The 144179-nt window shown below is 26.9% G+C and overlaps 7 protein-coding genes across 7 annotated transcripts; 2 read left to right on the top strand and 5 right to left on the bottom strand.

Annotated features, from left to right (window-relative positions):
- Positions 1 to 16703: 16703 nt before the first annotated feature.
- On the bottom strand, positions 16704 to 19935 carry LOC136074496 (uncharacterized). Its single transcript, XM_065786822.1, has 6 exons — positions 19658 to 19935; positions 18254 to 19203; positions 18038 to 18135; positions 17782 to 17943; positions 17022 to 17704; positions 16704 to 16935 (listed from the first exon to the last, which is right to left on the bottom strand). The coding sequence occupies exons 1-4, from the start codon at positions 19933 to 19935 to the stop codon at positions 17791 to 17793; spliced, it is 1479 nt and encodes a 492-aa protein (XP_065642894.1). The 3' UTR covers positions 16704 to 16935; positions 17022 to 17704; positions 17782 to 17790.
- A 22227-nt stretch (positions 19936 to 42162) lies between these two features.
- On the bottom strand, positions 42163 to 45704 carry LOC136075412 (uncharacterized). Its single transcript, XM_065788497.1, has 3 exons — positions 45546 to 45704; positions 44559 to 44616; positions 42163 to 44487 (listed from the first exon to the last, which is right to left on the bottom strand). Exons 1-3 carry the CDS (start codon positions 45607 to 45609, stop codon positions 43878 to 43880), a joined length of 732 nt encoding a protein of 243 aa, XP_065644569.1. The 5' UTR covers positions 45610 to 45704; the 3' UTR covers positions 42163 to 43877.
- Positions 45705 to 51887: 6183 nt separating this feature from the next.
- Positions 51888 to 143835, bottom strand: LOC100209077 (structural maintenance of chromosomes protein 4). The gene is made up of 35 exons (XM_065788492.1): positions 143556 to 143835; positions 139312 to 139503; positions 135841 to 136017; positions 133469 to 133633; positions 133269 to 133396; positions 131182 to 131407; positions 128833 to 128898; positions 127173 to 127250; positions 126892 to 126937; positions 123449 to 123489; positions 120429 to 120485; positions 120159 to 120280; positions 119488 to 119596; positions 112857 to 112918; positions 112128 to 112197; positions 109692 to 109853; positions 107731 to 107771; positions 106810 to 106945; positions 100297 to 100357; positions 95373 to 95500; positions 92759 to 92863; positions 92497 to 92623; positions 88631 to 88682; positions 88371 to 88422; positions 88190 to 88275; positions 86391 to 86475; positions 85360 to 85422; positions 84995 to 85168; positions 73380 to 73499; positions 61397 to 61474; positions 61136 to 61291; positions 60263 to 60339; positions 56828 to 56906; positions 56628 to 56732; positions 51888 to 52365 (listed from the first exon to the last, which is right to left on the bottom strand). Exons 1-35 carry the CDS (start codon positions 143754 to 143756, stop codon positions 52231 to 52233), a joined length of 3762 nt encoding a protein of 1253 aa, XP_065644564.1. The 5' UTR covers positions 143757 to 143835; the 3' UTR covers positions 51888 to 52230.
- Positions 75970 to 77515, bottom strand: LOC136075043 (uncharacterized). The gene is made up of 2 exons (XM_065787266.1): positions 76826 to 77515; positions 75970 to 76227 (listed from the first exon to the last, which is right to left on the bottom strand). The coding sequence occupies exons 1-2, from the start codon at positions 77513 to 77515 to the stop codon at positions 75970 to 75972; spliced, it is 948 nt and encodes a 315-aa protein (XP_065643338.1).
- On the top strand, positions 78389 to 79303 carry LOC124809426 (uncharacterized). The gene is made up of 3 exons (XM_065788495.1): positions 78389 to 78504; positions 78627 to 78783; positions 78854 to 79303. Exons 1-3 carry the CDS (start codon positions 78469 to 78471, stop codon positions 79156 to 79158), a joined length of 498 nt encoding a protein of 165 aa, XP_065644567.1. The 5' UTR covers positions 78389 to 78468; the 3' UTR covers positions 79159 to 79303.
- LOC124809692 (uncharacterized) lies at positions 79406 to 80602 on the top strand. Its single transcript, XM_065788496.1, has 3 exons — positions 79406 to 80021; positions 80146 to 80222; positions 80315 to 80602. Exons 1-3 carry the CDS (start codon positions 79646 to 79648, stop codon positions 80570 to 80572), a joined length of 711 nt encoding a protein of 236 aa, XP_065644568.1. The 5' UTR covers positions 79406 to 79645; the 3' UTR covers positions 80573 to 80602.
- LOC136075411 (uncharacterized) lies at positions 88912 to 90213 on the bottom strand. The gene is made up of 3 exons (XM_065788494.1): positions 89714 to 90213; positions 89467 to 89600; positions 88912 to 89190 (listed from the first exon to the last, which is right to left on the bottom strand). The coding sequence occupies exons 1-3, from the start codon at positions 90164 to 90166 to the stop codon at positions 89022 to 89024; spliced, it is 756 nt and encodes a 251-aa protein (XP_065644566.1). The 5' UTR covers positions 90167 to 90213; the 3' UTR covers positions 88912 to 89021.
- Positions 143836 to 144179: the final 344 nt, after the last annotated feature.

Below are 144179 nucleotides of genomic sequence, written 5' to 3'. Positions count from 1 at the left end.
AAACTGAGTTTAAAAACTCTAAATCGTCCATTGCAGAATCCAGTTTTGAAGTTAGCTTTGTTAAGAGGGAAATATTTGGACGTTCAAAATCTTCCCTTAACCTTTCATATAATGATCTTGAAATCGGAAAATAATCAAATGCTCTAACAATAGTTTCTGTGCTGTATTTTTTCTTCCCAATTGTAGTAGAACTCATGACACGGATGAGCTGAAAAAGATTCATAATTTTTCTGTCTTTTGTTAAGTTATTAAAAAAATTAATAGCTTCTTGTAATTTTGACCAAGAATCAATTATGAAAATCCTATTTTGAAATAGAGATCCAATTTTATACTTAACTCCACAAAAGTATCCCTCAAAAGTAAGATCATTCTTAATCTTAACATAAATCTGACAATGAAAGAGTTTTTTTCAAAGTCTGTTGACTGAATGATTAGCAAATGTTCACCAGCAAAATACCAAGTTACATCAACTACACCAAAATCAATTTCTTTATTTTGCAGCTTCTGATGTAATGATTTAAAACATGAAATCTTATCGGTAGCTAAAAACATATCAATTTCATCGGCTATAATGTTCCGGACAGATGAAGATGCCTTAAAAGTTGTTCATAATGGTAGTGGAAAAGTAGGTATCAAACTAGGCTTGACACATGTGAAAACTGATGGAGGATCGCCTGACCTTTTATGGCCAAATTTAGTACTTGTTGGATATTCTGGACTATCAGGTACATATTCTCGTGGAATGGCATTCATCCAACGATTATATTCTTCTTTTTCAGAAGGAAGCCGAAAAACTTTTTCTTTATTTTGCTTATTGTAATTACCATTACAGTTCGTCACGCAACATTTTTTAGGCATTCTAGATAGATTTTAGATTCAAACAAGATAATATTTTACTTAATTTGAAAATTAACCAAGATGTCGCTAGAACTTACAAGATAAGCTTAAGAGTATTAGATTAGCCCCCAGCCCCAGGCCCCGATTAACGCGTCTACGAGGCCTGTTAGTACAGACGGCCATGATTACATTACAATTTTTATACAAATAATTTGTTTAAATAAAGATAAAAATTAAAATAAAATAAAGAACGCGGAAACTCAAAGAAGACTTTGTGGTCTTGTCATGAAAAGCGAAGAAAAATGCAGTTTAAAGTAACTACCTTTTTTTTCAAAAACAAATCTCCTTCCCTCCTAAAAATTTCCACGTTTCAGGCCTGTAATGAACATAACTGAAAAGAAGATGCAAAAAAAAATGATTCTAGTGTGTCTACCATATTTTAGGTTAATTTAATAAAAACTTCAGATACTATTTTTAGATTTTCAGATACAAGAAACTATTTTGTATAAGCTTTATTAAAGCTCCTTGATGTACACATTAGCGAACGTTAATAAAGAGGAGATGGTATCATGTGACTTTTTTGATGCCAGTTTTAAAAGCGGCCGTCATCTTGGTTAACCCATAACATCCAGTGAAACGTAAAATTTTACTGAAAACTTTATTTAAACCAATTCAAAAGATTGCACCAAATGATTAAATTAATTGCCAGTATATGTTGGGCAGCTTATATATTTGGCAGTATATATTTAGCAGTATATGTTTGGCAGCAACATGCCAGTACCGTGGATGGGGGGGGGGGGAATGTTGTGTTCAATCGACCTCTCTTTTTAACAAATTCTTTTTGTTTCACGCAAGTTTTAAGACAAAAGTTAAGCAAAAATTTTATTGGCAAATATTAAAAATTTTTACGGCACTGCCCTATACTACCTTGTCAAGAATTATTTGCTGACTGATTGTCTTTTTCAGTTTATTCAAATAACATTCGGAATTCTAAAATAGACATTCAGATAGCTGTATTTAACATGATACTAGAAGATATTGTATTACAGATAGTATAAGAGCCAATTTTAGGTGATCTTAAAAAACATTAAAAAAAATAAAAAAATAAAAAACAAAATTAGGTGATCTTAAAAAAAAATGGGAGTCAGTTTTGGATAAAAGTTAACTTTTAAAAATGGTAAACCTGGTGAAAAATTGAGACAACTTCTTAAAAGGAACATCGTTGTGCGAGTCTTTGATGTTCAGAACCTGCAGCTTCCCTTCGACATATACGTATGAACAGGGCATAAATTTCAAAACATATCATTACTTTGGGAGGACTGATGCAAAATTAGAACTTGTTCGACAAACCAGAATGTATTTGAAACATAGATGATATAATAGGGATACAACTAGACCATAAACCAAAACGTGTTGTCGCAAAGAAAGGCTCGAGATACATTTAGAGTCGAACAAGCGGTTTAATATGTGTGTGACACGCCATTAATAAACGATCTACTACAATAGCTTTTCAAAACGCATCAATTGATCTCAATTTTTCATTTTCATTTGCTAACTCATCTATTTCATCAGACAAAAACTCATATGTTCCTTCATTATCGTTCACCACAAATTAAACAAAAGAAGGTTTCAAAAGAAGGTTTAACTCGCATTTTGTTTTTAAAAAAACTGCTTTTTTAGTGCGACAAAATTATAAGACAATAATATTCAGGTCAATAATATTCAGGTCTGGGGATTTAGCTGTTCATTACAATGTTTCAATTTTTCTGTTGTTGAAATAATTCTTTACCTTAGTAGTATGAACGCTAGTATTATCTTGCTGAAAAACAAGTTTTTCACCACCAATGAAAGAAGCTTCACGTCGTAAAAGTTCTAAACAATTAAAAGATAATCCTTAGCCGTCATTTTTTTGTCAATAAAATGAATTTCTAATTTATCATGATACCCGATTGCACACCAAATCATTACACCACCACGAACCATTTGACGCCGTTGCTGTTACTGGTTTTTTAGGTAAATCGTAAAAATAATAACTCCATCTATCCGGCCCATCAAGACAAACTCGTTGCCACTCTTCTTTCCATGCTACGTGGTCCTTTTCAAAAGTTATTTGATCGTTTATGTGTAGTGATCGACCGAAAAGAAAAAAAGCCGAAACCGAAATTTCAGGTACTCAAATTTGGTGCCGAAACAGAAATCAAAATTTATTTCATTAAAAAAATTTATTTAAAAATGCATTTTTATTTTTTTTTTGTTTTTTTATACTCGTGTTGTGTTAAAATAAATTACACGTGTATCCCAAATTGAGATTTAATACATAAGTCAGCAATATAAGTTAATAGAAATTTAACAACTGGCAGATTTTCTCCGCAAAACAAGATTTTATCTATTTATTTTGTGAAAATTCTTAATATTTTGTGAAAATTCACAAAACATTTGAAAAAATTCTAAAGAATAACTGCTTTTCTAAATTAGATAAATATCGGTTTTCGATATGTTTTTCAACTGAACTTTCGGTTTTTACCGAATTTATAAAAAGTGCCGAAACCGAAATTTCGGTATCGGTTCAAATTAAAATTTCGGCTGAAACCGGTACCGAAACAGGTTTCGGTTGATCACTATTTATGTGTTTTGTTATCAATGGTGGTTTTTGCTGAAGTTTTTTGCGCGAAAGGTGTAAAGCATTATAAATAACTCGCTGAACTGTATGTAATTTAGCAATCACATCTGCTTCTGCAGCAATTTGACGTGCAGTAGATGAAGAATTTGAAGCTTGTCTCAACAACTTTCGCTTATCGCGGTCATTAATGTTGCTGGATGCCCTCGACTTTTTTTTACTCCATACATTTGTGAGCTATTAACGTAGTTTCTAATCACAGATCGGCTACATCGAATTGCTCTAGCCATGTAACTAACAGAATTACCAATTTTTTTCTCATCTAGACTTAACGATGCAGCACGACCCGTTATTAATTAGTTTTATATTTTATACATATAAAAAAAAAAACCTTAATTAAATTTTTGACAGTTCACAACAGTCTACGGTTTTATATATATATATATAATATATTTTATTTATATATATATATATATATATATATATATATATATATATATATATAAATATATATATATATATATATATATACATATATATATATATATATATATATATATATATATATATATATATATATATATATATATATATATATATATATAACCGTGTTAAACCAACCAGCGGTATAAAATGAGGAAATAAAGAATATGTTTTTGTGCCTACACTTCAAGATTATCTCCTTTATACTGCAAAATTTGAAACTTCTCGTTTAAACAGAAGTTGCAAACTCTTGATGCTGGGTTGTAAGGTTTACATTGTTTAACAATCTTCCATTAGACAAAAGATTTTAAGTGGTTTGCATACCAAACTTTAAAACGTGTTTCGAGTCTAAAATACACTTTTTCTTTATATTCCGGATTATTTGAATATATGGTGGCCTGATAAACAATGTTGTTGGAAAGGCAATGGTTGTTCATTGGACATTTGGATTTGTCAATGCAATTGCATTTCATTTCATTAGTTTTTGCCTCCTTATATAAAATGCTTTTATTGTGAGAGTTGATATTGGATTTTATGTTTGGCATGCAGGAATAACTTATTTTGATTGTCTTTCTATTAAATATTTTACGAAGTCTGTGGTTAACTGGAAAGTGGAGGTCGATGAGGTTCAGAAAACATTTATCTATTTTTGTTACAACATTTGCACTGAAAGGAGGATTATACCAAATTATCTTGTGTTTATGGTTGCCGTTTGTTGATTTTATACTTGGATGGTATGCAAGTTCGCAATTGTACCCAGATATTTTCAAGGCTCCTTAATTAAGAGGAATACTTTCTTTAAAAATCAATTCACTTTACGATGCTGCTGATAATCAAGAGTCTTGGGAATACTTTTTATTACACTTGGTGGATGATTAGAACAAGTTTGTATACAATTCAATATATTATCTGGTTTGCGGTATGGCTGAAAAGAACCATCGTTAAGGTTAAATCGAGATTTTAACTATTTTCAATTTACATTTAATAGAGATTAGAAGATTGTTATTTTTAAAAATTTGCACAAAATGTTTCTTTATCCTCTTCATTTCCTGGCCACTTTTGTTCCTAAACAGAGCTAATCCATCATCTATATATATACTGAAATTGCTTTTATAATAAAACTGGGAGATTTAATGCAAAATAAAAATTCAAGAACAAAATTAGTCAGGAAATAGAGAGGATAAAGAAGCATTTTGTACAAATTTTTAAAATTAACAATCTTCAAATCTCTATTAAATGTAGTTTGAAGTAGTTAATCTCAATTTAACGCTAAACCTTAAGAATGATTCTTTTTAGCCATACCGCAAACCAGATAATATATTGATTATTAAATTATATACATAGGGTAGATTAGGGTCATATAAGCACCTTAAGCGAAAATTGAAATATTTTCAAAAATAATTTTGCTGGATCCAAAATTTTTGCAAACAAACAAAATTTAGGGATCCTTTCTCATGATCCATTAAGACATTTGGGCACCCGAAAACCTTTTTTCTCAAAAGCACAGAGATTTTAAAAAAGTAGCAAAAGGGCTCATATTACCCAAACCACTTGGTAGTATGAGCACTTTAAACTAACTCAAAAAAATAACATAAAATAAATAAAATACCAACCTGACAATTAAAACTAATTTTTGGCATATAATGATTAACAAAACTTGTCATTAAAAGATCAAATTTTAAGCCACTTTTTGTTGAAACAATACTACTATGTTTCCGCAAAAAAAAAAAAAAAAAAAAAAGACTAGTCGTTATTTTTTTAATTTTATCAACTCAAACCTTTGAACAAGAAAAATTCAAGTTTTATGAAGTTAAATTACTGAAAAATATTTAGTATTGTTAAGATATCAAAATTTTTTTACTTTGATTTGTTTTTATTAAAAAAGCAACTAAAACCACTGCTTTTTTAGGACTTTAAACTGGGTAATTTTAATGAAAAACACTGGGTAACTTGAGCATGCTCATATTACACAAAAATGACATCTTTAAATATAGTCAAAACTAAATGTTTCTATGCCTTGTTTTTCGAACAAAAATGGATTGGATTTTTAGCTAACATATTTTTCTTTATGAAAAAATTTATTTTATTATTTTAGCACCAAATTTCGCGCCACAGATTTATTCATGCGTGATGATTTAATTTAACAACGCAAAAAATTTAACAGCGTTTTAATTTGATGATAACCGCTAATTACCGCATATAAATTTATGCTAACTGTACTGATTCTTGTTATCACCACATAAAATCGATTCAAAAATACAAAACAACTTTAACTTCACTGCTTACATCTAAGAAATCTTTAAGCATGCTCATATTACCAAGGTGCTCATTAGGGTGGGTCAAACGCCCCTTATTTTTGAAAATCAAAAGGCACTGTTTTCCATGTGCTGTAAACGTACCCTAGGATTAATTAAAAACAAAACTTAACTTATTTGCTCAAATTTTAGACCCCACTCAACGGGATCGAAAGTTAAATTTTTGCCCCAAAAAGTCATATTATGAGTAGTTAAAGCTCCTTAATTAATTTATTTTATAAATTTTTTTTTTGTTTAAGTAAATAGGGACTTTTGTGTGATCAATTAAAATAATAATTCATCAAAATAGAGACTATTAGGACAGCTTTAGGTGCTGTTTTGTAAGTTTTTTATGTTAAAACTTTGACCTGGTTTCTCAAAAAAACGCGGTTTCTACATAATATAAGACTTAATAGCTAGTTATCGACAGCAGAAGAAATGTACAACTATGGATAGTTTTCTTATTGTGTTATGCATAGTTATGCACATATGTGAGTTTAGAAAGCTTTTTTTTAGCACATTTATAAATGAAAATTACAATTTTTTTAAATTTTTATTTTAAAATCATGTTTTAAAAATAATTTTTTTTATAATTAACTTAACTTAAATTTATGACTTAACATAAATTTATGAAATTAGATAACTTTTTACAATATAACAATCACATAAACAATGTAATAATTACATAACACATAAATAATTTTTGACAACTTGTCTTTAGTATTGACTGAAAATTTTTGTCTGTGACTTGAAATTGAAAGCATCAAACATTGCTTTAATTCTTCATCCTGGCACATGTGTGTAAAGTCTTGGATAAGTCTTACTCCTCTCTCATCCTGGCACATGTATGTAAAATCTTGGATAAGTTTTTAATTCCCCATCCTGACACATGTGTATAAAGTCTTGGATAAGCTTTACTCCTCTCTCAACACAATCATTTACTACAGTTAACTTTTTTATGAATTTTTTTAGAACTCGATATCCTGAAAAATTATTCCAATGTAAATCTTGAAGGTTTAGGGTATAAAAATAATTTTTTGACGATTTTTTCTATTGTGTTATTGTCTAACGTTTCATCGCATATAACAAGTACAACATTTTGTTCTGTAAGAAACCAAAAATTACATTTAAACCTTTAAAAAAAAAAATTGTTTTATTAAATGATCCATACTTGATCATGTCCCTGATTACACATAAATTTAAGCAAGGAGAAGAGGCTGCCAATGGTGCTTTCAGAAACTATCTTGCATGAAATAGCCCAATAAACTCAGCAACTTGATGAACTGTTGCTATTTCTTCTGCACTAATTATATCAAATTGTTGCAAATGAAATTTAAGCGGTTCTATTGCCATTTAGTAGATTTTGATAATAATCTTGCATGATAAAAAGTTATAGGTTTACGAAACTTAAAATTTGTTAATTTATTACTGCCTAGCTAAACCAGAGCAAGCTCTGCCAAATGCTTGTAATCAAGCCAAGTAGAAAACTGTCTGTGAATAAGGAACATTCAAGATAAATTTTGGTTTCAAAAGCCTTCAAAAAAATGTAATTCAAATTTGTTAATATGACTTTTTTTTTAATTTAGAAAAAAGAGATATACAAATCTCTATCTTTTCTTCTTATAATGTTCCTTTTTGCTTGCTCCATTCAAACCTGTTGAGGTTGTTCAAATTTATGTGTAGCTTTAAAGTTTCTCAAAAATTTTAAATTTTTTTGAACAGATTATCTATTTGAGACTATCCCAGAAACTGCAAGTGCTGCATGCTAGATAATGACAAATGAGAAAATGAAAAAGCCATTTGAACAGAACTAGAACAAAAGTACTTTATAAATAAACAATCAGCTGGTGGAAACTTAGCTGAGTTGATGACATTAGCCAAAGTAGCTGTATTGCAAAACTCTGAAAACCGTATCTCTTTGCTGTAGCAGCAATAGCCTTTAAGATTTTCCTAGGTAGCATAACTTCAATAAAATCTGGTTTTCTGTTATGAGATCTTGGTTTTCTTTCCTTCTGATATTCTTAATCTTGGTTATCCTCTTCGTATTATGACTCTTTACTGCTAACCTGATTTACAGTTAAATCGCTTATATATTCAGAAGCTAATACTTTACCATATGAAGTAGTCACCCTCTTTTTGGTAGATTCAATCTCCCTTTGCTTTCTGCAAACAGTAAAAAGTACTATTGTCTATTCCACTCTTCACAGGTTTACGTTATCCTCGTTGATCATTCAAAAAATTTATATCCACATTTCTTTCCTCTTTAGTGATTTGTTTTCTTGATAAAATTTTTTGCTGCACATCTTTTACACTTATATCAAATAAGCTTTATTTCACTTTTGTAGTTATTTATAGTACTTAAATTTTCTGGTGTTTTACATGATCTGTTTTTTGATAGCTTCTTTCTACGATCTTTTAAGCACAAGATCTTACTTCTTTATAAAGAAAACAATCTTGTTGTGTGTGTGTATATATATTTGTTTTAAGAAATTAAATTTAAAAATAAGTATATACTGCATCCTTTACCTAATATATTGGTCAGCTACTATTGGAAATGAACTTCTGTTCCAGATTTTCTTCAGTGACGAAGCAACAGTGCTTTTAAGAAAATTACATCTTCCAGGGTTATTGCAACCAATTCCAAAACTCCCATGGGAAAATTTGCAAGAAACTATATCACTGAGTTAATATTGTAATTTTTCTTTTATTTCTTTAATTAGTTTGCCATTTAAATATTGCAGAACTTGCTCTCCAGTAGGCAATTGAGATAATGATGTTTCAACTTGCATCTTTTCCCATTTTATTTTAAATATTAAATTATATTTGATTCCACTATTAATGTAAATATATTATTTTTTCTTCTAAAACATAAAACAGAAAAATAATAAAAATTAAAATTATTTTTGATTTTTCTCAATGCGAAAAAATCATTTTTTCTACTTTAATAAAGCTTAAAAGCGTCATAAATGTTCGCGATTTAATAAAATAAACAGAACGGCAAGTTGAAGGTATAGTAAAACCCGGTCAAATTTTTAAGATGCCGGGTCAAAACTCAGGGTCCAAAACGCTTGAGCACAGTCTAAAATTTATTCAATTTCATGATCATTAGACCTACAAATTTGGATAAAAACAGTGCCTCAAAGATATCCAGTTTTAAAGTTATTTAACCGGGTATAATATGATTTTTTGAGGTAAAAATTAGATCTTTGAGCCCATTGATTAGGGTCTAAAAATTGTATAAATGAGTTAAATTTTGTTTTTAATAGATCACAGAGTACACCCACAGCACACGGAAAAAAGTGCCTTTCGATTTTCGAAAATATTACACTAATCTACCCTACTAGTTCTAATCAAATAAAAACAAAAAAATTTAAAGATAAGTAATGATGTGAAGAGTGATATCGCTTTTTAACAAAAAGAAAAGTTGAAAAATAAAAGAGAATAAAATTAAAAATAAAATAGAATTTGAAATACGTCAAAATCAAGTTACTGTTTTTTCTGAAGATTTTGAATTGAAAAATGTTTTAAAAGTTTGAATTGAAATTGTAGTTTTACTATTATTTGGGAGAAATAAGTTCCACCAATATGGTCCTTGGTATGATATTGAGAATTCGGATTGTTTTAATAAAGTTTGATATTCATGATCTATAATAAAGAAAAGATCTTCAAAAATATTAGGCAGCATATGATATTTTAATCTAAACATGAATAAAAGAATATTATAAATATTTATTTGATAAACATTCAGCATTCCAAGCTTTCAAAGCAGTGGATTAGCACAGGTGTATTTCTTAGCATTTAATATTGGGCGGCTCACTTGTTTTAATTTTTCTTAAATACACGTTAGGCTTGATGGTTAAGTGCCCAGGCAATTTTACAATAACTAATATAGCTATGAATAAATGAAAAGTAAATAGGTTTTAAACAGTTTTTATTCAACAAATATCTAGTTTTATACAAATTTCCAATGCTTTTTGAAATTTTATATTCTATTAGATTAGTTTTTTATAATCGATTAATAAATGCTCTTTCCGACTAATTTTCTCGTCGATTAAAACCCCTAAGAATTTAATACAGTGGTAAAGATTGTCTTATTGTTAGAGTGAGGTTGTCAAGCTCACAATTCATAGTGGTAAAGATTGTCTTAATGTTAGAGTGGTCATAAAAAACTTGAGAGTAGTCAGTAAAAAGATTAAATTTGAGTATACTAGATGATAAGTAAATATTGTTGTTATAAATAATAAATAATAAAGGCTAGAATAGATCACTGTGGAACTCCGCAGGTATCGTTTTCTAATTTAGTGAAGGCTTTGTCATAAGATACACAAATCCATTCAAAATTATTATTTTTGACTCCATAATTTTTAAGTTTGTGCAAAAGAATATCATGGTCCACAGTATCTAAGGCTTTTGAGAGGTCATAAACACTCCAAGAGTGTATTCGTTGTTTTCAAACCCATTTAAAACTTCTTTAACAAATTTAATTACTGCATGTTTTGTCGAGTGCCTTTTTTTAACTGCGTACTGTTTTTTGTTTAGAACTTTGTAAGTTGTAATATAGTTGTAAGCCTATTCATTATTCGCTCTAGAATTTTAGAAAAACATGGGAGTATTGAAATTGGTCTATTATTAAATAATTTTTAGACATCACCATGTTTAAGTATTGGAACCACTCTAGCTAGTTTCAAGAGGTCAGGAAAAACCCAATTTTTAAATGAAAGATTAAAAATAATCAGTAAGGGGTGTTCAACAATATCAAAACTTTTTTAACAACCTTAGGACTTATACCATCAAGACATGCGCTTTTGTTTGCTTTTATCATATTTAAAGCAAACCGAAGTTTATCTGGCGATATCTCAAGCTCATCCATTACGCAGTCCACTTCTTTTAGATATGATTTTAAAAAAAAATTTCCTGAAGAAAAAAAAAGTTTTTTTGTTTTTGTGCTAGATTTGTTTTTGTGATTCAAAAATCCTAGCTGGAACGTTATTCATATTCTGAAGAAGTTATATAATTATGACTCATAGTTATGAGTTATAGAACTACTCACATGAGTTATATAACATGTTATATGAGTTATATAACATATCATATAAGTTATATAACTCATATGAAATATATAACTCATATATGCTATATATATAACATGTCATATGAAATATATAACATTTCATATGAGTTATGTAACATTGTCCTAGTTTTATAATTATGACTTATGGTATGAGATAAAGTTAAACATGCGTCATCTGCAAACATAATCGTGAATAAATATGAAGCTTTATAAAGCTTTAAACTTAATCACAAGCTATGTAAATTTACAGAGATTTTTGATGTAGATACAAAGGATTAGATTCCCTAATATTGTTCCATAAGGGAATTTATAGGTTAAATCACCCAAATTTACTTGTGGTGCTACACCAATGTATACCATTAAGGATGTTACTGCGGTGTTTTTATCGGAGCCGAAATTTAACTAGTAAGTTAGATGTCGGAATAGGAGATTTGTTTTTTAATTTATTTATTTTATTTGTCATATAATATAATTTACAATACGATTTATAATATAATATGGGCTGAACTTGAAAAAGATCGTAATAACCTTATCGTTAATAGCATAATAATTTTCTCCTATACTAATAACATCTATATATTTTATAAAATAAATATATACTAAAATATATAACCATTGAATATATCATAGTTTAAATACTGCACTTATCCAAAAGTCAAACTCTTAATAAAACATACCAAATTAATATGTAGCATAACAACTAATAATATTTTAAAAATCAAAAAACAAAATCAAGAATATTTTTTGTTGAAAAAATAATCTCTTTTATAGATTGTTTGAAAAAGATTTTATGAGACATAAAAACAAAATTAGGCCGCAATCAATTAAGATGTAAAAACAAAATTAGGCCGCAGTTTACATCCTTTTAAATTCACGATCAACCTCATATGAATTGACCAAGATATGCTTCTATGGAAGCATAATGTGGACCTTGTGAACACGTTTAGAAACATAATTATGTAGGTAAGCAGAAGATAGTTTGACTTAAAAAGAGGTTTTGGGTTTTAAAAAAAACGCAGACCAGATATCGCATTGTTTTTGGGAGAAATATGAGAGAATGCTGCTACATTAACTTATTTATACCTGCCCCGACCCAAACCCTCAGTTGATGTAGCAGCATACCCTTGCATGTTCTACCTAAATTAGTTGATGTGGCAGCGCTCCCTTACATGTTTTTATTATATCAATATAATATCTGATCTGCGTTTTTTGAAACCTCAAAACCTCATTTTGAGCCATACCATCTTCAGTTTATTAATTATGTAAAGAATAAATACAGTTGTTAGCTTTGAAATCAATTTAAAACATGATTTAAATGTTATTGAAATTGAACCAAGTCTTTTAAAAATAATATTGACCATTTCTCAACGAGTATTTTGAAAAATAACTAATCTAAAGGAGATAGATGCTGAAGAAGATGTACACCAGCAAACAAGTTCTTGATAAAGATGTCTTTCCTGCATAATTTAAGTCAAAATACTAGGGAAATTTTCCAGCAAATTTCCGAAATTTATGGAAATTTTTAAAAAAATATAAGTTATTTTATATTTAATTGGTTGTTATGTTATAAAATTTTATGTCTTGTTTAGGCAGTTGTTATGGACAATTTTTTGGTAAAATATTTTGAAGCAGATTTAAAAAATTTTAGAAAGCCTGCTTTAAAAAACACTTTTCTTGGTTTTTTGTTGGAATTTTTTTGTACTTTGTTAAGTTTTTTTATTATAACTATAAGTAGCAGCTATGAAAATTTGTTTTCAAAATTTAAAAAAAAAATTTTTATCTTGTTATTTGCTAAGCATGTTAATGTCCATTGCCTTAGCAAGCTTTATTTAAGGCTACACATAACTTGCACCCCATCTCTAAAAAGAATGGGGCATTTTTTTAGATCTATTAAATTTGTCTACAAGATACTGAAAACTGCACTACTATATATAAGAAGACTTGATTGAATATTTACAATATTTTAGAATTTTTTATTGATTTAAAGACGTTATTGATTAATGAAAGGCAAAAAGAAAAGAAAATGTTTTTGCTAAATTTAAACTATTTAAAAATATAGTCAGCAATAAAACTAAAGAACTAGTGATTTCGAAGTCATAAATTCTGCCGCTATGTTTAAATAAGTGCTCTTAAGAATTGAGTCTCACTAACCACAACTTTGCTAGGGCTCTTTTGATTTAACAAATCAATAAATTGAAAAACTATGATATACTCTAAAATGATTTAAATGTATATTGTATTTTGACCCTACTGAATCGTGTTTAATACACGACTAGCCGACTAAATACGTCAAAAAACCGACTATAACTTGAGAAACACATTCTTTGTATGCAATCTTTACACATAAAAATCTTCGCTTCGTTAAAACACTCTAAATAAAATAATACGCATTAAAAATCTAAAAAAGATTTTATTCTTTGTATTTTGTGAATATTTTACTTCGTAGTTGCAGTAGAAGTAGTTGTAGTAGAAGTAAAAGCTAGAAATATGTTAAACACATGCTCAAAAGACAAGCTAACTCAGAAAACATCTACTTTTTGTTGTTTCACAAAAGTAATGTTAGTAACATATAGCAACTTGAGTGTTTTAATCTTTTTTTAAAAAATGAGCGATTCTTACATTGATAGATTTGATTATAAAAATTTCACTAAAAGATGTGTATTTTTCGCTTGTGGGTCTTTATTATTTCAAACTTTTTGTTGAATTATTCAAAGAATAACCAAATACTATGATAATAAAAACGTATATTTTTGTAACAAAAAAATAAGTTTCATAAAATTATATTATAAGTTTATTGCAATAAAAAGTTTTTGGAAAATTTCCGGAAATTTTGAGCAAAATTTCCCGGAAAATTTTGGAAAATGTCCAGAAATTTTAAACCCTACAAAATACTTAATCATTCACAATGTTTCAAAAAATTTTGGAGCTAGAGGTGCTTTATAACATAGAACCTTTAAAGACTAGCTATTTAAATAGAATTTTGTTAAAAAATTAGTTGTTAAATCTTATGTCAATGTTGAAATAAATATTTCCATTTAGCAGTAGTAGTTTAAAGACATTTTTGACAAAAGTTATAGCTCTATTTAGTATTACTCCAAATTATTCTTTTCCTGTACTTTTATGTTAATGATTGCAAAAAAAGGGTAGACTGGATTCGAAAATATGTTGGCATTTTATTAAATAGTTGAGTGCAATCTAAAATTACCATTATTTGTTTGTAATAAACATTTTGTTTATTTAAGTTTAATTATTTGATTGCTTCTTTAAAAAATTTAAACGCTTATTTGTTTATTTTTGTGGTGAATACGAAGACCATTACACATTGCGGTTTTTTTCTATAGAGGGAACGGTCAATTCATTACATGGTCATTACTCTAAAACAAAAAAAAATTTGATAGAACTTAAGTTTTTTTTTAATGAATATTAATTTACTTTAGGAAAGCGAAATTTTTTTTTCTAAAAAATTATTTTTGTTGATGGAGATCAATAGGGCAAATATATTAGGGTATTTTTTTAAAAAACCTTGAAATTTCGCTGCTAAATATTATTTTCTTAAACTTTAAAAATTAGTATATTAGTTAACTGTATTTTAATGATTATTAATAGTTAATTTAAGTTTTAAAGATTTAACTTATGTGTAGAGCGTGGCTAGTTGAGCAATTTTTACAAAATCTAGCCGGACACTTTAAAGACAACGTTTGTCATATGCTTTTACAAATCATTGACATTCTCCAATTGAAACTCTAAGGCATTTCAAAGAAGTTTTTTTTCATGTTTTGGAAAAACATTCAAGGAAAGCTTTTGAATTGAAATTTCGGAAATTCAAAACATCTTTCCTATTTTTACCAATATCAGCGCACCAAAGGTTCTTCTACCACGTTGAAGAATTCGCGTTAAACCATCAATCTTTACTTGGAATCTATAGTGAACAAGCAACTAAAACATTACACTGAAAATTCAATTCTTATTGGAAACGATACAAGCACTGATTTGATCATATATGTATATATATATATATATATATATATATATATATATATATATATATATATATATATATATATATATATATATATATATATATATATATATATATATATATATATATATATATACATATATATATATTCTGTTTGGTGATTATTTCGCGCTTTTAACTCTCTAAAAGATCAAAAAAAAGGGAAGAGTCATTAACACCCTACTATTAACACTATTAAGTAGAGTATTATTATATAGAGTATACTATAGCTATATATAATGTAGGTTAGATCAAATTCCCTTACATATATATATATTATATATATATATATATATATATATATATATACATATATATATATATCTATATATATATATATATACATATATATATATATATATATATATATATATATATATATACATATATATATATATATATATATATACATATATATATATATATGTATATATGTATATATATATATATATATATATATATATATATATATACATATATATATATATGTATATATATATATATATATATATATATATATGTATATATATATATATATATATATATATATATATATATATATATATACATATATACATATATATATATATATGTATATATATATATATATATATATATATGTATATATATATATATATATATATATATATATACATATTAGGGTGGGTCAAACGCCCCTTATTTTTGAAAATCAAAAGGCACTGTTTTCCATGTGCTGTAGGCGTACTCTAGGATCAATAAAAAACAAAATTTAACTTATTTGCTCAAATTTTAGACCCCGCTCAACGGGCTCGAAAGTTAAATTTTTGCCCCAAAAAGTCATATTATGAGTAGTTAAACCTCCTTAGTTAATTTTTTGTTTTTTTGTTTTTTGTTTAAGTGAATAGGGACATTTGTGTGATCAATTAAAACAATAATTCAGCAAAATAGAGACTATTAGGACAGCTTTAGATGTTGCTTTGTAAGTTTTTTATGTCAAAACTTTGACCTGGTTTCTCAAAAGAACCCGGTTTCTAGGTAATATTAGATTTAACAGCTAGCTATCGACAGCAGAAGAAATATACAACTAGGGATAGTTTTCTTATTGTGTTATGCATAGTTATACCCATATGTGGGTTTAGAAAGCTTTTTTTAAGCATATTTATAAATAAAAATTACAATTTTTAAAACTTTTGTTTTAAAATCATGTTTTAAAAATAATTTTTTTTAACAATTAACTTGACATAAATTTATGACTTGACATAAATTTATGAAATTATAACCATAATAACCATAATATATATATATAATCATAATATATACAATAAACATAATATATATAATAATCATAATAATCATAATATATATATATATAATCATGATATATAATCATAACAATGTAATAATTACATAACACATGTTAAATAATTTTTGACAACTTGTCTTTAGTACTGACTGAAAATTTTTGTCTGTGACTTGAAATTGAAAGCATCAAACATTGCTTTAACTCTCATCCTGGCACATGTGTGTAAAGTCTTGGATAAGCTTTACTCCTCTCTCAGCACAATCATTTACTACTGTTAACTTTTCTATGAATTTTTTTAGGACTCCATATCCTGAAAAATTATTCCAATCTCTAAAATAAAATATATACAGGCATTTTTAAATATTTTAGATGGTAAAAAATTTAATAAAATTAAATTAATTAAGAAAAAAACTTACTTTGAGCTAACTTGCATCCATTCTGTTTCTATTGCAGATAGATTTAGCTGTTGAATTAGAATCCAACTTTGAGGTCCAACCAGTTCCCATAACTCTGGAATTTTCGTTATGTTAATGTTTCGAAAAGGTGGTTTTCCCAATATTAATCTTGAAGGTTTAGGGTATAAAAATAATTTTTTGGCAATTTTTTCTCTTGTGTTATTGTCTAGCGTTTCATCGCATATAGCAAGTACAACATTTCGTTCTGTAAGAAACCATAAATGATTTTTTAAACTTTTAATTGCTGCAGTTGAAATTGTTTTATTAAATGATCCATACTTGATCATGTCCCTGATTGCACATAAATCTAAGCAAGGAGAAGAGGCTGCCAATGGTGCTTTCAAAAACCATCTTGCATGAAATAGCCCAGTAAACTCAGCAACTTGATGAACTGTTGCTATTTCTTCTGCACTAATTATATCAAATTGTTGCAAATTAAATGTAAGCAGTTCTATTGTCATGTAGTAGATAGCTTTTGATAAAAATCTTGCATGATGAAAAGCTATAGGTTTACGAAACTTAAAATTTGCTAGTTTATCACTGCCTAGCCGAACCAGAGCGAGTTCTGCCAAATGCTTGTAGTCACCACGTGGAAAATTGTCTGTGAACAAGGAACATTCAAGATAAGTTTTGGTTTCAAAAGCCTTTGAAAAAATGTAATTCAAATTTGTTAATATGATTTTTTTTTTAATTTAGAAAAAAGAAATATACAAATCTCTACCTTTTCTTCTTAACATGTTCCTTTTCGCTTGCTCCATTCAAACCTGTTAAGGTTGTTGAAATTTATGTGCAGCTTTATAGTTTCCCAGAAATTTTGAATTTTTTTGAAAAGATTATCAACTGGTCCATTTGAAACTATCCCAGAAACTGCAAGTGCTGCATGCTAGATAATGACAAATAAGAAAATAAAAAAGCCATTTGAACAGAACTAGAACAAAAGTATTTTATAAACAAACAATAAATAGTATGGTTCTAACCTTAATATGGAGCTCATATATGTGATGTCTGCAAGCAAACCATATTAACGGTCTGCACATCCATTTTTCCAGCAATACACATGCACCCTGCATCCAGCCTTGATTTGATTCATTTATTTGAAGAGAAAAAAATTAAAAAGTATAATGAAAATTATAAAAATAACAAATTACAAAAATATCATATATTATACTATTAGGTGCACAAGTTATTCTCACCTGTATTTGAAGATATAGTGTCGAAACATACACTATGTATTAAATCCCAGAGATTCCAAGATTCCAATATTTCCTTAATAGCTTTGGCTTGTGTTATTCCACGACTATCTGTTATAGAAAGAACCCCAATAAGTTGTTCTTTATCAATACTAGGACTTGAAATCACTAGTGCTAAGCGCTCAACATTTCTATTTTCACCATAAAAATACTCTTTTACTATTTTTGTATCAAAATGAACACAAAGTAGTTTTCCCTGGGCTATTTTAATGAAATTTTCCTTTATTTTTAAACCATTATCATTAATTGCATCATTTGAATGGACCTTTGCTGACTTAAGAGAAATATTAAAGTCCTTTAGGTTTCCACCAGCTGAGTTAATGACATTAGCCAAAGTAGCTGTATGTGCTGAACTCTGAATATCATATCTTTTTGCTGTAACAGCAGTAGCCTTTAAGATTTTCCTAGGTAGCATAACTTCAACAAAATCTGGTTTTCCTTTATGAGATCTTGGTTTCCTTTTTTTTTGATATTCAAAATTTTGGTTATCCTCTTCGCATTGTGATTCTTCACTGCTAACCTGATTTACAGCTAAATCGCTTATATATTCAGAAGCTAATATTTTACTATTTGAAGGAGTCACCCTCTTTTTGGTATATTCAATCTCCCTTTGCTTTCTACAAGCAGTAAATAAGCATTTTTTGTCTATTCCACCCATCACAGCTTTACGTTCTCCTCGTTGATCATTAAAAAAATTTATATCGACATTTCTTTCCTCTTTAGTGAATTGTTTGTTTGATAAAATTTTTCGCTCCACATCTTTCACACTTATATCAAATAAGCACTTTATTTCACATTTGTAGTTATCTATAGTACTTAAATTGTGTGGTGATTTACGTGATCTGTTTTTTGATAGCTTCTTTTTACGATTTTCCAAGCACAAGATCTTACTTCTATATAAAGAAAACAATGTTGTAGTGTTATGGTAAGATTCTTACATATATATATATATATATATATATATATATATATATATATATATATATATATATATATATATATATACATATATATATATATATATATATATATATATATATATATATATATATATATAGATATATATATATATATATATATATTTATATATATAGATATATATATATATATATATATATATATATATATATATATATATATATATATATATATATATATATATATATATGTGTGTGTGTGTGTGTGTGTGTGTGTGTGTGTGTGTGTGTGTGTGTGTGTGTGTGTGTGTGTGTGTATATATATATGTGTGTGTGTGTGTATATATTTGTTTTAAGAAATTAAATTCAAAAATAAATTTATACTGCATCATTTACCTAATATATTGGTCAGCTACTATTGGAAATGAACTTCTGTTCCAGATTTTTTTCAGTGACGAAACAACACAAGCTTTTAAGAAAATTACATCCTCCAGGGTTATTGCAACCAATTTCAAAACTCCCATGGGAAAATTTGCAAGAAACTATATCACTGAGCTTATATTGTAATTTTTCTTTTCTTGCTTTAATTAGTTTGCCATGTAAATATTGCAGAACTTGCTCTCCAGTAGGCAATTGAGATGATGGTAGTATCTCAATGGTATCATTGATCAAAAAAACTTTATGTTTCGATCTTGTATCTTTTCCCATTTTATTTTAAATATTAAATTATATTTGTTTCCACTGTTAATGTAGATATATTATTTTTTCCTCTAAAATAAAACAAAAAACAGGAAAATAATAAAAATTAAAATTATTTTTGATTTTTCTCTATGCGAAAAAATCAATTTTTCTACTTAAGAGTCATTTTTTGTAAGAATAAGGCAGTCAATGGAAGTGACCTCCTCCAAATTGCTTGATGTTTTTATATATTGATCAGAATATAGAAAAAACCTGTTGGGGAAAAAAAAAATTTCCAAAAATGTTTCGTTCACTCGGAATCTGGGCTTAAATTTTTGAGATTTTTTTAAAAATTTTTAGAAATTTAGTTTTTGCCACCTTTGAACCTTTGTTGCCAAGACTGGATGTGGAAAATTGTGCTTTGCTATGCCAACTGAGCAAACCAAACAATCACAAACTGAATCTCTTGTAACCGGACGGACCTTGATATTTGAGAAGTCAAACAGCTGTAGTTGAGTTTGAAGCTTTCCCTCCTTAAGCCTCCTAAGGTTGGAGCGGCAACGCTCAGTTGCCGCTCAAAAGCCAGTTGGGACTTTTAGATCATTAAAGTCAATTGGCTGCTTCAGAATTTGTTGCATTTTTTCTGTCATGAAGCTGGTTACAAAGCGACTAGCTTTGCCAAGACACAAGAAGCAAACAGTCTTTCTATTCCCTTTGTGGGTTTTTGCTCGTTTTGGCATATATTTTGTTAATTCAGATACTAAATCTATGAAAAAAATGGAAACTCAAGCTTTTCTTTAGAATTTTATCATATTAGTTTATAAAAAAACAAATTTGATTTTTTTTTTTTTTTGTACAAATAACTCGTATATTCTTTTTTAAATTAAAAAAAGCTCTAATTTTTTTTATTTTCTTCCTAAAACAACTTAGTTAACACAATCTGTCAAAATTTATGAAATGGATGAAAGTAAAAGTTATAAAAAATTAAGTTTTATTGCTTTAGAGTTAAATATATTGCAGAATTTTAATACGATTTTATGCAAATTAGTAACCACCAATGACAATACAATCATACCCCAAAAGATTTTTCTGGGTAATGACATCAAGCAATATTTTATTTTTTTACAACAGTGTTTACAATGGGAGATTTAAACATGAATTGTTTTCTTTATAACAACGACCTTAAAGTTAAAAATTTTTATGATGCATTTTTTGAAACGGATTCAATATTTTTAATAAAAATACGAGAGTAACAATAAATGTCTTTAATAATATCTTTAATAATCAAACCTACAAGAGTAACAATAAATACCTTTAATGATATCTTTAATAAACAAACCCGCAAGAGAACAATAAATGTCTTTAATAATATCTTTAATAAACAAACCTACAAGAGTAACAATAAATGTCTTTAATAATATCTTTAATAATCAAACCTACAAGAGTAACAATAAATGTCTTTAATGATATCTTTAATAATCAAACCTACAAGAGTAACAATAAATGCCTTTAATGATATCTTTAATAAACAAACCCACAAGAGTAACAAATTCACCAACTCTAATAGATAATATAATAACCTCAGATATTTTCAACAATGATTTAAAAGTTGGTATTTTGCGAACTGATATATCAGATCATTTCCCTATATTCCTAAATTTAGATAATACAAACTCTGAAATAATTATAACCACACAAACAGTAATTCGAAAACGCATTTATAATGAGTCTTAAATTATTCAAAAATCAACTATTATTACTGCACTAGAAAATCATAAATTTTAATGATGATGCTAATAGTATCTATTAGACTTTTTTCAAAACACTTTTTCTATATACGATGCTAATTTCCCAATTGTTGAAAATAAAATAACAAACAAAAAACTAAAACTATATATAAATTTTTTGAAAACAAAAACACCTATAAGCGAAAAAATTTACAAGGGCTACTAAAATCTATTTGAAAAAATTCACCAAAACGTAAAAAAAAATTATTTCTCCCAATTACTTAATAGATTTAAAAATGACACAAAACTCCATTAAAAAAAATTAAGCAATTGGAGCAGATCAAATAAATGGAAATGTTATTATAAATTGTTTTGAACAGCTAAAAGTTGTTCTTTTTTAAGTTTTAAAACTTCCATCCATCAAGGTATATTCCCCAAACAGTTAAAATCGCCAAAGTTACTCCTTTTTTCAAGGAAGGAGACAAATCAATTATTAGTAACTATCGCCCTATTTCTGTTCTCTCCACATTTTCAAAAATTTTAGAAAGAATTATTTATAACAGTGTATACAAATATTTTCATAATAATAAATTACTTTACATTAATCAATTCGGTTTTAAAAAGGATAGCTCAACTGAACATGCGATTATTCAATTTGTACGTGAAATCTCAAAATCATTTAAAAAATTACAAAATATACGTTAGGACTTTTTATTGACCTATCAAAAGCTTTTGATACGGTTGATCACCAAATTTTAATCTATAAACTTAAACACTACGAAATAAAATAAAAAATTTTAAATGGTTTGAAAGTTATTTGTCAAATCGTAAACAATTTGTTTTTATCGCCGTCAGAAACATGCAATCCGTTTAATCTGCTTTGCAAACCGATTTTCTCACGCAAAACATTATTTTATTGAAATGAGAGTTTTAAATATATACGAGCTAGATATATATAATGTTTTATGCTTTTTATACATGTGGAAAAATCTCTCTTCAAAAATATTTTCACTCCGAAACCTATCAACAAGTACAATTTGAGAAATAGGAAGAAAAACAAGTACAATTTGAGAAAATTTGAGAAATCCTACTGATTTTTTAAATGAACTTTTTTGTCAAACAAACTTTAATCAATTTTGTATTGCCTATCGGGTAGCACACCTTTAGAATAAAGTTGTTTTGCCGAATTTTGATTTGGAGCTACCCAATACGAAAGGTATTTTAAAGCCTTTTTAAAAAGTAAATTAAAAACCCTAACTTTTTCATTAGATGACATATTATGTTATTATTAATAGTATGAATTACTAACTTAGCCTTTGCTTATTAACATTTGTAAAAAGTTTATTCTTACTTATTTTGAATAATTGTTGAAAATAAAATTTTGAATAAATTTGAAAAAGTCTTTTTTTAAACTTCTAATATTTATGTGAATGACATTAAAATTGTGGATAATAAAATCGCTTTTATTATCCACGCCTAACAAGTTACTAACTTTATTTGATTGAGCATACAAATTCAGGCAAATTAATTTCGTTAAAGCAATTTATGTCATGGATCGGATTCTTTATCAGATTTAAAATCATTAATTTGAAAATATTTAAAAGCATGTCTAAAATTGCTATTATTTTTAGAATTAATTTTTTTTACGAATATTTATTTTCTATTCTGTTATAAATAACCGTAAATATAGTTTGCTTTAAGATGGCTGAGGGGTCGTCAATTAATTACGACAGCAATTCTTAACCGTTTTTCACTTCCCCCTCCCCTCCCTCGTCACAAAGTTGCAACACTTTAGTAGCAAGTTTTGTATGAATCATCACAAAACCACAAAACTTAGAGCGCGACATAATTTATGGACGACCCCGTAGTGATTATTTTATTGTACTTAACTTTAGCGAATTTACTTGTTGCTCATATTTCTTTTGCTTGTCGGAGATTTGTTTGCGAATATTAGTTATCCGCTCGCTGTAGTCTTCGTTAAGGTACATGTTTTCTTTCTATATTTTCTTATTTTTATCTTTTTTCAAAAAGGCTTTCACGATCTTTAAAAATAAGAAACTTAACAACGATTTTTCGCTTTCTACGCTTACCTTCTACGTGTTCTTTTCTTCCATAACAATGCGCACTTTTAATTTGTGTACCTTCTTTAATATCCAGTTTTTCTCCCAGTAGATTTTTAATTAATTTTTGGTTTTTCTCCTATGTTTCACCATTTAGATGAAGCTCTCTTTAAGATTCTCCCATGAGATGAAGCTTGAGTACAAACTAGAATTGTTTGCATAAGTCTCATAAAATAGTTGAAACACAAATATCATAAAACAATTTGTCTTTTAATAAATGTATTAGCTTAACTTTTTAATACTAAAACAAAATTGATTTGAATTGAAACATTTAAATTCGGTAGAACTTAAGTGTTTCAATCTGGTAGAACGGTAGAAGCGCTGCATTCTAAATTTAGATCTTCACACAATTGGCCAGTATGCACAGTAAACCAGGCTATGACAAAAGTAAAAAATGTCATGTCCTGAAAAAATGTTTTTTTTAGATACGTGTATATATATATATATATATATATATATATATCATTACAGTTAAAAATTAAAGAGACATTTCTTTTCAGATATTCACAACAACTAAAAATTCAATTAAAAATACGTTTAACTTTATTTCTTCTCAAATTTAACATTAATTTTATTTGTGGCGCTATTTTTAGTAAATTTTGAAATATATTCATAGCTTATTATTTCCTTGCCATAACAACAAAATATGAATGAAAATTACTTTTTTTTTCTATAGTTTAAAATGATGTGCAAAAAATCTTTACTGCAATTATTGGAGAGATATGTATATAACCTAATACTTTTTGGGACACAAACGAACACATCACTGAGTATATACAATAAATGATTAACATATTTTCTATGAGGTAAAATTAGTTTTGGCTGCTACTTTTTTTTTCAACTTTGAACACTGTCAGGCTCTAAAGCTGAATATATTTTGTAAAATTGCAAAAGTTACACTGATATTCAAAGGAGGAGATCTAACATATGTCAATAACCATCGCCCTATATCAGTTCTTCCATTTTTTTCAAAAATTCTGGAAAGAATTATGTATAACAGAATTTACACACATCTTACTGACAATCATTTATTACATAACCATCAGTACGGATTTAAAAAAACAACTCTACAAAACACGCGATTCTCCAGTTAACACGTAGTATCACTGAATCGTTTAAAAAAATCTGAGTATACCTTAGGCATCTTCATTGACTTATCCAAAGTCTTTAATACTATAGACCATGAAATTCTTTTTAAAAAGCTCAAACATTACGGAATAACTGGAAATGCTCTTAAATGGTTAAAAAATTATTTTAATAATCGCAAACAATTTGTATCCGTTAACGTTCCTTCACCGATGAATTTGCTAAAGATTACCGGTGGTGTTTCACAAGAATCAATTCTCGGACCTCTTCTTTTTCTCATATATATTAACAATCTTCATAAAGTATCCAGATTAAAAACAATAGTTTTTGATACAAACCTATTTTTATCATATAATAACATTCCTACAGTTTCAACTAAAGAATCTAGTATTAAACAAGATTTCTTATTGGTTTAAATCAAACAAATTATCGCTTAACATTAAAAAAACTAAACGGATATTCATTCATTCACCTCCTAAAAAAAATTAATTCCTTACAAAATGCCATCCCTTTTCATTGATAATGTCGAAATAAACAGAGTAAATGTTACAAAATTTTTTGTTGTTTATATTGATGATAATTTTACTTAGAAAATTTACATTGAAAATTGAATACGCAGCAAAACTTCAAAAGGTATAGGAATTTTAAATAAGGTAAGAAGCTTATTAAATAAGAAAATTTTAATTCAATTATATTCCTCTTTTATTCACAGTCATATTAACTATGCAAATATTGCATGGGCTAGTACCAACAAAAGCAAACTTGAACCTCTTCAAATTCATCAGAAGCACATAGCACGTTTAATAAATTACCCGTGCAAAACTTTTATTAAGAAAAATGAATCCACTAAATATATATCAACTTAATATTATGATGTTATAATGTACTATGTTTTATGTTTTTATGTAAAATCAAATCTTCCCCGATTTCTTTTCATAATTTGTATTTGTCAAAAGATAAAAATAAATACATTCTACGCAATGATAGTTTTATTAAGCAGCCATTTTTTTAAACAAATTGTAGAAGGTTTTGGATTGCTTTTCGCGGACCATTTTTATGGAACAAAGTAGTTTTAAAAAATTTTTCTCAAGTTTTTATTGAACAATGTAACTACAAATCATTTAAACGAAAACGTAAATTATTAATTTTATACAATTGATGATTTGGTAATATACTTTTAATAATATATATATATATATATATATATATATATTTTTTTTTTTTTTCTTCTTCTTTTTTTTTTGTGTATCCCCTTTTTACCTTCTATTAATCGAAAAACTTTTAAAAATTATATATGTACTACGAATTTTATGCAGTTTTTAATTTTTTTTTTTGGATATATAGTATATACATTAGATTCAAATAATTTCAACGAACATTTCTGTAAAGAAAAAATTTGTAATTATCTTGTTTATCTTTTTCACAAAATGTTAAGAAGATTTATCATAGAAAAATGGCACTCCGTTGCCATAGTAACATGGTAACTAAGGAAAAATTTCAAATTTTCCTCACCCTGGCAAAGATTGCAGGTAATAAGAATGACACTTTCAGCTGATTATTTTCCAACTTATAGTAGAAAGATAGGTCTATGCAATAAGCAGACAGTTTTTGCAAACAACTATTCTGTCAGGTGGTTGGCCTGTTTAATTTTGGCAAACATTTTAAGCATAAAAATGATAAACGTTTTCTTTAATTTCTTGGGTTTAAAAAACGTTTTTAAAAAGTTGTCTGTTCATTGCATACATCTTTATGAGAGGAATACTTCCTGAAAATTTCGTTTAAATCGGTAAAGCGGTTCTCAAAATACTTCTGCCAGTAGATTAAAAACACGCGTTCTGAGAAAAATGACAAATAAGTCAAAATTGTGATGAAAAATATTAAAAAATAATAAGAATACAAAAAATATTATATAAAAAGAGCATATTAATAATAGTTTTTATTCATGAACACCAGCCCATACATATTTCCTTCTTTCTGTTTAAATTTATCAGATTTTTTATGTTTACGGCTTCTTAAAATCTTTCTTTGTTGATGGTGTTTTGATTTTTATACTCCGACATGCTAATTCTTCTCTGGTTAAAGTATTTGCACGCAGAATTGTATGCTGTTCTGGTATCATATTAAGTCTTTTAAATATAAGGATACAAGACTTTAATCCAATATTAAAAGCTTCAATAGTATTATAGAATCCGAATTTCAATTGCGTTAGCGAAACATACTTTGACATTGTTATTCTGAAATCTTTTGTTATATTTTTGTAGATTGTGTAAGTTTATAAAAAAAATTGTTAAAATAGCATTTTACGACAAAACCCTTTTTTCTAAATAAAAACATACTTAAAACTAGAAAATATTGCAAATGCAACAAAAAAACAGGTTTTAACTGATTTCTTTTGGAACATATCATAGCATTAAATCTTTAATTTTGGTTCTGTGTTTTTACATGAAGTAAAAGATTTAAGTAAGTTTCTGATGTTAATTCTACAGAAATGGGGTTTAACTTAGGTACAATTTCAATAGGAATACCTGGTCCTGGTTTATGTTCATTGGTTCCATTAGCTTTATCCTAATTGTATTTATACCAACTGATTATACCTGTGGGGCAATGCATGTCATACTAATTTTTTTGCTTGAAGATGCTACATAAAACAAACTTACTGAGGCTGAAGATCTCATGCCTTCAAGGTTGCCACAATTTTGACTAATGCAAATACCAAAATAATTTTGCAATCGATCAATCGATCAACAATGTTGCAATCTACTATCTCATTAGGAGATTTGTCTTCCTTGAATTCTTGTACAGCTTCATTCATAGTTTCATTAGCAACAGTTTGTGCTGAAGTCTTTGGTCTTGAAAATGTTTGCATAGGCCTTGGCCTTGAAACTCTTAATCTTGGCCTTGACCTTAAAACTCTTGGCTTTGGCCTTGTCGTTATAATTTTTGGCCTTGGTCTTGGCCTTGTAACGTGTGGTCTTGGCATTGCTATTTTTGGTCTTGTTAACAACTCTGATACCAATATTTACAAATTTTTCTTGCTTTCTTAAACTATAAAAGGTACATTTACGTTTTCGAAGACTTTTAGTAAAAAAATTAGCTCTATCGCTGTTATATTCTCTCTTAGACTTGTCCATTTTTCGTTAATATTGTAAAAAGCTTGTTTTATTGTGTACAAGCTTGAAAAGATGACTTATCTTCTCACACTTTTTTAAGTATGTGGTTTTAAAATATGGCTTTAGAGATAATTGAAAGCATTTCTAACAAAACTGTAAAAAAAAACTACGGAAAAAAAGCTAGACTAGATGTGTTTTACTGACATTTTTTCTGTAACTAGGGGCGTTGCTAGGTAAAATTGAATTTAGGTGGTTGCACAAAAATGTTTTTAGTAATATAAAAAAGGTATCTTTGAATACGGTTTTCACTATTTGATTTCAAAATAAATTTACTTTTAAAGAATCAGAAAAAAAAGTTTTTTTTGAGAGGCTTTTCCCCTTAATACTTGATACTGATGTATATTGATGTTTGAGAACTGGCTACCTGTAATAGCTCTACCGCATCCTCCAGGAAAAATTGATAAACTTTTTAAAAATTTTAAAAAAATGTTGGATTGAATGCAAACAAATTGCTGTGAAATTTGAGCAAAAGTATAGTGGCTTGACAAAGGAGTAATAGGTTCTCATATTTTAATATACTTTCAACTTCAGAAAGTCTTGTTACACCGTTAAACAGTCCATTAGTAGACCAATTGTATACTTTGATGATTGCTCTTTAAGTACAAAATGTATAAAAAATAGTACAATTACGGATAGCTGTATAACTTGCATTATTACTTGAATACTATTTAATCTATTTCATATTTTAATAATACCTCGCGTAATCAGTGTTCTTCTTTACTATAATAAATAACAATTCTTAATATAATATATACGTTTTATAACCCAAATAAAGTGACACAAAGTGGAAGAGAAGACAAGCGAGCATGCATGAGTGATAAGGAATAAAGTCAAATTAAATAATGATAATAGGAAAGACGAAGGCGAACTTGTTCTATTAAAGTTGGTGAATTAAAATTATTTCGTATACGTGGTAAAAGTCACGTAGATAAACGCGATGAAAGACGCGCATTCATTTATGATTATTATTTTAATGACTATTGTAGTTTTATAATTGTCATGGGAATTATAACTTTGTATTTATTCATGATTTTATGTAATAGAACAGAAGGTAGAAAAACGCTCAGATAGTTGTTTGTAATATATATATAAATCAATGCAAAAATACAACAGAAATTGTTCATAACATTTTATAAACAAATAGTAAACCAACACCAATGACTGAGGATTTAGCACAATACAAACATTAGTAAAATTATAGAGAGAAGTTATTTTGTCTCGTGAGTTTGTTAAAGTAACGCTACTTTACAAAGCTGGATATGATGGCTCAACTTGTCAAAGCATTTATAAACAAAAATTTTAAGATAGCAGTTCTTGTAATTTATCAAATGAAAATTCTTTATTTTTGACTTGAGTTGTTACTTTAGAGCTATAGATGAAAAAAGGTTTAAAAAAAAATTTTATGGATAAAATTGAAGCCATCCTCAATCATTGTCAACCTAGTAATTGTAAAATCTTCAAGAAAACATATTGGGCGTGCGTATTAAAATGTGATTCACACTTCTTATAACAGGTAAATTTGTATCTAGTTGTTAGAAAAAACTTTCTATCAATTGATTAGAAGTAGAATCTTGAAGAAAGAATATAACATTTAGCTACTTACAATGATGTTAGGGATGCAAAGTTGAAATATTATCCTGCAAATATAAAAGTGGAGGACTATTCAGCTTCAGTTCCTTTGCAATATTTAAAGGTTCATACTATGCAAAGAATTTGTGCAGTTCAGGAACCCATTTAGATGTGTTTTGAAAATTCAAAACACATCTAAATGGTTTAAAAGCAACAAATTAACATTTTATATAAAATCAAAACAGATTCTATCCACCCGCTCTCCAAAAAACGTTCTCTACCCCCAAATCTACCAAAGTTCTTTTTACCAAATTGAAAGAGATTCTGTAACTAAAATCTACCAAAATTCAATCTACCAAATCTACCAAAATTCTACCAAATCAAACCAAATCTACCAAAATTCTTCTTACCAGATTAAAAGAGATTCTGTAACTAAATACCTGGGCGTTTTCATTGAGGAGAACATCATACGGAAGCATCATATTAACGATGTCTGCTCGAAAGTTTCAAAAAGTATTGGAATTTTATATAAGGCGCGAGCTCATTTAGATAAAAATAAATTAACTATTTCATTACTCTTTTATTCAAAGTTATTAAGTTATGGAGTTGTTGCCTGGGGTAGCACTGATCAATGCAAGTTAAAATGTCTCTATCGCAGTCAGAAACATGCAATCCGTTTAATTAATTCTGCGGATTGGGTCGTACATTCCTCAATATTTTTTAATTTATCTTTTGTTTATATGTGGAAGTATGATTTATCTCTTTTAATTTTTTAAGACCTTTTTATTTTGAAATCATTAAGCAAGTTTAACATAAGAAATAGTTATTATTTAATGAACCAATCTGTCGAGCAAAATTCAATCAATTTTGTATCACTTATCTCTTGAACAAAACTGTTTTGCCTAAATTTGAATTACCCTATCTTCTCCTTTTTTTAAAAAAAACTTTCATTCTCTCTATTGAAATTTTTTTAAATTTAACTTGTGATAAAATTATGTTTTATTCCCATGTATGTTCAAATCTTATTTTACAATTGAGTACAATTTGAATTCATTTATTTAAGTACAATTTATTGTTTTTATGTTATTTTTGCGTACTCTTATTGAAAAAGGCGTTTTTATATTATTTTTAGGGATGTACCGAAATTCTTTCTCGGCAGGGTTTTGAGTTCATTCCGGTTCCGGCCGGAACCGGAATGAACTCAAATCCGGGATGCCGGAACGTAAATTAAATCATAAAATATTTGTCATACAGGGCTCTTTATTTTTGGTTTCATATTATATTGCTCTGTTTGTACTTAAATATGTTTACATCATATAAAAAACATGGGTTGTCTATTCGATCTATATAATATATAACATAGCATATGGTAAACCTAGGTAAAATATAGGTAGCCTGAGGTAATCGGTAGGTAGGCTACAGGTAGACCTTGGTAAATAATACAAAGTTTAAAATGAACGCAATGTTATTTTGTTTGCAATAATCAACTATAAAAATAATAAAAGTAGATCCAAACTTTAAATATGACTGTTGAACTAAAACTTATATATTTTTGAAATGCAATAGGTATTTTTTTTTTTTTAGGTGCCCCAAGAAGTCCTAACGGTCTTGTCACAGAGCACCGCGGAAGTGCATTTAACCAGGAAGTTCACGCCTCCTTCCTTACCGTGACGCGAAAATATGTCCAGAGCTCGTTTCGAACCTGGATCTCCTGCTTATAAAGCAAGCGTTCAAACCACTGCGCCACGCCACGGCCGCATATGTATGGTATTTAACTAGATTTACTGAAGAAGAAGAATTAATTTAATTAAAAAATTTATATTTTTTTATTCTATTATATAGAATTACATATATGAGATTCTATATAATAGAATAAAATCTTGTATTCAAGGTGAGGATTTCTGGAAACTTAGGAATATTATGGTGCAAAAATAAGAGTTGCTCTCCAGTTTTGGGCAACAACTTAACTCTCTTTTCATCAAAAATATTACCTGCCTCTAAAAGTTTCTCTGGAAAGACAGATGAAGCAGGGGCAGAAAATAGTTTTCTTGCTATATAGTTTATATGAGGATAATTAACCCTATTATCGCTTTACCATTTTAACATTGCTTCTTCATTTTCCAATTTACCTATTTCTTTCCCAGCCATATACCAAACTATTTCTTTTTTTATCTCTCCATCTGCTAATCCAATAATCTTTCTTTGCTTCTTTCCTTAAGGGTTACTCTCTCTTCTTTTTCTGACTCATAGCAAGTAAGCAAACTTTTCGCAATTGTCAATCTTCAATTTGATGCTTAAGAAGCAGATGTAGATGGCTGACAACCTTTATTGGTTGATAAGAAATTAGTACTATCGAAGGAAGATTTCCAGTTTCTGTCTTACTTGTCTGGTCATCAGTCTCTTTTTGTGATTTCATTTGATCTTTTATCTCGAACAAAAGCCAACTTTTAATCAAATATTTTTGCTTATCTGGGAAATGGATCGGCAGCTGTGGACAAAATATGTACTTTACTCATTAGTAAATTAAAGTGACCTTTTAATGGAGTATCACCCATGAATCTTTTTTGATTAGGCTCTTTTAACATCTTCATTGATTAGACTCGAGAATCATCTGCAAGGTTTCCAAAAAAATTAAGTAATGCCTGAATATGACTAATTATTGATGACAGCATTGATTTTGATTTACTGAATGCATTAGTAATCGTAAAAAATGGTTGCAAAAGTCCCAATACATTTTCAATTAACTTCCATTCATTTGAATTTAATATTAAATTTAATAAATGAGTATGGTCTACTGAGTAAAGTTGTATAGATCTTTTGAGAGTCTCAATTCGATCCAATATTAAATAAGTAGGGTAGATTAGGGTAATATGAGCACCTTAAGCAAAAATTGGAATAATTTCAAAAATAATTAAGCTGGATCCAAAATTTTTGCGAATAAACAATATTTAGGGATCCCTTCTCGTGATCCACTTAGATATTTGGGCACCCGAAATTTTTTTTTAAAAACGCAGAGGTTTTAAAAAAGTCACAAAAATGCTCATATTACCCAGACCACTTGGCAATATGAGCACTTTAAATTAGCTCACAAATAAACATTAATTTTGTAAAAAAAAATACCAACCTGACAATTAGAACTAATTTTTGGAATATAATGGTTCGTTGTTAACAAAACTTATCATTAAAAGATCAAATTTTAAGCTACTTTTTGTTGAAACAATACGACTACGTTTTCCGCAGGAAAAAAAAAAATTAGTTCGTTATTTTTTCAATTTTATCAACTCGAACCTTTGAACGATAAAAATTCCATTTTTTTGAATTTAAATTACAGGAAAATATTTAGTATTGTTAAAATATTAAAAAGTTTTACTATATTTTATTTTTATTCAAAAAACCAATTAAAACCACTGCTTTTTTAGGACTTTAAACTAGGTAATTTCAATAAAAATCACTGGGTAATTTGAGCATGCTCATATTACACAAAAATGGCATCTTTAAATAAAGTCAAAACTAAATATTTCCATGCATTGTTTTTCAAGCCAAAAAGGATTGGATTTTTAGCTAACATATTTTTCTTTATGAAAAAATTAATTTCATTTTTTTAGCACCAAAATTTCGCGCCACAGATTTATTCATGCGTGATGATATTATTTTAAAAGCGCAAAAAGTTTAACAGCGTTTTAATTAGATGATACCCGCTAATTACTGCATATAGATTTACGCTAATTGTACTGATTCCTGTAATCACCACATAAAGTCGATTCAAAAAATACATAGCAACTTTAACTCCACTGCTTACATCTAAGAAATCTTTAAGTATGCTCATATTACCAAGGTGCTCATATTACTCTAATCTACCCTACTATTCCATCTTGTTGGAACATCTTTGATTGGCAATAAAGGTGTTAAAATTTTGAAATCTAATTTTTTCTGTATTCTTTTTAGTTTGGTGCAAGCCAAACTTGAATGGGTAAAAAGAGTGCAGGTTCTTCGAAGCTATGATTCTTTCAAGGAAAAAAATAATATAAATATAAATCCGGTCAGAATTCCGGCTGAAATTTTATTAACAATTCTGGTAAATCCGTTTCCGGTCGTAATTTGAAAAACCAATTCCGGTACATCCCTAATTATTTTACATACTCTCTTTTGTAAAAGTCTCATGGCGATAAGATCATTGTGATTTTCTTTCCGAAGTCTTGTTTGCATATGTAAAATATGTAATTCATAAATATTAGGTCAAACGCAAACAATACAATATATATATATATATATATATATATATATATATATATATATATATATATATATATATATATATATATATATATATATATATATATATATATATATATATATATATATATATATATATATATATATATATACGCAAATTAGCATTGCAAGCTCTGAGGAAATTCTGGCACACGAAATTTAACCTATTGAAGTAATAAAGTCCACTTATGCTGAAAAAGACAATAATAAACTATAAAGATATTAAAAATAGTATAAAGAAACAGTTAAAAATTAACCCAAAAGTAAAAGTTTATATAGACATAAGACTTTTAAACTCACCAAAACCATAGGGAGCTAATTATATAGATGTTGCACAAAATACTGAAGAATGGGATCAATTTACGTATATTTAAAATAACTGTAATCGATTACCTTCTTTACTTGGACATCAGGGAAAAAACAAATTTATAGAATGTTGGAGTACTGTAAAAACTGGGAAAAGCAAAGATAACAAACTTTTGGCCATTAAAAATATAAAAAGAAGAGTAGAGTTTAAAAAAACTGATGTATCTTATCTAGAAAAAGTTTTCCAATCAAAAGCAATTAAACGTGGCTTCTTTACACACCCTACAAAAACACGCAATGCAGCAAGCCCAGATGCTCTTTCTGTTGGTGGCTTGCTTTTAGAGGTCAAAACAAGGGCAGAAAACTGTGATGGACCCCTTCAATCATTAGATCGATTCCCATATTACTATATACAATGTCAAGTACAAATGCTTTGTGCTGATGTTGAATTTTGTATTTTCTTATTTTATCATCCAAAGTCTGAGAGTTGAATTTTTTTTTAATTGAAATAAATAATCTACTAATTATTATTTTACTAGACATTTGTGACACTATTTTTAATCGATTCAAAAATATTTTAATGAAACTATCATGAAAACAAAAAAGTTTGTTTGCTCGGAGAAAAATTGCTCACCAAAGAACTAAACTTTGAAAAAATAAAACCAGTTTGAAAATTTGTCAAGAAATACACAAAATCAGTTGTTTTATTAAATTTTGAAAACGATTCTGACTTTACAATTCAAACATAATGTATTTTTACATATAACCATATATCTTTTTAAAATATCTTTTTATTAATTGTTTAACTTATTTTTCGGTCCTATAGGAGGTAATATTTTTGTAATATGGCACAACATTTGCCAGGTTGAACCCAGTAAATCCATTTTATTTAAAGGCCAGACATTGTTTAAAATTTTCCCATTATGTACTCTCCCAATACAACGCTCAACATGAATACCGGTATCAGCAATATTAAATTTTTTTTTGTATTTCACATTCTGAAAATTGGTGTCCTTTTTGTTTCGGTCGATTTAAGTATAGTAAACGACCGGGGCTCGTATTTGACCTGCGCCAAAGCCAATTTTATGGTTGGGGCTGTATAAATATTGGTGCATATTGGTATGATATATTAAAACAATTCAATATACAATAATGTTTTATGAAGTCCCGTCCGTAGAACCGGCTTTGGCCACAGTCAAACACCAGCCCCGGTTGTTTACTATTTAAGTATATACCTTTAGAAGAGCATAGTTCTGTTATCACGAATCCTTTATCTGACATCATTTCGTGATCTTTTTGTATAAGTGATAGTATATCTGCCTTCTCTGTAATTTCAGAGTCTGAATTAGACCCTGGATAAATGTCACTGAAAAATCGGCCCATTCAATGAGGAGCTATTCCAATAAGGGCTTTCCCTGTATGAGTGTTTTTGTAGTAAGAGAACATTAGACTACTCAAATCAAGATAAGAAGCACACTGAAATTTGAATTCAGTGGCATCTATAACATCAATTCCCAGTTTTCATAAATATATCTTGCATTTTAGAAGAAAACTACCATCAACTTTTAAATCTATTTCGTTAAAAAGTGTTGCACAAAATATTACCCAACCAGTGAAAATTCTATATACATTTGTAAAAGACTTTTCAAGCAAAAATGACATAAATTTTAAATCTAATCCATGACGACATACAATCAGAACACTAAAGAACTGTGTTTCATAATTAACAGTTTTTTCACCTGTGTTTGAACAATCTGGGTATGGTATAAGATGTAAATACGGTTGGACACATTCAAAAAGCATATCAAAATTTTCTTTCAATACCCCACATTAGTATTGAAATGTTTGTTTTCTTGATTTAATATTTTTTATAGGTAAATTGTTTTGCTCTCAAATTACCTACGCTACCAGAGAGATGCATAATTTCAACTTTTAACTCTTGAATTTTTACACTTCCTTCAGTATTTTATTTTTAAATTTGGTTATGCAAATATCTTTTTCTTTTATAACAGTTTGCAATAATTCGATTGTTTTTAAGGATTTTTCAAATTGTTTTTTAAATTCAGTTTTTGAAAATTCTCACGTTTTTTTCATAGTTTGTTTAGTGCGAACTATGAAGGTTCGTCTTTTTTTAAAACTATATATTTTGAGCTATTGATAAAGCAGTTTTATATCTTTTTGAAGCATTTTTAAATATTAACAATTTCTTTGCTTTGTGTGTTGTCGAAATTACGCTAACATAGCTTTCTTTCGAATTTATAACTCTTTTTTTAAGCTTTTCTAACTGATCTGGAGGAACAATAATGTCTGGTAAATGCTCGTTGTTATTTCTAATTTTCCAACTCCAATGGGCAAAACTTATATGTCCTTTTTTCCAATTCATTTCAGAAGTTTTAAAAAGCTTCATGTAAAGTTTCTAAATATTTTCGTCTCTCGGCAGTCGATATACCTTTTTAGGATTTCCCTCATTATCTCTAGATCTAGTTGTAAAACACAAATTCGAGCTGCAATACCACTTCATAATTAAGAAAAGAATTAAACTGCCTAAAAACAACGAGTTCAAAACGTAAACAAATATTGCGCTTTAAAAAAATGTCTCCTCAAGTCAATATTAATTTCCAGGTCTGACATAGTTTGAAAAAGGTTTGAAAATATGTTTTACAATTACTTAAACAATCTTCAAACAATATTATTGTTTTATAAATTTTCGGTGTAATTCCAAATTTTCAAAGTTGTTGCTAAACTATCTAAATCATTAATTGATTTTAAAATTAGAAAAAAAATTCCGATAAAATTTATTCAAAAGTCAATTTACCATTTTTTAATAATAAGTATTTGTTACTAAGCGATTTAATATTATCGGAGCCGATGCGGAAGTGCAAAACCAAGTCCAACTTCAAGCCTTAGTATTTACGTGCAATAATAAAAATTAGTTTAAATTATTTAGGGAAGAGTGTGTATGAAAGAGCCAGGTTTTGAAGGAGCCAATACCATTACTTATAACTTAGTGGCATCCGATCCTTATTGTATTTAACTCATTGTATGGGAACACTGGATACCTGTAACCCACAAAAAATGTACAGTTCTACTAAAATAGATAGCGTCATAAGGGAGCACTAAAGATTTTGAAAATAAAAAGTAATTTTTTGGTGGTTTACTTATTTATTTTTAAGATTAAGTGTAACGTGTAATTTTATTTGATAAAGTGTAAAGTGTAATTTTATTTGATAAAAGAAACATGCTGCATTCTTATATATATTTGCCCTTCATTTACACAAAAAATATTAGATTAAAGCTTTTGTTAAAATTGTTTAATTTAAGCTTACGTATTTAACCAAACAATTTTTTGAAAGAGCCGACTGTTTATGCTATGAATAAGCCGACTTTTTTATTTACCTTTTTTATATACTAAATAATCGTTTTGCGCTTCATATATTTTTCGTAATGCTTCATTGAGCTTATTCTATCGAAATTAGTTGTTTTAATGACTTTTCCTGATGTTGTAAATAGGCCGGCGTCTGTGGCATGAAATTCAATCACTTTCGTTAGACACATTGAGTAACTAAGTTCTGAAAAGACCAACTTGCGTTTTAAGTATCATAGAATCTAAAATAAAAAGATCCCACTCTAAAAGTGTCCCAAGCGGCCAGTATAGACCCCCAAAGTGACCCGTTATCGTGTTTATCGTGTGCTATCGATTTCATTCGGTTTCTTATAAAATATTTTGCAGAACGTTTTTTATCAAAGATTTTTACGATTTTTTGGTGTAGAAAACAGTTCTGTAAAATAAAAACCTCATAAATATTAGTATACACATTTTTTTCTAGTTGAGCAGAATGAATGCCTGTTCTATTCACTTTGATGGTTTTTCTGACGATTTGATTTTAATTTCTGAAAAATGACTATTATCTAAAAAACGTGCCAAAAAATTATGGTTACTTTATCCTGAATATAAACAAAACTTGGTTAGGTTATTTGGTATGTTCAGCTTCTTCGTATGGAATCGAGTGTAGGGGAGAAATACTCCTATTGAATTATAAAAAACCCGCATCCGCGTCCCGCATTGCGCATAAATCTGTGATAATTTTACATAAGTTATTTTTTGTAAACAACATGCGTAATTTATTCAATGATATATTAAGAATATTCTTATTCTTATTATATCATTTATTTAAAATATTTTTCAAAATATAGCCTAAACCATAATAGTTTTTTAATTATAAAAAAATATCCACATTTTATATTGGATATTTTATTGAGGAGATTTTTTAGAATTAAAACAAAAAAATGCAAAAAAACTTTTTTTCTCTATTTTTTTGTAGAATCTTTTTTTAAGAGATTATTTTTTCTTTAGGCAAAAGTTTTGTTTATTTGATGGTTAGAAGGGGCGGATAGGAGGAGATATGGGCGAACGTTATACCGTGGATACTCTACTTTTTGTAAACTTATAGAAGAGAGTGGTCTAAAACGGGCTTCTCTGTTGAGACAGGCCCCCATCTCATCTAATCTTATGCTTAGCCAAATATTATTGAAATTTAACATTAGTATGTTGTTCAGCTAACCATAAGAAAACTATCCCCGGAAAGAAAAAAAGCCCTGTTCCACCCTCACTGTTAAAAATTTTTTTAATCTATTCTTTTATAAGCAATATTGAAAATAATGTTTTTAACAAAATGTTGATCAGATATTATAAAAAGGTAACAACTAGAGGAGTACCGGATATTATATCTGAATGGTTAATCCGGTCAAAATGCCGAATAATTGTATATCATATATCTGGCCGGATATATCACTATAATATCCAACCGGATATATCATATGAATCGATGTATACAAAAACGTTTTAAGTCACAAAAACTGTTTTTTCGGGGAACGAAAAAAAACTTATTAAATCCAAAATTATTACTTTAATAATTTCAAAAAAAAAATTTGGGTGCTTTTTGACATCTTTAAATATTAGATTTGTTAAAATATATATCAAAATTTGTGATATTTATATGTGTTATGCATAGTTAAAGTTGTCTTACTTAAAAATAGTTTTTATGACTTAGAACGTTTTTGTATACATCGATTCATATATCTTAGATAATCTCTCATCCCACCATATTGTACACATATTGTTATTCTGTAGTAGTTTTGTGACTCAGTTACAGAAGAGCTTTGAGCACATTCTGTCTCAATTGAGTTTACTTCGACTGTCAAATTTCTAATATGGTTAAGAAACAGATGATTATTTATTATTAAAATATAAGTAACTGTCAGTTCTTGATTAAAACTCGGATTTTATACAGGAATTAAATAAGGAAACCATTTTAGGCTAACACTAGGGCAAAATGGGCCCCTGGCATCTCTCTTTTTATCGGTTGCTTCTTAACGTAAGGCATATATGCACCTTTAATTTTTAGATAACAAATTGTAGAGCATAAATTAAATATCCTTAATAAAAATTGTTTTTGGGTTTGCTTGTGCGAGGCTAGTTGATTATATCATTTTTTGAAACGGGGGATATTTTAGACCACTCTCCCCAAATATTTAACAAATCACGTTGTTTAAAAACTGAAACAAATTAGGCCTATTAAACAGGCTATTTAAAAATGATATGATATTTTATTAAATTTGTTAAGTTAATGCCTGATTTAAAACTTAAAAAACAACTAGAATTAGACAGGTCCGTACCGAGCCAACTTAGCGCTTCGGGAAAGCAAGAAAAATTGTGCTCCCTTCCTCTTAAAAAAATTAAATGTTAGTGTCTTTAACTCTGCCATAATTTTTATTTAAAGAGAAGGGGGCGCAATTTATCTCGTTTACAGAACAAAAGAGCGCTCTTTTGTTCACTAAATGAGCTTTTATTAATTAGAGTTTATGTAAGGAGGCGCAATTTTAACTATTTTTCGTATCAACATCAAAGAGACCAAATTTATGCGCCCCCGGCCGCGGCCGGCCTCGTCCTCAATACGGCCCTGTAATTAGAATAGAATGGAACTAGATTTTTCATGTCATTTAATGTTTTTAAAACGATTTGTGGCTATGAAAATAGCCGTTTTTTAAACTTGATAGGGTTGTATCATTGACATTGGAAAGTATCACTGACATCCGCATCTTTGATTGAAATGTGGGCACACTCGCAATGATACCATTGTGGACATTTTGTGCATTGCACCCAATCGTTCTTTTTAGAGGATGTGTTCTTGCAAATCTGTAATAATAAAATATTAAATGTCATCCTTGTAATCACTACTACAATATCTATTACTCCACCAATTTCTCAAATTTCATAGACAGCTATAATTTAGATATAACTGTAAACAACTCAAAGAAACAAGGAAACATGTGTTTATAAGGATAGGACCTAAAATGTAACAACGGTATATATTTATTTTTCGCCAACCAAATCGCATTTAATTCAAAGTGGACGAACAAAATAGTAAAGGAACAGTTTATTCCCTAAAACAATATTGGAATAAAAATTTCAGATTATTATTATGTTAAAATAAAATAAACATTTGCCCTGCAAATATCGTACAAACGTTCAAAACCACTTTAAAGGTTCTTTAAACACCTACCGCATAAAGTATCTTATATATATTTACGAAATTGTACTTCATTAAATGGATCATTGATATTTTTTTCTGAAAACACAATTTAAAAGAAAGTTAAATAAAATAGAAAATAAAAAATTCGTGTAATGATGCATTTTTAAATAGTCGCAGACAAATAAAAAAATATAAGTTATGCAAACTATAATTAACAATTATAATTTATTGAACAATTACAGAATTAAATTTATAGTTAATAATGCATAAATGAATTTATATGTGCAATTAATTAAATATAAGCAACATAATAAAAATTAGATATAAAATCGACAACTAAAAAAATACTAATATATAAATATTACTCAAGATGCACTCTGTATGCAGAATGCATATTGTGTAAAAATAATGATACCTTCACAAAGTTGTAATGCATAATAGCATATGTAAACACCACAGTTGTAACTATCTTTCTGTAAACAATGACTTGGGGCTGAAATGACGGTTGGGTTTAAAATGTTAAATTTTAGTCGAAAAAGGTCTTTAGCAACATCAATGGATTTATTGTGTGAAAAATTATTTGGCATAATATTGCAATGGAGTGGATCAAGTACAGTTACTTCTTTTGTTATAACTTTTAGATATATTAAAATCCAATGAGAATTAGTTGGGTTAAAAGGAATAAGGACTTGTTCTAAAACTTTAGTATCAACATCTCTCCATAAAAGCCGTAAACTTTTTGAACAGCTTAAAGCTAATGCTTCAGTTGGACCCAAATATTTCATTGAAGGGTACTCTTTTTCTAAGCAATGAAGAAAACTTCCTATGACTTCATCTTGAAGCCAGCCTTTTTGAAAACCTGGAGTGCTTTTTTTTAAATTAAAGGAAATGTCAGATGGTATATGGTTTTCTAATGTCAAAAGGGAAATAAAAGATATTTGGTGAGAGCCATGTCTAAATATATCAATAAATTAAAAAAATAAATAAATAAATATATAAAAAATATATATATATATATATAATATATATATATATATATATATATAATATATATATATATATATATATATATATATATATATATATATATATATATATATATATATATATATATATATATATATATATATATATATATATATTTATATATATAAACAAACACACATATATACAAATAATTTATATTTTACACATAAATATAACTAATATACTGAAGGAAATATAGTTTATTGTTTTATTTACTGTCTAATATATTATCAATAACATCAAATTAACTTGAATAAGCAAATTTATTTAAAAGCTAAGATATTCGTAGAAAAATTGAATAGTAGCAAGTATTTGAAAATGTATTTAAATAGCTTGTAATGAGAGTGTTGGTAAAGTCACAAGTTTCAATCTTATCACATATTATTGTACTTAGTTTATCATGAATTTGATCAACATGTTGCTGAGACAATTTCAGAACTATCTCTTCTTTTTGGTTTTGTGCAGGATATTGATATGGTTTTGTTTCCTTTTTCCTATTTTCTTTTCTTGTTCTCTTAAATTTATTAGGCTGCCATTGATTATCCAACTTCTTATTTGGTTCAAAATTTAAAAGGTTATTGTGTGGCTTTACAGGTATCTCAATTGAATTCATATTTTTGATGGCTTCAGCTTGACTGATCATGTCTTCCAGTTGTCTGTTTATTGAAGGAAGTTGCAAACTTATTATCATGGGATGAGAAATTAATGTAGATATTTCATCAATATTTTTTTGAAACTTTTCAGTCTCATTAATAAATGTTTGTGATTTTTGCTTCACTTGATTATTACCAGTATTAACAGCTAAAAATACCTTGGTGCAGTTTTTTAATTGAGTTCTTAAAAGAAATGATCGTAACTTATGAACATGCTTGCAAAGGATTACGATGTCATTACAATTACACCTATATAAATGCTGACACAAACAATTACAGGCAGGATTTAGACATGATTCTAAACACAAACTTTCCTTACAAGTGTCGGTTAGAATGTCAACATTATATGTTACATCTTTTGATTGACTTTTAACTGTGTACTGAGTTAATGAACATTTAATAATACATTTATCTGAAATCAACATTCCTTTTTCATGTTTTTTTTTTGTACTTTTTTGGGAGAGATATTGTTCCAAGATAAATGGTGTCTCTTTTGTGGCGCCAATAACTATCTTCCTCGATTGTTAAAAGTAAATTGATTAAATCGTCTAACCTTTATTAGGTCGTCTTTCCATATAAACTGTTTTCAATTTGTTATGAAATGACTCACATAACATATTAGCATCAGTGTCAGCATGTTGAAAGTTGCGATAACAAGAAGCCCATTTTATATGTTGAGGAGCATAGTATGTAACAAAGTAACTAATGAAGTTAGGACATTTATGTTCATATGCCTTTACAAAACCATTCATAGTTGATAAAAAAACATCAGGGTTTTTTTCGTCAATGATTGTCTCTAAGATCCTAAAAACTTCTTCTTGTAAATTAGATGGACCGACTAAAGGAAGTTTATTGCGCCATGCACGTTTTACATGCCATTTGAATAGCAAGTGGCGCACATCTCTAAAAACATTATTAAAAGAATTCCAGCCTGACAAATCATCATCTGTCATAACAGCATTAACTTTTACAGAATGATTGCATCTCCTTTTTATTTCCTCTAAGAATGGTGTTATGGTTTGTTCATCTGCATGGTTAAAAATAAGAAAAGCTACTGGATAACCCCTTTTAAAATCATCTCGAACTAGTAAAGTTACAAGAGGAAATGCATACTGATTGGTGCAGTGTGTAGCATCAATACAAACAATTTGTGATGAATGCTTTTTAAACATTGATAGTTGATGCTTTGTTTGTATACCAACCACAAAGGAATCCTTATTAAGGTCAATGTCGTCATACACTTTTGGGCCGATAACAGTTTGCTGTCCTTGTGGCTTATAAACCAGAATGCTATTAAAATCTTCAGACTTCAACTTTTGAACAAGTAAAAAAGTTGAAATGCTATCATCAGGGTGAAGCCGACATCCCTTTTTTACTGCTCTGTTGATATCAGAAATATTCTTTTTTGTAAGAAGATGTGATTTAGTTAAAACAGCATCTTCATCATTTCTATTTTGTCTGTCTCCAAAACTTTCCCTAAGATCACGATAAACTGTATTTACAGGTACACCTAATGATAACTTAGCAGAAATATTTTTTTAATATTACCTGGGATAGGTTGGTACATGGTATTTGTAATACTAACACTGTGGTTATGAGTTTTGATATACTGCACATTTGTGACACCATTTTTGTTTACTGTGACAATCATTCTGGCAGGGCAGAAGACACCTGATTTAACACTCCCTCTGTAGTACCTTTTATTAGTTTTTCTTGCTGGTTCACTAACAGAGCGATGCAGTTTAGAATGACCATCATTTTGACAAATGAAATAACTTGTTTTTACATCTTTTTTTATATTTTTTCCAGTGAAAAAACTACCACTTTGTTTACTGAAAAAAACATAACTATTAAGTTCCTCCTTTTCCTTCCATGCTAAGAATTCAGATTCTGATAAAAAATTGTAGGATTCTTTGGAAAATATACCTTCATGACATTCCTCTATGTGTTTAATAAGTTTGACTTTTTGAAAAAATACTTGTCCGCAGTCTTGATAGTGACATGGAGTTCTTTTATCTTTGGATTGATCATCTCTAAAAATGGTTTTATGTACCTGTAAAGCATGTCTTTTCATATTATCTTTTCTTGTAAATGACATCATACAAGCAGAACACATAAAACTAAAAACAACAATTTTTAATTAACTCTTTATATACTTTAGTTACTTATTGACATCAATTAAGTATTTTACCTGGGTTTTTTTAACTGAATTTCTGTTAAACTATTCAATGGATCGATTGATGACAATGCTGAAAAAAAATAATGTAATTTTTGTTTTTATTTCACCACAGAAAACCACTAAAAAGTTTCATAATATTAACAAAATGGTTCTTTTAACTATTTAATTTTGAAAAGGGGCAATTTACTCTTATATGAAAAAAATCCTTGAAAGAGATTTATTGTTTAAAAAAAACTTGACAAAAGTAAAACTTACTCTTATAACAAAAACTTTAAAAAGGGGAGAATTACTCTCATATGAAAAAAATCATTAAGAGAGGAGATTTACTCTTTTAAATAAAACTTAACAAAAGTAAATATTACTCTTACAACAAAAACTTTACAAAAGGGGAGAATTACTCTTCCACACCGCCAAATAGGTTGATTTTATTAATAAAATGATTCTCTTTAATAATTTAATTTTGAAAAGAGGAGAATTACTCTCATATAAAAAAATCCTTAAAAGAGAAGATTTATTATTTTAAAAATAATCTAATAAAAGTGAAACTTACTCTTAAAACAAAAACTTTAAAAAGGGGAGAATTACTCTTACCACAGAACACCACCAAAAAGGTTTATTTTATCAATGCAATTGTTCTTTTTAACTATTTAATTTTTAAAAGGGGAGAATTACTCTCATATGAAAAAAATACTTAAAATATGAGATTTATTGGTTCAAAAAAAACTTGACAAAAGTAAAACTTACACTTTTAACAAAAACTTTAAAAAGGGGAGAATTAACTCTTCCACAAAACACCACCAAAAAAGTTCATTTTATCATTAAAATGGTTCTTTATAATAATTTAGTTTTGAAAAGGGGATAATTACTCTCATATAAAAAAATCTTTAATTTAAGGATTTTTTTATATGTTTTAAAGCTTATAAGAGGAGATTTACTTTTTTATGGGACTTACTCCCACTATCGATATTACATAACAACTCAAAAAACTAAAAACCCTACCTTCATAAGGATTTATTTCTGCAGCATTAACAAATGATAATTTATCACTAAGCTTGTTAAACATTTCTTTGTTTAATTTCACAATAAGTTTATTTACTTTAACAACACCAGGAATTCAAAAACTTTACTATTCACGACAAATTTTTACGACTAAAACCTGCGACAAACTTTATGGAGGTAAATTTACGGGCTAATGTTTACGTCGGGAGTATTTCTCCCCTACGTAAAATTCCTTATATATATATATATATATATATATATATATATATATATATATATATATATATATGTATATATATATATATATATATATATATATATATATATATATTTATATATATATATATATATATATATATATATATATATATATATATATATATATATATATATATATATATATATATATATATATATATATATATATACCTGTGTGTGTGTGTTTGTGTAAACTTCCTTTTTAAATAAAACAGAAAATGAATTTTTTTTAAAATTATGAAGTTATGCAAATGAAAATGAAATGGTGTTTTGCCACATTGCTTGCTATAAATTATTAACTAATAAAACAAAAGTTGAGAGAGCTCAAAAATTAGCAGAGAAAGACCAAGGTAAGTCACTTAAAAATCAAAAACAACCTTTAAATGTTTCAGTTTCTTCACCAAAGAAAACGCGATCGTCACAAGTTATAAAACAAAGTAGCAGCAGACCAGCCGTTCTCCCAGATATATGTATCATTTGCAAGAAAAATGAAAAATTTGTATGTATTTAGTCTAGCAGTATTATTATTTTATAGTTTATTTTTTATATTTTATAGGTTATGAAGTTAAATCAGTTATCAAGTTTATTTTAATAATATTACATTTATTGATTAACCAGGCAGATAATTTATTGGCAACACTCCCTCTGAAATCACAGGTTTAATTCTTAATAATACTTTGAGTTGCTGTATAGTAGTAGTAGTAGTAGTAGTAGTAGTAGTAGTAGTAGTAGTAGTAGTAGTAGTAGTAGTAGTAGTAGTAGTAGTAGTAGTAGTAGTAGTAGTAGTAGTAGTAGTAGTAGTAGTAGTAGTAGTAGTAGTAGCAGTAGTAGCAGTAGTAGGATATTCTTATTGAATCTGGTGTCATAGCATCTGGCTCTTTGAATGGAGTGTTACGAGGGAAGCACTATAATCATTCAGTATATGCCTATAAAATCTTATACGAAGCCTTACAACGATTAAGGCTGCATTCATTCACTGAAACATTAAATTTAAATGAACTGGATTGCCTCAATACTCCTATTGCAATGTTGAGAGAAAAATTTCAAAATCAGTTTACAGATCATCTAGTAGAGGACGACTACTTGTCAATCTTTGCGAGGTATTTTTGTTTCCTTTCTTTTTTCTGAAGTACTTTTGAAACTGCTTTATATTAACTGTCATTTTAAAACAACGTGGGTCTGCAATTTTTTTTTCTGAAATTATTAAAAAACCCTGCAGTTTCCAATCATTTTGCTAAATTTTCATATTTTTTGACTATTATTTTGTTATAGGTATGATGATTTTATTTTCGAATTAAATCAACAGTCACCAACGTTTGCATTCTGGTAATCTTTTATTGAAATGATAGAATTGTTGTTATTATTTCATTAGTGCTACATGCTGCGGTGATAGGAACCTTCATTTGTCAACTACCAGATCAATTTCACCTTGGTGTTTTAGCTATGATCGAGTTAACTATTCAAGGTATCTCTCATCATACTAGTTAGAAATGACATTGCTCAACAAAACACATCCTGATAAGTTTACTAACAAGGCGTTATGATTGTTTGTAATAGAAAAGTTAATTATAAAATTTAAATACAATTAAAATAAGTGGTTTCTCATAGGGGTCAAACATGAGCTATCAAACCAATGGACAGTCCAACGGCAGACTGAATATGGCTTTTCATCAGTTGCATATGACCAAACCATTGAACAAACAGCTAACCGTGGTTGCAAAACTACTGCTGGTATTGTTGGCTCTACCTTACACCAAGGAGTAGTTCATCGGTGGATTTTAGCTCAGAGTGATAAAGCTGCAATATCGAGTGAATGCGAAATGATGGCAAGCATCAATTTAAAAAAAAGGTTAGTAGGGTCATATCTTCCTCCCTACCTGGAGCCAGCCCCTATCGTAATTTTTTTTAAATAAGAAAATTTAAATGTTTTTTTTCATTAATTTTTTTTGTATTGTTTTATACAATTTTTTGTATTGTTTTATACAAAACTAATTTATTTCAGTAATTATATATTTTTGAATTGATTTGCTTTTAAAGTTTTTAGATTTTTTTTATTTGCGATTGATTTTTATTGCTTTCTTGTAAAAAATGTATTTACTTTTTTTTATGGCAAAAAATGAAGATATTTTTTTCGATAAAAGTAATTGTTCAAGCATATCAATTATAAAATAATTGTTCAAGCAAATCTAAATTTTATCGCAAAAATTGTAGTTTTTTTTATATAACGTTGTATATTTCTTGATATGGTAGGTGATTACGAACATTATATGATTAGGACAGAAATATTATTGGATCGGTTTTATTTTATTATATATTTTCTCTAAGAAACCAAATAGGTTACCCCAATTAATAATTAAAAGTTATTTAGCTCTAGGGAATATTTATTTTATATGATTTTTATACTTTATTTAAGATGTGAAACGAATGCTTATAATAAGATTCAAGATTCGAAAAAGAAAAAAAATACTCAATTAATTATTCTTGATCTTACGAAAAATTAAAAATAGCATTAAAAAAAAATGTAATTAATAATTTAGATCATTATTCCGCGCTAAACCCAAATTTATATCTGTTACCGTTTTGGAGTTTTTAAGTTAAAAGTTTTCACGGTATGGGAAGATAAATAATTAATTATTTATCTTCCCATACCCTAATCATATTTTATGTATTCGCCAACGTTACAAAAGTAAATAGTAATAAATTAAGATAAGTAGTTGTCAATTGAATCAATTCTTTAGGTACAGAAAAAACCTTGATCAGTCTAGAATACTAAAAGATAAGGATAATGTCCGAAATGTGATGAATACCATTGGTGCAGTGATAAATCCATTTACTATTGAAAGCAAAGAACTACTCAATATCTCAACAGGTTCTATTGCTCCCACTGATATTGAATCTGATCTTCGTAATGCCCATGATATAGGTGATAAACAATTTACCTCATTCGTAAAAGAGAAACTGTTGTGTGAAGATCCTGATATATTTTCAACAATAAAACGAAATAGTTTGAAAACATTTGCTAGCTTAAAGCAGGTAACAAAATCTAAGTCTTTAAATGGTAAACTAGTTACATTAAAGAATGAAAGAGGCTTATTTGTTAGGCTAGTGCTAATTGGTAAAGATAGAGAAGTCGATGTAAAGGCAATTTTAGCATATTCATTGAGAGTGTATCTAGCCTTTATCGACAATCACAGGGTCACTTGTAAAAACATGTAAAGCCAAGTTACTAAATTTTATTGAATCAAAATGTAATGATATTACTGTGACCACTATTCCTACAGACAACGCGCTACTCATTGATGCTATGGCAATTTTACAAAGCTTAAAAGCAATAGCGGGCACATTCAAGGAGCTAGCAAATGAAGTACTTAAACAAGTAATACGATTAGCTGATTACCGTAAATCATCTCGTGTTAAATTTGTATCTGATTGCTACCCATTAATTAGCACAAAAAATGCTGAAAGAGAAAAAAGTGCACAATCCGGTGTACAAGCATTTACCATCTATAGTGCTACTCAACAGGTACCAAAGCAATGGAAAAAATTTATGTCTCTCGGACGAAATAAAGAGGAGCTAATAAATTTTCTATACATGTCATGGTGTGAGTGTGATCAACAAATTCTTGGCAGCATAAATCTCTACGTAACACACACGAACTTGTGTAACAAAATTCAGTCAATTGACAACCTTATTGTTGTAAGTGAAGTTCATGAGCTTGCCAGTGACCACGAAGAAGCTGATACTAAGTTGATTTTATATGCATCACATGTGTTACTGCACTATCAAACTGTTGTTATTAGTAGTCCTGATACTGATGTATTTGTGTTTGCTCTGTCAACTTGCCTTCCGTCAACTATATACTTCGATTCTGCTGTTGGTAACAAACGCCGTATCATTAATATAAAAAAGTATGAACCTGATTTTGGTAAAGATTTTTCGATTGCTATGACTGGCTTTCATTTGTTTACAGGTGACGATTTATGTTTCTTTAAAAAATATTGTAATGTTTAGACGGGGTAAAACTATGAATTCGGATTTTTAAATTTATTCAAGTTTATATTTATAATTGTTATTTAGGATGCGGTTCAACAAGTGCATTTTATGGAAAAGAAAAAGCAATAGCTTTCAAAGTCCTACGGAAGAAAGCAAAATATTTAGAAGCTTTTAAAACTCTAGGTGATTCAGTACCACCATCTGTGAACTAATAAATATGCTGGAAAAATATGTCTGTGATTTATACGGTGCTGAACAAGAAGAATCAGTTAACGTAGCTCATTACACATTATTTAAATCTGGTAAATTTAGCAAAGAAATGTTGCCATCGAATAAAGATTCGCTTGTGCAACACATATAAAGAGCTAATTATGAAGCTTTTATAAGAAAAAGATCAAATGTAGCATTGATTAATCCACCAAGTCCTTTTGGAAATGGTTAGTTTAATGATCAAGGTTGGTTTGCCATATTTTGGATGGAATCGCCTGCTGCACCAGATTTGGTGCTTGATTTTGTTGAATGTTATTGCCGTGGTGATTGTTCCACAAAAAGATGTTCATGCAATAATTGCTTAACATGCTTATAATTTGCACAGATCTTTTCAAATGTAATGTCTGCAACAATGACCATCCCAAGGAGGAGGACGACGAATAGTCAGACAAACTATCCGAGTCAGAGTCCGATTGCGATAGTAATACGGAATAAATGTTTAATTTTTTTTTATTATATCATTGCTATTTTTATATTTTCGGACATTGAACTGTGAGATAAGCATTAACAGTAGTAATGAAAATAAAAAATTCGGTTATAATAATATTTATGTTTTAAATACAATACTCTTTTGAAGCGGAGCATAAATATGGTAACTGATAATTATCCTAAGAAAACAGCGCACAAAAATACAAAGGTGTAGAAGTCAGGTTACCCATATCATAAATTGTCCAAAATTTTATATAATATTGGCAATTTATTGAGGAATACACAAACAAAATTTGAAATCACAAATATTATCTATTTGGGGGTAACTAAACAAAAAGCAGACTTAGGTTTTTTTTAGTTAGTTGAAACCGTCTCTGTTAAAATCAGAGGATGGTTTTTATATACGGCAAATGTTTGACCTCAGTTATCCGGTTACTGTGACTCTAAAAATCTGGGATCTTTTGGGTATTATATCAGGTCATTTAGATCTTCAAAATAACGCTTTCAAAAATTAGTTACTAAATGTGTCTAACGAAACTCTTTTTCTAGAAGACTTTTCTGTTAACAGACGCCGGCCTAAAAACATAGCTCCGTTTGAATTTAAAATAATATTTAATAAAATTTTTAAAAGCCCATTCTGAAAAAGTTATTATTTTTTTTTTAAAGTTTAAATAATTTTTTAAAACTTTTTTTGTATTGTTTGATCCATTTTATTATATTCTATTATTATGTATTTTTATTATTATGTTATTTCATTATTCTCATTCTCATTTAATTTTTTGATTTTGAATAATTTGTAAAACTATTATTAAAGCTGTTTTATCATTGATTATCATAGAGTTATAAAACTTTAAGTACAATCTGATTTTTAGAAGTCTATTTAACAGTTTAATATTTTTAAAAGACTTGATAGTGTTCAAAAAAAGTTACGGCTGATAATTGTTCAAAAAAAGTTACGGCTTATTCATGGCACAGAGGTGGCTCTTTCATTGACACAATGTTATAAAAGAGCTGTTTTCTTTCTTTTTTTAGAACAGGTGTATGATAGATTATTAGCATTGTTATCCGATTTATTTTAGTTTTAAAATATTACCCAATAATGTAATTATTGAATTAAAAAAAAAAAAAGTTATTACAATTGAGTTTTTTTCACGCCCTTTTAAAACTGGCTCTTTCTTACACACTCTTCCCTACATAGCTTTTAAGGCAATTTAAAATAACACCGCATTTTCAGCAATTTTTTAGTTTATTTAAAAAAGTTTTTTGGCCTATAAAGAGTAGATTTCAAAAACGTCAAATAACGCGACTAGAGGCGTTTTAAGTCAATAACATTTGGCTGACTATACTTTTAAGTAGTGTATTATTTTAGGATATTGTATAAAATTCTACAATTAATGCAAATACATTATATCTTTCCTTAAATACTTCATTCAACTTGACAAATTTTACATTCTAATTCTACTTTTTTTTTCTACAAATTGTACATTCTTAAAATTAAACTAGAAATAAACATAAAACATTAAATTTAATAATATTTTGTATTAAATACATAAAATGGTAATTTCCATAAAAGAACCAGTAATAGTATGAAATATTTTTTCCGTGCATTACGTCATATAATAGGTTCGGATAAATTCTATATAAACGTTTATTATCATGTACAGACAATAAATGTTACTATTTAACTTCAAAGTTACTTTAAAGATATCAATTACTTTTATATTCAAAAAAAAATTATAAAGATGAAGGGTTTATTAATACGCTTTTCGTACAGTTATCCGTCTTGTAAATACCAACCAATCGATCGGCCAGTTCGAACATATTGTTGCGTAGACTAATAATTATAAACTGTGCATTTTTTGTTCGCTCCTAAAAAAATGTTATACCAAATACAATTTGATGAAGGTAAATTCATTTTTTGCTTTCAAGCCAGGTGCTTAAAAGTAGAAAACAAATTACCATCTTACATTTTTAATAAATATAACAAATTATCTAAATATCTTCAACAAAAACATGCAAAGCAAAAACAGTTAATTTTCAGCATTATTTAATCACATTATTTGTCATAAAAATGACTTTTCAGAACTCAATGATAAGGCACTCAGGCAACCATCATGGTAATCTGATACTTCTATCTAGCTCAAAAAAACAACCTTAACATTGAAAAACTAATTACCAGTCCTACTAACTATTATTTTGATAAAATAGTTGTAAAGATTATTCGATTAAAACCATTTTTACAGGCATCGTAAAAAATTAGGTCACCATTGAATTGTAACATGCACATTAATAGATAAACCTTATTTTAAGCAACAGTATATCAAATTAAATAAAACATGACGCTTCAGTTAACTTGCTCAATATATGAAATTGCTTCATATTTTGCTTAAAGCTGAACAATCTTGTATTAATCAATTCTTAAATTAAAGCTATATTTTTTACAGATACATCAATATAACGTTTTATTTAATATTGTTTGCTATAAACTTTACTTAAAAAATTTAAACAAAAAGACAATGTTAAAAAAAAAAATTACATATAAAAAAAGTAATTTTAAATGAATTTACTTTTGTGCCAATGATTATTTGGTTGTTTAAATTTTGAAAAACACTATTTTTTAATGGAGATTCACTTCTTGCAAGCAACCACTACTAAGTTAGAAGTTACTAGAAAACAAAGAATTGAGTTGAAGAGCAAGGGAACAGTTGACAGAAGAAATAAAAAGTTGTCGGCAGTATGAGTCAGGAAAACATGAAGATGGGAGAGAGTTCCAAAGGGTTGAAGTGCAGGAAAAAAAACTAGACGAATAAAAGTTTTTAAAGCATGAGGAAACAAATAGAGTAAAAGAAAGAAATTTTGCTGAATGACTAGTCAAGTGAGAATCAGTTTTGGTTGATTGAATTAGAGATAATAGCTCCTTTAAGCAGCAACCATGATAGCATTTATAGAAAAGAGAAAGAGATGCAACTTAACGACGATGAAAGGCTTAAGGTTGGCAGATAAAACAGGCCCAACTACATTTACTATGCGTTTTTGGATCTTGTCTAGAAGAGAAATCCATCGTTAGAAGAACCAGCCAAATATGACAACAGTATTACATTCAGAGGCAAATAAGAGATTTGTAGAGCTAGAGAATGGAATCAGGAGTAAAAAAATGGTGAGCACAATAAAGAGAAGCAAACTTGGCTTGTATATATGGTTTAACCTTAGATTGTATATATGGTTTCCGTGAGAGGTCAGTAGTGAACGATAATACAAGAAGATGTAAAGAAGAGTCAGTGAGATAGCTGCCATCAATATAGAAATGTTGACAGTATTGCAATAGTTGTTTGCAGTAAATAAATGAGTTTTGTTGGAGTTTGAATTCACAAACCACTGCAAGCCCCATTTTGTTACAAAAGTGAGATTAGATTCAAGATTGGTTGCCTGTTCTAAGTGACCAAAAAGAGATGACTTTTTGTCAAGACAGGAGTATAAATTTGAGTATCAGCAAATAGAGCCACTTTAGATGTAAAATTCTCAGGAAGATCATTAATGTAGAGAAGAAGTTACTGGAAATGAAAAAGAGTGTTGACCTTTGAGGATGATTTGTATACAGCTGTTAGAAATAAATTAATAATTTCAAAAACTTTTCCAGATACACCATATGAAGTGAACATATAAAGAAGACCAGGATGTCAAACTTAAAAGAAAGCTTTAGATATGTTAAAAGCTATAGTTCTTGCCTCGCTGTAGCCCTTGCCTTGCTGCCTCGATCTAATCTACAATATAACCTTTCAGCCGCAGCAGTTAGCAAGTCAGCTGTAGAGTGAGAGGATCGAAAACCGTATTGTCTGACAGTTAGTTATTTGACTCAAGTTGAAATGTAAGAAATTTGTTCTTACATCTCATCAAAGACTCAATAACCTTGCTAATAACAAATAAAAGACTGATCGGTCGATAGTTTGAGGGGTCAGAATGCTTACCAGAATTTTTAAAAAATTGAAACCACAAATTTCACTTTCCAGCAGGCAGGAAAACAAGATTAATTCAACCACTTATTAAATAGCTAAGAGAGAATTGAAGAGAGTTCTGGAGAACACTTTTGTAAGACTATGGCAGGAATGTTGTCTGGACCACAAGCCATAGAAGAGATTTTAATTGAAATATGACTTTAACAATAGAAGCTAGAGTGATTTGAATGTCTCAAGGGTCAAATTAAAAGAAAGGTCTTTTGCAATTAGTTTAGCCTTAAACATTTGGAGAGGTAATAAGATCAGTCCCATGAATAACAGGTGTTACCTTTGTTAATTGAAGATTTTTCAAAAGTAATATAGAGCCTAACTTCTGAGATAAGATTTGAGATTTAGTGAACAGAGTATAATGGAGCTTAGCATCAGACAGCACCTTGTTACATTAATTCCTACAATAATAAATAGCCGCTTGTTCTCAAGTGAGTTGTTCTTTTGAAAAAGACAATAAAAATGATTAAGATTAGATATGGCAGCTGCATAAGAAGGTAAAAACCATGGAGTAGAATGAGGCTTGACTTGGAACCGACAATAAGGAATAAAAACTTCCATTCCTACCTAGATCCAGGAGGTTATGTAGGAGGGGGATTTATCAGTGGAGAGAGAAAAGACATCAACTCATGGACTGTCATGAAGAAAATAACAAAAAGAAACCCAGTCAGATTAAGGGTAGTAGTAAGTAGTGCAATAAAAGGGTGAGTCAGAAGAAGTACAAGATAAAAGATTTAGAGAGATTATTGCATGGTTGAAGCCACCTTAAGGAGAAACTGAACCCAAGCTAGGGTACGAGACAAGACACAAATAACATTTTTTGTGCACCAATAGTGTTTATAACAAGATTTTCATTCTTTTGAAAGCATTTTTGAAAAGAAAAAAAAATCTCAAAGGGAAACTAACTTAAAATGTTTACAAATAATGTTTATAAATAATCTTATTATATCTGTTTTAAAAATATCTATAAATGAACAAATATATTTAAACATGTGTTGTTTTTCTATGTATGACTGACCAAATAAAAAAACACAAGTCAATGTAATGTACACTTCTTGCATGTTCCCTATTTAAGTTAGTCAATCTATGCACACATTAATTGTGTTTATCTATCTTTTGCAAATTAAAAAACTTAATTAAAGCTATACTGAATATTTTAAAATAATAAAACTTTTTAAGCATTTTGTGATGAGTAAAAACTCATCACCATACCCCAAAAAAATATTTTTAGGCAGATTTTGCGTTATTGTTTTTTTTTTCTTTTTCTTTAAAAAGCAGCATACCATCGCTTATAAACAACCTATAATCTACTTGGTGAGTTACATATGTTGGTAAAACTTGGAAATTTGTTACTATCAAGAAAAACTATTATAAGTTTTATTTTTTTAGATTGTCTTTTCCCTGTTTTTAAATAATTTTCCAAACATTTATTATAATGGTAAATGAAAAGAAATTTTTCTAGATTATTATTCCCAGTTTTTCAAATTTTTTTACAAATATATATTATAAGAATTTTAAACTTTTTATTATATTGTCAAATATCTTTATTTATTATGTTTTTGCATGCCTTGGAATATAAAGATATTTCAAAATTAAATTATCAATGAAAAAATTAAAACTTGGTAAAGTTTATTTAGGAGAACCTTATAGTCTTTATTGAAAATTTTTTAATACACTTTGAAAGACTTTTGAGAGGACTTCATACACATTAAATTTTGGACATATTTAAAAAAAAATCAAAATATAGAAACATAGAAATCTAGAAAGACTTTTGTTTTCTTATTTTGTTTTATAATAATTGTGAAATTATAAACAACTATGAGATATTTTTGCGCAATTATTCAAAAGAAGTTTTTGGTTTATTAGGGCTTATAAAAGTTTATAGAGAATTGAAAAAGGTTTCAGACAGCTATGAACAAGATAATAAACACCAAACCTTTTGAGAAAAATTGCATGAAAAGCTTTATTCGTTATCTTCAAATTAGAAAGCTCAATTAAAGATTCAGGGTGCATGCCTCATTCAAATGAGATTAGATGTCAGGGGTAGAGGTTAACTTTGAAATGTAAAAAATATATATCCAAAAAATGTATTAAACTAAACTTTGAAATAGTAAATAAAATTTGACTCACTTTAATATAGTTTGCAATAATTGAGACGTTTTTAAAGTCTAATGCAGCATCGATCTCATCCATGACATAAAGGGGAGATGGCTTATAATGGTGAAGTGCAAAAACCTTAAATAAAATTTTGATAACAATAATAATAAAAAAATTTTTAAATACAAATACAAATAGCTCCCTTAATAAAACATTTAGAACATAAATCTAACCAGTGCTAATGAGCTTAGTGTTTTTTCACCACCAGATAAATTTGATATATTTTTCCATGTTTTCTTGGGAGGGCGAACACTATAAAATAAATCATAAGCTACATGACGCTTATTCATATTTCAGTGAAAAAAAATACTTTAATTGAGTTTTAAAGATTTAACACATCTTATAATTATTTCTTGTTGATTGATCATTTAAAATACTTTAACATAAAACTAATTTAATATCTGTAACTTACAGACATTTATTAGTCTCTCTTTAGATTACTCAGTGTAAATGTAACAACTGAACAACATGAACAATCAGTTATACCAGTATAGCCAATAAAAAAGACCGATTTAGCAAATAAATTTAAGATAAATAAAATAAATTTATAGATAGATAAAAACATTTTATTTACTCATAAATTTAATTTATCTTAATTTAACTGGTTGTGCATGTTGTTTACTTTTTTTTTTTTTTTTTGATAAGCATGTTACAAATTTATGATATCAAAATGGTTAAACTTGAACCCATGATTACCATTTATGAATGCAAAATTAATTTAAACTTAAGTCTAAAATCTCTTTCCAACTGTAAAATATATAAATTGCAACTAAAACAAACAAACTAAACTACACTAAAAAATATACAAAACCTTTACTCTAAATAGAACGAACTTTTACAATTCTTATTACTTATTTGCATAAATGAAAAAATGTCATAAAAGATGTAGGTGGTAAATCTTAGAGCAAACATTTTTAATTTGGCAACATAGAACAATATATGTTGTTGAAAAACAGAATGCCTTGTCATCAAAAATTCTGTGTTCTTCAAAAATACAACAGCCTCCATATATATGCTACGTTTATGAATAACACTGCACTAAACACTGGTTTGATAAGTAATTTAATAATAAATTTAAAATAACAAAACAATCAGATACAATCTGTTTTATTATCTCTCAAAAGAATAATTTAATAGATATTCTGCAATATGGTCTGCAATATGGTCTCAATATAGAGGCAGTTTTTGTCAATGGAAGTACTTCTTGTTTAGATCTTCAACTTAATAATACCTTCAGGTAGCACTATACCATCACCATATTAACTAAACAAGCCTTTTTAACTAAAATTTCATATTAATTGAATCAACTAGTTAATACTTAATTATTTTTTTTTATATAAAAAACATTTATGTTGGTTAACTGTAAGCAATATAATCTATTGACTAAAGATATATTTACTAAGCTTATTTTGAGTTTAAAACAAACTAAAGTTATTAATCAAATAATAACTTAAAATTATAAATTTTAAAGTTATTAATCAAATAGTAACTGAAAATTTGCAACACAAGCAAAAAATGTCCACAATTTTAAATACATTTAGGCAAATTTGTTTAATAATAATATATTTTAATTATAATTTCAGATAATTAAAGTCTAATTCTTGTAAATTAAATATGGAGAAATTCGCAACTGAACAACATCTTAAAATAAATGAACTTTATCTGAAAAATAAATATAAAAATAAAATATAATGCTAATGCAAAGAGCTTACTTTGTCATTTTGGAGTTAGAAAACTACACTATAAACAAATGGTAGTTAACTTAGTCTGGCAGTTTTAAATTCACGGATCTTAAAATTGGTTTTAAATTCACACTCAAGAAGATCACAGGACAATATTCAGCGTGTATGCAAAAACGTTGAGGAGGCTTAAAAGTCAATTGAAAGCATTCCCAACAGTTTTTAATAACTCAAACTTTGCTCCAGAAAATTCAAAGTGTACTTAATCTCGTTCTATTTAAGATACAGGTAGTGCGGGAACTGGTGCCAGCATATTATTGAGCACAATTAGCATATGCCATCCATATCCAAGAATTGGCTAGGCAAGAACCTTAGTTCATTAACAACCTTATTATGGGCAATGAGAGCCACTTTAAACAGTTATGTTGATAAATAAAATATGAGATTTTTGGATACTGAATATCCAAACTAGAAAGTCCAAAAAAACAAAATTCAAAAGTAGTCCACCAATATTGTCTACATCCTGCAAAAGTAATAATTTGGCGTAGAAATGGTTCTTGGAGCTTATTTCTTTGAAGATGATACAGAAAACACACTGAAAGGTATCAAGAAACGCTAGAGAATTTTGTGCATCCTGTGGTCAAGGGCACACCAGAGATATGGTGGCAGCAAGATAGTGCTACTGCCCATACATCTCGCCCAATAATGGAACTCTGAAGACAAATATTTAGCAGAATAATTGCATGAAAATCTGAAATCAACTGGTCATCACACTCACCTGACTTAACAGCTCCAGACTTCTTTCTATGATGGTATTTAAAAAATAGAATACACCACAAAAAGCCTAGAACTATTCAGCAGTTGAAGGCCAATATTCGTGAAGAAATTGAAAACATAACCCAAAAAACATTACAACAGGTGATGGTTCATTCCCTAGAAAGTGCACATCAGTTTAAGGAGCACAATGGTGGATATTAAAAAGAAATTATTTTCAAAATTAAATTAAATATACTTACAAGAAAGGTGTTTTCTGTTTATAAAATGATAAATGTGAATTAAGAAAAAATGAAAAAGTTAATTCAATTTTAAATAGTTAAATGACTTTCGGGTCACCCTGTATTTTTTGGGCCACATGTATTTAACTCAGAAGTTTAAGTATTTGATTCAGTGGTTTAAGTACTCAACTTTAATTTAGTTGTATGTGTATTTTAATTTTGTATGTAATGTTAGATGCTGATGAATAGTTTCTCATATCCTGTGAAAATACTAACTAAACATGTTAAACATTAACTAGAGTACATTAGAATGTAATTATGATGAACTGTATACTTGCCTATAACATCCAGATTTTTTGCAGTAAAGAAGTATTTTCTAATAATCATAAAATAATAAAATCTTGGTAACATGCAGTAAAGCAGTAATGGTAGAGCCCAGCTGGTCACCACCATGCCCTTGGTAGTGCTAGACTGAACATATTTTTCCTTGCAGTAATCTTGTTCATCTAGGCTTGTATTTCAAGTTAAGAGCAAGTTGCAACAATAGGTTTAGGTGAAAGTTGGTTACTTTGATAACATGTTTAGATAAAAGCTTAAAGATGACATACCAAACGTTGGTAACTTTACGTTAAGTAACAGAAATTCCCAAAAATTCTAAGTTATTTAATCAAGTAAATTTCAGAAGCAAATTTAATTTATATTGTATTAATAAGCATTAGACCAATACTAAAAACCACAACAACAATAACAAAAAAAGACTTTTTTTTTTCAAAAAAAGTTTGAGAAATGGCTGTATATAAATAAAACATTTTTCATTATGAAAATTAAATATTCGTAAAAAAGATAATTATTAAAAGAAAAAAAAGGAATTAAAAAAAACAAACAAATCTTTAGCAAATAATAAATCTTTTAGTTTCTTAAATAAATAAGCTACCTAAAAACAACACCATCTGAAAATGGATCAAGACTATCAATTAACTCTAATTCTGCATCTCCTCCCAATGTTATCATCTATAATAAATCAAAATAACTGTTTTTCAACTTAATTAATTAGTGTATAAGCACTAAATATTTTTAATATTAGGATGTTATTCTATATAAATATATATTAAAATGAATCTTTAACCAGATTATTTAAGGTTTTCTATAAATATACATTTATGATTATTTTTTACAACAATCAGATCAAATGGAAGCTTTAAAACTATTATTCATTAATATTACAAATTATATAGTATATTGTTGTTTATTTTTGCTTCCAGTTTGTATTTTTGTATAAATGTAAAATCTTTTTTCATTTCCTTCATCGTCACTTTTTTCTTTTACATAAATATATTTAATATACCAAACGTAAATACATTTAATACACCACAAACACTATTTCTAAACTTATACTGAATGAAAGTTTCATTATTTTCATATTTAATGTTTTCATGATTTTGCGCCTTTAGTGGTTATGGGTATATTACTTCATGGGTAACAAAACGCATTAACCTGAAAAGTTTATTTTTAGGTTAATGTGTTAATGTGAAAATTTTATTTTATTTACTGTTAATTTCAAATATGTAAATCTTTTACATAATTTTTCTTAAAATAAATTTCTTATATCAAATCTTAAATGATTTGTTTTAAGAAGCTTATTTTTTTTAGTAAAGACATTAAAAAAAAAGAATGATGATACCAACATTCTTTTTTTTTTGTCCTAACTAACTCATAAAACACATAAAACTCAACATAAAATAAGCAATAAAATCCCCCATTCCAAAACAAAATTCCAAAATAACAATCACTACAATGTTATATATACCTGGTACATCTCTTTTAATTTTGCTGTTATAATAACAAATCCTGACATAAACTCATCAAGTCTTCTCTTTCTCATATTATCAAGATCTTTTCTTTTAGAATCACGCTCCTCTGTCACTGTTTCAAGTTCTTTAACACGTTCAAGGTAAATTTCTTCCTAAAAAAAACTTCTTCTTTTCAATAACTTATTATAACTACATACTGAAAAATAGTTCGTTTTTGGTTAGAATATTGACTATTGATGACTTTTAAAACTTTTTACCTTTTTAAAGTACTCTTCAATTGCAGCCATATTAGGTTTCATTTCAGCTAACTTTTCTGAAAGTACTGTAATTTCGTACTATTTAAATATAAACATATTTACATAAATATGAAAATACATACATACATAAATATATATAATGTATACATATAAATATATATATATAAATTATTATATATTTATATCTATATATTTGCATATATATGTATACATATATATATATATATATATATATATATATATATATATATATATATATATATATATATATATATATATATACAGCTGCTAAAAATAAACCACCACCAAAAAATGGTTGAAATTAGAATTTTTAACTATTTTTGATAATTTGAAAATCTTTTAAATACATATTTAAAAGTAAAATGGCTTATAATTTTTATAAAAAACAAAATATCCAAGTTTTATTATATAATATTCATTTATTAAACAAAAATTCAAAAAAAAATAAAACCCGAAAAAAAATAATAGCACCACAGTTTTAATGTGTACTTTTAAACATTTTACAATAAATATTAGTTATTTCTTAACATATTAGTATTTTGTAGCGTGACCTTTATTGGCAATGAGGGCTACACAACATCTTGGCATCGAGTTAACCAAGTCCTGACATCGCTTTAGCGGAATTTTCCTCCATGTCTCCTTAACTACATTTTAAAGTGACTACTTTGTGGTGGGTTTGGCAGCAGCAACCACCTCCTTAACATCAGCCCACAAATTCTTGATTGGGTTAAGATCTGGCGACTGTGCTGGCCACTCCAAACCAATTCTTCGCCTTCTTGCTAGTGTGCTTTAGGTTGGAACACCCAGGACAATGGCATTTCATAGTCTGCATACGGCAACATCACTTTAGCATCACTTTAAATGGACCCTACTCCGTAATAAGGAAAGTATGCCCATATCATTATATTACAACCTCCATGTTTAATAGTTTTGATGGTTTATTTTGGATTGTATTCTGCATTTGGCGGTCTTCTGACATACGCCCGAGAGCCTTTTCCACCATAAAGCACAATCTTACTTTCGTTTGTCCATAAAACATTCCTCCATTTTTCGAGTAACCAATTTGAGTGTTTTTTAGCAAACGCAATACGCTTTACAACATGTCTGGCACTTAGAAGTGGAACTTTTCTGGGGCTACAGGCTTTTAATCCATTAACTTGTAGACAATTCTGAACTGTTTGTACTGTTGCATCGATGTTAAAGTCCTTTTTCAGCTCAGTAGCTGTTTTAAAAGGTTCCTTTTTAGCCTGTTGGACTAAGCGATTGGCCAGCAATGTTGAACATTTTCGACCACGTGTTTCAGGCTTTTCTTGAAATTTTATGGCATTTCTTATCATTTTATTGGAACACTCAATTAAACAACCAACTTATCTATAAGATTTCCCTGCTGATATCAACTTTCGGATCAGTTCTCATTTTTCTGCACTTCAATGCTTTCTGCGTCCCATTTTTATATGTAAATGTCTCCTACTAATATGCACTAAGATAAAACGAATAAAACAGCAACAAAAAAAACCAACACTTGCTATTTTCACAATTATTTTTACCGCTATCAGAGTATTTTACAACAAAAGAGTGTGTGGTGCTATTTTATTTTTCGGTCAGAATTGGCATTTTTGATTAAAATCGAGCAACACCAAGCAGTTTTTTTTCCAAAATGATTTGTTTTAGAAAATAATGTTAACTAATATTTTAAACAGCAAAGCTATAAAAAAATTTTATTTTGCATGGTGTTTTCTTAACAAAAAGAAAAATACGCTTAGTGGTATTATTTTATTTTTCGCAACTGTATATATATATTTACATATATATATGTGTGTGAGTGCATGTTTTTTTTTTTTAATGTTAATTCACCTCCCCAAGGCCCAGAAGGCCACTACAGATGAGGAGGCTACTTAATTGTGGTTATAACCCTCTCTCAACTCTAAAACTCCGGAACACGAACCTTGACGAACAAGGCCGCTGCGCGGAGAAACAAGTTGATATGTGTATATATATATATATATATATATATATATATATATATATATATATATATATATATTTATATACACACACACACACACACACACATATATCGTCAATGTAGCTATACTCTCTGCGTATGTTGTAAAGTAAAAAAATTAAAATAAAACCTTCAGAATGTTTTTATTTTTAATAAAATAAAATAAAAACATAGTTATTTAATTTGCATTTTTGTGATTTTTTGAAAAAACATTGAATTTAATTAGTTTCCTCAATTAAATTAATGCGTTTTGTTATAATCTAACCTTAATTTTTTCAATTTAGATATCATAGAGTAGCTAAGAGCCATTTTTTACCACAAGCAGTATATTTAACACCTTTTCTATAGGTGTGTAAATACTATTGATCGACCAAAACAGAAAGAAAAGCCGAAATAAACCAAAATTTTGGATTCTCTAGTTCGGTGACAAAACCGAAATAACCGACATAAAGGCTAGTCAAAATTAATTTCATTAGAAGATTTAATTTTAAAATGCAATTTTACATTTGATTTTTTTTTTATACTTGCATTATGTTAGAATTGGGTGTATTATGACAAATTGAGATTTAATACATAAGTTGGCGATATAAGTTAATAGCAAAAATTAACAAATGGTTTTGATTTTCTCTGCAAAAACAGTATTTTTCAAAGAATTTTGTATGTGTATATATACATACATACATACATACATACATACATACATACATACATACATACATACATACATACATACATACATACATACATACATACATACATACATACATACATACATACATACATGCATGCATGCATGCATGCATGCATGCATGCATGCATGCATACATACATACATACATACATACATACATACATACATACATACATACATACATACATACATACATACATACATACATACATACATACACAGGGTGTTAGTCATGAATATATTTTTTACCGCATTTTTGCAATATTAGGAATATTTTTTGTTATTGTTTTGCAAAATATTGAGAATTATTGTTGAAATTGTTATACTGATAACAATTTAATAAAAAGTTCACATTTTAACAAATTTCTTACTTTTGGTATTGTTAATTTCTACTCTTCTATAAGTGAAAAACTTTTTAACTAACAGTTTTGCAGACAGCATCTAATATTACGGACAGTCATTAATATATCATCACGGAAAAAAGTCATTGCTATTTATGATCAAGTTTGGATGGAGAAATTAGCACATTGTTTGTATATACAAAACAAAACCTCATAACAACACAGTGCAACACGAAAATTGTAAATGATCCTTTCTCTGCATTAAGTCAACTACACTTTCTAGGATCTGCTAGTGCATCATCATTAGGTTTAACTCCACTTTTAGCAAAAATGTTAACAAATAACATTAAAGAAAAAATATTTTAATCCTTAAATAACTGATAAACAATTCCCTATTATACACAAGATAAATAAAAATGTTAATGTAAATTGCATACCTAATAATACCAAGCTATTGTACCAACCTAATAGTTCCAAGCTAATGTACCAACCTAATAGTACCAAGCTAATGTAAAGTTAATGATCCTGCTCTTACCTTCTAACAATTAATTCTACATTTGTATTAACAAAATATCTTTTGAAAATAGATTTGCTAACCATATGATATCATTGGCTTTACTCAGGTTTAAAAAGCACACTGAGCTCCAGAAGGAGATTTAGGTTTATCAAAAAATCCAAATTTAAACCCTGTTGTTAAATGGAAATAAACCTGCCACAAAATCCTTTTTTAATGCATAAATAAGAAGTATAAAACTCTATATATCTAATTATATCTTTGACACAGATGATGATTATATACATATATATATATATATATATATATATATATATATATATATATATATATATATATATATATATATCAACATCCCAGTTTAGGATGTTGAATGATGGATCTTCTTGACTCAATGCATGGGTTTTGCTTGTGTCTCTGTTTTTATGACTAATCAACTCATTCTATTATCTCCTAATGAGGGTACAGCTCTAAAATTCAGTTTTATGGTTCTGAGGCCGCCTGGTAGTCAGGTTTCCCGAACTCTGTGGTAGCTCTCAGAGAGGCTGATTCCATCAACAGCTGAAAAATATCAAAGTATTAACAGTGCCATGTTGCGCATGGGTGGTGTCCCTGTTTATACCTTTGGTGTATATTGCGGAGGCCACATTTGGAGCCCATTGTTACGGCTTAGGGTTTATCAATAGTAATGAGGCAATTGCTTAGGCTATTAAACAGTGTTCTGAGTACTATCTACGCTTTGAGTCAAGTTCTTCAACAAATTTAAAAATGAATATAGTACTAAAAACTATAAAACACAAAAAACCATCATCATCACTAAGTTCTCTAAACCTATCATTCACTAATATTCGTGGTCTTCGAAGTAACTTTTCTTCTGCTGAGTCTTATCTCTTGCAAAGTTCACCAGACCTACTTGCTCTTTGTGAGACTAATTTGAGTTCAGCTGTCTCATTTTGCCATCTTAGTGTTGATGGTTATCTTCCTTTAATTCGTAAAGACTCCAATAGTCACATGCTTGGCCTGGGCATTTACATTCGTAAGAATTCACCCATTTGTCATGCAACTAGGTTTGAATCCACAGAATATTCTTTTATGTGCTTTCGTTTAGCACCACTTCACTCTATCGCCTTTCTTTTTGTTCTATATCGCTCTCCTTCATCTCAAGACTATACTCTTTTTGATGTTATTTCTGATCATATTGACCAAGCCCTCTCTTTTATCCATCAGCTAATATAGTTGTTTACGGTGACTTTAATGCTCACAACTCTGAATGGCTTGGCTCTAGTGTCAGTAATTCTGCAGGCATTAAAGCCCACAACTTTTGCCTTTCTTAATCGCTAACTCAAATAGTCAACTTTCCAACTCGCTTTCCAGACAACCTGAATCATTTACCTTCTCTACTCGACTTATGTCTTGTTTCTGATCCTAGTCAGTGCTTAGTTTCTCCACATTCATCCTTAGGTGCTTCTGATCACAGTTTGATCTCTCTAAAACTAATATCTCATTCTTCTTCATCATCAGAATCTCCCTATCATCGTACCTCTTACAACTACCATTTTCTTTGTGATGGCCCTTGGGTAAATCTTTTGTCTTCCTGTCGACAAATGCGCTTCTTACATAACTTCGTGGATTCTGGCTGGCATGGAATCTTTTATTCCCTCTCGACGATTCCAGGTCAAGCCTCACTCTCTCCCATGGTTATCCTCACATTGTGCTTATGTGATTGCCAATCGAAACCATTACTTCCATATCTATCAGCAAAACAATTCTCCAGAAAACAGACGTTTGTTTATAACTGCAAGAAACCATTGTAAAACCGTTTTGTCTAACGCCAAAGCCTGCTATTCTCAGGTCATGAAATCTCATATCTCATCTCAAAAATTAGGCTCTTGTGACTTCTGGAGAATCTTTAATAATATCAATAATAAGGGCAAATCTTTAATTCCACCTCTCTTGTATGGTTCAGACTTTGTCACCTCACCTAAAGACAAAGCTGAATTATTTGCTAAGAACTTTTCATCAATATCATCTCTTGATTCCACTAGTTGGGTTCTACCTGATATAGCCATCGAATAGGTTGATCCATTGCTTGACATTTATATCACTCCAGATTCTGTATCTAAAGTGATTTCTTGCCTAGACTCTTCAACAGCTTGTGGCCCGTAAAACATACCTGTTATAGGCTTGCAGAAGTGTTCTCCATAGCTGTCGTCTATAATCTCAAAACTATTTAACAAGTGCTTATCAGAGTCTTGTTTTCCAGCCTGCTGGAAAGCAGCATCTGTTATCCCTATCTTCAAAAATTCTGGAGAGCGATCTAATTCGTCTAACTACCGTCATATCAGTCCTCTTCCTATCATAAGCAAGGTTTTTAAATCTTTAATTAACAAACACTTAATCTCTTGTCATGAATCTAATAACTTACTTTCTGACCATCAATATGGATTTCGATCTTCTTGTTCTACAGCTGATTTGCTAACAGTAATAACCGATAAGTTTTATAGAGCATTAGATAAAGGTCGAGAGGTTAAGGCCATCGCTCTTGACATTTCAAAAGCTTTTGATAAAGTTTGGCATGCTGGTCTTCTCCATAAGCTTTCTTCTTATGGTGTACCTGGCAACATCTTTAAGATTATTGATTCCTTCCTTTCCGATCGTAGTATAAAAGTTGTCCTCGATGGACAGCACTCTGCTTCTTATTCTGTAACTTCAGGGGTTCCTCAAGATTCTATCCTTGGCCCACTACTCTTTTTAATTTACATTAACAATCTTTTAAATATTCTCACATCTAAGATGGTATTGTCTGCTGATGATACTATCATTTATTCTTGTCGTGATAAGAAACCAACACTCTCTGATTGCTTGGAGGGGGCATTTAAGCTTGAAAAGGATCTCACTTCTGCTACAGCATGGGGCTCACAGTGGCTGGTGAACTTCAATACAGATAAAACTCAATTTTTTTCAGCCAATTGTTATCGCAATAATCTAGATCTTCCTATATTTATGAACGTTGATGTACTCGATCAGTCATCTACTCTTCATCTTCTAGGATAAACTCTTACTTTTGATCTTTCTTGGAAACCATATATTCAATCAGTTGCAAAATTACCATCTGCTAAGGTTGCATCTCTTTATCGAGCTCGACGCTTTCTTACTTGGATTCTATTCTCTATCTCTATAAATCTCAAATCTGGCCTTGTATGGAATACTGTTGCCATATCTGGGGCGGATATAATGATGCTCTTTCTCTTTTAGACAAGATGCAAAAACACATTGTAAACATAGTTGGACCTGCTCTTGCAGCCAAACTCCAACCATTATCACATCGTTGTAATTTTGTTTCTCTTTCTCTTTTCTGCAAATTCTATAATGCGCACTGCTCGAAAGAGCTAGCATCTCTTGTGTCATCTACTAAAATTTATTCTGGTGTTATTCGTCATTCAATTAAGTCTCATCCTTTTTTTGTGACTGTTCCTAAGTGTTCTAAAATATCTTATTTGTCTAGTTTTTTTCCTCGAACATTAGTTTTTTGGAATTCGCATCCTTCATCTTGCTTTCCTGATTCATATAATTTGCAATCCTTCAAGTTGTCTGTCAATCGTTATCTTGTTCTACAATCTTCATCTTTTCTCTTCCAGTACCTTCCAACTTTAATTAGTGGTTGCTTGCAGCTTTGTTGAAATTGAAGATGTTTAAAAAAAAAATATATATATATATATTAGGGCTGTCCAAAAAAATTTTTTTTTTCAAATTTGATTGCATAGTTGTTTATTTTGTGCCATTTGACATAGTAATTAACTGTGCAAAAAATCTTTCCAATCAGATAATGTTTAGGGGGTGCTCAATGACCATAAAGTTTTACGAAAAATGTGAAAAACATGGAAAAAGTAACAAAGTTCCACAAATTTCTAAAACCCGGTTAATTAGATTTTTCAGATTTGATCAGTTTTAATTATCTCTAAATATTAAATTCTGAATACAAATTACAATCCACATCCACTTTAGACTGGTTTATTAGCAGAGAAATTAATGAAATAAAATACTGCAATACAACTAAAGTTCTGCGGTTTTTGTTATATCAGAATTTTTCCAAAATAAAACACTAGGATTTTTGACTCTTTGTCATTGATTAAAATACGAATTATAAACAAAAAAACATATGAGCAATTAACATTTAATTATCGTAATGTTATAGTTCGTGCAATGTTAATGCTAGCGAGGACTATAACTCTTCAGAGTACACTTTCTGGCATCTGGCACTCGCTTTCTGTGATCCTCAACCACCTGAATTAACCTCTGCATTTCAGATTCATTCCTTGTAATCGATTCATTAAACATCGACATTAAAGCCACAGATCGTTCGGCAGCATCATTTACTACTTTCAATGAATATACTAAATTTTTTCCTTCTTGGTATTCTGGGGAATCATTCCAGGTAGCTGGATCGTTGTTGAACAGAAAATCAATATCAACCTTCATTGACCGCAACGCACTTGCTGAAACTGATGTCACCAGCATGTCCAGAGATTTCTTCTCTAGACTTTCAATGTTCTTTAATTTGATCAACCTTTCAGACCAGTTCTCACCGTGAAATTTCATGTTGGAAATCATTTTTCGCTTCTCTTCCGTTTGAAGTTTGTTTGAAAACAAAGCTAGTGGGACCAATTCTGGTGAAAGGTACCACAAATGGTTTTGAAAGTTCTTGACTGCTGCATCGGAAATCGTTTTATTCACAACTGCAAACTGCTTAAGTTGCTGAAACAGAAACAAGTCATTAACTGGAGCATCGCTGGCATTTGTGCATGATATCCAAGATTTTACATAAACCAGACTAGCAAATAAGCAAAATTCACAGAGATTTTTTTCCTCTTTTGTGGTCAACTTGAACTCTTCACGAAATAAATAAATCTTAAAACAATAAATAACCTTGGCCATCCAGCGAGCCATGTGATAAGCACCAGGGATCTTGAAATGATAATTTTTCTCTTCTTGATCAGGCAATTTTCCAAGTATTAACAGACAGAGATCCATGATTTCTTTGTAGTCATCCCTTGGCATTTTAACATGCAGGTTTTCTTTGAGGAATGCAATCACTTCATTTTGTAGTTCTTGCACCAGGGGTATTTTCATTCGAATGTCATCCAGAGGTTTAAAATTTCCTTGATTAACTTTGGGCCAATATTGCTGAAATCTCTGGAAAAGAGGTATGTTGGGACCAGATGATGGTCCAAATAGTGATCCAAACACTCCTGCTACTATGATCTCATGAACATGGTGTCTGCAAGCGAAATATAACAAATTTCTACCTATATGTTTCTCTAGAACTACACATGCACCATTTTTGGAGCCAGTGTTAGAGGCTGTAGTATCAAAACTCATTCCAATAACATCACCAATTATGTCCCAGAAATTAAGCAGATGAATAACTGCTTTTGCTTGGGCTTCTCCAGTTCCAGCTGATAGTTTTGCTATTCCAAGTATTTTGTCAACATTGTGACCTGTCACACCTACAGATAGCCGATCAACATTTGCTTTAGGGGCTGCAGAATTTGTACGATCTATCATCAGTTTGCCATCCCAGTGGACGATTAATGGTGGTTTGTCCAAATCGCAGAATTCAGTTCGAACAGTGGCTTCAATATTTGATCGATGATAGGTTCGTTTTCTACGGACTGTAGAACGTGACAATGATCCATCATCGAGGTTCTGTCCACCAGCCCTTGCAATTGCTGCTGCTAGTATAGTAAATTTTGTGTCAGATAGATTAATTCTGTCTAATGTTGATGAAACATCAGGCGAGTCAAGAATTGTATCTAAGATACATTGTCGTTTTGGAGTACTAGCTAAACTTGATTCAGCTGACCCTGAAGAACTTGCTTTACTGACTTGTTGTCTGTAATAAACAGGGATTTCTATCTCAAAATCTCTATCAACCATTTTGTCATTATCAACAGCATCGTTATCGTTGTCATCACTATAACTTTCGTCATGTAAAGGTTCAATAACAGGAACTATTGCACTCGCACCAGATTGTCTTTGCTCTTCTTTTAGCTTTCGTTCTCTCTCTGCTTGTTTCCTTGCTTCATTTCTTTCTTCTAATTTTGAAAGTTCTTTGTCCTCTCCAAACATCACCATTTTTCTCTGACATCTCTGACCCAATAAAAATTCTTTATCTTCTTCAATTCTGATCATGGTTTCAGCATCCTTGTGGGCAATGTCAAAAAGTAGGCCAATATTATGAGAAAATCAAAACTCAATACCATATTATACAAACTTATCATTCAGTTGTTGGTTTATGCAGCTGCAGCAATATATTATAATAATTATTACTAAAGAAATTAAATAAATATTTTCAAATTAGAAATTATTATTATCTGCACTTAATAACAAACAATACACTACCAGACTACCATGCTAGTTTTCTGTAATAGGTTACTAAGGTTAGGTACTATCAAAATATTAATACATTTGTTGTCAAACTGAAATTCCAAATAAAAATAATATTTATACTTGTAAACCTTTTTATTCTGTTTGAACAAATTCTAAATTGAGTTAAATAATAGTATTAAAATTATGAATACAAATTTTAACAAAATGATATAAACACAGTTGTTTTAAACACTAGCAGACATTTTTTAGTCTGGTGCCCTGATGACAGTTAATCTGCTGCACTTTAATTAATCTATATAGCACGCAATCAGACAATATTTCAGTGGAAAAAATCTAACTAACCAGGTTCTAGAAATTTTTGGAACTTTGGAACTTTTTACACGTTTTTGACGTTTTTCGTAAAACTTTATGGTCATTGAGCACCCCCTAAACATTATCTGATTGGAAAGATTTTTTCCACAGTCAATTACTATGTCAAATGGCACAAAATAAACAACTATGCATTCAAATCCGAAAAAAAAAATTTTTTCCTGTGTTCACATGAACAGCCCTAATATATATATATAATACAGATATATATGTATATATATATATATATACACACACACACACTCACACACATATATATATATTTAATACAGATATATATATACATACATATATATATACATATATATATATATACATATATATATACACACACTCACATATATATATATATATATATATATATATATATATATATATATATATATATATATATATAATACAGATATATACATATATACATACATATATAATTACATATATAAATACATATATATATATATATATATAATACAGATATATACATATATATACATACATATATAATTACATATATAAATACATATATATATATATATATACATATATATATATATACACACACACACAGATATATATTTATATATATATATATTATATATATATATATATATATATATATATATATATATATATATATATATATATATATATATGTATATATATATATGTATATATATATATATATATATATATATATATATACATATATATATATATATATATATATATATATATATATATATATATATATATATATATATATATATATATATATATATATATATATATATACAAATATATATAGGGTGCAGAAAAAGTTCCCGTACAAAAATATAAACAGCAAAAACAGCAAAAGTTCCTGTACAAGACGAGAAACAAATTACACTTTAATTTAAAACAAAATAATACTAAAAAATACTAAAAGAATACGAAGGAATACAAAAGAATACTAAAAACACACTATATATTGAAAGAAAATACCATACAGATATTTTTGTTAAATTATACTTTTGTACAGACACTTTTTCCGCACCCTTAATATGGGTTATTCCATGAGAAAGAGGGGGAAAAAAGCAAAAAAGTTATGAAAACACATATTAAACTCCTTAACTTTTTTTTTTAACTATTTAAAAATACTTTAAAGCAAATAAGTTATTTAATCCAGTTAGTTATTTAATAAATCATTTTATCATACCACAGCATGGTTTTAAAGTTGCAAGAGTTGTATAAATGTGTTTCAACGCATATATACAGTCCTGTTGTCTAGCGTTAAAAATCACATCATATATACATAAGGAACTTCGATAATGCTATAGTGCATTTTTTTAACATAATATACATGATTTTTAATAATCATTTATACTTTTTTTCTTACACCATTGATTGTGTCTTTTATATGTTGTTTTTAAACATTGGATTTTTCATTATGACCGTCACGGTTATGACGTGACGTGAATGATATTTTTATGAGCTTAAAGAGTGTCAAATGTTACAAGTGCCACTTTCGCAGAATTGCCTCTATATATATATATATATATATATATATATATATATATATATATATATATATATATATATATATATATATATATATATATATATATATATATATATAAAACACTTCAAATATCAATTAAAAATTTTAAACTTACTGCAATGGCTGTGTCATCAACATCTGCTAATTGTTCATTTGTAAGCTTTACCAATTCTTCATGTTGTGATTCTGACTCTACATAAGATTTTCGAATTTTGTGTAAAACAAGTTTATCCAGCTAAAAAAGTTATACCATTTATAATAAATAAATAAATAAATATATATATATATATATATATATATATATATATATATATATATATATATATATATATATACATATATATATATATATATATATGTAATTATATATAAATATATACATAATATATATATTTACATATAAAAATGCATATATATATATATATATATATATATATATATATATATATATATATATATATATATATATATATATATATATATATATATATATATATATATATATGTATGTATTTTTAGAGGTTGCACAATAGGGTACAGCGAGAATTTTTTTTTCTTCTAAAAGCTTAAGAAAAGGTGTATTCTTATGTAAAATCAAATTTTAAATAGGGTTTACTTAAAAATATTTTTGATTGGAAAAAGTTTTGATACCCAAATTTGCACTTTTAGAAATTGCAAAATTTAGTAAAATCTTATTTGTCACACTTGTCCTTTATTATGTTTTACATGTTCTTCTTTCTCATTGCGATGAAATATTAAATGCAAATAATGTTTTTAGACCAGTTGCAATTTTTTTTTATACTTGTTTCAAAGTCATTATCTTGCATGAATCCTACCAGCAATGCAGATTCTGGACATTTTAGGGGAGGGGGTCTTCAATTTTCAATTAGGTTTTAATGATTAACAAATTTGCTTATAACAGTTTGTTTTTTTTTGTTTCATTAGAAATAAAGCTGGTGCCAGTGATGCGGTTCCCCAATAAACAGGAGGTTTATCCCACCTTACCCAAATAATATTTTGATAACACTACTATAACACTATTAAAAAAACAATAAATAAAATAAGATATCTTTCAAATCTATTGACATTGAAAATTTATTAAAATTTCTTTCTTTGTTTTAAAAATAGGTAGCAACTCTCTATGTTGAGCTCTAGCTCTAATATATCCATCTCTTGCATCTGGTCCAACTACTGACATGGATGCTACTGTCACTTGTTTTACAGCACGCTCGGTACTTTGAGTATGAATTTTAACAGAAGGAGTTATTAGAGGTGTCAATCTTAGCATTATTAACTTATCTTTAGTGAGCGAACAAGTAAAAACAGGTTCTTGTACTACACCATTTTCCCATTTGACTAGCTCTTTGAGAGTAGTTGCTGCAAAGTTCAGTTTAGGTGTTTTTCTTGGTCTGATTCGCATGTCTCCAAGGATATCATTACCCCTTTGTTCCAAAATTCGGTCAACTGCAAAGTTGCGGTCTTCTGCATTATTACTAGATAATAAAGAGATTAATAAACTTTCATGGTTCGCATACCAAACGCCTAGCTGGATGTAGGGAGTCACAATTTCTCTTACTATAACAGGTTGATTTCTAAGAATTCTCAATTGAGACAGAATGTGATTGGAAGCATCTTTAAGTCTGTCTTTAACTTTTATGTCAAAAAAAAGTTTAAAGTAAAATTGTAAACAAAATAAGACAAGTAACTCAAGATTTTTCAAATTCTGATCAGTTAAGTCATGTTTCCTTGTCCACATATAGACTATTCTCATGCCAGTAGTGAGCCATCTGGCATGACTTAGGGGGCCACATTGAATTTCTCTAAGATTAGGTGGTAATACGCCGATCTTAACTGCTTTGCATAACTTGTAGGTTTGCTTTTGATCTGTTGACATAATTTTTAGTATTGTTTCTGGAATGTCAACAAAGCTCTCTCCCTCTGGAAGAGCTTTAAATTGAGGATTGTACTCCATTTTATTAACATCAGCAAGACATTTTCCCACAGGACCTACAAAGCCAGTACTACATGATGTTAGTCCATCAATTCCTTCTATTAGGTGACGCAAAAATAACTCATTTGAATGAAGCATGCATATGGCCCAGTGGCATTTGTGACCTAACAGCTTTTCAAGATGTGTTATAGCACCACCTTTCCAGCCGGTGTTAATTGAAGTACTGTCAGCTCCAAGTACTAAACATGATTCAGTAAGATTATATTGTTGCAGCAAATTATAAACACCTTCAGCAATCTTTTTAGCTGGCTTATCTGAATGAGTATGTGCATTTGGAGTAAAATGACCAAGATATCGACCACCAGGTTCTATAGTCACAGTAATGTGTTGCTCTTTGATAATAATAGGATGTAGCTGTCCATTTGAATCATTTATCATCGCTCTTGTTGAATCTTTTCCTCCATCAAAGTAAATGCCAATATTATCTGCTTTTGGAAGATTGAAATGGTCATTATTCTTTGCTACTACCATGACTTTTTTTCTCGCTCTCATTAACTTAGAAGGATCACAAGCAAGGTAAGAGTATTCAGGGGTGAGAAATCCTGCTTCAATTAAATCTTGCAGATAACTTGTAGCAATTGCTGCAGTTGCAGCAGGTGAAATCCCAAATCTATAAAATAAAACTAGTTTATATTTATTTTTATTAATTCATCATCCTAACTTTTGCTGCTCAACAAAATAATAATCTATATGATTACCTTATACTAGCCATTGCTGTGTTTTTTATTGACATAGTGTTTTTTCGTGACTTCTTTTCTAAAAATCGTGTTACAAGGAAAGCATAGACACCTAATTTATCCTTTAAAAGCCTTTCAACCAACAATTTAATTTCATTGTCTTGTTTTAAAGTAAAGTTAACATTAACTGGATTATAGTTGTCATTGAGAGAAATATCAGGAGAAATATTTTTTTGATATTCTTCATGTAATTCTATATCTTGTTTTTCTGTGACCTAAAACCAAACTTTTACAAATTTTATTTTTGTTTTATATGTATATGTGTATATATATATATATATATATATATATATATATATATATATATTTATATATACATATATATATATACATTTATATATATACACATATATACATATATGTATATATATATATATATATATGTATATATACATATATATATATATACACATACATATATATATATATATGTATATACATATACACATATATATATATATACATATTTATATACATATGTATATATACATATATATATATATATTTATATATATACATGCATATATATACGTTGTATATATATACATATGTATATATATACATATATATATATATATTTATATATATACATGCATATATATACGCTGTATACATATATACATATATATATATATATACATATATATATATAATATATATATATATATATATATATATATATATATATATATATATATATATATATATATATATATATATATATATATATATATATATATATATATATATATATATATATATAATTTGCTATATAAACAAAGAAAATATTTATTATTATGAAATTATATTTACCTCAAAGGATGCTTGATCATCTTGTAGTTTTTTCATTCTTTTCTCATAAGCTTTTTCGTCACTGATTTTTCTCTTATATTTTTTTCTAAGTTTTGTTGTTTCAATCTTATCAGCATGTCCCATCTGCATGTCAGACTTTTCGCCTGTCTTATTTCTTTGACTGTATAACCACCTGAGCTCCATAGTTGGAATTTTTTTAGAAAAAATACAGGTGCAAATTATATGTGCTTTACTTTTACAATTTTGGGGAGAAGAACACCCAGACAGATCATGTTCACACAGAAGTATCTTATGAGGACATGTTATGAGGTCCATTAGCTTATCTAACTTCAATAGAAGTTCTTCTTTTACTTTTGCCTTAGTTCTTCCCCATTCAACGTTTTCTACTTTCTCCCAAAGGGTTTTAATTCTATAATAAAGCGATTTCTCACCAATAATAACTGGCTGTTGAAACTTAACATTTGCTTTTCTCCATTGAGCAAGAACAAACAGAATCAGATCGCTAGCAAGATCTTTGTTAGAATATGTATTATGGTGTAGATTGCATGTTATGCTTTTTTGTTCTTTTAGTAAAATTCCTTTTTGAATAACTGCTCTGTTTGTAGGCAGCTCACTAGGAATAAAATCTTTTCCAGGTCCAATAAAATCTGAAATTGCAGTGGTGGATGATCTAGTCTTAACTTTCGACATTTATAAATATCTCGATTAAATAACTAATAACAAATAAAATAGTAACTGACTACGATCTTGTATAAAGTTTTATACAGCGGAGAGCCAAGTGAAAATATATTTTAAAATTAATTCGGCGCTGCGCTTATTAGGCACTAGTCAATTTTAGGTCGTTTAGGTTGAAAATTTGATTACTTAAAAAATTTTTATTACAAGATGTTTAGGACTATTATACAGACAGTATTATGAAAAGAACAAATTATTTGGTGTACGTCCTAATGAGAAAATCAATTTTTAAAGGGGATCAGGGCAACTCTTTCCCTTCCCCTTGCCCCCTTTTATTTATAAAAAAAAAATTATACTATTAAAAAAAAAATCAAATTTAAGATACGTATTCAAAAATTCAATAAAAAATATCTTGGCGTTCAAAAGATATGACCATATAAAGTAAAAATAGTCAAAGTGTTGCTAAATTTAATATGTATGTATGTATATGCTTTAGTTAAAAATCTAACATATTTATTATTTATTTGCATTCAAACTAGCATAATTAATATAGTTAACATGCTAAACAAACCAAGGGATCATTTCTCTTCAAGAAAACTTATTTGTGTTTGTTGTGGTGATAAGAACTTAAAATGTACTGAACTTGTAACTGGAAATCCTTTACTAATTTTGATTCAACTGTATGCCAACACAAACTATACTCCGACACTGCTTTCCAACCCTATTGGGTTATGTCCAAGCTGTAAGATTTACTTGTACTCTGCTAAAAAAGGAGAATCTTTATCACTGGTTACTTTAGAGAGGTGGTTGCTCACATCAGAGAGAATAAAATTACTCCCAAGATTTAAAGGTAATACTTGTACTTACTTATGCATATAATAAAAGCTGTAGGTAACATGAATAAACATTTTTTTATATAAATAAATATAGGTGATACAGTGTCTACATGTAATTGCCCGCTCTGTATCATGTCAAAAGATAAATCCAAATCTATAAACCTTCAGGTAATTTATAAAGAAGTCATATATGTAGTTCAGTTATTTACGTTTAAAACATTTATAAAATTATAATTTTTATAATAGTTTAAATAAATATATTTTAAATAAGTATAGTTTTTTTTAATTAGGATGTATTAAACATGTATATTAATGAACCTGGTATACCAAAGGAGGTTATAGATAAAATTTGTTGTACTTGTTATCAGAGAATTGGATCTGGAATTCGACATCCCTGTAGTAAAAGAGACATTGTACAGAACCTAAAAATACTGCTAATGTCAACAGGTAAGAGCTTAATTATAGCTTTTTCTAAACCTAAACTATGTAATCCTAAAACATATTTACAAATTTTTAGGTTTAAAAACATTTGAGCAAGTACTTAGCAAATCTCTGAAAGAAGTTCAACAATTTAAAAATATTGAGTTAGACAACACTGTTACATTGTCGACTGGAGGAACTCCTTTAAGTCTGCAGATTGGGAAAAAACCAACTCTTAAAACTATCTCTACCCAGACTTTCTATAATATCAAAAGAAAGTATAATATGTCAGACTGTACTATTGATTCAATAGCAATGGAATTAAGAAAAGATTTTGGTAGATTAGGTGTGGAATCTAATTCTTCCAAAAAAGTTAGGTATTTTGTCACATGCTCTAGATAACTATTACTCAGTGGAAAAAGTGGAATTTTTATCCAATAATAAAGTTAAAGAAATTAAAACTATTTAAACTGTCATTAAAGATCTAGTGTACGTCAAAGATCCAATATCTCTAGTTAATCATATTTGCACTGCTAGGGGACTAGAAATCGATAATATTATTATTCGTGTAGGAATAGACAGTGGCCAAGGATCTTTAAAAGTTATTATGAATGTTTTTAACAGAGAAGTAAATTATGACTCCTAAGAAACCAAGAATACTGGAGTGAACAAAGTTATAGTATTGGCTTTTGCCAAAAATGTTTGCGAAAGCCACACAAATCTTCAAATTCTTATAGAAAAAACAAAGCTAAATGATTTAAAGTTTTACCTTGCTGCAGATCTTAAATTACTCAACATAGTTTTGGGTTTGTCAGGACATGGCGGAAAATATTCATGTTTATTTTGTGATGGTGATAAAATAAATCTTGGAGAACTGAGAACCTTTAATATGCTAAAAAACATGTATAAAAACTTTGCTGAAAGTGGATTTAAAAAAAGCTCTATGCAACTCTACAAAAATGTTATATATCCATGTCTCCTGGTTGAGTCTGGAGAGATGTATGTGCTTGATTTAATCCCTCCTCCAGAACTTCATTTACTGATGAAGATTATAACAGAGATTTCAAATGTCTTGTGTAAAGAACCTGATGTTGCTCTCTGGTTAAAAAAACATGGAGTTATTTGGCATGGGTATAATGGAGGTGGACTAGATGGTAGAAATGCAAACAAAATACGGAGGCTTTTGCCAAATTTGGAAAAATTTATCTTAGATAATTTTACTTCTTACCATCCAGTTGTTGAACTGTTAAAGTCTTTTTCTACAGGTAAATTTTAAATTTACTTATTTTTACAAAGTATTTATATATTAAAGGTATATTATAACTAAAAAATAAATATTTATTGAATCAAAAGCAATTTCTCACAAATGACACTAAAATTTACATTTAGTAGTAAACATGTGTTTCGGAATGAAACTCCATGACGGTTATGCTGATGCCATTGCAGCATATATAAGGAAGTTGAAGGTAAAAGTTATGTATAAACAACTCATACATTTAAAAATAAAGTTTTAATTTTTGTGTGTATTAAGTGGCATTTTTTAAAAATATTAATTTAGGAAAACCAAGAGTATGTGAAGACTACATTCAACCACAATCTTTCTATGGGATGGAAAGGTCATATAATTGAACACCATCTTGTCATGTTTTTAAATAGAACTAAGCTGCCATTAGGAGTATTTTCTGAGCAATGTTCTGAATCTGTTTATCATAATATGTTGAAAACACTGAGCAGATTCTCGACTTCAGAGTTCAGAGAGAACCATGCAGAGCTTCTTAGAAAGGCAATAGTTGAATATTCAAGTCATAGAATTTAGATTCTTTCTTTGCTATTGATTACATAAATTATAAGTATCTATATTATATATATATATATATATACATAAATTATATATATATATATATATATATATATATATATATATATATATATATATATATATATATATATATATATATATATATATATATATATATATATATATATATATATATATATATTATATATATACAACAGATGATTTTATATTATGCCATAAAATATAATTATATATTTAAAATTATGTTATACAATGTTATACAATAATATTGCAGATTAGGTTTTTTTATATCATGAATATTACACTATATTTTAATGTAAAATGAACTTAATTTTTTTTTAGTTTTTCTTTAAATAGTCATATCTTTTGAAAACCAAGATATTTTTTATTGAATTTTTGATTATGTATCTGAAGTTTGATTTTTTTTAAGATGGATTAATTTTTTTTTTAAATAAATAAAAGGGGGCAAGGGGCGGGGGAAAAGGTTGCCCTGATCCCCTTTAAAAATTGATTTTCTCATTAGGACGTACACCAAATAATTTGTTCTTTTCATAATATTGTCTGTATAATAGTCCTTAACATCTTGTAATCAAATTTTTTTAAGTAATCAAATTTTCAACCTAAACGACCTAGAATTGACTAGTGTAGGAGAGTTCATTACATAAAAACGGATTTTATTTTTTTTATAATAATTTAAGTTTTTTTCATTTAATAATGTGTAAATATGAAAATTTGGGTATCAAGACGTTTTCTGATCAAAAAGTGGTCCATAACAAACCTACCTTGAAATTAAATTTTACATAGGAATACACCTTTTCTTAAGCTTGAATTTTATTTTTTTCAAAAACATATAAATCTCACTGTACCCTATTGCACAAGATTCTTAAACATAAAACTTAAAGTTGTGAAAGTCGCATAGTTTCATTTTCTACATATCGTCGCATTTGCTTGACAAACTGATCCGAGAATAGTTTTGAGTAAATTGATGTCAAAAATTGTTCCTGCCATAAAAATTTATTAGTACTGATAATATTTTTCACCCATGATAACATAAGCATTTGCCTTTAGTATCACTATTTGTAGCTAAAAAATGTTTTACTCTTCATTGAAAAATAAATAATCCCAAAATGCAGTTAGAACCTTGTCATAGTGAAATAGTCATATCTTCACTATGACAAGGTTCTAACTGTGACTATAAAGGTAGTTAGAAAAATTTTCTTTAAATTTTGTGATTGAAGTAGTTAACTACTTTTAAACTTTGTAAATGAAACAATAGTATAATAAACAGTAATTACCATATTGTCTTACCCGTTATATTATATTTAATAACCATTACATTATGGCTTAAAAGCTAAAAGCTTTTTATCATTTTAAGTCATAGGTTCATTTCAATCATGGATAAATAATTTTGGCACAGCAATTTTAGAAAAAGGAATTATTTGTAGTTAAATAGCTTTGCTGTTAAACAATAGTCCTTGAAGTCTTGTGGATTCATTTGAATAACATATTAAAAATGATAAAGATTTTTTCTGATAACTTGTTTGAGGGTCCTTATTGATCCAAGTGGGCTAAAAAAACCAGTTATTTTTGTAAGCTTTTTAATTTAAATATGTGCATTGATCCACTTTCTGGATACATAAATGTAAGTATTTTGTAATAACACGAATATTTGGAGTAATATGAATAACTAGGAAGTAAGTATTTTGTAATGTAACTCACTATTTGATATTATAATGTTCCGATTTGAGGAATGCAGCAGTCAGACCAAGTAACTAAGTTTCTCATGTCGCTTTTCCTCTATTACAACATCCAATATCTTGCAAAAAGCACTAGAAAAATGCTTCCTCTGCCACAACATCCAATATCTTGCAAAAAGTACTAGAAAAATGCTTGTCGGTATTGTCCACCTTTGATTTAGTCCATAATGCTCAGTATTGTTGCTTGATTGTTGTATAATATGCTGCCAAGTTAGTGGCAAAAAAAATCTTTTTCTCCTAAAGAATAGCTTCATTTGCAACATTACTATCCTAATTTACAGTATTTTGAAAAATCTTTTGAAATCATTTTAAAAATCTTTTTTTTTTATAACATCGCTAATAAACATTTTATTACAAATCATTCAATATTTTTAATATCACTAATTTAAATGATGTAATAAATTAAAATTATATTATTTTGTTCATCAATTATATTCAAAATTAAAAATTCATTAACTGACCATTAGAGATAAGTGATGGGTAATAAACATGCATGACTGACCGTTGGGGGCTAGACACAGTTGAACATCCTTACATTGACTGACAATTAAGGATATGTGCAGCAAAATGTATTTATATCGACTAACAGTATGTTTGTGAGAAGACGGAATTGTCATTATTAAATTTTAAAAGTGTTTTTTAAAAAAGATTTTAACGCTGATAGAAACCAGTACTTTTTATTGTGCAATGTAACATAAAAAAGATTTGTAAAAAATAGTGAATTTTAGCATTTAGTAATTTTTTTTTCCAATGAATGTCAAACTTTACGTTGACAACGCCAACACTATAAATTGATATTGCAACTAATTTTATATAATTTTTGATGATCATGAAATTTTCTATCATCATTTAACTGAAAAAAATATGGAATAGTCTGCAGTTAGGGTTTACCCTAACCTGTTAGTTGGAACCTTGTCAAACTAAATCTACATATAGAACTTTGGTACATTGGTAATTTACTTATTTCACGCTAGTTTGCAGTAAATTTTAGTTTGTAAAGTGTTTTGTTTGTCATGATACAAATAATCTAATAAAGCCATAATCTCAATTTTGGAAAAAATCTCAATAAGAACCTTGTCAATATAACAAGACGATATCAGCCCGATATATATTAATATTTATATATATATATATATTTATATATATATTTATATGTATATATATATATATATATATATATATATATATATATATATATATATATATATATGTATATATATATATATATATATGTATATATATATATATATATATATATATATATATATATATATATATATATATATATATATATATATATATATATATATATATATATATATATATATATATATATAAAGAAGCCTTAGATGTTGTCTGAAAGTTTTTTCCATATTTTGTTGACAAAAAGTAAAAATTAAAATGCAAGACCTGAATTTTTTTTTTTTAATAATGATAGACTGCCTGCCCCAACCAAACCCTCAGTCGATGTAGCAGCACTCCCTTGCGGGTCAGGCTATTTGTCAGTCGATGTAGCAGCACTCCCTTGCGAGTCAGGCTATTTGTCAGTCGATGTAGCAGCACTCCCTTGCGAGTCAGGCTATAAGATAGTCGATGTAGCAACACTCCGCGCATGATTTACAGTAAAAAAAGTAAAAACATTTTATTAAAAAAAATAAAAATAAAAACATTTTATTAAAAAAAAAAAAAAAATTAAAACATTGTTTATATTGTTAAAAACATTCAGAATGTTTTTAAAAACATTCAGAATGTTTTTAAAAACATTCAGAATGTTTTTAAAAACATTCTGGTCAATTAAATTTGCGTTTTTGTGGGTTTTTTATATAACAATTAATTTGTAATTAAATTAATGGTTTTGACTTTCGTCCAACACGAAAATGTTGGACGAAAGTAAAAAGTAATTAAAAGTGACGTATGTGTTGGCGTAAGAATCACTTTTTTCCTTCCGCTCTTCCCAAAGCCAACAAACTATAGATCTATATATATATATATATATATATATATATATATATATATATATATATATATATATATATATATATATATATATATATATATATATATATCATAACATATATTTAACTGCTATAAATTATAACACTGAAAAAATTTTTTAAAAGAAAATGCACATTATGTGCCTTGCAGTAGTTAATTGAGTATAGCATCCAATAAACTTTGCTTATCCTCAAATTATGCTTCTATTTTTTCATCAACTTTAACACCTTATCTTATTCTAAATAACCAAAACTTTAACACCTTATCTTATCCTAAATAACCAAAACTTTATAATATCTTATTACCAGAATCCATTTCAGTCTCTGTTTACCCTACTTTCCTCTCTTCATGAACTTTCCTTGTGCTTCCCAACTATCTCTTGTGCACTGGTGCTTATAACCAGTACAAACACAAGCTAACAAACATGTTTTTATAAACACAGAAACACTTTACAACAGTCTAAATTTCTTATAAAAAAATATTTTTTTCACATTCATTTTTTAATTATTTATTTCTGCATTTATCCTATACAATTAACTTTTTTCTGTTTCCTATATTTTCTTATTTTCATAAACCTATACAATTAACTTATTTTCTGTTTTTTTTTGAAAATTATGGAATAACATTATTAATGATAAACTAAAGGTAAAAATTAAACTTCTTAAACCTTGTCTTTCCAATGTCGTATTTTGTTACTATTCTCTTTAAGGGTATTTTCAAATTTTTGTAATTCATGTTTCACATCTATTTCTTTACTTCGTAGGTCTCCTTCTTCTTTATCAGTTGCTTCAAATACCCGCTTAGCCTCTTCTAATTTCTTCTGCATTTCTTTTATACGCTCCTAAAATAAAATTACAAAGTTTAGAACAAAAGTACAATATAACGAAAACTGTGTATAGTGATAAAGGTACCATTTTGAAAAAGTTTTTTTTTGGAATCTCAATATCAAGTTATAAAGCACAAAATAAAAAAGCAGAAAAAAATAACTAAATAAAGATGACAAAACTAAAGAAAGAAAAAATTATTAATTACCTGTCCTTCCTGAGCAGCATTTAAGACCTCAGTAGCATCATCTTCAAGCTTTTTTAATTCAACCTAATAAAACAACTTAAAATTTAATAAATTCCTTCTTGTTCATTCTAGCAGTAGCTTGAAATATGAAACCAGGTATTAATTTAAAGTAGCATATACATAGCATATACATACATATAGCATATACATACATATACATCCCCTGGAAAATTCAAAAAAAAAGATCGGCAAAAAATTGCTGAACTAAAAGCGTTTTAGGTTGCACCAGGTCAGCAAAAAATTTAGAAACAGGATTTGACAAACCAACGAAATGCAAATATTTAGCATAAAACGCAGAATTTACAAATATTTTTTTTAAACATTGGACGTATGCTTAAAATTTGAAAAAAAAAAACCGCAGCATTTTACCATTAATTACTTAACAAAATTCATTTTAAAAACACATTAAAACCAACAACTCATTTAACTAAATAAAATTAAATTTTTTTTTTAATGTTGTATTTTTAAAATCAATTTGTTCTGAATTTATAAAAAAAAAGTTTGATTTGTTTTTTTTGTTTTTTAATAATTCTGTTTAGAATTTAAATAAAATATTATTTTACTTTTTTATCATTTTTATCTTAATTATTTTATTTAAAATTTTAGTAAAGCGTTTGCATAACCATTTTTAATTTATTTAAAATAGTAAATAAATTAAGTTTTAAAATTCTGAGGTTGGCATTGCTGAATGCCGACCCTAATTCCAAGGGTTGTAAACACATATATACATATATATATATATATATATATATATATATATATATATATATATATATATATATATATATATATATATATATAGACACACACACACACACACACACACACACACACACACACACACACACACACACACACACACACACACACACACACACATATATACATGCATGCATGCCAACATATATAGAGACACACGCATATATACTTAAAGTAACTTTATGTATGTAAATTCTAGACACACAAATAAATAAAAAAGTAAAAAACTTTACCTGTTCAATGTTAAGAAGGGCCGCAGTGTTTTCCTTAATTTCTTTTTCTATACTTTCAACTTTTTCCTCTGCTTTTTTTAAATTTCTATCAAATAAAATTATTTAAAAAATCAATATAACCTGATTTCTGCATATAATTTCATAAATTTATGCGGTAGTGGTGTAGCGGTAGAGCGCTCGCTTCATAAGCGAGAGGTTCTGAGTTCGATCCCCACCACGTCCCTGGTAGTACCGCGCTCAACTTGTTTCTCCGCGCAGCGGCCTTGTTCGTCAAGTTTCGTGTTTCGGAGTTATAGAGTTGAGAGAGGGTTGTAACTACAATTAAGTAGCCTCCTCGTTTGTAGTGGCCTTCTAGGCCTTGGGGAGGTAAATTAACAAAAAAAAAAAAAAAAAAAAAAAAAAAAAAAAAAAAATTAAACAAGTTTTAAATATAAAATAAAAACTAACTTAATAATTGAAGTTTAGTTATAGAAACTTAAAATTATTAATACCAAAATCTGGGAGACTTATTTTTAAAATTGCAAAGAAATTTGATAAGTTGTTATTTTAGTGAAATGAATAAATTTTGTAAATATACAAAATTCTACAGGAAACTTATTTTAATTATTTTTAAAATGAGAAAAACTTAAAACTGTGCAAACTACGACAAGCATAATGGTATTCGTGTCAAAGTGACATGAACCTTCTAATTCAAAAAATGGTAAAAAAAAAAAAATTCTCTTGTTTTTACACTAACAAGAGAGTTTAAAGCATCTTTAAATGTCCATATACCAAAAAGACATTATATGAAAAAAATTTTAATTTTATTATTTTTGAAAAACAGTTAAAACTTAAACAACCAGTTTTTTTAAAAAGTTATAAATAATTTTAAATTGAAAGTTCATTAAGATTAAATTCGTAAAAAAATGTTGATAACATTTGAATGAGTTTGCTACATTTGTTACAGAACTATTACCAAAAAGGCTTGCTAATAAATTTTTCTAAATCTATTATTTCCAAAAGTACAGTTAGAGGATTGAAACCTGTTTTACAAAAAATAGGTGAATTGGAATAAATATATATATATATACATATATATATATATATATATATATATATATATATATATATATATATAAAATATATATGTATATATATAATATATATAATATATATATATAGATATATATATATATATATATATATATTCATGTGTTTATTGGAATCTTTGAAAATCAAAGAATAATACCCATCAATACTGAGATCCAACAATGAAACAATGAAATTCAAATTAGTCTCACAATGAGCAAGTAAGTCTGTTGAATTTAAGGTAAAATTCAACAGATAAAAAGTTACTTTCAAGCTACTTTTTATAAAAGATAAATTGAAACAATTAGGTGATAGTGATGGTTTTTTTATGTTTAATATTTTTACGTGCTTTAGTCATATTTTAAGTTATTTGAGAATAGAGACGCACAAATAGCACAAACAAAAGGTACACCACTTATGCACAAATGATGTTTTGTAACTTCAGTTATACTTATACACTAAATTTTGTAACTTCAGTTATACCTATACACTAAATTTAATAATCATCTGTTAAAAAGCATATTTTAAATTATTTTATTGTTTTACTTTCTAAAAGCTATACACATAAAACATTTGAACTTATGATATGGTGCGTGCAAGCCTCTATTGATATCCCTTGTGTTGCAAGAACTAATTTTAATATTAAAAAAATATATATTTATACATTTAAAATAAGTCAATAAAAAAAAGTGCAAAAAGTTATATTAAAAACATTTAAAAAAAAAGCTAACCTAGATGCATTTTTAATGGCAACAGATGCTTTTGTTTTCTTTTGGGTAACTTCATCAATAAGTTTACTCAATGAGTCCAATTTACTCTAAGTCAAAAATAAATTTACTAAAAACCTTATTTATACTTTGTCTAAAATAAAAGACAACAACAGAAAGCAGAAATAAAAAATTAAGCACTAACCTGTTGACCGCTTAACTTTGATTTACCAATATCCATTATCTTTTTATGTAAACTGAACATATAGAAAAATTAATATAAAATTTAGCTCAAAAAGAAAAAAGAAAAATTTTTTGCCCGTTATTTAAAGATTTGAAAAACAAAAACATTAAAATAAGGTAAGTGACAAAATATATGGGAGATATAGATAAAAATTATAAACAAGAAACAAATATACTTAAAAATATATATAAAAACTCTGAAATACTGGAATGAACTATAACCTTTGAACCTCTTTTTCAATTTTTCCAGATATCTCTGCTGCTTTAGTATATGCTAGAATAAATATAAATAATTATAATTCTTAAAATTTATTTATTATATATATACACACATATATATATATATATATATATATATATATATATATATATATATATATATATATATATTTATATATATACAGTGGTGGCTCAAAAAATTAGAGCCACCCAACATTTTTACAAATTTTCATATTCTGAAGCTGATTTTCCCTATATTTTGTAATAAGTTAAATTTACAACTATTTATTTTGGGAATATAGGATATAAATAATAGTAAATGACAAAAATATAGAAGTGTAACGTATATTTAGGAAAAATAAATAAGATATACAAAATATTGTACACAAAATCACTAATACTTAGTGTGGCCACCTTTTGCAGCAATTACGGCTTCAACTCTTCTGGTCATACTTTTGATGAGGTTTTGACAATTTTTTTTTATTTCCTCGCTGTGGTGCCAAACATTTATTAATTTTTCAATCAAATCTCTTTTATTTGTAATAAGATTTTTACTTATATCCCTTTTTAACAATTCCCATAAATTTTCTATGGGATTTAGGTCAGGCGAATTTCCTGGCTGAGGTAATACATGGATTTTTTTAGCCTCTAAAAACTTTGTTACAGTTTTTGCCTTATGGCATGGAGCAGAGTCGCGCTGGAAGGTAAAGTTCCCATTCGGATACCACTCCATCGCTTGAGGAATCATTCTTTCCTTCAAGACTTGGATGTACTGGTCCTGCCGCATTGTATTTTTTACAATGTATAACCTTCCAGTACCCTGGCTACTAATGACTGACCAGACCATAATTTTTAGCGGGTGCTTCACCCTCTCCACAAGACAATCTTCATTGAACATTTCACCTGTCCTTCTTCGAACGAAATTGGTTTTATCCATTAGAATTTCCAATGTGGATTCATCTGAGAAGCAAACCTAAAATTTTCAAAATTGGGGTAATATTTTTGATGAAATACTTATATTCTTTTTTTTTAATATGGTATTTGTTTAAATTTTAATGTGTTTATGAAGAAAAACTGAGTACTTACTCTTTCCCAATCATCAGTGGTAAAATGGCGATGATTTTTAGCCCATTGGAGACGTTTATCCTTCATTGCCTGTGTGAGCCTTGGTTTTTTGGCTGGTCTACAGGCCTTAAACCCCTGCTCCGCCATTCTTCTCCGAAGTGTTGCAAAGTATATTGTTATACCTTCATTGTTTATGATTTCCTTAAGCACTTTTTTCGATTTTCTCCTATTTTCTATCACAATATCCCTTATTTTTCTTTCGGTGCGAGGCGTTGTAATTCGAATTTGTCCACAATTTTTTCTTTTATTCAATTTTAGTGATTGATTATTGTCCAGTTTTCTTTTAATCCTATCGACTGTTGCTCTGGAAACATTCACACACTTGGCAATTTGCCTGTTGGAATGATTTCCACTCGACAAATATCCTTGAATAAGCCCTAGTTTTGTGGGAGAAATATCTTTCTCTTTGCCCATACCTTAAAAACACCAATTATTTTAAAAAACAGCAAAATTTACCTAAATATGATAAAAAAGTTGTAAAATAATGATAACTTACTTGTAAATAGAATATATAATAAGTGTTGAATAGTAAAATAAACAAATTTTGGTGTAAAAATATAAAATCAACAAATAAAAACCGCCAGAAACACAACTATCGCCCAGTACAACATGTGCTAAAATATGACATCTTCTGCAATAATGCAACTAACTTCACTCTAAACCGCTCAATAGTGTTGTCATTGTAAAAATATGTTCAAAACAAAGTAATTAACAATGCGAAATGACAAAAACTGGACATCCGTATGTATTTTAATTAATTTCATAGTTGAAACTCAAATATTGTCTAAATTTCGAGGTGGCTCTAATTTTTTGAGCCACCACTGTATATGTTTTTTTTTTCTTTAATTCATTTTTATGCTTTTCATTAAAGGTCTCTATTACTCTTTACTTTGATCTATCAATTTTTATATGATCCATAGCAAAAGTTGAAAACCTGCATCTCTGACAGCTTTTAATGATACAGTGCCTATTGATGTAGCTACTCTGTTATTTATACCAAATCTTGATGCTGATAAGCATTAAAATTACATTTAAGGTGTTTAGAGTTTGTTTATTTGGTTTATAAAAATTGTTTTTATAAACATTTTCAAAATTATCTGATTCTAACTCTATATTATGTTGAGATAATTTATCACAATACTGTACAGTCTGAATTATAACTCTTATTGCTTTGATCTGCTTTCTTTGATAATTCTTTTTTTGTTTTAATGCTTCTTTTCTATCTACCAACCTATTTACATAGCACTTTTAGAACCAATTTTATTCCTCTGTGATTTTAAAAATTGAAGTTTAATAACATGAATTTTGTTTTCCAGAGAACATTTGCAAACCAATATGAAGATTCTGGTTGCAGCCATCACAGTTTGCTTCTTCACACTATTTTTTTGAACATTTACACCTTGCGACATCAAACAGTTTATCTAAGATCTTTTTATGGTCAGAAATTTGTAAAAAAATACCTTAAATTATTGCAATTTAGGATCATAAATTGACCTGACAGTGATCAAATAGAGATACTTTAAGAAAATGATTTTATTTAGAAAGCGTTTAAGATGTGCAACATAAAATCAGCTAAAGTATGCCCAAACAACTTATTTATGATAAAATTAATATTTTCAAGTTCAAAATTACCTGACTAAACATAAAACGAAGTTCCTCTACCTAATGCCAGAGAATATGCTTTCATCCATTAATTAATGATTTTTTTTTTACTCTTTTATCAGTGATAATAGGTATAAGTGAATTAGCTTTATGCCATAGATATTTTACTGAGGACCACAATTTTTGAGAAGTTTGCTATAAACTTGTGTCATTTTCTTCAATCCTACTAAGAAAGAGATCAAACTTAAAACATCTCCTAAAGTCAGTAGTTCTGACTCTAATAAAGTTTTTCCTGTACCAATAAGCTTTGTTAACTTCTAACTTTATCAAGAGTTTTGTGAGCCATTGTCTACAACTTTGCACTTATTTCTATAGCATGTATACATATTTTATTTTAAATATTTTTATTTTGAAATAAACAATTGTTAAAATTGCAATTTTTGTCCAAATTTAGCTTACAAAAAAAAAAAAAAAATTACTGAACAACATAATTGGTACGATTTTGCCTAACTACTATAAACCCATTATTATGGTAAAAAATACCTTAAATTATTGCAATTTAGGATCATAAATTGACCTGACAGTGATCAAATAGAGATACTTTAAGATAGTGATTTTATTTAGAAAGCGTTTAAGATGATATGCAACATAAAATCAGCTAAAGTATGCCCAAACAACTTATTTATGATAAAATTAATATTTTCAAGTTCAAAATTACCTGACTAAACATAAAATGTAAAAACAAAGAAAACCAATACTCAGTATCATATAGTCAAGGACATAAAAAAAAATGGCTGAGCCTAAATTCAAAAACTTTTGAAAAATGACCCACCCTACTATATATATATATATATATATATATATATATATATATATATATATATATATATATATATATATATATATATATATATATATATATTTATAGTAGGGTTATATATATATAAGTTTTGCAATCAAATATATTTGAGTTAATTTGCCTCTTGCGTGTGTATATATATATATAAATATATATATATATATATATATATATATATATATATATATATATATATATATATATATATATATATACACACACACACTGTGTATGTGTACTACTATGTACCCACATAAGGTATTGTAAAAATGAGAAAAATTACTTTTATTGTGAATTGCTATTTCTTTCTCTAGTTTAGCCTCATGTTGAGCATCAGGTTTTGCAGCTTTTAAATCACAACTTAATTGTTGCACCCTTAACAGTTGTTCTTTTTCCTGAGCACTTAGCGCCTAAGAAAACAAGAAATTTAGTCATTTCATAGTAGTAGAAGTTTTAACATTTTGCTACCAGAAATAAATAATCCAATTGGTTTTCTTTAAATAACAATGCAAAAACAAAAAATAAAACAAAAATAAAAGAAAAACCTGAATTTCCATTTTGAGTTTTTGAACTTCATGTTCCATTGATTTGACTTGCTTAGTTAAATTATGAACAGTATCTTCAAGTTTTGTTTTTCTTTGCTGTAGCTCCTAAAATGATTTATTGCTGAATCAATTATTTTTCTATCCTTTTTTTTTTTTTTTTTTTGAATGTAAAATTAAAATAAAAAAAATATTTACAAAACTAATTTTTAAATAAAAAAAAATTATTTAGTTAAACTGCTTTTGTTAAATATTACTTTTTTGAATTTTATAAATACCCATTTTTAGTGGGTTTATTTCTTATACATTCAGGTTACATGTTATACACAATAAAAATAACAACAAAAATAATAACAAGTAAAACTCAATTAACTAGTTCACAACTATATGAGTAACACAAAACCTATTCCTGTAAACTTGTGATATATTCTAGTTAATTTATTGTTGTTAAATTATTATTAGTATAAACTAATTTTAGTATAAAGTTAGCATATATAGGAACTAAGTACATGCACAGATAAAATTATAATAATAAAAATAAATGGATGAATTTAAAATAATTCTAAAAAGTCATTTGTTTTAATCAATTTTTTTACTGAAAAAAGTTATTTAATCAATATAGTTATATATAAATTTAGTAAAAATTTAGTTTTTAGCCTGTTTATGTTGAAATTAAATCTTAAGCTGTTATTAATTTTATGCATAACAATTGATGTTGGTTAATTAAATAAATATTCACTAATTTTGGTGATAATTTGATTTTTTGATTGCATTGATTATAAATCATATTAATGAAAATTCTTAAATGTATATTTATCATGTTTATTAGATACTTTCAAGTTTAAAATGTTATCATATCTTACATTGTACTTTATCTTAATAAAATCAAGTAACCTAAATAAATTAATTGCTTTCTTGTAATAAATCCTTACATTACATAGTTAAAGTACACTTCACAGAAAATTACTAACGAAGATTTACTAAGCTATACGCATCAATTTATTGATTGATTTTGAAAACAGTTTTTCTTAAATATTAGTTTATAAGATTAATTTTGAGCAGTATTTATATATAATGCATTGCTAAAGCTTAGTATTTATTTTGTCATGTGTAGTTTATTAATAAAATTGAATAGTAATTAAAGATAATGTTTTAAAGAATAGTAATCTTACTCTAATGACCAATCTAATTTATTAAGAATAAGTTTTTATATGCTTTTGTTTTTTATCTTACTTATGTGTTCATAAAAATGCAGTTTGTTGTTGATAATGAGCTTAATTTAAATTTATTAACTACTTTAATTATGATTTTATCAATTATCATAATGATGTTGGTAATATTATTTTATTTTGATTGCTAAAAATATTACTTTAGTGTTTCCTAATGTCAAGTCTATTAACATGGCACCACTCAGTTAGATCTTCCTTATTAATAATCTTCAAAGTTTGATTCAATTTTAATAAATTTTAAGTAGAATTTGCATAAATTGGGTTATTAAAATCATTTGGGTCTTTAATTTTTCATAAAAGCTTACAAACTTTTTATATAATGTTTTAAAAAAATCCTTTCATATATTATTAAACAACGCAAAATATTGATAAAATCTTTTATTTTGCAGTAATAAAAATGATAATCGATATATAATTTTCTAATTCAATTCTTCCATGGTACTTTGTTACAAAACCATAAATTAAATAACCAAATTAAAAAATAAAAAAATACAGAACAGAAAAAAAGATACATTAGAAAAGCTGCTACTTTTGTATGTCTTAATTGATGCCTCACCATTTTACAGTTCACTGAAATTGAGTTCTCATGCACTACCATTAAAAATTGCAATGCTGCCATTAAAAATTACAATTCATAAATACACAATAAAGCATATACGATAATTCACAAACCACATATTGTTAATTTGCCTACATAGTCAATTTCTAAACCACATATTGCTGATTTGCACACATTGCCAATTTAACACATTACACTTGGCAACAATTTAACACATTAAACTTGGTAACAATTTAACGCATTACACATTAAGATTGGGTAAAAATGTTCAAAAACTAATAGTCAAAGGTGTAAATTTAAAAGAAATTAAAAAAAAAAAAAAAAGTGCAGCAAAACAAGAGGCATATCTTAAATAAGTCTTTGCAAAGAATACAAATTTCAGAAGATTCTGTAGAATAATTTCTTAATTTTTTCAACATGCTTCTTTTATGTAATTAATATTCAATCTATCATATATTATTTAAAAGAATAAAAAATTTGAGTTTAAACATTCTTATTTACTTATTTACTTTATTATATAATTTGTATATAATTGGGCGCTTAAAACACCCAACATTTTGCATATATATATATATATATATATATATATATATATATATATATATATATATATATATATATATATATATATATATATATATATATATATATATATATATATATATGTACATATATATATATATATATATATATATATATATATATATATATATATACATATATAGAAAAACAGAGAGAGAATATAACAAATATTGAATTTATCATTTTCTTTATGAATCTTGTTTGATAGACTGCATTGTAATAATAAAGTTAAAAAAAGATAATAAACCTCAAGCATCTTTGTATCACTATAGAATTTTTTTTCAAGAACATCGACATCATTTGGATTGTAATCTTGTGTTAAGCGATTGCCAATTCTTCCTTTAGATGGTCTATTTCCTCCACCACTCATGGTCCCTAAAAAAACCTATATAATTAAAATAGATGAAAAAAAATAAAAATAATAAAATTTCTAAACCAAAGCAAAGTTTAGCCATTAATTTTGATATTTATAGATTCAGCAAACTTGATAATGCTTGAGCATTGATTAATTTATTTTATCTAAATTTTTAAAAAACAATTCTAACTAGCATAACATAATTAAAATTTAAAAATCGCATAAAAGCAACAATTTCAAAACTTTATGAAAGTTTTAAATATATTATCTGTCAACTAAAGCAATCTTTATGAAACTTTTGAATATATTATCTTTAAAATAATTTGCAATTTTTTTTTTTTTTTAAATTTTTCAAAAATTATAAAAAAGCCATTAAAGTATACAAAGGTTAAATATCTTTAAAATACAATACCTGTTAATAATTATTAAATAACATTATAAATATATTGTTATTTAAGGATTTTCAAAACTTGCTTTTTTAATAGCTTCAGATTAAGTTGCACTTTAGTTCCAGTTTGTAATAGAAATTGCAATTTGTATATGCAGTAGTGGTAGAGCTCATGTCTCATAGGCGATAAGTACTGAGTTCAATTCCCACCGCACCAAGGGTAGTACCATCCTCAACTTGTTTCTCCATGCAGTGGTCTTATTCGTCAAAGTTCATGTTACAGAGTTATAGAATTGAGAGAGGGTTGTAACCACAATTAAAGTAGCCGACTCAACTGTAGTGGCCTTCTTGGCCTTGGGTAGGTTAATTAAAATTAAAAAAAAATCTTTGTTTTAACTCAATATGGGTCTATTATTGAACTATATATAGATTTAATTTGTTTAAGTATAAAAAAAAACTGAAAAATTTTATATTAACTACTAATGAATTGATATAGGTATATTGATATAGGGTGATTCTTTGATTTTTCTGTTTAGTTAATGATAAAAATCATACTGATGTTGACAATGAAGAAATATTTTATAAATATTTTTATAAGTAGAATAAGAGGTTTTGGCTTTATTAGCTTATATAAAGATTTGTGTTATATAAAATAAGATTTAATTTGTAACTTAAAAGTTTAATTTCCAACTTAATTTTTGAAATATTTTAATTGGTCAAGAAATAAAAGTACTACAATTGGATAGTCAAATGTGAGATTTATCAATAAATGTTTCTATAAATATATTCAAGTCTTAAATGTAGTGATGAAGATGTTTTTTTCATTGTTAATACAAAGCATGGCAGATCAGTGACTATTTTTGCTATTAGTTATTTGTTATTAGGATTTCATTATATTTGTAGGCTTAACATATTTTAGTTATAAAATTTGCAATCATATAATGCGGTAGTGGTGTAGTGGTAGAGTGCTCGCTTCATAAGCGAGAGGTTCTGAGTTCGATCCCCACCACGTCCTTGGTAGTACCACGCTCAACTTGTTTCTCCGCGCAGCAGCCTTGTTCATCAAGGTTCATGTTTCGGAGTTATAGAGTTGAGAGAGGGTTATAACCACAATTAAGTAGCCTCCTCATCTGTAGTGGCCTTCTGGGCCTTGGGGAGGTGAATTAACAAAAAAATAATAATAATAATAAATCCCCTCAGATAACTTTAGGTCTATTTTAAATAATTTATGTTTATTACCTATAATGTTAACCCTAAAAATAAAATTTAAAAGATATTTCTTTATCAAAAAGGCAATACATTTTCAAAACAAAGTTTATAAATTTAATTGTTTATACTTTGTGTTTTTAATTTGCAGGTAGACTTTGTTAATTTTTATTTGATTTAAATTGCATATTGTCTTTTGTGGTGATTTGAACTTATAGATAATTTTTCAAAAAACACAAATATGTTTTTTGAAAAATGTTTTTTAAAACCTACGTAAAATAATATTTACATTTGTTTTAACTATCTGTAATGAATATTTAATAATGGTAATTGTATACTATTTATTAAACTTTTTTTTTGTGTGTGCTTTCAACAGTAGTTCAACAAAATACCGCAAAAAAAATTCATAGGATGCTTTGATATTTGGTTGTTTACAATTGTTAATATGTTTGTTGGAAACTCATACATGGTTGAAAATAGTCAAACTAAAAAAAATAATGGCAGATTAATTATAAGTCTCCAGAATGATAGAAATGCTGTCAAGCAAGTTGAAAATAATTGTCTCCAAAATAATTATGCTGAAGGAAGAGCTGAAAATAATTTAAATTTAAATGAGGATAACATGGTTAGGCAAGTTAGAAATATGTCACTAAAATAAAAGAAAAAAGCTCAGGAAAAATGAAATTAACCAAATGTAGTACATGCTGCTAGGTGAGCTGAAGATAATTTGAACCCAAAAGAAGACAGTGTGGTTATGCAAATTAAAAACGTACAAAATGCTGCAAATCAATAGCGAATGCATTATATAGCAAGAAGTAATATTATTAATATTATTTTACAATTATTTAGGAAAAATGAATCAAATTTGTTAGAATTGTGGCGCTAAGAAATTACCTGATGAAATACACTTTTATGTTGTCATAATAGCTTTACAAGAAAAATTATAATGCCTTATATTCGATAACAATATATCAAGTATATCAAGATCATACATTTGATAGAGTTGGTATGTATCTTGAAAAACCATGTTTCTTTCATGGTCAACTATATGATGCATGTTGCATGAAAAACCAATTTCAATTTCAATTTTGTTTTTCAAAATTAAAAAACAAACTATTAAATGCTGTTTTGTTAGAAGAATAAAAAAACCTATTTTTTTGGTATGGCAGGCTGTACTTGGCTTAGCTTCTTGTGGTACCTGCTGTTATTAACTGATTTTAAAAAGAAGTTCATAACTAATGTTATGCAGTCTTTTTATGTTGTTAAGTAAAAGCAAAGATAATACTAAAAGCAATCAGAACTAAATAGATTAAATATACTAGCTGTCAGAACCCGAAAATACAAGTCTTGGTAAGTTTATTCTACATAGACCATCGGTAGTCATTGCATGAACCTTTATTTATCAGCGGTTCGGATATTTGCACCCAAAGCAGGTATTCTAAATAATTTTAGAATACCCGCTTGAAATGTGTTAATTAATTACAATCAGTATAAAAAGTTAAAAAATTTGAAATAACTCGAAATGTCTATTTATTGTCTAAATAGTCTAATTATTAGACTTAAAAATATGAACTTACCATGACCCATATAATACACGCCACATTACGCCTATTTCGCACCGACCATTTCTATACTTATTCTTTATATAGTCGTTTTATTTCAATAATTTTTATTAAGTGGTGGAGAATAAAAATCTGTCAAATCTTTGTTTTGAGTTAACGATTAATGTTCAATACTTTATAACTTCCTATTGTAAAATTGTAAACTTCTATTAAAAAAAAAAAAATGGTTACATATTTATACATTTTTTTCTTTATTTAGTTTCTATTAAGTTTGTATTAAACTTGCCCCATAATTTAATTTTAAAAAAGATAAAAGCTTGAATGTAAAATGTTTTTTCCTATAAGAAACAAAGTTGTCCCTTTAATATGTGTAAAACGCGCAGACTTAACTAATTACCTAAGCACATTATTAACTTAGGTATTTCTATCGTGATGTATGCGCAATAAATTTCTACCGGGGTTGTGAGCTAACCATTTTGACCACAAAGACGTATTGTCAGATAAAAGTTTTAACACTATTTTATAAACAAAAGACTTTATAAAACAGCAAATAGACATTTTAAAAAATTCTCTTTCTTTTATTTGTTATAATATATAATATCTTTATATATGGTTATGTATATAATGTCTAAAGAGTTTCTAAAATGTTTTAGTTTGTATTTTAAAAAATCAAAAAATTACATATATTTAAAATAAATAAATAAATAGATATATATATATATGCAATTATGAGGAAGATTTGAACCACGGCCATTCAGTTCAAAAATGCGGCAAGCTAACCATTTCAGTCACTAAGGTGTTCAATAAAGGTTTTAACCATATTTAGTAAACAAAAGAACTTATAAAACAGCAAATAAATGCTATAAATCAAAATTAAGGAGATGTTTCCAAAATGCAATTTTCAAGTTAAAGTAACACTGTAAAGCTTGATATAATTTTTAACATTGCATAATTTAAAGTTTACATAAGCTAGACATTAGCATCACTATTTTTCATATTTTCTTGTAATGGCTGCCATGAGTTCCGTGTCAAACAACCACAAATGGGTAACAGTAGCATTAAATTCAATATTAATATATTATAGGATATGTTTATATCAAATAATAAATTTCAGATAACAAATCAAATTGTTGCTATTTCAAGTTATAAATTGCATACCCAAACCCTTACATATAATATAACCTAATCTCTACATGTAACATAACCTAATCATTACATATTATATAATTTACCTGCAATTACAGCTAGTTCAAATAGAGTAATATATAAAAATTGTTGGTAATGTAGTTAATCAGATACTTAAAATTAACTAAAAAGTTAATCTTAACTATCGCTCGGTGATAATGATGATGATGACAATGATGATGACAACAATGATGATGATAACAACAATGACAATGATGATGATGACGATGATGATGATGACGATGATGATGACAACAATGATGACAATAACAACAATGACAATGATGATGATGACGATGATGATGATGATGATGATGATGATGATGATGATGATGATGATGATGATGATGATGATGATGATGATGATGATGATGATGATACACAAAAATCATTAAACCATATTTCATTTAAAAAAATATCTTCTATACAAGTAAAATATAATTTGCACTATACTAATTGATTAAACTTTATTTACCTGACATTTCAATTAGCTCTCCTTTTAATGTTACTACTCTCCAACGACTGCTATTCTTATCCTAAATAAATAAAATTCCAGTTAAGAATCTAAAGTTTGAGAAAATTGTTCTTAAGTAATCTGATAAAACCAAAACAATCGTACCAAATAGAACCAGATTAAGTTTTAAAAAATAAAATAGCAGATAGATCACTCAATTAAATAGTATAAAAGTTAGATGTTTAAAAAAGTGCTTGTTAAAGCAGCATTTATATATATATATATATATATATATATATATATATATATATATATATATATATATATATATATATATATATATATATATATACATATATATATATATATATATATATATATACATATATATAAATAAATAAATATATATAAAAAAATATATATATATAAATAAATAAAAATATATAAATAAATATATATATATAAATAAATATATATATATATATATTTAAATATAAATATATATATATATATATATATATATATATATATATATATTATATATATATAAATATAAATATAAATATATATATATATATATATATATCTTAATATAATTGCTAAAGTTAACGTTTTACATCCTTTCGCATTCGTTTTTAAAGTAGTTTTAATTAGTTACTAGGCTTTTCTGAATTTGAAAGAGCGCGTTCTCAAAATGCATGCGGTCATTGGGGAAAGATCTATTAAGCTAGTTATTACTTAATATCTTTTGGAATTTAATTATTATTTATTAGTTTAGATATATTACATAAAGAATCCTATTAAGATAAATAATTATGGTTAAGATCATATTATAATTGAAGTATAGAAAATAATTTTGTAATTTATATATAACATTTTTATTACATATAATACTAGCATGAGTTACCCGGCGTTGCCCGGGCCAATATATAAACTGGCTTACCTGATATCTGTACACAAAAATGGGCCCAAAAAATGGTCCCCTCTGATCCCGGGGTCAGGGGGGCCCATTTTTAGGCCCCCTTGACCCCGGGGATCGGGGTACGGGGTCAAAACCCAGCTAAGAACCTTCTCCCCCTCGAGGACTACCCCCATGCCAAATTTCATCGAGATCGGTCCGGCGGTTTGGATTTCTATAGAGAACAAACAAACAAACAAACACACACACACATTGCCTTTTATATATATAGAAGATAGAAAGGATCACTCCTTTTATTTGTTTAAGTCATTTTCATTTTGTTTGTTTTAGTTTTTTATTTAGCTTTATTTTTTTTTTTTAAAAGGAAAATAGGGGTATGGATGAGGCTGTGACTTGGTAAACGTGAAGAGCAAGATTTGTCAACCTTGCCAGCCAAGTGATGCACTTATAGCAGAGGGTTACAGTGTTTAGTGTCAAACTGTTACTGCTTTAGGTCTAGGTGTTTTCAAGCCTTTATTATTAATTATTCTGAAAATACATAATACATAATATTGTACTTTAATAACATTTTGCATAATGTTGTCACTTAAGTTCTGTTATATATGAATGTTATGTTACTTAAATTATGTTATTTGCATATTATATTAACTTATGGTGTGTGCTATTGTTGTGTGTTGTTGTTGTGATGTTGTTATCTTTTGCGTTAATAGACATTTGGCTTACCTTTATGTTGGTGTCTATTGTTAAAAACGATAAATAGGTAATTTCATTATTAAAAATCACTGCTTTTAATCATTCACTAAAAGCCAAGACAAATTATTTTGCCATATATACAATTTGTTTTATCTCAATTTGGTTTTTTGTCTTTAGCGCTGTTTATTACATGATTTTGCTATAAATATTTTGTAATCATGATGTATTTGCAACCATGATGTACCAGCATAAATTATTTTCCAAAAGCTAACATGAAATAATAATATTTAACAATTACTACTCTGGTAAATCACAAAAGCTTTTCTCTATAAGGTACATTGATTTTCATTTTTTGTATGTAATGTTTTTTTTATTTATCTACTTATTCGTTACATTTTTTATTTTAGATTTATCAGATGATGTATTTATGTGGTATAGAAGAACAAAATATTGTAAAGTTTTGTGAACTTTTTAAAAACATTAGTAATATTTTAGAAGAAATAATATTGAAGTTTGCAAAAAAGGGTTTACAACGGGGTTTTTTTTAGTTTTCTGTGTTAGTAATATGTTTATTACTAGAATTGCAGGTTTTTAACAATTTTTTATTATTATTTGCTAAGTTAATTTTTTTTCAAACGTCTAGCTGATATATTTATATTCTTAAAGTCATAAGATTATTGTATAATTTATTTTAAATGACAGTTTGTTATATATAATAATTATTTGTGTGTGCTATTTAGAGTAGAAAAAAAATTATATAGGAAAGATCACAATCTTCGAAATCATTAAAAAATGATTTAATGTTTCAATTGCAAACTATTATTTGTGAACGGAACCCATTTGCTCTTGCATTTAAAAACATGGCTGAAGTGGAAGATGAAGAAATTCATCAAGCAGCTATAGAGGGTCACTCAGTGTCAGTTGTAAAAATGTCTTTACTTGAAGGGCAAGATAGACGTCGCTATAATCTCCCTTCACATAATGAGTTGTATTCATTGGTGAAGATGGTGCACCACCTGCTTCCAGGGAAGTTGTTATTTACCCAAGAGTCATCCTATTAAAACTATATCAAGTATGTCTGCCAATGTAGATCCTATGGTTTATCCTCTAGTTTTTCCAAGGGGTGATGCTGGTTGATATAACCAATTGGTTCACAACCCTGAACATGCTTCAGGGTTGTGAACCAATTGGTTATACCAACCATATCTCAGTATTAGAATTATAAACTTTCAGTTAGACAATTTTTCTCTTTACTCCTTTATGGCAAAAAACTGTTTCAGCAATATGCTGTTGATGCATATGTTAAAATTGAAGGCCAGCGCCATGCTTTCATCAGAAATAACCAAAACAAACTGAGAAGCGAACATGTAAACAACCTTTGAAATGATCATAATGTTAGACCAGGGAGTGTTGTAGTTTTGCCATCAACTTATGTAGGAAGTCCTAGAGCTTTAAAAGAAAACTTTGAAGATGCTATGGCTATAATTAAAAAGTACGGTAAACAAGATCTTTTTATTACTTTCACTTGCAACCTAAAATGGCGCAAGATAACTGAAAATTTATATCCAGGTCAGACAGCAAATGATAGACCTGACTTGGTTACTCGAGTAATTAAACTCAAATTAAATAACCTTCTCAATGACATAAGCATTTAAGCACAGTGTATAAGGGAAAGTTGTAAGACATGTTCAAGCTATTGAATTTCAAAAGTGTGGTTTGCCACATGTTCATATTTTACTTCACTTTGCAAATGATAAGCTTGAAACAGCACATGATATCAATAATTTAATATCTGCAGAAATTCCAGATCTGATTATTAATCGTGATCTTTATGACGTTGTTAAAACTTGCATGATTCATGGTCCATGTGGCATTTTATTTTTTCAAGAAGAGTTGGAACAAAAACTAAGTATAAATTATATGATTAGTATAGTTAAATAGATGAAGCATTTAAATCTGTACCTCTGAAGTCAAAGGTAGGTTGTCACATTTTAGAAATTGTTCTTTATTGACTTATTCTTGATGGTTATATTTATGTAATTTTTTTTTGTGTTTTATTTAATTTGTCTTAAAGCACATGAAATATAATTTTGACAAAAAATAAACAAAAAGTTAAATAAAAAAACTGAAAAGTCATTTCTGGACAACAGATGTTTTTCCTTTGAACATTGTGGGGACACCAGACCTTTTGTATTGACCTAACTCTATTTCAAATTGTCGTAGGACAACAGTCTTTATACCTCTGTAGATACTGAAAAAACTAAAAAGTTAGTTTTAGCTTCAGTTATCTTTTTTATTACTTTAGACAACTTTATGGAGGAAATGAGGGGAATAGGTAAAAAAAAATTTAATTATAGATTTATATATATGTAAATATTATTTTATTGATTATTCTGAGGTATATTTTTTTGTCTTTAGTGTCTGGTAGAAGCATAACTGGTAGGGCTGTGTTTTATATTTTATATATTTTGTATGGAGAAATATGTGCAATAGGTGAAAGAATTATTTAATAAATATGACATTTTTTAACTGTTCGCGTTTTACTCACCTTTATTAAAATAAAATTTTTCACATGTTTAACCCTTTTTAATTTACTCTATTTTTTTTTTTAAATATTTTTAGCATCGTCTTCTGTTACCTGTGAAAATGGTGAGATTATACTTTATATTTTAATTAAATAAAATTGCAAATATCTATAATTTTTATTATATACTTCTATTTGTAATTTTAGAATCATTAACATTTGAGCACTACAGAAATTATTGCTCCCAACACCCAGGGCTTCTCTCGGAGAGGTCCTTTAATAAGTAGTATAGTAATGGCGGTATGGATGAACCTTCCTTCAAATGGAGGGTTCATCCATACTAGGGTGTTGGGAGACACCGAAGAAAAAATAGCAACCAAAAGGCTGTAAATGTCTTCTATCAGTGAAGATATTTATAACTTTTTTGTTGCTGCTTTTTCTTCTGTGATTTTTTTTTTTTAATTTTTTAATTTTTTTTTTTTAAATATATTATGTTGTATATTTGATTTATTTTGGTCTTTTTTAATCAAAATTTTATTTGTTTTTTACCAATTAAATTAAATATAGTTAAATTGATTCATTATCCAATTATCATAATATGATGCTACATTCTATTGTTAAAAATAATTAATTGGTAGTTTAATTTATTGAACTCATTGCTTTTAAAATTTACTATAAGCCAAGACAATATATTTGGCTATATAAATGCAATTTATTTATATCTCATTTGATTTTTTATCTTTAATGTTTTTATTAATTAAAATATTTTAAATCTATTGTGATGTCTTTTAAATTAAACTAAAGTTTACTAAAAGCCAACATGAAATAGCGTCATTAAACAACACCGACAAGCTGCACCATGACAGCAACTGAAGTATGAAACAGGGTACCGAAAGCAGGTAAATTGTTTTCCAGTTTGTTTGTTTTTTTTTCTTTATGTCTACTTATCTGTTACAACTTTTTGTTTAGGTTTCATATGACGCATTAATGCAATATAAAAGATCAAAGTTTATTTTTTTTTTTTAATTTCTTATACACATGTTTGATTGTAAATTAAATTTTTTTTGTTTGAAATGTATTTGTACTCAATTGCTTAGTTATTTATAATAAACTTAGTTATTTTTAATAAATTTATTTAGTTGTGTGCATTTAACGTTTGTAAGACGAAAAGTTTCTTTCACAAACTGTAGTTTAACTGTAGTTTAATTTAACAGGTACTTATACTTTTATTACCACAATTTTGCTTTTAGAATAACTTTATCTTGTGTTGTTACCTATATGTGTTCAAGTATAGTGTTCTATATTTCTAAATGATTGTTGTTTAGATATCTAAATTAATAATAAATTAATAAAGAATTCAAAGTAAACTGCTTATCTTAGAACTACTTTCTTTTTAAAATTGAAATAAAAAGCGTTCCTCTAAAATTGTATTTATTTTTTGAAAGTTTCTTTTCATAGTAAAGAAAACTAAAAAATGTATACTTTTTCAACTCAGTTTTTCTAATATCTTTTAAAATAATCGTTTGGCTCTGATTAGGGTCCAAGTGTTTGTTTACCAGTACTGACTCCATGAAAAATTTTACACCATTTAAAGTTGTATGGTTTTTTATTTTCAAAATTTTAATAATTAGTTAATTCATCGGTATAGGCTTTAGCCTTATCCCATCCATCAGCATCAGTATCGGCCACAAATGTGCTATTGGTACATCACTAGTATCAACACTCTGCACATGTTTTAAAAATATATTTTAATAAAACAAAAACACTATTATTTAAAAAAACTTTCTAGTCATTATTATTGCGGTTTTTTAAAAAACGATAAAACCTAATATACATTAATCTGCATTATTTTAATTTTTTTAACTTATACACGACATTAAAATGTAGCTTCATTGCTGAAGTCGCCTATTTGTTGTTAAAAGAAACTTTTTTTACCATAAAAGTCTGTTTTGATTGGTATATAAGGATATATATATATATATATATATATATATATATATATATATATATATATATATATATATATATATATATATATATATATATATTTATATATATATAATATAGAAGCATAACAACTCAAATTTCAAACAAGCTATGGTAAGGCAAGATCTTTATTCTTTTTAAATGAATTGTACCAATTATTTTTTTATCATTTTTTTTTTTTTATATGCGGAAATATAATAAAGATTAGAAAATGAAAACAATTTACAAAAATCAACACATGGTAACAAAGATTTTAATTTGTAATAAATGAATTTATAGTAAAAAAAAATTACAAAAGCGAAAACAAGATTTGTTTTTAAATATTATATGAACTAATTATTGAATAATATATGAATTAATTTTATATATTTTATCTTATACAAATATATTACTGAAATATTAATTATTTTACCTTTGGATAAGCGATTCTTGTAGCTTGATCAAGATTATTAGCAACAAGAGTGTCTTTTAATGCAAAGTAAAAAGCATTGCGCACATCCTCTGTCTTCAATTTCACCAAATCAAAAAGTCTTGGTACATTTTCAGGTCTTAAAAGAGTTATTATTAGGCCAATTAAAAATATGCTCTAAAAAAATATGTTTTAAGCACTTAAATTATGTTGTGAAGAACCAATTTTAAGCAGTTAAAACATACAAATTATGCATTTAAATAATAATGGACAATTACTTATTTGCATTATTTGATTTTACTATAAAAAATTTTCATCCATAAACTAGATAATGTAACAAAATATTTCTTTGATTAAAATTTTTGTTAAATAACAAACATTTCACTTGAATTTTGAAGAAGAAAAAACGATAAAACAGTGTAACAATATTGACAATATTAACTTCTAACATGTAACAATATTGACAGAATAAGTAATAACATGCAAATATTAAGGAATATCAGTGTGCCCAGGTAACAAACAATTTTGGTGCTATATTGATCCAACATTCTTTACAAATAATGGAAAGAAACTATTAACCTATGTTGGACTTACACAGAAAAAAAAACGGAACCAAAATACAAAAAATAAGTTACATAGTGTTAAAAGTCTTAAAATGATTTGTTATTTCTGTTTTTAGCTAAAAAAATAATTTATTAGTTAATTAAATGTTAAATGCATTTGTTTTATATGATTTCAAATTAGTAAGATTAAAGAAAAATTAATTTCTAAAAGAACTCTTAAAGAAGAAAAGTATATCACCTGTGTGATATACTTTTACATATATTTAATCAATACTGGCCAATATTGTTAAAATGTTGACATTCCATTAGAATTGACATTCAATAAAGAACTTTTATAAAGTTTTTTTTAAAAAAAACTTACGTGTTTATTTTTGAATTCGCTTTTTGCTCACAGTTACTAACCTAGAAATAATAGTTAATGTCATTTTTCATTTAGTTTTTAATTATATGTTATATATAGTTTTCAGTTAAATTATATATTCAGTTTTTTATGTATTTACATTTATCAAAATAAAATTATGAATTCTTTTTAAATTATTAGGACAAATATTTATTTGTATAATTGATGACAAATAGTTCAAGGATTTCTAATTTAAGACACTTGGGAAGATTTTTAGTTTTATAAGAAAATTTTCAACTTAGTAAAAAGCCAGTTGAATTATCCATTTTTTAAATAATATTTCAAAACAAATTTCAAATCTTTAATACTATTTTCATATTATGACATGATTGTCAACATGGCACAGCATCATACATAAACTATGTAAAATTGTTTCTGATAACAACATTAAAATGTGAAAAAGTGTGAAGTGTTAATATTTGAAAAAAAAAGTAAGAAAAGTAGTAGATAAGTAGTAGAAAATAAAAAAAATACTGAAAGTGAACTGTTAGAATCTTTAAATGATAAGGAATTAACATTCTTGTAATACATGGTTTACAAAAAACATTCCAAAGCAAGTAACTTGTGTTAAGACACAAGTTGAATCTTATTTAAGATCTTAATTAAAAAGTAAAATAGAAAATGGGTAAACAACATAAGAATAATTATTATAATAATTGTATTTACCTCTGCAAGACAGAGGGGGTAAATACAGTCTACAGTGGGCAAAAAGGCAACCAAAACCAAAAAAAATCTATCAATAAAGTTTAAAACAATTTTTTTAATAAGAATTTTACAGTAGATATACTGCACACCCTAAAATAAATTAATTTAGCTAAACAAAAAATTTCTTTCTCAACAAAATATAATTTAAAGTTTTGCAATAAAATCTTGTGAAAATGTTTTTCACTTTTCCACAATGCAAATGCAAAAAGTTTTAAATTAGTTTTGTGGTATAAAAATATATAATTATAAATGCTTTTATAAACTTATTAAATAATTGTTTATAGAACAATTTATTCAGCCAATATTATTTTTCTTTAAAAATTAAACTCCCTTATGAGCTGTATCCATAGTATCTACAGCAATAAAACCTAATAGAAAAATTTATAAACAGTTTTTTACCAGTTTTATATAATTTATTTGAAGAAAAATGACTTTTTAAAGAAGCATTATTTTAAAAGGACAACTAGGAAAAATTTGTTGCTTATTATGCCCTTATCTCTTATGTATATATACCTCCCTGCATGCTCTAAAAACTTTTTAGAGCATGCAGGGAGATATATAATAAGAGTATTTATCTAGTTTTTTACCTCCACTTTATCCCTTTGGAACTTTCTCCCATCATCATGTTTTCCTGACTCATACAACCTACAACTTCTTAAGTCAAACATTTTCTTGCTTTTTAACTTTATTTTTTGTTTTCTAGTAACTCCCAACTTAATAGTGGTTGCTTGCAGCCTTGTTGGGAGTAAATCAGAATTAAAAAAATTGTATATTTTGAAGCCTATAAACATATGATTTCATAAAATTATTTATCTAAACAAAATGATGATAAAGATGTGTGGTTTGACTCTAAAAGCAAAGAAAAGAAAGCAAAAATTGTAGGCAGATATTGGGAATAGCACCTTACCTAACAGATTGCATCAGCAAAAACTAAGGTGATTTGAGCATGTAATTTAAAAAACTAAAGAATTGAGTATCACTATGTAAAAAGATGGTGATTTCAGGATAAAAGGTAGTTTAAAGTTAGATTAAAATTTGCACTATCATGGAAGCAAGGACACTAATATTATGATGATGCAGAAAACAGAAAGAAAAGGGAGAGAAAAATAAAACATTGATAAATATAAAAATAATGAAACTTTATGCAACAACATATTGTTATGCCAACCCGTTTTTATTTTATCTTTTTATAGGATTATGATCAATAATTGACTTACTTTATCCAGAGCAATAAACGTTGTGGAACCAATATTGTTTTTCTTTAAAAATTGAACTCCTTTCTGTGCTGTATCCATAGTATCAACAACAATAAAATCTAATGGACCACATGCAGTGCTAATAGCTATGTCATATTTATTTTCAATAGCACCAAGATCTCCCTGAAAGAAAAATATTTAAAAAAAAAAAAAAAAAAGGAAATCAAACAACATCACATGAAAAGTGTTCTTTTTAATTTCCTTTATTAAAAGAACAAACATAAAATCAAATGTGTATTATGAAGTGAAATAAGAATTACAAATCAAGTTAATTTACAAACAGTACAAGTAGATAACAAAAGTTTGAACTCAAGCGTAATGCAATATTTTATTTTTAATATTTTTTTTTTAGGACAGACTTTTTTCCTTTTTTTCTAAAAAGAGCTTAGATTTATCATGGTCAATCTAATTAGAAATAAGGATCACAAACCAATCACATAAATTATAACATATTGTATCACTCTCACTCAGTATCCAGACCATAGTGTGTGAACAGAACATAGCGGGTGAACCGAACATAGTGTGAGAACAGAACATAGTGTGAACAGAACATAGTGTGTGAACAGAACATAGTGTGTGAACAGAACATAGTGTGTGAACAGAACATAGTGTGAGAACAGAACATAGTGTGAGTAAAGAACATACTGTGTGAACATTTTTAAAAGTTTAATCTTTTCAATTCTCTCTGTTAAATTCTCATTATGAACTTTTTCATTTTTTATTAATTTTCATTTTCTATAATTCTTTTTCATAAAACAAATTTAATGCGAAAGCATTTAATTTTTTTTTTTCATAAAACAAATTAAAAGCTTTCAAATGCATCTGCAGTCTATGCAAAGATCTATACCAACTTTAATTTTTTTTCAAAAATATTTAATACTACTAATTACTAAATGCTAATTATCAACTCGCATATAAACTACTGATTATTAACTCGCTCAGCCTAGAAATTAGAAAGACTGACAGGCTAATTAATTCACATTATTTAATTAGTTCATGATTTATTCTTTTATTTTATATAAGCAGTGTTTTAAGCATCATCTATTTTATTTAAGCAGTATTTTATTACATAAGTACATAGTTATGTTTTAATCTTTTAAATTTTTCGAAAATTAAAATAAAAAATTTAACTTTTGATAAAACAATTATAAAATATTTTATATTGAGACACAAACAAAACATAAAAAGTTACCTCTTATTAACATGTAATTTTACATGATAAAATTGCTTTTTCATAACCCAATAAGTGCTACTTAAAATTTTTTAATTAATAAAGGTTGTCTAATATATAAAGGGTTGGAAGGTTGGATTCAACCTGGAAAGCCTAGAATTTCTAGACTTATCCAAAATGATCCAAGTATTAGAAGAATTATAAGCTTTTTTTAATGAAATCTCTGTATACCAAAAAAAAAGTGTGAGTTAAACTCTTTACTTGATATTGGGAGGTGTAGTTGCATGCAATACAGATATTTTACATTCTGTTCTGAGCTTACATTATGGAATTTAAAAAGTATTTTATTAATAGGAGCATACTAAATACTGTATGATACTCCAGCTAGGAGAGATGACTACAATAGTTTCACTTGGTTAAATTGTTAATCACTATATTACTAAATTAATTGAAGACCAATTTGATGCAGATCCTTTAATTGAAAAATGAGACAGCATTGCAAATTCATGTAATTCAACTTTTAGACATAAGTAATGTTAAAGAAGCCTTCCTTTAATAGTCTTTTTTTGTTCAAAAAAGCTTCAAATGACTTTTTCACTGTTTAAAAATCACAATTGTTCAGTTATGTTTCCTGCTTGTTCAAAATCTATTTATTACTCTGACTGATTAATGAATAATTCCATAATTTAAAGAATTCAATCAGATTCAATAGCTTCACATTGCATTATAACAATAAATTTACAAAAAGTTCAAACTACCACATCAACTTGAGCACAAGGATATAATTATGCCAGTGTAAAAATGTTTTGGCAGAGTAAAGTTTGGGAAGTTTTCAAACAATTCAATTTATTTTATAACCAAATTTTTAATTATTTAATTCAGGCTATTTTTTAAGATGTGCTTTTTCAAGCATTTCAAAAGGCTTGAAAAACACATAACATTGTTAAAAAATTTTTGGAAAACTTAAAATGAAGGTTTTAATTAAAAATTTACAGATTTACCTATAAAATGTTTATGAAAATTTATATTATCAGTAATATAGTGTATGTTTATTAATAACTAAATAACAATAGTTGTATATTATTGTATAATATTAATGATATAATTTGTATTATTATAATGTCTGTATAACAACTAAATATAATAATAACTATATAAATAAACCTACAGATTTAAATAACCTGTAAAGTTAAAAGAGTAATTTAATAAATAATTCAAATCTTTACTAATCTTCCATAGATTCCAGGAATTCTTCCATTTTCTTTTTCCTTCATGAGGGCATCAAGTACAGCATCTCTTAAAATTTTAAACAAATTCTTGAACTAATAATTATTAATACATTAGATATTACAAATACTATTTACTAAAATGAAACTTCTAATACAAAATACTAATTTATTAAATGAAAAGTTTAGTAGAATAAAAAATATTTATATTTTTGCAGGAAATAAGATATCATTATCATTATTTAATCATTTTCAATTCAAGATTTTATTGACAAATACTAAAGAATAAGGTTAAAGTTAAAAACTGAAATTATATCTACATTAAAAACTAATAATAAAAAAACGGATTCATTTAGACAATAGCAAAAGTTAATAATTCACAGACCTCTTTGTTCCTTCAGACTATGGCATTTCAAATGAAAAATAATTAATTATAGTAGCAGTCTTTATGTTTATAAAATAACAAATATTACAACTTTACCATATAGTAGCCTGCAAAAGCAACTGGACAAAGCACAAATGGACACGACTCTTCAATAAAAAGTCAATGAAAAAAGTTGAGCACAGTACTACAAGGGACATGTTGGAAATCGAACTCGGAACTTCTCACTTAAGAGGCAAGTGCTCTACCACTGCACCTCTACCCAATAACAAAATTACGAGGTTGAAAAAATGTACAAAATACTACCTCATGTACAAAAATATCAAGTAATTTGAAAAAAAAAATACCTTGATTGAGACGCATGCATTGCACTTCTGCACTCTTCAAACTTATGACGGTTTTTTTTTACCTGCAAAAACATTTTGTTAGTTAAAATTAAAGTTTAAAAATTTCTTTTTCTTATTTTATTATTCATTTTCTTTTTTAAATTTGCATACAATTACTTTTGCATAAAAGCTTCTATATTAGTAATTATTTGTTAATTCCAAATATTTCAATACATATAAATATTTTTAATGATTTTCCTTATTGCTTTATAAAGGCTTAATAAATAGTGACTAAATATTAGACAATCAATTGATTTAAAATAAAACTGCAACTTTTTTTTTTAAACATCTTCGCTTCCAACAAGGCTGAAAGCAACCACTATTTAGGGTTGGAAGCTACTGAAAGAGAAAAGATGAAGATTGTAAAGCAAGATAACAATTGACAGATGACTTAAAAGATTGCAAATTATATGATTCAGGAAAGCAAGATGAAGGCTGCGAATTCCAAAGAACTGATGTTCGAGGAAAAAAACTAGACAAATAAGAGTTTTTAGAGCACTTAGGAACAGTCACAGAAAAAGGATGACACTTAATTGAATGACAAATAACACCAGAATTAATTTTAGTAGATGGCACAAGAAACGCTAGCTCTTTCCATTATAGAATTTGTAGAAAAGAGAAAGAGAAGCAACATTACAACGATGTGATAATGGTTGGAGGTTGGCTGCGAGAGCAGGTCCAACTATGTTTACAATGTATTTTTGCACCTTGTCTAAAAGAGAAAGGGCATCAATAGAAGATCTGCCCCAGATATGGCAACAGTATTCCATACAAGGCCGGATTTGAGATTTATAGAGATAGAGAATAGAATCCAAAGTAAGAAAGTGTCGAGCTCGATGAAGAGATGCAACCTTAGCAGATGCTAATTTTACAACAGATTTGATATATGGTTTCCAAGAAAGATCAGAAGTAAGAGTTAATCCTAGAAGATGAAGAGTGGATGACTCATCGAGTACATTACCGCTCATAAATATAGGAAGATCTAAATTATTGCAATAACGATTGACTGAAAAAAATTGAGTTTTATCTGAATTGAAGTTCACCAGCCACTGTGAGCCCCATGCTGTAGCAGAAGTGAGATCCTTTTCAAGCTCAAACGCCCCCTCCAAGCAATCAGAGAGTGATGGCTTCTTAACACGACAAGAATAAATGGTAGTATCATCAACAAACAATGCCTCCTTAGATGTGAGAATATCTAGAAGATCATTAATGTAAATTAAAAAGAGTATAGGGCCAAAGATAGAACCTTGAGGAACCCCTGAAGTTACAGAATAAGAAGGAGAGTGCTGTCCATCGAGGACAATTTTTGTACTACGATTGGAAAGGAAGGATTCAATAACCTTAAAGATGTTACTGGATACACTATAAGAAGAAAGCTTATGGAGAAGACCAGCATGCCAACAAGCTTTGGAAGAGTCTAAGCAGGAAATCACTTTAGATACAGAAGTTGGAGTGATATGAATGTCAAGCAATGGATCAACCTGTTTGACAGCTATATCAGGTAGAACGCAACTAGTGGAATCAAGAGATGATATTGATGAAAAGTTCTTAGAAAAATAATTCAGCTTTGTCTTTAAGTGAGGTGACAAAGTCTGAACCATACAAGAGAGATGGAATTACAGGTTTGCCCATATTATTGATACTATTAAAGATTCTCCAGAAGTCACAAGAGCCTAATTTTTGTGATGAAATACAAGATTTCATGACCTGAGAATAGCAGGCTTTTGCATTAGACAAAACCTTTTTACAATGGTTTCTAGCAGCAATAAACAGACGTCGGTTTTCTGGAGAATTGTTTTTCTAATAGATATGGTTCCGCTTGGCAATTGCAGCAGCACAATGTGAGGATAACCATGGAGGAGAGTGAGGCTTGACCTGGAATCATTGACAGGGAATAAAAGATTCCAGGCCAGCCTGAATCCACAAAGTTATGTAAGAAGCACATTTGTTGACAGGAAGACAAAAGATTTCTACCCAAGGGCCATCACAAAGAAAATCACAGAAAGAATCCCACTCAGCTTTAAGGTAGTTGTAAGAGGTACGATGATAGGAGGATTCAGATGATGAAGAAGAATGAGATATTAGTTTTAGAGAGATCAAACTGTGATCAGAAGCACCTATGGGTGAATGTGGAGAAACTGAGCACTGACTAGGATCAAAAACAAGACATAAGTCGAGAAGAGAAGGTAAATGATTCGGGTTGTCTGGAAAGTGAGTTGGAAAGTTGACTATTTGAGTTAGGGATTGAAAAAGGTAAAAGTTGTGTGCTTTAACGCCTGCAAAATCACTGACACTAGAGCCAAGCCATTCAGTGTGATAAGCATTTAAGTCACTGACAACAACAATATTGGCTATGGATAATGAGAGAGGGCTTGGTTACTATGATCAGAAATAACATCAAAAAGAGTAGTCTTGAGATGAAGGAGAGCGATATAGAACAAAGAGAAAGGCGATAGAGTGAAGTGGTGTTAAACGAAAGCGCATAAAAGAATAGTCTGTGGATTCAAACCTAGTTTTATGACAAATGGGTGAACTCTTACGAATGTAAATGCCTAGGCCAAGCATGTGGCTATTGGAGTCTTTACGAATTAAAGGAAGATAACCATCAACACTAAGATCGCAAGATGAGACAGCTGAAGTCAAATTAGTCTCACAAAGAACAAGTAGGTCTGGTGAACTTTGCAAGAGATAAGACTCAACAGAAAAAACATTTCGAATCAAGTTCTTTAAAAATTTTTAAATTTGTTAAAGAACTTGACTCAAAGCATAGATACTACTCAGTACACTGTTTAATAGCCCAAGCAATTGACCAATAGCCCAAGCAATTAACCAAGTCAACACAAAAAAGGCAATTAAGTATGTAAGTTCATTTAGAACTCATAGAAAATTCTTGCTTTACTAATAAACAGTCTTTTTTATCCTAATTAGCTTGAACAAAAAATAATTCAAAACACTAATGCTTTTTCCATAAAATTAGTTATTACTACTTATAAATTTCTGTGATTCTATTAACTATTTTTGTTCTTTTTTAGGAAATTTAGAAAAATAAATTTTGAGCCAGCACTGACATGTATGTGAAGGTTAAATTTTGTTATGAGGATTACAGTTCTATCAAAAAAAAATATAAAGGTAAAGAGTATTGTTTATATATATATATATGTATATATATATATATATATATATATATATATATATATATATATATATATATATATATATATATATTTTTTTATATTTTGTTTACCTTAGATCTTTTTAAATTTTCTCATGTCATTTTTAAAATTTTGCTCAATTCAAGTTATATATGTTTATTGTTTGCATATATTTTTTTTATAAATATGTGTATGTGGCAATATGTGTTTTATAACTGTTTTACGAATGTGTTTTTATAATGGCTTAAAATGTATTTTTAGTGTTTGTGTATGTGGTAGTATGTGTTATATTATTGTTTTATAAATGTGTTTAAATGTTTATATAATGTTGAATATATATATTGTGTTTATAGTTGGTACATAAGTTTATATTTTGTTGCTTTCAAAGTGCTGTGACTTGGAAAATGTGTAGAGCAAGATTTGTCAACCTTGCAAGCAAAGCAATGTACTTATAGCAGAGGTGTGACTTGGTAGTGTTTAGTGTCAAATTGAGTTACTGCTTTAGGTTTAGGTGTTTTCTAGCCTTTATTATTAATTATTCTGGAAATATAAAATAATTTCTTTTAATAGTATTTTGCATAATGTTGTTACTTATGTTCTATTATGTGTGAACATTATGTTACTTAAGTTCTGTTATATTCATGTTATATTGTCTAATGGTGTGTTCTATTGTTGTATGTTGTTTTTTTGTAATGTTTTGAGTTGATAGACATTTAGCTTACCAAACTGATTATTGATTAATTTACTTTAAATGACAATTTCTTATGTCATTTTTATAAAAATTATTTGTGTGCTATTTAGAGCAGTAAAACAAATTGTATAAAAAAAAGCACAATCACAAAAGATCCCAAAATTAAACATATTTGAAATTATAATGCCTGTCTTTCTTTTGCTTTATTTACAGCTAATGTAATTCAACCCATGATTCATGGGTTGCCATGTTTTAGAATATGTGGTCAAGTTTTTCATCGTATAGGTAATCTAAGGCCAAGATGTTCTGCCAACATATTATCAGCTATCATCTATGATCCACTTGCAGCAGTAAATTTTAGAATGCAACAACGTGGTAATGATCTTTGCTTAAATGATTTAATGTTTCGATTGCAAACTATTATTAGTGAAGAAAACCCATTTGCTCCTGCATTTAAAAACATTGCTGAAGTAGAAGATGAAGGAATTCGCCAAGCACCTATAGAAGGTCGCTCAGTGTCAGTTGTAAAAATGTCTTTACTTGAAAGGCAAGATAGACGTTGCTATAATCCCCCTTTGCATAATGAAGTTGCAGTTGTATTTGTTGGCAAAGATGGCCCTCACCTGCTTCCAGGGAAGTTGTTATTTACCCAAGAGTCATCCTCTTAAAACTATATCAAGTATGTCTGCTAACTTAGATCCTATGGTTTATTCTTTTTTTTTTTCCAAGGGGTGATGCTGGTTGGCATAATTAACTGGTTCACAACCCTGAATGTGCTACATTGGTTAGAAATCATGTTACATTATCTCAGTATTTCAATTATAGACTTTCAGTTAGACAATTAACCTAAACATACTGAGAAGCGAGCAGTAAGATGCCTTACACAAACATGTAAACATCCTTGGAAATGATCATAATATTAGACCAGGATGTGTTGTAGTTTTGCCATCAACAATGTAGGAAGTCCTAGAGCTTTATTTAATATAATTTGTTTTAATATAGTAGTTTTAACAAAAAAATGTTTGTTCCAGGTTTTTTACTTTTCTGTTTTTCAGATTTTTAAGAACTAAGCAACTTAGCTAAGCAAGTTTTGTTTTATATTTTAGTGCAATTGGAAAGAGCTGAAAAATATTTTTTAGAGCGATTAGAAATAAGTGAAGTGATTTTTAGTCACTTCAGGTCACTTTATTGTTATTTTTTATTACTATTATTAGAAGGGTTAATAATAATAACAATTTTTAGACAGTAGAACTGGAACTGATTTTAGTAAGCTTGCTATACTTTTTTATTTATATTGGGTTTATTCTTTATTAGATATATACTTTATGTATTTAACATGGAAAACTGTCTGTAATTTGTTGACAAATAAGTTTATATACATAAATGTGCCTATATCTATTTTTTTATTACTTTAGAGTAAAATATACTGACTGATATTGCTTTATTTTTTACACTTTTAGATTGTGTATTGTAGTCTAGATTCTTTGCTAAATTACAATTTATTGATGTAAGTAAATATTGTTTTATATTTTTGATAAACAACTTACTTGTCAGAATTCAGTGTCAAGCAGTGTTAATCTCTGTTTATTTGATTTTAAACACTTTAGAACAATACTAAGCATGAATTTTACTATTTATAGTAACAGTTGATAACAGTATTAAATTTAAATGATTTTAAATTTTTTTTTAAATTCAAACATAATTATGTTCTTTTTTTTTAGTTGTCTGTGTCATCACTTGATTAGTTTGCTTACTATTGAAACATGATTTTAATTTTGTAAATTTAATGATATGAAACTTTCTCTATTAATCATTAGTCAACAGTTAAAGAGAAGCTGGAACTTTACATAATAAAGGAAAAAATAATTTTGTTTACTGGTAACTTAATAAAACCAGTTAATATTATTTATTGCGTGTCTTTTTTACTTATTTTAATATGCTGCTTTGGAAAAACTTTCTTTCTCTCCCTCTCTCTTTTAGATGAGAGTTAAATGAGAATTAGTACAGGGAGCATCAATAAAACTTATGTAATTACTGAGCTCTTATGTATTTCTTAATACCACAATTGATAATGACCATGTATATAAAATATTTTACGAGTTGCTTGCTATTTTATAATATAATTGTTCAAATTGTTTAACTATAATTGTTCAATATTGTAATAAATAAAATCTTTTTAGTTCAAGTATTATAGTTGATAAAATATCTTATTAATTTGTGGTGTTTTTAGGTTAAGTTGTCTAGCCTTTTTATAATCTTTTCTTTTTTTATTATTTTGGAGAGGCAGTAACGTCTGTAATGTGTGCTTACAAATATCTTATACTATGCGCTATTGTTACTGTGTTTTGTGTTGATAGAGCTGGGCTGTTATAGCTATTTTTTTAATTCTTTATATTTTCTGTTATACTATTATTCTAATTCTAATAACAATAAAATGCAAATAATACTTTTGTAATTAAAAATTGTAATTATTTTTTATTTCTTTCTTTAGGTGTTGGCAGGCTTTACTTGACTTTCTTTTTATGGCACCTGCTGTGTTGTAACAGATTTTAAAAAGAACTTAACTGATGTTAATGTAGTCTTTTTTTGTCATTATCTATAAGCAATGATTTAATTACTAATAACTCGTATTACGGGTTGCTTACTGTTCGTTTAAATAAAAAATGCTAATTTTTGTTAATCTCCTAATAAATTTGTTTTGTATTTTGTTTAGGAATCTTTCTAATATTGCACTTCACTATAAACTCACTTCAATTGATAAATCTTTTTCATTTTGTGTCACTTGTTTGAGTTCTTTCTCTGCACTATCTAGCTCTTTTTTTGTTGATGGTAAGTCTTCTTCAATAGCAATCAACTGTCTAAAATTAGTCAGAAATTAATTAAAAAAATGAAAACAATCATAAAGCAAAAAAAAAAAAATTGAAGACAACGATCGAGCTAAAAAGCTTTATTGTAATTGTTTTGTTTGTATACCTATACACTTTACTGAGGATTTAAGTTAGTACTCAATAAAATCAAATGCTATTTAAATACTACTAATGAGTCATAATAAAATAGGGAATGTACAAACATCAACTAAGGTTTGCGTTGAGGCAGAGAGTATCTATCTTGCGTTGAGGCAGAGAGTATCTATATCGAAATACACTATAACAAAAAATGTTTTTTCAGAATCTTTCATCTTTTTCATACATTTCTCAAAAATTAAAGTCTAAACACATTAAAGCCAAAAATGTATACTAAATACAAATAACCAAAATAGATATTACCCAACCTAAACCAGTCAATGTATGTACACTTATTTTAACCTATCCCCTATTTCACACACTTGCTATTCCATAACTCTAAGTAAAATGCAATTGTTTTGTCTAGGGCCAGCAGTGAAACAAAATTTATAATAAATTAAGACATTTAATTAAACACCTTTTTTTCTCTTCGTTCTGTTCCTTAGCTTTTTCAGCATTTGACTTGGCTTGCTCTAGTTGCTCATTTAACTTTGTGTACTTGCTTAAATAAATCTCTAGTTCACTTGACAGCACATCTAACTAATGGTTAATTTCAATTTGATTATCAAATTACAACTTATTTTAACTAAAAAAAATTTTTATATTTTTTTATTAAATACTATGTATAAAAACAGCAAAAAAAAAAACAAAATATTTTAATCTAAATATAAGTTAATAACTTAGTAACCTTTGACTTAGCTTCATTGACTGACTTTTGACTTTCCATAAGTGCCAGCTCTTTAGACTATATAAATTTTGCCAATAAATTAAAACAAACAAAATAATAAATTATAAAAAATAATATTTATAATAATAAATCATAACAAAGAAAATTGCAAAAAAAGACCATTTTAGTTTTCTTTGCAAAGCTTATACATTTTCTTATTTGAATTCAATTAAAACATGTAATTTTTCTACATATTAGTATTTTGATTTTTCTGTATTTTTCATGTTTATTTTGATAACTTAATCTACATATCACCTTAGCCAAAACCCATAATTTAATACATGTACAGATATATCCCCCTAAGTGTCAACTATGGTTATACAATGTGTGTACATTTGTTTATGTTTATTTTATCTCTGTTTAATTATTATAGTCATTATAATTATTATTATCATCAAATTATTTAAATAAATAAATTATTTATATCATCAAATTATTTAAATAAACAAATTATTTATATCATCAAATTATTTAAATAAATAAATTATTTATATCATCAAATTATTTAAATAAATAAATTATTTATATCATCAAATTATTTAAATAAATAAATTATTTATATCATCAAATTATTTAAATAAATAAATTATTTATATCATCAAATTATTTAAATAAATAAATTATTTATATCATCAAATTATTTAAATAAATAAATTATTTATATCATCAAGTTATTTAAATAAATAAATTATTTATATCATCAAATTATTTAAATAAATAAATTATTTATATCATCAAATTATTTAAATAAATAAATTATTTATATCATCAAATTATTTAAATAAATAAATTATTTATATCATCAAATTATTTAAATAAATAAATTATTTATATCATCAAATTATTTAAATAAATAAATTATTTATATCATCAAATTATTTAAATAAATAAATTATTTATATCATCAAATTATTTAAATAAATAAATTATTTATATCATCAAATTATTTAAATAAATAAATTATTTATATCATCAAATTATTTAAATAAATAAATTATTTATATCATCAAATTATTTAAATAAATAAATTATTTATATCATCAAATTATTTAAATAAATAAATTATTTATATCATCAAATTATTTAAATAAATAAATTATTTATATCATCAAATTATTTAAATAAATAAATTATTTATATCAAATTATTTAAATAAATAAATTATTTATATCATCAAGTTATTTAAATAAATAAATTATTTATATCATCAAATTATTTAAATAAATAAATTATTTATATCATCAAATTATTTAAATAAATAAATTATTTATATCATCAAATTATTTAAACACTTTAATAGTTATAACAACTTTTTTTTTTTTTTTTTAATTAAAAATTATGAAATTGGTTAAACTTTAAAATTTGTAAAATCAGATGTAAATAAAATCATAAATCAGTCAAAATTAAAAAAAGGCTATTGAAAACAAAACAGTTTGCTTTTGTAGATATAACTGTGACGAAGTGAAAAATCTTTTAAGATTTATTATTGGATTAACTAATTAACTATGACACAAAAAATATGTTACTTATTTCTTCTTATTCCGCATGTTTTTAGTTAACTTATAGTGATAACTGTGCTTAAACATTTTATTATTACAGTTTAGAGCTTTTTTTCAGCTTTTAATGCATAATCTTTCACATACTTTGTTAAATGTGCTTTATACTATTTAAATTCAAAAAGCAAAAATTGTATAATTTGTTTTTTTAAAAAGACTTCTGTGAAAAAGTTTAGAAACAATTGAATTTTTAATAATATTTATTTCAAAAAAGCTGAAATGTACAGTTGAATTTTTGAAATGAACTGAAATAAACTGAAATGAACTTTGAAATGAACTTTGAAATGAGCTCAAATGAACAATTGAATTTTTATTACTATTAATTTCAAAACAGATGAAATGAATAGTAAAACTGACAGAATTACATTTTTTCAATATAATGCTTTCAATAAGACTTTTTCATTAGTAAAAAGTTAGTATTTGGTGGCATATCCATTGGCTTTAAAATAGCATCACAGCCACAAGGCATCAAATCAACTAAAATAAAGAGAATATCCTGAGGAATGTTACATTACTAGTTTCTAATCAAAGCAAATAAATAGTCTTTTTTGGTTGATTTTCTACCAACTAACTGTTGGTAGAAAATCAACCAATATTCATTATTCATCAAAATGTCATTATCTACTTTGAAAGGTCTAAAATAATAAATTATAAATATATGCCTTTATTATTCAATTTACATGTATTTATGGGAATCTAAAAAAAAAAATTAAAATTTAAACAACTATGAGAAAGACTGTGTATGTACCAAATTAAAGGTACATACCTCATTCTGTTCATAAAAAATTTCTAACCAATGACAAAAATCATGTTGCAAAAAATGCAGAGTTAGCATAAATTAGAAAATTGAAACCTGAATATCTCTAGAACCATAAGGAGCTAGATTTAAACTCTCAGGTTTTTCTAATTTTTATAAGTCCTATAAAATATATAAAAATTAGCAAAACCCAAAATATGGGGTGACAACTTTTAGTTTTTTCTGCTGATATGACATTGAATGACCCCTCAATAAACAAATGTATGCTAGTGTGGAAATTTCAATAGCCTTCAATAAAAAATGTTGTATCTTGTGTGAAAATTTAAATATGTCTTCAATAAAAAAAAAGCTGATGGATCAAAAATTTAAAAAAATTAAATTAAATTCCTTAAATTTTTTCAAACTTTAGAAACTTTTAAATTTCTTAAGTCTTAAAATGTCTCAAAATGAAACAATTAAGTTTAAAACATTAAATCTTTTTACGTAAAGATTTTAATCTAGAATTACATTTAAACTCTATAATCTTATATTATATTAAGATTATATTTATTATTAATTGAATAATTGAGAATTAAATAGTATGATTATTAAAAAAAAAAAAAAACTATGCTAATATTGTATATGTACAAATATACAAAAAACTGCAAAATAATTTTTAAAAAACTAACTTCTTTTTCTTGTTGTAAACCTTCAGTTTCATTTTTTAAACCTAGTAAAAAAAAGATACAAAAAACTGCTCATTAAATTTTTAATTTCACTTCTTTTTTTTTTGAACTTTTACTTTTTTGTTGTTGTGTGTGTGTGTGTGTGTGTGTGTGTGTGTGTGTGTGTGTGTGTGTGTGTGTGTGTGTGTGTGTGTGTGTGTGTGTGTGTGTGTGTGTGTGTGCATATATATATATATATATATATATATATATATATATATATATATATATATATATATATAAATTTTATCCATTGGCAATTCTGCAATCACCTGCCATAATCAAATAGGTGCATATTGGACAATTTATTTTTAGTTGTTAGTTTGATTGATGTTTTAATGTGATTTATTTTAATTTAAAGCATCAGTGCTTTATTTAATTAATTTTTTATTTAACTTAATAATAATCATTAAGTCATTATCTTTAAATAAAGGATTTTATGTTGTTTTTTTCTGTTTATGTAAAGACACCAAAGTCTAGTCATTTTTTTAAGTTTTTTATTTAAATTTTCAGCTATGGGAAAACAATGTGATACAAAACCAACAAAAATTAGTCAAATCAGATGTCTTTTACAAATACAAAAGATCCTTTGTGAAAAAATTGCATAAATTGTAAAGGTTTCTTATCAAACCGTAATGCAAATGAGAAAAAAAAATTGATACAGGGGAAGAGCCTGGTCCAAGGAGACCACCTTCTTAACGCAAAACAACACCAAGAGCGGAGTGTATAATCCGAAATATCTGCCTGGAAAACAGAAAAAAGTCACAAAACGTATTGACTAAGCTTATCCATGAAGCTGGCATGTTGTGTCAGACTGGACCATTCGCAGAAGACTGAAAAAGGAGGGATTGATGCCCAGCCAAGAAACAAAAACTAACTTTTTTGATGAAAAAGAAAGACTTGAGTGGGCTTGAAACTATTGTCACTGGTCTATTGAGGATAGGGAAAAAGTATTTTTATATGCATTCATATTCATAAATTATTTTAAAATATTTTATAAATATTATAACTTAAAATAAGCATTATTTTAGATTTGCTTCTAAGACCTTTCAAGTAATGATGGACAAAACACCTTTTGTTTGTCGTAGAACAAACAAAAAGTTTCATCTTAACTGCACTGTGGAAAAAGTCAAGCATCCAGCTTCAGTAATGATCTGGTCTGTCATTTGTGGGCAATGAGAGTCTCTACAAAGTGGTTGGGACAATGAGGCAGGACCAGTATAAAGAAGTTATGGAGAATTGTTTGCTTCCCCAAATGGCAGATTGGTTTAAAAAAAGTTCAAAAAAAGTCAAAAAATATCAAAAATCTTATATTTATGCAAGATGGTGCAACTTGCCACACAGCAAAAAGTGTTATGGCTTATTTAAAACAGAAAAAAGTTGATGTATTGCCATGGCCAGGCAACTCACCTGATCTTTACCCCATAGAAAATATTTGGGAAATTGTAAAGCGAGAGATTGGAAAAAAAATTCTTACTAACAACCAAGATCTTATGGAGGAGATTATCAGGATCTGGCACAATAAACTAGAGTTGACAGAAACTATAAAAAATCAATTGCAAGCATGCCACAATGCATCGAAGCAGTTATTGCAAATAAAAGCGGTTTTACAAAATATTAATACTTTATATATATTTTATATAATTTATCGTATTAACCAATAAATATTCAAAATGCTTAATTTTATTTGTTTACTTTTTATCAAGTATAACTTTATAAATAAAAGAACAAGCTTTAAATTGCACCATTATTTTCCTTTTTGCCTAAAAATTTATTTTTACAAGATATTTACAAAAAATTACAGCTGGTCCTAATGTGATGGCCGACCACTGTGTGTGTGAATATATATATATATATATATATATATATAAATATATATATATATACACACATATATATATACATATATATATATATATATATATATATATATATATATATATATATATATGTATAGATTTCTGATGAATCTTTGTTGATGAAACACAGTGTCAAATGGAAAAATTTAGTTAAGTGATTTTCTACTAATATATAATTGCTCTGTTCTTTTAAGAACATTGAGCACTCTATTGTGTAGAATACTTTTTAAAGTTGTTTAAATATATATATATATATATATATATATATATATATATATATATATATATATATATATATATATATATATATATATATATATATATATATATATATATACAGTGGTGACCAAAAGTGTGGAAACTTTTTTAATATTATGTTTTTTTTTATTTGTATTAAGTGAAACCAAAATTATTTAACCCGAGTGTACTTGCAACAGTCTACTTTATATATACTACAAGTTTGAATTTGTCTTTTCTAAGACATTTTATTGCATACAATAATTTCTTAATTTCGATTGGACAAAAGTATGGAAACTTGTTTAAACTTGTCACTAAACATAAACAAATCTAATCATTTAGAATTAAAACGTGTTAGAATTGACATCTTTGTTAGTTCATCATAGTTTACTTTTATATTAATCAGTATGGCACTGCGAAAATATTATTCTAGTGATATTAAAAATAAAATAGTTGAGTGTTTTAAAAATGGTAATAAACCAACTGATATTTCTCGAAATTTTCAAGTTCCAAAAGGTACAGTTTCAAAAATTATTAAAAATTCAAAGAAAGGGGAACTGTGGAAGTGAAAATGAAACCTGGAAGAACAAGAAAAACAACAAAAAGATTGGATAAAGTTATAAAAAATACTTCTACAAAAGATCCTAGAAAGTCATCAAAGGATATAAAAGAAGAAATCTTGGAACAGCATGGAGTTTTATTATCTGACAGGACAGTTTGTAGAAGGTTAAATGATGTGGGCTTATTTGGAAGAAGGGCTGTCAAAAAACCGTTAATTTCTAAGAAAAATAAGATGGGTAGATTATTGTTTGCAAGGGAACATTTAAAATGGTCATAAGTTTCCATACTAATGACCAGGCCTAATTTAAAAATTTAATTTTTTTTGTATATGTTAATAAAAAAAAAATGTTTTATTCTATTAAAAAGTTGTATTACGACTTCAATAAACATATGCATAATATGTAGTAAGAGTTGCATTTTTTATAAATAAATAAAAAGCATTTTTCCATGTTTCCATACTTTTGGCCACCACTGTACATATAAATATATATATATATATATATATATATATATATATATATATATATATATATATATATATATATATTTATATATATTTAAATATATATATATATATATATATATATATATATATATATATATATATATATATATATATATATATATATATATATATATATATATATATATATATATATATATATATATATATATATATGACCAATTAATTTTGAACTCATTTTAAGAAATTTATATTTTTAACTAGAATACTGAAATTAAAATACAAACCAGCCATTATTTCAGTGAGCACATTTTCTTCAAGTTGTTTTTGAATCTATGAGTATATGTTACATATGAGTATATGCTGCAAAATAGTTAAAAATTATTTATATTTATATTAGATTAAAAAAAACATAAATATTAAAAAAATAAAAAGAATACATAAAAACTAGGTATGTATAGGAATCATTAGTATGCAAAGAACATCTTTAACTATGGCAATTAACATTAAAATTAATAAACATAAAATTTGACACAAAAACACAATAAAATAATAAAACTGTATTTACCTCTAGTTGCTTTAAAGAAGAAGTGCATTGTTCAATTTCAGCTTCACTTTTTGCTGGAATGGTCTTTAATTCTTCAAGCTAAAATAAAATATAAAACAAGATTGCATAATATTAGTAATCAAAAAAACTTTTTGTTAGCAATAAAAACAGAACATAAAACCAACTTGATTTTATAAGGTGTGCTTGATTTAAGACTTGTTAAATGTTGAACTATAATCGTTTGTTTGTATAACATTTTAAATGAGCAAACAATTTTATTATGGATTGTCACAAATATTTGGATGAGAAATTTTCAAAAAAATTAAAAAAACATAACTTGATCTTATCTTTAAAAACATTTTTTTTTTAATTTAAAGTGCTATTATATATATATATATATATATATATATATATATATATATATATATATATATATATATATATATATATATATATATATATATATATATATATATATTATATATCATATATTTTATTCTTAAAAATATATTTTTAAATATAAAGTGCTACTTATTATTACAGTAAATTACAGTTAATTCCAGATAAGTTGAACAATGGTTAACTTGAACTTTTATTAATTCCAGATAAGTTGAACAATGGTTAACTTGAACTTTTATTATCTTGAACTGTTTATTTATTCCCTTGTAATCATCTAACTGATTACTATTAAAATTCTCCAGTTAAGTCGAACATCTGATATCTCAAACTTTGTTAAGTTGAACCATTTTTCATCTCCTTTTAGCAAATTTCTTTGAATAACTCAAACTTTTTGTATGGAAATTAAAAATACTGACATATTTTTTTTCAAAAAAAGAAGTCATTCCATATAAAACATAAATAACTGTAGCCTGATATTTTCTTTTTCTTATAATGCTATAATAAAATTGTTAAAAGATAAATCATGATAAAAAAACAAAACAAATATTTTATAGTTAAATGAATTTCTAAATAAAAGACTGCAACTTTTTAGATGCAATTTTATTACCAAATAATAAGGAAGCCCAATGACTTCTTTATTATTTCACTAAACATTTTCAAATGTTATCTTTTGACTGTACTGCATGAATACAATCAGTCACTTATTTCACTGAAACATTAGTATAACGGTGTAAATTTAATGCATATAATTTTATGCATATAAAATTATTATTAATATATATATATATAAAAATTATTATTAATTATATATATATATATACATATATATATATATATATATATTATATATATATATATATATATATATATATATATATATATATATATATATATATTGATATATGTAAAAGTTAATGTTTATACTTTAGCATTGACTAAAGAAAAATTGCCTTAACTCAAACTAATATCGCATACCAGCCAAAGTTTAACTTAACGGGAATTCACTTTAGTTGACCATTTGTTAAGTCAAACCATTTCCTTGGTCCTTTGGAGGTTTGAGTTACAGGGAATTACCAGGAGTTACAGGGAATTAACTGTATATTTAACTAACCATATAATTATAATAAATTACATAATTAAAGTTGTTCACCTTTCAAAAGACTTTACAAAAGAAAAAAGAATGTTAATATAAATCATTATATTATAGAAATGCGTAAAAACAATCAATAAAAATGACTACATATATTATATATAGAAAATATTAAAAATAAATAACTAAAACCTTTATTTTCTCTGTTTCGAGAGACTTTTCAAGTGTTTTCTTGTTTTTTTTTCTGTGTTTTAGTTCCTTAAAGAAAAATTTTATGAAATACCATAATTATTTATTGGAATAAATATACTGTTATATATGTAAGTAATATGTAGCAGCTTTTTATCTCAAGTCTTTTTCTTAACATGCAATGTACCAACTCCTACGATTACAGTCCTGCAGATAAATCTACAGAACCCAGAAAAATAGTGTTTAAAGCTTGACTGTTAAAAAACTGCATCTAAGCTTTTTGTTAAAAGCAAAAAAATTTCTCATATTTTAAATTTTTTTAAATCCATTAATTGTAAAAACAAATAAAACCTGTTGTTTGAACTATCAAATAAGTTTGATCAATTTCTTGCTTGATTTCTCAGTTAAATTTTTTCAACCTACTTATTTTTTTAAAGATAGTTAAACAAAGTTTTGTCAAAAAGTTTTTCCATAACAATGCCAACTGAAAAATAAAAGAATTCACATTCAAATGACTTGCTTCTTTCCACAAAAACTCTTTTGTCTAACGAAAAACATAGACAATTTTTGAAATTTAGGAAACTCCTAGATACATAGATCATCCAGACCATATAAATTGTTTGAGTAAAATATCCAGAATATATTTTCGTCTTAATTTTGCTTTTAGCTGAGTTGTTTCTAATTTTTTTTTCAAACTTTTCTTAGTTTTCTATGAGTGGTGAGTGAAAAAGCTTTGAAAAAATAATTACAAAAATATATACCTAAACTTAAATGTATGGAAAAGGTTTTGGATATTTGGAAAAACTAAAAAATTATGTTTTTCTGGAATTCTGGAAATATCAGGAAAAAGATAATCCCTGTAGATATTATAGAGGTAAAACTAAGTCAGAAAATGGTGAAAAGAAAATCTATATTTCTACACAAAATTTTTTGCTTAAGGTTAGAATATTTTATTACTTATTACTAAAGATCATAACATTTCTACTCATCACTAAATGTGATCTGGAACAAGGGTAGGAAAAGTAGTTTTAAGATACAGCATATTTTAGTTATATAACGCACATTATTTGCCTTTTCTGTTAGCTGTAAATTCTATCATTTTACTTTAAAGACATTTTAGCAATAATTTAAAGCATAAATAAAGTTATGAATACAAAATTATTTTTTATTTATAGTTTCATTTAAATATTTTTAAGGTATGATTTAAAAAATTTCATTTTACTTTTCTTTTCGGCACTATGACGACTCTATGACGACGATTTATACGACGACTCTCATATAAATGGCAGAATTATCTATACAATAGCATCAGACGATTTGTGAAAGACAATTCCAAAGCCTAAAGCCTTAGACAAATGCAGAAATAGTTATATACCTATAGAAATAGTTGAATGAACTTGCTATGGAAAATGACACTCTAACAGTGAAAAAATGTTTGCTCTTCACTAAATTGTGAATTCTAAGGGGATGTCAAACATAGAAATAGTAAAATAAGAGGAAATTTTACCTGCCTTATATATATAATGAAATTCATTAAAGTTAATTTGAGCTTTACATTAAACTTTATAAACATAAAAAATTATAATTTATTGTATTTGTTTTGAATTATTGTTGAAATCTGATTTGAAGAATTGTTTAAACTTTGTTGTTAAATTTATAGTATCAATTTTGGCATGTATAGAGAAGCAATGTTTACATAATTCATTTAATTGTTGGAGCACTTTCATGCCTAATTTTGCAGCTTATGTATTGTAAAAAAATACCAAACAAAAAAAAACTTAAATTTTATGTTTAAGATTTGGTTGACAATTATAATTTTACTTTAACTTTGATTTTTCTCAAAAATACAGAGTTTTGTTGTATTATCAAAATACCAGGTTTTATTTTAGTTTTATTTAGTTAAGCTTGCAGCTGAGAGTTGATTAAAATAAATTAAAATAGATTCAAAAATCAAAGTTAAAAAATAGGATTCTACAGAAAAAAAAAAAATTGGTAAAACTAAACACTAATTAGTCCGACTTATATTAATTCTGATTAGTTGCAAAAGAGTAAAGGAGATTTATTTTGCAAAAACTCTAGCAACAAAAGCCATTCAAAATGATCTTGTAGATCACTGAGATACATAGTGATAAAATTGTAATCAACCTTTTTGTTTAAGAATACATTGCTTTCAACAAACAACTAATAGATTAACATAAGCATTATTGCTTGTGTATCAAAGCTTTTCTCTTGTAGTTATAATTTTATAGTTTTAATCATAACCTTGAGTAATGTTCATTTTCAATTTTATTTAAGTTGTGTTTTAACATTTTAAAAAATTCGAATAAAAATTAAAAAAATAATGATCATTACCTCCCTAAGTTTTAAATCATACTTTTCAAACTCAGCAAATGCTTTTTTTTTTTCTTCAGCTTCTATAAAAAGTTTATCATAAAGTTTATTCATTTTCTTATATTCAACTCCTTTCTCTTTCTTTTGTTCTAAGAAACTGCTGAGTTGTAGTTGAAGCTTTTCAAGTTGCTGTTTGATTTCCACTTCTTTGCTTTTTGTCTTTGATTCAATTTCTGTACAGTCATGGCTACAAACAGTAAATTCGTTAATCATAGGAACCATAAAAGTTAAACAGCAAATTTATTAAACATAAGAACCATAGAAGTTAAACAGCGAACTTATTAAACATAAAAAACATAGAAATTAAACAGCAAATTTATTAAACATAAGAACCATAAAAGTTAAACAGTAAATTTATTAAACATAAGAATCATAAAAGTTAAACAGTAAATTTATTAAACATAAGAAACAGGAAATAAACAGTAAATTTAACATAAGAAACACAGAAGTCAAACTTAACATATTCTTTTATTATTGCAAATTAAAATTTAAAAAATTCAATGTAAAACAATTTAAGAATTGAGAACTTTTCTAAGATCTGGTGACCACTCTTATTGAATATCTGAATGGAATGAATGGTTGAATACTTATTATCACAACTGCTATATACCTAGTACAACTATGGCAGAACACCTTGGTTTACTTTGGTTGATATCTTGGACCGCTGTGATTAAAGACTCCAGAAAAATAATTTTGGAAGCTTAGGACCACTATAAGTGAACTTAAATCACAATAGTAAAAGATGCTTTTTTTTATTTTATAAATTAACAAAAGAAATAAATTTTTATAATCCTCAGTAATCTATAAAACAATGCTTAACATAATAGTAGTGCCTATTCATGCATATTTGACACGGAACTCTTGCCAGCCATTGCAACCGAGGTAATGGAGAGAAAAAGCCACAGCATTTTTTTCTAAGAAATTGTGAACAAAAATGTATGCAAATATCTAACTTATATAACTTCAAATTTTGTAATGTTAAAACATATATCAAGTTTTACAGTTTTACTTTACTTGAAAATTGCATTGTGGTAACATCTCCCTAATTTTGAATTATAGCATTTATTTGTTGTTTTATAAAATCTTTTGTTTATTAAATAGTGTTAAAACATTTATGGAACAATTTGTCTTAATGGCTAAAGTGGTTAGCTTGCAGCATTTCTGAAGTGATCACTGTGGTTCAAATTCTTACACTTGCACATTTTTTTATCTTTTCTTTTTTTTTTAATTTTTTAAAATACAAAATAAAACATTTTTTAATAACATATATAACGATATTATATACTGTAACAAACAAAAGGGAGAGAATTTTAAAAAAAGCTTAAAAGTTTTAAAACCATCAAAATACCTGAAAAATTTGTTGCACATATATCATTATAGAGATACATTATTATTATAATTATGTAATTAGTCCTAATAAGTTGTGGATGGTCTGAAAAAAATTTATGGTCTAAAACTTAATAACCTTGTCCTGCTACTCCAGAACTGCTATATATACTTTTGCTATAAATATATACAACAAGATTGAAAATTTATTATGGGGAGGATTTGAACCCTCCGAAATAACACTGATAACAGTGCACTAAACCATTGAGCTATCTGAGATATGTGTTTAGGAGAAAAACAAACCATTTTATAAAAGTTCTATGTATGCAGAAAAAGTCGGCATGTTAATTTTTCTTTGCTCTTAAAGAAATATTTAAAATGATTTATTTTACTAAAAAATATTGAAGTAAATAAGGAATAAGTATAGAAATGATCAGTGTGAAATATATAAGTATAGAAATGGTTGGTGAAATGGTTGGTGATAAAGACCCATAATTTACGGGTCCAGACAGCAAAGATATATATATAAGGAAAAAGTATAGAAAAGGTAGGTGGGGAATATATTTACAAAGAGCTGTATTTTTAAGGGTCCAGTCAGCTAGTAAGTAATAATCTGTTCTAATCTAAAGAAATAAAACTTTACATATATAATAGATTTTTTAAAGTTTTATATAATTTAACCTATATAAAAAAGTAATAAAATTAAAAAAAAATATTCTTACATATATTTTTGACAAAGTATGTAATTCTTTTTTGTAATATTATTTTCCATAACTAAAAATGTTGTTGCATCTTCCTTTTCTTGCTCAAGTTCTTCTTTTTCATTCAACACTACTTTGGCTCGATTCAACTAATATAAAATAAAATAAAAATTTATTTCAAAAAAATTAAATATTACTAACACTACAATAGAAAACACTACCTTTTCAGATCTCTTCTCATTCAGATCCTCAACAGCTGTTGATAATTCATCTATCGGTACTTTATAAGTACTGGTTCCAATAATATCTTCAAGATATTCTAGCATTCCTTCATCATGTTCATTCTCTGCTTTTGGTTTCATTGTACTTATTTGTTCAACTTCCCCCTTAAAAAATATACAAACTTTGAAATATAAAAAAAGGGTTAAAACGCATGTTTTAACTTCCAATTCTATTAATTCTTTCCAGGTTTTACATATTTATTAAAAAAAATAACTTTTTCAAAACTTAATTTAATAAAAAATTATACTGCTAACTTATGTTCTTTTATACTGTTAATTTATGTTAATTTATACTGTTTATGTATGTTATTTTATACTGTTAATTTATACTGTTGATATATGTTAACTTACACTCTTAATTTATGTCCCTTATAACTTAAGTAAAGATAAAAAAAATTTAAATATTGCATATAAGGTAATATAGTTTTTTGCTGTAATATTTCCAAATAATTTGTTAAACATTCTACACTTTATTAATAAAAACATTTTGAACAACTAAACACTTTATTTCCAAATGCAAAGTGAATTTTATGTTGTTTTTTTAATTTTCTTAAATTTATCTTATGTTTTATTGTTGTTGTTTTTTTCAATAAATCTTTTTTTTTTAAATATATTATTAAAACTAGTTTTTATTTAGTTATTGATGATACAGCTCCACTAATACTAAAGGTAAGTAAAAAAGATGATTCTTATCAATTGCGACCAATTCCATGCTTTCCAACTTTTACCTCTACCTCGTTTATTTAAAACTAACAATTCTATACATCCTGAAGCATAAAATGCTGATGTCCATCAGATAAACTCACTATTTCCAATCTCAAAGATTTTCACTTCTTTTCTTATCTTCTTTCAGTCACACCAAACAACAATCTGATTATCATCTTCACATTCCTTTTAGACCTTAGACATCATCAAACTTCATTATTCAAGGAACACAATAATCATGTAACAAATATCACTTATGTTAACACACAAAACCAACAGTATTAGAAAAAAAAATTTATAACACTACATATTTTGTAGAACCGTTGCTTTACAACCCTTACAAACAATTGAGCTTTCTTAAAGTCTTTTTCTACTTCAAAAGTGGCCAAGTGGAGTACTTGGCCACTTTTGACTTTATCATAACTTTTTTGTTATTCATATATATGTATTGAACACATTTTCTTTCCATTTTTCTAACATTGAGAACTTACTAATAATTGTTCTTCCTTTTCAGCAATCAACCTCAGCAAGTCAACTGCACAGAATAGCTATATGAAAAACCATCACTGAACTCTTTAGAGAAAACTTCAAGACATTAATAAAAAGCAAAGAATTGAAAATTGAAAAATTATAGACAACAAGACTTTTAAGAGTTTTGAAGCTTTACTTCAAAACTCTTGAAAGTAATCAAAAAATTAAAAATTCTAAAATTTATTAAAAAATTAGGATTCAAGTTTTTGCTTTTTCCAGTCAAATATGATTTCGTTGAACCAAATTTTATTTCCTTTTTTCAAATACTACACTTGTTCTATTTGATTTTTTGCACTTTTTTTTTTTAAAACTAGGTACTCTTGCATGCTTAATACAAGGGGAATGGGAGTAAAATGAGGAAGGAATTTTATTTCAGATCTAATAAGCAAAAGGAGTGGGGTAAGTTTCAATTCCTCTATGAATTTCAATATATAATTTTTGATTTTAATGTTCCTAAAAAAAATTAGTTCTGCCCATATGGAGATTTTTAAAACTACAGTACTAGCTAATTAACCTTTGAAACTCAAGCAAATATCAAACTTGTAAGTAGATTGCTGGAAAAAAGTTTTTAGGTTCGCAAATGTTAAAACTATTTAATAAATAACTCCTAAAAGTATTTAAATTCATAAAGAAAATTTAAATAAATATTTGATATACAGAATAATAAAAAATTCATAAATTAATCATAAATTAATGACACAACCAACAGACAATTAACCAAAATGAACCAAAAATTATATCAGATTTTTCTCATGCAATGACTATAAAATTATTCTCATGCAATAACTATGATATTTGTTTGGAATGGGATATCTTGATTATGTTCTATGTGTATAAAAAATTAGTCTATATATAAAAGCAATTAAAAATAATTAATATATATTAAAATAATAATAAAGCAATATAAAATAATTAATATATATATAAAAATATCTGCAGAATTAATCTTTAATTAATTTAATACCAATAAAATATTTTATTTCAGAAAAAATATTTAGAAATGATTGTAGTTTTGGCTTTTTACAAATTAATAATAGAAATTTATTAAATAGAATAAAAAATAATAATACAAAAACCTGCAAAATAAGAAATCGGTTATGATCTATGTCAATACCACATGTCCTTAAAACCAATCCAATTTCTTTGAATGTTTGTCTTTTTCCATCTAAGTAATAATCAGATGAACCATCTTTTCTAGCAGTTCTTGAAATGGTAAAATGTGTATTTTCTACTAACTCAAAATCTTCACCAGGCTAAAAGTGAAAAAATCAATATTATTTAAATTAATAATATAAATTAAAAATACAGTATTGAATTTTGATTGTCACAAAAAAAATTTTTGTCAATCATTAGAAAACTCAACCCAAATATGAACAGTGCTCCATACAGAGACAAATAAAAAGCTTATATAAAAATATGGTTAGCACAATAAAGAGAGAATCCTTTTACAGGTGACAACTTTGCAAAAGATTAAATTGATAGTTTTCATTCATTATAGAAACAAAAGATAACTCACTAAAACATAGTAAACTTAGCGTTACCATTCATCAATTTATTAACATTAACATTATTGTAACAATAGCAGTAAAAAAGTTTTGTTTTGGTTTAAATCTACTAGATACTGCAAGACCCTGTCACAGAGGATTTAAGAACTTAATTCATAGCTACTATAACTTTAGCAACGTAGTCTGTTAGTCTGTTAGTCTGGGATAGCAATTTTGTAATAGGTAAGATTTGACTAACAAGGAGGCAGTAAACAATGTAATATAGGTTTACCCCTACACCAGCCTATTACACAAAAATGGGAAGAAGGTTTTCTGCTAACCCTTACTAAGTCTATGCTTAGAATCCCTTTTACAAGACATTATCAGGATGCAGTTTACATCTGATCAAGATAAGTATTATTATTGAGACACCACTACTAGCCATTAACCGCAAATCAGGAAAGTATTTTAATACAGTTTACTTTTCCTAACTTTTGCCTAAAATTCCAAGTCTTAAAAAGCAACAGGGCATTTGACAGGATGTACTGGGTTTTATGTTACCAGTAGCAGAATGATCTTGAACCTTTTTTTTTTTCACTATCATAATAACTAATTAAAAAAGCAGCAGGATATTTTGCAGTTAGAGTGACTTGCAGAGGCATGCTGGTCCCAGAGGTTTTGCGTTAATCCTGCATGAGCCTTAAGACATTTTATTTTAAAAAAACTTATTTTACTATATTTTAAAAATGATCAACAAATAACTTTTATTCACTATTTATGGTTCCACAAATTAAATATTTTAATAAACTGATTAAAAGTATTTTGAATAATTAAATGCAACAATTATCTAACATCGGTCTACATACAAAGTAGAAATTTAAATGATTATTGTTATATCACATAAATTGCTTTTAAAGATCATAATAAATTAAAGAAACCGAGAATTGACATAGATTAAATAAATTAAATCAAGAGTTAACATACTTTTTAAGTAATAAAAGAACATTACAAGTAAAACTAAACAGTTATTTTTCAAATAAAAAAGCATCCTTTAAACTATTTAGTTTTAAATTTAAATATTGCTTGTGTAACTTACCACTGGATTATTTAAATGCTATGAAACCATGGAATCAAAACAATGCCTTACTTTAAGTTGTAATTTGACAGCAAAAAAAATTGCACCTTTATTAAAACAAAATTATGATGTTTAAATAGTTAAAGACGCTTTTTCTCAAATCAAAAAAGAAATTGCCATCAGACTAATTAAACTTTAGTTTTTTTGATAAAAATGCCAAGTTTTGATGGAAATTCAAGTTTTATTAGAAATTTTAATGGAAACTCCAGCTTTTAAATGTTTTGTATGAATGCAAATACCTTTTAATATCTATAGTGTAATTTTTGTTGTTTAATTTAAAAGTAATACACATATTTTTCAGTACAAAGGTTTTATATATATATATATATATATATATATATATATATATATATATATATATATATATATATATATATATATATATATATATACATATATATATATATATACATATATATATATATATACATATATATATATACATATATATATATATATAATATATATATATATATATATATATGTATGTATAGATATATAGATAGATATATATATATATATATATATATATATATATATATATATATATATATATATATATATATATATATATATAATGTATACATATATGTATATATATATATATATATATATGTATATATATATATATGTATATATATATATATATATATATATATATATATATATATATATATATATATATATATATATATATATATATATATATATATATATATATATATATATACTGACCACGCTTAATATATATTTTGTTTTTTCAACTTGACCACAGCAGTTTGTTTTGACAACTTAAGGTGTTTCAAAAATACGCTGAAAATAAAAAGAAAATTAGATTAGAAAAATTATCTAAAGAAAGAAAATCTTAAAGAAAAAGAAAAAATCTAAGCTCAAAAAACTAAATTTGAAAAGGAAAATATATTTATATTATGTTTTTTAAAGAATACTAATATATGCGAAATGCTTTGTAAATTATTATAAATATATTAAATACATAAATAATTATGTTTTCTTATTATCTTATTAAATAAAGTAAAAAATTAATTCTATCGATTGTTTATAATAAACCCATTTTATTTAAATTATCAAAAAATATTATACTTAATTACTTTTATATAAATATGAAATATTTATATAAAAGTAATTACCATAATTAATTAATAAAGTATTAAATTGCCGTTTTTATTATAACTTTTATTTAGAAAATAAATAAAACTTTTGTTTTGCCATTTTTATTTTATTTAGAATTAAATAAAACTTGCTGTTTTTTTTTTTAATTATTTTATTTAGAATTTAAATAAGTTGTTTGTTATTAAATTAAAATGAATTAATTTTAAAATATAATTCATTATAATATAATTTTGATGTTAATTTAATATTTTTAAATTTCTGAATTTCAAATGTTTTTCTATTAATTATTATTATAGTTTGAGGAGCAATTACTGCCGATCAAAATTGATCAGCCAGATTTAATTTTAAGAGATCATTGTCAATTTTTCTAAAAGTGGCCCGATCAATGATCGGCTGCTATTTCAAGCGCTGATATATATATATATATATATATATATATATATATATATATATATATATATATATATATATATACATATATATATATGTATATATATATATATATATATGTATATATATATGTATATATATATATATATATATATATATATATATATGTATATATATATATATATATATGTATATATATACATATATAAATACATGTGTATATTTAAATATACATATATATCAAATCACTTTAGTTTCTCGAAATTTTTACTTTAAACTTAACTCGTTAACTACAATTTTAACAACAACTATAATAATATATAATGACTATGTTATAAAATATTGTTATTTATAATAGTAAATAAAAAAGAAAAAAGAAATTAATTTTAAGTAAAACTAAAACATACCAAATCAATAATTTTTTGAAAATGCACAGTGACAGTACATGATTCAATATTTAAGTGTGATTCGGAGTTGTGGATTAACAATGAAAGTTTTTTTGAACGAATTTTTTGGGAACGATACCCAAATACAAACAGCATTGCATCAATAACATTTGATTTTCCAGAGCCATTAGGACCAACAATAGATGTAAAATTCTATAGCAAAATAATAAATCCTATAAGCAAAGAATATAAATAAAATATCTTCATACTTATTTAAACTTTAGTATTTATATGGTGTAGTATTTGCCAAAAAAGAAGATAATGATCAGATGAATGAGTGGCATGACATTAACAAAACAAAATAAGGAACAGTAATCTTAGACAGTAAAACATATTTTATCGAACATTTGTCAGAGAAGATAAAAGTGGTTTGGGTATCCGCAAGTAGAGATGTTTCAGCACGTTAGTTTATGTACATATCATTTAATATATATATATATATATATATATATATATATATATATATATATATATATATATATATATATATATATATATATATATATATATATGTACATATCATTTAATATATATATATATGTACATATCATTTAATATATATATATGTACATATCATTTAATATATATATATATGTACATATCATTTAATATATATATATATGTACATATCATTTAACATATATATATGTACATATCATTTAAACTATATGTAAATAATATAGTTTAAATAATTTGTTTAAAAAACTTTAATGTATGGTTTGTACATATTTCCAATAAGGAATTTCATTTCTTGTAAATTAGAATAATATAAAAAGGTGGAATAAAAGGCCTTATAGGTTTAATTGATTCAATTTGTTGCTCAAAAATATTTTTAACTAAAATATTTTTAAGAAAATATGTTTTTTTTAAAAAACTTACTGACGATATTAGCCTCGTATGTGTCGCCACTTTTTTTATTTTTTGTTATTCATATTGCAGATTAAGTTAAAGATATAAATAAAAAATAAATCATTATTCATTAAATCATAATATTTATGTAACTTTTGAATAAAATAACTAACTTGCTGTTGACTTGATTCAATAGCAAGTTATAGAGGAGGTTCAGGAGAAACAGGTAGAGTAAAAGTAAAAAAACTTTGAGAGAAATATGGTATGGACAAGCTATAGTATAGGAAAAAAATGCTAGATATTGTTTATTAGAGAAACAGCATAAAAAGAGAAGGCTAAAGATTGATAATTATGATGATGATGATGAAGATGATGATGATGAATTTCAAATTTAAAAAATATACGATAGGATGTATCAATGTTTATGCACCTCTGGTCACAAACCCAGCCCCGGTTATACTTTGTCAAACTCGGCCCCAGCACTGGTCCCAGTCAAAATCACAGCATTGTAACTATTGAGTAACAAATCCTGAACAAGTTGTCAAAAAACTACTAAGCCCCCTCCCCTTAGAGGGTGATGTAATTTATTAACAATCCCTTGTAAAACTTAAAAATATGATTTTCAAACCTTTTTTAACAGTAGAACCGTATCTGTTAATTTAAACAAAATCATTAGGAAAAAGCATTGAAAAATACCTTTTTTTACTTTGACACCAACGCAGGCTGAAGTGTGTAAATATTTGTGCCTAAATTAGGGTCATCATTTTCCATGTTTTTATATAGGAAAGCAAAATGGTAAACTAATTATATTTAAAACTTTGATTGGTTCTCCTATGGAAAAAACCTAGACAATAATAATTCTAGTCTAAGCATAATCCCGCATCTAGCTATACACTTCAGTGTACACTAAAGGTTTTGTACACTGCATATGCTGGGATTTCCCTATTATAATCTTCAAAGGCAATGTATGCCATAAATACATATATATATATATATATATATATATATATATATATATATATATATATATATATATATATATATATATATATATATATATACATGAGGCTTTTTTAGGAAAATAATTTGATGAGCGGTAACCCTGTGCGGGCGCCTGTCGTAGGGAAATTTTGCGGAAACATTGCCGTATATAGGCATTTTTTCGCAAAGAAAATATTTGTGGAACAAATATTTGTATATATATATATATATACATATATATATATATATATATATATATATATATATATATATATATATATATATATATATATATATATATATATATATATATATATAAGCAAATATGCATTTTCTTTTTTTTTTAATAAAAATAAAAATATTCTAAATGTTTCTATTTTTTACTGCTTACATACATCAACTGAAAAATAGGTAAAATATACAATGAGGGCTGTTACATCAACTGACAAATAGGTAGAACAAGTGTGGAGTGCTGCTACATCAAATGAGGGTTTTGGGTTTAGACTGGCCAATCTATCAATAAAAAAAATTAAAATTTTAATTATAAATTTTTTTTAATTCTTCTGGCCTTCGAAATTAATTTTTTTTTTTTTAATATAAAGTTTGAATTTGAAAGATAAAGTCGACCTATAACAAATGTGTATATATATATAAATATATATATATATATATATATATATATATATATATATATATATATAGAACCCCTAGATGTTGTCCGAAAGTTTTTTCCATATTTTGTTGACAAAAAGTAAAAATTAAAATGCAAGACCGGAATTTTTTTTTTTTTATAAATGATAGACTGCCTGCCCCAACCAAACCCTCAGTCGATGTAGCAGCACTCCCTTGCGGGTCAGGCTATTTGTCAGTCGATGTAGCAGTACTCCCTTGCGAGTCAGGCTATTTGTCAGTCGATGTAGCAGCACTCCCTTGCGAGTCAGGCTATTTGTCAGTCGATGTAGCAGCACTCCCTTGCGAGTCAGGCTATAAGATAGTCGATGTAGCAACACTCCGCGCATGATTTACAGTAAAAAAAATAAAAATAAAAACATTTTATTAAAAAAAATAAAAATAAAAACATTTTATTAAAAAAAATAAAAATAAAAACATTGTTTATATTGTTAAAAACATTCAAAATGTTTTAAAAACATTCAGAATGTTTTTAAAAACATTCTGGTCAATTAAATTTGCGTTTTTGTGGTTTTTTTATATAACAATTAATTTGTAATTAAATTAATGGTTTTGACTTTCGTCCAACACGAAAATGTTGGACGAAAGTCAAAAGTAATTAAAAGTGACCTATGTGTTGGCGTAAGAATCACTTTTTTCCTTCCGCTCTTCCCAAAGCCAACAAACTATAGATCTATATATATACATATATATATATATATATATATATATATATATATATATATATATATATATATATATATATATATGTATATATATATATGTATACATATATATATGTATATATATATATATATATGTATATATATAACGAGGACAATTTTTTGCCGACCACATAAACTTTTAGATCGGCAGTTAGGTCAACTTGCCAAATGTTAGGTCGGCATTGGAGCTACCCTTGGCATTAGGGTCGAACAACCCTAATTCCAAGGGTTATATATATATACATATATATACATATATATATATATATATATAAATATATATATATATATATATATATATATATATATATATATATATATATATATATATACATATATATATATATATATATATACTTGAATGTTTATATTCTTTTATTATTATTATTATTATTATTATTATTATTATTATTATTATTATTATTATTATTATTATTATTATTATTATTATTATTATTATTATTATTATTATTATTATTATTATTATTATTATTATTATTATTATTATTATTAGGACAGTTTGCACTTACAAATTTTACTTATTTTTTTATTTAACTTAATTTTTTGTTTTTATTAGGCACATATTTTAGACAGTAAATATATACAGACTGATACTTTTTAAGACATAGTGTACACACATCAACTGGTTTATCAAGCCATAGAGACAATGGAGTTAACATACACCAATTGATTTACTTAGCAATAAGCACAGTGAGTGGTCTAATAACTATAAACTTATAAAAACTTTTAAAAAACGAAAATAGCTATCTTCCAGAGCTTCAACACTTACACCAACTAAGATATTTATTACTTTTACAACTAAGGTACAATTAAGATATGAAGGGCATTTATTACTAATAGTTGGAATTACTCCATTACTCTTTTTAACTTAAAATGTTAAAGTTTTTATTATAAATTTCTTGCTTGATTTTGATTGATTTATTAATCTCAAATGTAAATATTTAAACAATAGTCAAAAACCTTGTGAAAGGGGCCAAGAACTTGCTTTCCTGCATATGATTTGAAGTTTATGTTTTCTATATGTGTTATTATTAATCGAATAGTGGGATTAGTTTCTTTTTGACTTGATGTTGCATTTGAAATAGGGGCTACATAACTTTTTGTTGTCTGTGTGTTTAATAAAAAAATTTCATTCAACATGTTTTCTTCTTGTATAGTCATTTTAGCAAGACTTCTGAGCTGATGAAATTTCCAATAAAAATATTTTAAGCACAAAAAATTTTTATAGTTTGCTAAATAAAATAAAAATTTATAAAATAACATTCATATATCATAACAAAAAGGATAGGGAAAACACATGAAATACATGAAACAAATATAAAGTGTCTTTGAAATATAAGTGAAACAAATATAAGTGTGAAATGAAACAAATATAAACGTCATTGAAATTCCTTACATTATACAAAAAAATGCCTTACATAAAAATGTATGAAAATAAGACCAAATAAAAGTAATAACTAGATTTAACAAATAATCTTTATTAATATATCACATACTTACTTTACTAAAATTTTTGTTCAGCATTAACAAAACAAAATTTTATGCTAGTTTCATCCTTAAGATTAAGCTATCTAATAGTCACGT

Source organism: Hydra vulgaris, chromosome 01, assembly GCF_038396675.1.
Source record: "Hydra vulgaris chromosome 01, alternate assembly HydraT2T_AEP".
NCBI lineage: Eukaryota > Metazoa > Cnidaria > Hydrozoa > Anthoathecata > Hydridae > Hydra > Hydra vulgaris.
Note: the sequence above shows the minus strand (reverse complement) of the source record. Positions and strands in the feature narration are given on the sequence as shown.

Excerpts from the sequence above, each read along its gene's own strand:
- LOC124809426 (XM_065788495.1), top strand. The coding sequence starts at position 78,469 with ATGTCAAAAGATAAATCCAAATCTATAAACCTTCAG. Across the intron at positions 78,505-78,626 it reads CCAAATCTATAAACCTTCAG|GATGTATTAAACATGTATAT; the intron begins GTAATTTATAAA and ends TTTTTTAATTAG. Across the intron at positions 78,784-78,853 it reads AATACTGCTAATGTCAACAG|GTTTAAAAACATTTGAGCAA; the intron begins GTAAGAGCTTAA and ends ACAAATTTTTAG.
- LOC136075043 (XM_065787266.1), bottom strand. The coding sequence starts at position 77,515 with ATGTCGAAAGTTAAGACTAGATCATCCACCACTGCAATTTCAGATTTT. Across the intron at positions 76,228-76,825 it reads ATGATCAAGCATCCTTTGAG|GTCACAGAAAAACAAGATAT; the intron begins GTAAATATAATT and ends GTTTGGTTTTAG.
- LOC136075412 (XM_065788497.1), bottom strand. The coding sequence starts at position 45,609 with ATGTTTAACAAGCTTAGTGATAAATTATCATTTGTTAATGCTGCAGAA. Across the intron at positions 44,617-45,545 it reads AGAAATAAATCCTTATGAAG|CATTGTCATCAATCGATCCA; the intron begins GTAGGGTTTTTA and ends ATTTTTTTTCAG. Across the intron at positions 44,488-44,558 it reads ATTCAGTTAAAAAAACCCAG|TTTTATGTGTTCTGCTTGTA; the intron begins GTAAAATACTTA and ends TGTTGTTTTTAG.
- LOC100209077 (XM_065788492.1), bottom strand. The coding sequence starts at position 143,756 with ATGACTATACAAGAAGAAAACATGTTGAATGAAATTTTTTTATTAAAC. Across the intron at positions 100,358-106,809 it reads CAAGAATCGCTTATCCAAAG|GATAAGAATAGCAGTCGTTG; the intron begins GTAAAATAATTA and ends TTATTTATTTAG. Across the intron at positions 85,423-86,390 it reads CCCTTCTTAACATTGAACAG|GTTGAATTAAAAAAGCTTGA; the intron begins GTAAAGTTTTTT and ends TTGTTTTATTAG.
- LOC136074496 (XM_065786822.1), bottom strand. The coding sequence starts at position 19,935 with ATGGGAAAAGATACAAGATCGAAACATAAAGTTTTTTTGATCAATGAT. Across the intron at positions 19,204-19,657 it reads GAAAAAAATCTGGAACAGAA|AAGTAAGATCTTGTGCTTGG; the intron begins GTTCATTTCCAA and ends TTCTTTATATAG. Across the intron at positions 18,136-18,253 it reads CACTATATCTTCAAATACAG|GCTGGATGCAGGGTGCATGT; the intron begins GTGAGAATAACT and ends AATCAAATCAAG.
- LOC136075411 (XM_065788494.1), bottom strand. The coding sequence starts at position 90,166 with ATGGGCAAAGAGAAAGATATTTCTCCCACAAAACTAGGGCTTATTCAA. Across the intron at positions 89,601-89,713 it reads CCACTGATGATTGGGAAAGA|GTTTGCTTCTCAGATGAATC; the intron begins GTAAGTACTCAG and ends TGAAAATTTTAG. Across the intron at positions 89,191-89,466 it reads CCGCTAAAAATTATGGTCTG|GGATATAAGTAAAAATCTTA; the intron begins GTCAGTCATTAG and ends ATTGTTAAAAAG.
- LOC124809692 (XM_065788496.1), top strand. The coding sequence starts at position 79,646 with ATGCTAAAAAACATGTATAAAAACTTTGCTGAAAGTGGATTTAAAAAA. Across the intron at positions 80,022-80,145 it reads GTTAAAGTCTTTTTCTACAG|TAGTAAACATGTGTTTCGGA; the intron begins GTAAATTTTAAA and ends ATTTACATTTAG. Across the intron at positions 80,223-80,314 it reads CATATATAAGGAAGTTGAAG|GAAAACCAAGAGTATGTGAA; the intron begins GTAAAAGTTATG and ends ATATTAATTTAG.